This window comes from Indicator indicator, chromosome 10 (genome assembly GCF_027791375.1).
Source record: "Indicator indicator isolate 239-I01 chromosome 10, UM_Iind_1.1, whole genome shotgun sequence".
Taxonomy (NCBI): Eukaryota; Metazoa; Chordata; class Aves; order Piciformes; family Indicatoridae; genus Indicator; species Indicator indicator.
Window position 1 is genome coordinate 66,275 of NC_072019.1, and position 103,009 is coordinate 169,283.

General features: G+C 45.6%; 5 protein-coding genes across 7 annotated transcripts; 4 read left to right on the forward strand and 1 right to left on the reverse strand.

Moving 5' to 3' along the window:
• Nucleotides 1-13,982: 13,982 nt before the first annotated feature.
• PRRC2C (proline rich coiled-coil 2C) lies at nt 13,983-67,123 on the forward strand. The gene is made up of 34 exons (XM_054384508.1): nt 13,983-14,097; nt 15,271-15,448; nt 17,920-18,026; nt 21,082-21,213; nt 23,035-23,270; nt 23,630-23,709; nt 24,874-25,007; nt 25,087-25,174; nt 25,452-25,593; nt 26,606-26,662; nt 27,400-28,003; nt 28,765-28,925; nt 29,502-29,748; nt 30,769-30,982; nt 32,203-34,563; nt 35,747-35,955; nt 36,560-36,714; nt 37,135-37,465; nt 37,946-38,031; nt 38,944-39,132; nt 41,502-41,753; nt 46,780-46,869; nt 48,579-48,680; nt 52,643-52,856; nt 53,733-53,936; nt 54,622-54,734; nt 55,293-55,429; nt 57,364-57,598; nt 58,049-58,156; nt 59,859-60,077; nt 62,146-62,249; nt 63,329-63,455; nt 64,387-64,623; nt 66,842-67,123. Exons 1-34 carry the CDS (start codon nt 13,983-13,985, stop codon nt 67,103-67,105), a joined length of 8,232 nt encoding a protein of 2,743 aa, XP_054240483.1. The 3' UTR covers nt 67,106-67,123.
• Nucleotides 67,124-73,063: 5,940 nt separating this feature from the next.
• Nucleotides 73,064-75,158, reverse strand: MYOC (myocilin). Its single transcript, XM_054384449.1, has 3 exons — nt 74,660-75,158; nt 73,974-74,093; nt 73,064-73,848 (listed from the first exon to the last, which is right to left on the reverse strand). The coding sequence occupies exons 1-3, from the start codon at nt 75,156-75,158 to the stop codon at nt 73,064-73,066; spliced, it is 1,404 nt and encodes a 467-aa protein (XP_054240424.1).
• Nucleotides 75,159-76,146: 988 nt separating this feature from the next.
• VAMP4 (vesicle associated membrane protein 4) lies at nt 76,147-87,349 on the forward strand. Of its 2 annotated transcripts, none has more exons than XM_054384377.1 (7): nt 76,147-76,212; nt 78,035-78,081; nt 78,451-78,501; nt 85,250-85,350; nt 85,899-85,978; nt 86,150-86,201; nt 87,213-87,349. In XM_054384377.1, the coding sequence occupies exons 1-7, from the start codon at nt 76,147-76,149 to the stop codon at nt 87,239-87,241; spliced, it is 426 nt and encodes a 141-aa protein (XP_054240352.1). In that variant the 3' UTR covers nt 87,242-87,349. The 2 variants fall into 2 exon arrangements, with proteins under 2 accessions (XP_054240352.1, XP_054240353.1); XM_054384378.1 differs by having other exon boundaries at nt 78,454-78,501.
• A 4,232-nt stretch (nt 87,350-91,581) lies between these two features.
• On the forward strand, nt 91,582-95,514 carry ITPA (inosine triphosphatase). Its single transcript, XM_054384369.1, has 8 exons — nt 91,582-91,644; nt 91,750-91,807; nt 91,894-91,958; nt 92,670-92,743; nt 93,767-93,798; nt 94,517-94,632; nt 94,938-95,014; nt 95,316-95,514. Exons 1-8 carry the CDS (start codon nt 91,582-91,584, stop codon nt 95,434-95,436), a joined length of 606 nt encoding a protein of 201 aa, XP_054240344.1. The 3' UTR covers nt 95,437-95,514.
• A 1,230-nt stretch (nt 95,515-96,744) lies between these two features.
• Nucleotides 96,745-101,880, forward strand: METTL13 (methyltransferase 13, eEF1A lysine and N-terminal methyltransferase). 2 transcript variants are annotated; one of them, XM_054384383.1, is made up of 8 exons: nt 96,745-96,897; nt 97,454-98,201; nt 98,848-99,047; nt 99,629-99,824; nt 100,077-100,220; nt 100,397-100,609; nt 100,975-101,106; nt 101,606-101,880. In XM_054384383.1, exons 1-8 carry the CDS (start codon nt 96,745-96,747, stop codon nt 101,878-101,880), a joined length of 2,061 nt encoding a protein of 686 aa, XP_054240358.1. The 2 variants fall into 2 exon arrangements, with proteins under 2 accessions (XP_054240358.1, XP_054240360.1); XM_054384385.1 differs by having other exon boundaries at nt 97,454-97,756; nt 98,856-99,047.
• The last annotated feature ends 1,129 nt before the right edge of the window (nt 101,881-103,009 follow it).

Here is a 103,009-nt window from a genome sequence, read left to right on the forward strand (position 1 = left end):
TAGCCATTTGGCAGATGCAAGTTCACTTCCATGGAAAATGGGATATGTAATGCTGAAGACTGATACATAAAGCCGTGTATGCTGGATAAGGCTTTTCTAGTATAGCTCCTTGCCATTTTGGTTTTCATTGAGTTATTTTGTTGTTATTTTTTCTTTTTTAAAAGAAAAAGTAAATGAATCCAGTCTGAAGCAGAGGGCTGAATTTGACCCTTATTGTAATTAACCAGTTCAGAGTTGTTGCCAGTATGGTTTTCACAGCTGCAGTCTCTCACATGCTGAGTATCCTTTAGGTGAAGAAGGTGATGGTCATTCCAGGAAACTAGAGTCATAAGGCAAAACTTGTAACCAGAGATCCAGAGGAAAAGAGGCAGCAGGCGGAAGACTTTTTGAGTAGCTATGAGCTCTCTCCAAGCGGGACCAAACCAAGGAGTAAATTCTGCCACCTTTGTATGCATGGGGCTGAAGGTGTTTTCTATTAATTCTGTCAATAGTGTATTCTAAGCTGGTACATCTGGCAACCCTGGCTCTCAGTATCACAGTGGGAGTATCTTAAAAGCTTAAAATGAAATATGCTGTAGCATCTCTTAATGGAGAGGAAAAATTACTGTTATTATTACTGAGGTACATGAATCAGATTAGAAGTATGGTGGGAGCCACAGGCAACACAGAATTTGGGTATTGAGCAAGGTGGAAAGTTTCAAAGTTGGTGACAAGTAGCATAAGTCATTGTATAAACGGTTAACGGTTCTGAACATTTTTTTATATTGTACTAAGGCTGTACAAAACTTTATGCAGGGCCCTGCATCTGGGTCGGGGCAATCCCAAGCACCAGTATAGGCTGGTCAGGGACTGGCTTTAGAGCAGCTCTGAAGAAAGGGCCTTGAGTGTGCTGGTGGATGAGAAGCTCAGCATGAGCTACCAGTGTGCACTTGCAGCCCAGAAAGCCAACCAGAACCTGGGCTGCAGCAAGAGAAATGTGGCCAGCAGGATGAGGGAGGTGATTTCCCCCTTCTGGTGAGACCCCATCTGGAGCACTGTGTCCAGTTCTGGAACCTCTATTACAAGAAGGATCTGGAGGTGCTGGAAGGTGTCCAGAGAAGGGCCACAAGGATGATCAGAGGGCTGGAGCTCCTCTCCTATGAGGACAGACTGAAAGAGTTGGGGTTGTTCAGTCTGGAGAAGAGAAGGCTCTGAGGACACCTTCTTGTGGCCTTCCAATATCTGAAGGGGGCTACAAGATAGCTGAGGAGGGACTTTTTAGGGTGTCAGGTAGTGATAGGACTGGGGGGAATGGAGCAAAACCAGAAATGGGTAGATTCAGATTGGATGTTGCGAAGAAATTCCTCCCCATGAGGGAGGTGGTAGAAGCCTCATCCCTGGAGTTTTTTGCAGCCAGGCTGGATGTGGCTGTGAGCAACCTGATCCAGTGTGAGGTGTCCCTGCCCATGACAGGGGGCTTGGAACTAGGTGATCATTGAGGTCCCTTCCAACCCTGAAAAAACAGCTAGAGAAGAGGGAATTAATTTTGGCACATCTTTCTAAAGAGTGAAAATCTGTAAGAATGTAGTCCTAGAGCGATTCTCGTGCACTTCCACATTATCCTGAAAGAGCTTATGAACAGAAGAGCTTGCTTGAATATTATTTCGAAGCAACAACTAATTTATTCCTCAACTTAGTTGTAACTGTGTTTTTTAAGGAGTCGTTTATGGCTATGGGCTTTGGAAAAGCAAGTTTTGTATGAAAACTTTTACTTACTTGCAGCTGAGGTCAGGGGTACTCTAGAGCAGAAAGGTATGATGCATGTGGAGAGAAATCCACTACTCCGAACAAGTTGCGGTTCCTTGGGAAGAATGCTCAAAGTGTCACTTTTTTCTGCCAAGATATGTTAATTACTATGCTGGGGCTTGGACGTTGTGGTAAAGAAGCGGGAATGGAAGTCTTGAAAAAGATTTTACATTTTTCTCTTGATCTGTCTTGCCCTCTTCCACTGTCCAATCCAGTATGGCGTGGGTGGAGAGAGTTGGAAATATGCCACAAGTTTAAGTGGCATTGTTTCAGAGTTTGTCATAAGGCACAAGGCTTTTACAGTAAGTGTATTAAAACAAAAAGGGGGGGGAAAAGAAACAATGGAGAAATGGGTAATTTTAAATAGCTACAACTTCTGCTGCTCTTTTCATATACCCATTGATTATCGTTCATGAGCTTCCTAAAAGCCCTGACTGACCTACGGAGTCAACTCTTGTTCAGTTCAGCTGTTCTTTCTGGTACCTTATTGCAGCCAGCTGCCTGCAGAGGAACAGATCTTGAGTACTGCTGAGCCTGCATCTGGAGTCAGATCTGCTGAAGTCCAGCCTGAAGGGAACCTCAGCTTGCTGCTATTCTCTGTTTAGCAATAAGAGACAATTCAGTAATAGGTGGAGAATTCTTTTCATACCTTTTTTTTTGCTATAGGGTGCTAGCAATTCTGTTTCCTTTATTGCAAATTGATCCTAAAACCCTCCATCATCACCAGCTCTGATTATTCTTCCTGTGCAATTAAATCCAAATGTAGCAAGTGCAGAGAAGTGCTGACCCATTGAATATTTTCAGCACTCTCATTTGAACAGACATGGGAACATCTGTATGCCATCAGTTGTGTAGCTCCTTTTTGCAGCCTAACTGTGGACTCCCTTTTGCTCTCCTGTTCTCAGCTTGACAGAGCAACCATTGCTCAGGATGCCACTATAAGGAAGCTCTCCATGTCACTTTCTGGGAGCATGGGGACAACGGGTATGTTACTATTTTTTGCCTTTACAGGCTTCCACAGTATGGTATGATGCAATTGAGCAAAAACTGAAGTGGTAGCTGCGGCAGCATGCTAAGTGTGTTTGTCATTATTTTAAGGGACTCTTTGTGATCTTAGCTGCTAACAGATGCCTTTACTGAGAGTGGCTGTGGTCAGGATAAACTGACCTAAATCAGTTTGTAAGAAGCTTAATGAATAGTTGTAACTTTTTCAGTTAAAAAAAGAATTCTGATAGGTAAGACAGGTTGCATTAGTATTCTGTGTTCAGAGCAATGTGCTGCCTGCCAACCTATTTGAGTGCTGTACTTTGATAGCAGGTACATGGCTTGTTTCTGCAAGGATTTGCCTTAATTTATTCCCTTATCTTTTTCTCAAATAGGCAGTGATTCATTTTTGAGAGCTTTGAAATTTTCTTATTCTTCTAAATAATGGAAATTTCTTTTAATAAAAGCTTTTGCAAATCTTGAAAAAAATTCAGCATCTGATAGTTGAAAAGCTAATTGGGTGAAAGCACTTACATTGTTCTGTTCCCAGAAATAATGAGAATGCATCTTATTCTAATGCTCTCTTTAATTGTATAGAAACTGCTCTTATATTCTTATTTTTTCTTGGTCCTGGCTTCCTTCCAGCACTTTCAAAACTCCTGCCACAATTAAAAATTTACAAGTTTAAAACGTGTCTTAACCAACTGGAAACTCAAAAAATCAGCCTTGCAAAAAATTTCCTCCGCTTCTTAGTGGCAAGAAATAAAAGAAATTATCAGGCTAGCAAGGAATACAATAGCCCCCTTAAAAGTGAGCTTGCAAAGAGCTTTTGGATCTTACATTTTCAGAAACTGAATACATTTTTAGTTAAAGTGTATTCGGTAATCTTGCAAAACATCTGAATTATTCTAATTTACGTTTGAGGATTAGCAGAACATGGCAGGAGTAGCTGCGTTGTGTTAGTGTATTAGCTTTATGGTGTGCTAGTTCTGATTTAGGTGTGACATACACTGTCAGTTTCTTTACTGGAGTACCCTGAAAAACCCTTTCTGACCAATTGGCTGTTTAAATGTACTTGATCTGCACTTCTAATACAGCAGTTAGTAGTAGTTCATCATTGTGCTTTCTACTGGAGCTGTGGTGGTAGTATTAATTTCTTTTCCACTAATGCAGCTTGTGTGGAACAAATGAGTAAATGAGCTAATCACTTATCATACCAACAAAGGTTACAATATATTTTACGTGGTCACTATACCCCACTGATGAGATTTTTAGTAAGTGTTGTTCTCATATAATATTGACTGTAATCTTTTCAGGCTTTGGAAGCTGCTTTGTTGTGCCTCAATTATCTCAACTGGGAATTGTTCCGAAAAGCTGTAAGCTCATTCCACTAGCTTGTTGGTCATTCCTATTTGAGTTTGCCAGCAGACTTGCAGAGAACTATTTCTTTAAGCATAAGTCCATGTTTACTTCAGTCATCATCAGGAAGCTATCTGGGGCAAATGCAGCCTTCCAGAACAGTGATCATAAGGACAGAAGCAAGATATGATGGTTCAGTTTTGACATCAATGTATTTATACAAAGTTTGTTCTGGTCTGTTCTGTAGAGGTGAATGCTGAACCCAATGTCTGGTCTGGTGATAGCGGGGATATCTGATTCTCATAACTGGATGGTGTCTGTGACACACGCAATTGCGCCGTACGAATTTAGCCTTGAAGAATGTTCTCTTTATTATTTGTTTGTATGTGAATTCCATCAGTATACTAAGAAAAAGAACTATCCCTCATGTTGCAAAGGAGTTTGAAAAAATTACCCAAGTAGATTTTTCTGTATTTAGAAGCCAAATCAAAATCACTTCTGTCTAGGTCTTTGAAGCCCATCATCAATATGTTTGGCTACACAGACTTAACACTGAGTTTGGGCATGGGATGTTTAGCTACTTGAAAGTGCTCGAATGGTAAATTGAATAATCAGTTATTTTTTAATTGAGCTTGGGAGTGGATTTCTTTAGGCATCCTCCGTGCCTAGAGGTCCTGCTGCTGGAGATAGCAGATGTTGTATTTTCAGTTGAAAATTGTGATGTAAATTTTCTAAGCAGAACGTTTTTTGGGAGAGCTTGTTTATTTCTTTTAGTATAAGATGTAAAGTTACTCTTGAATTTACTTAGCTGTGTTTTAGGTGTTCAGAGGGAGTGAATTCATGGCTGTGTGTGGAACATGGATGTGCAATGCTAAGTGTTGATGTTGCAGACTAGGAAGCTGTAGGCAGAATTTTTTGTTTAAACTCTTTTGTGATACTTGTACTCATTTTCATTAGCTTCTAGCAATTCAAAGAATTGCATTCTACTACTGTGTTCTTCTGAAATCTTGGAAATAGTGTTTAATGTGACAAGCAAGGGTATGAGGCAGCTTTGGATCATCTATGTTTGTTGAAGATGCTTTATACATGGAGGGGACCTTTTTTGATACTTGACTTTGATAGTTGGCACTTTTAGCATAAAAATACATTTTTAACCGTGAACTTATCTTTAAAATACAAGTCTGTCCTTCCTTTACAGGCAATGTAGGTTTACTAGAAAACTGACTAGGAAAAAAATGGAAATCCTAACATAAAGACACAGGAGCAGTAGTCTGAGAAAATGTTTTCTCCTGCTGGGAGGGTATGGCTGTCAGTCGGTCCTGAACTCCCTTTAAGTCATCTGTTCGTCTGTTGCTGGTTAGTAGGTGCCTTCAGCTCCAGAGCTCATGCATCGCCTGTTGCTTGGGAGCAGCTATTGCTCTGTTATGTCTCCTTTTCCAAGGTGATGTGCTTCCTCCTTGCAAATTTTGTTGTCTGGGAAGCCCCAATGGGTCTGTTTGTATCTTAGTAGCTAAAAAGTAAAAGATAAAAACATTACTGTCACTCCATGATTTTTTTCTGAATGACAGTAGTGAAACTACCCATAAAAGGTTAGTAGCTGTTTTGCAACTTCAACTCAAACCATACCCTGCAGGAACGTAGTTCTCATGGACTCTAGCAAGAGATAGATCCCTAAATAGATTGGAAGTGTTGTGATGTTAGTCAAAAAATTAAACTGAAAATTAATTTCAGTTGGTGAACCTCTTCCAGTAAGAGAGGTCATCATGCCAGTGCTTTATACTTCCATTTTTTTCTTAGAAAAGATATTTCTTATTTTTTTTCCCCTCTTCAGTTGAACTATTTCTGTGACAAAGTGTCTGAAAAAAGGTTAAGTAGTCATTGTTTGGTTGTCTTTTAGTACCTATTAAACTTTAAAATCTGCTTTCTTTGTACATCTCAAATCTGCATCTCTTTGTTCTTCGATAATTTGTAACTTCTGTAGTCAGTCTTAGCTATTTTAAATGTTTCATTGATAGCACTTTGTACATTTTAGATTTAATTCTTCTAGTGATAAAGCTGGATTTATGTGAAGAATCTACAGCCAGAAGAGTACTTAAGTGCAGTTACCAAGTAGATAGATATGTACAATTGTAGAGAAGAACAGAAATTTTAGGAAGGTGCTTACTAATTTATCATTTTGTTTATAAGAATAGTTGTATTTGAATGCCTCCTGACATTAGCCCCTGTACTTACTTTGGCTGGGGTAGAGTTAATTTTTCACAGCATGGGGCTGTGTTTTGGATTTGCGCTGGAAACAGTATAGATAACACCAGGATATTTTTGTTACTGCTGAGCAGTGCTTACACAGAGTCAAGGCCTTTTCTGCTCCTCAACATCACCTCACTGGCTGGTAGGCTGGGGGTGCACAAGTAGTTGAGAGGGGACACAGCAGGGACAGCTGAGCCCAAATGACCAGAGTGGTATTCCATACAATATGATGTCATGCTCAGGATATAAAGCTGGGGAAAGGAGGAGAAAGGGGACACGCACTTTTGGAGTAATGGCATTTTTCCTCCTGGGCATGGCTGAACATCTGCCTGCTGAGGGGAAGGAGTGTATGAATTCCGTGTTTTACTTTGCTTATTAAACTGTCCTTATCTCAACCCATGAGGTTGTTTTTTATTTTTACTCTTCTGATTGTCTTCCTCATCCCACAGAGGGATGAGCAGCTCTGAGGTGCTTGGTTGCCAGCTGGGGTTAAACTGCAACACCTTCCTTCCTTACAAAAGACAGAAGTAAGCATAGGAGCTGTTGATGAATAGCTTCTGTTATCAGAATAGATAGAAATAGAAAGCAGGAGAGCAAGATCTGGCCACTGGCATAAAATATGGAAGAAAATTATGTACATAACCATTAAAAGCATTGAATCCCTGGGTAGCAACATTGCCTTAGCGAATATTTAGGTAATATTTGTCAAAATACTTGATATTCTGACTGTAAGCATGCAAAAAGAAATTGTGCTCAAACTAAATGAAGTGAAAAGCATCCTTTCTTTCCCCAGTTCTTAACTAGCTGTACTAGCATCATTCTGTTGGGAAGGGGACCATAACTGAGGTCACTTCAGAAGCAGATTTTATAAACAGTACTGATACCAAAAATTGTCCTTAGCTAAAAGAAAGAAGCTGTGTGACTCATGAAAACATTTAGTGCGTTTTTGACAGTTTTATTGTCAGTGTGTTTATCCTGTCTGTGGCTTTTTAATCCCTTGTTACATAGGCACGTTTAAAAAGACACGATCATAATTGATCCTATGGCTCAAGCTTATTTTGGTAGGGCTGTTCCACAGGAACATGATTTCTGTGCATATTAAATAAAATGCTCACAGACATACAGTTAAACACATATTTAAGTCTGTGGATAGAGACAAAGTTTGCATGGTTGCTCCCCTTGTATCTGTGTGTTTTTCACTCAGGCCAGCTGCTTGTAGCTCGTTTTTCCTTTTGTTCTCAAGAATGCACTGGGGAAAAAAATGAATAGAACTGACAGATTATTTTTCTGTTGCAGGATGTGTCTTAAAAGTTTATTTTAAAAGTTCTGGTGCCCTGTTATACTTCAGAGACTCCTAATAAAAGTTCTCTGAGATGATGTGGTTTGTTGCTGTTTGTCCTGTTGGAAGGCCATATTCTAGGTGACCAGTATTTCTCTCAGAAGACAATTCAACAAACTGTCTTCCAGTCTAAGGCAACAAAAGATTTGCTTGCTCTATAGATTGCTAGTTTAAACTCACATATGCTTTGTGGTAAAGTTAGCTTCTGTGTGTACTAATTTTAGTTGTTTTTCATTGCTTAGCCGTTCTATTTAGACTGTTGTTAGGTGTCTCTTATAACTGATGCAGACATCTTTGTGGGTGCTCTTTTCTGGCGTCCACAGACTGCTTTTTTGTTAGATGCATCTATGGGATAACATCCTAAACATGGCTTTCTTCTGTCGTGATCTGTTTTCCAACTGACATGTAGTTCTAGTAGTTTTGGAAAGGCTTCCTTTAGTCCTTAAAGTTGAATAATCTGAAGAGTAATAGAACTAGCAAAGTCTGCTTTGCGACATCTTTGTCTCATGACAGGGTGCTTTAGTTCTGAGTAACAAAACGCATTCTGATTTTTCCATTTGGTGGCCATTTACACCACTCCTCTATAGATTGTGTAGTGCCTCAAGGATCAGCTTGTGCCACAGCATTTCCTCTGAGGTGAAGGGTGCAGAAAAAAGGGCAATTAAAATTGCTTTCTTTTCCCATTCAGCCACCTACCTTCACGGAATTTACAGAATCATTACAATCTTTGCACCCTCTTTCAAGCCCTGTTGAAAATTTACAAGCCCAAAATCTAGAGATAAGGAGGGAAAAATCAAGATGGAAATGTGGATTAGTCTTGTATTTGAAGGAAATAAAACTTAGTATGGGTCCTGCTCAAGAATGAGTTGTAGTGAGATCTACCCAGAACTCTTTGAAGATCTGGAGAGCTTCTGTTCTTGTAGGTCATAGAACCATTTTTGAGGTACATGAAAGACAAGCCCAAACGCCCCCAAAATCTCTACCTCAATTTTCAACCTACTTAGCAACAACCTGTTTGAAACTGAGCACTGCTGCAGGTTTTGGATGGGAGGAAAATCCTGACTTTTAAGGGCATTTTTTAAATTAGATTCTTTGGTTTGACAGAGATGTCTGCTAGTTAAGTATTACTGGAGGTTTTTAAAGTTTGTTGTCATGTTGTATTAAGCCATCTAATTTTTTAATAGTGAAATAAATGGCCAAAATGTGTTTCTTTTCAATAAAAATAGGACCTAAAACCCTCAGGCTCAGAATGATGCTTTGGGCACTAGAAAATTGTAAATACAAGGTCATCAGTAAGAGATTGTTAGTATGTATTGTTCATACACATACTCATGTCAGAGAAGTGAAGTCAGTATGCTCAATTGTAAATCCATTTGTTATTTGTGTGCAACCTTCTCTGCAAAGAACAACAACAACAAAAAAATCAGTAATTGCCCAATATTTTTAATGTTCATTTGAAACAGCAGGGTTCCTTGATAATGAGTTCCATTTTCTTCAGTGTACTTAAAATAGGGTATGAAAATTCTTCCTGAATCTTTCCTATTTTCTGTTTTGAGAGAGGTGCTAATGTGTCCCAGTTATAAATAAACTTTCATATCATGGTCTTCTATGATGTTTCCCACTTAACAGATGGGCATTTGAGGCACAAAGTGTTGAAAGTCATAGGAAATCTTCAGGTTTCAGTCTTGGATGGTGTGCTTTGCCTTGAGTCATTCCAGCTTCCTTCTCCAAATTCAGCCAAAACATAGTTCTTGGAGTTGAGGTGATGGGATTTCTCTTCCCCTTTCCACGCCTGTTTGTACATGTTCACAGAGAAAAGAAACTACTGTAGCTTACACAGAATACTCTTCTGTTCTTGCGTGTGTGTAATACTCTACAAAATACTGATACGGATGTGGGACAGAAGGAAGGAAACCAGACACAAATTGCCAAGTTAAGTTGTTAGGTATTTTGAGTTTCTTACCACTCCAGTCCTCAAAACTGACCTCAAAATATGTGGTACTTTCTTCCTTGTTTAGTTCCATAAGAGCCTTTTTCCATAGTGGAGGTCAAGTTTCTTCTAGTCTGCCGTTGGTCCTAATGGAGCACTGTGCAAAGTTTACAGACTTAACTAGTGCCATGACAGTCAGCACAAGTTGCCTTGGAATTCTGATACTATGGGCTGAGCTGGAACTTAGTGGGAAAGGTCTGTGTGCTATATATGTGGTGTTTAGTTGCTGGGGCTTTATTGTTTAAAAAAGATGATCTTGCAGTCCAGACTATACTGCATTCTGCTCTACCAGCTGTAAGTATCAAAGAGGGTATAAGTTCCTTAACAGAGACCAGGATATCTAGAATTTGTTGCAGCTACTGTGTTAATTTCTGTACACACACTTCTGAGTTTGTGGAAGGTTTTAAACAAGCCAACCAGTTGTAGTCTGGAAGTGCAGTGTAACAGAAATTACAGTAATAATTTTAACCACAAAATGTAGTGTGAGGTATCCCTGCTTATGGTGGGGGGTTGGAACTAGGTGATCCTTGAGGTTCCTTCCAACCCTAACAGTTCTCTGATCTTAAGGCCACAGTGAAGGTCAGTCAACTTGATAGCATTACAGAGCAACTGAAAGGTAATCTTTGCTCCAGAATTTTGGGAGCATTGCACCTTCTGTAATTCTGCGTCATAGTAACTGTAGTCATTCAAAATGAACTGCTGACTTGCTTTAATTTCTTAATAGTGCAGTGAGCTCTGCCAGCTGCTGTTACTGCTTGTGCTTGTTGTCTGTCCTTCTGTTCGCTATCATGGTAGTTACTTAATTCTGGTAAGTAGTTCTGACATCTTTTATATGTGGCTGCTGTTCAGAGGTGTACAGCTGTCTTGTGTTTATAGAGCAGTGATTCTTAACCTTGCAGAACAAAACACTTTGGATCTGACTAGTAGAGTTCAGACTAACAGCTAGCTTACTGATAATAACATCAAATATAAATACAAGGGCAAATTTGGGATCACTTGATAAGTCTAGTACTTCTCAGCCTATTGTATGCACAAATGAAACCTATCCTGTATTGAAATACCTGGTACACGGTGCTACTGGGGAAATTATTCCAGTGCTGCTGTATATGCATGTAACATATACAAGTAAAATTTGAGTGAAAAGAAAAAGGTCTTGGAGCTGGATACAACTCCAAAATTTATTTTGTATGGCTTGAAACCATGCCATTGTCTCTTAACTGTTAAATGGCACTGGGTGCTTGTTTAATGTGTGACCTGGCAGGTATGTTTGTAGAGGGCCAGATGGGCACTTCAGAGGGAGGATTTGTGATCCCTGGCTTGAGTACCTGGTCAAAAGTCTAATTTTGCAAGAACACCTTCTTTGGCAACCAATATCCACTCTAAACTTAGTTAAATATGAATGTATTGACTGGCCTAATTTAAAAGAGCCACTGTTTGTAGTGCCTGGTATATTTTCTGCAATTCAGGTTACTGAGGCATGTGCTATTTTAATCCATTTGAAATACTGGGGTTTTTTTGTTTGTAGTACAATGTTGGGAAAACTTGTCAAGCAGTAGGAATTTTAATACTCTAAAAGGCAGAGAGCTCAGCTGTAACAAGCAGACCAATTTTTGTAAATTTGCCATCAAAAGCATTGGTGAACATGGTGGCCACCTCCTGTTCTTTAAGCTATCAAATGTTCTAGAAAGAACAATTGCTATAATTAAGATATGCTGAAGTATGAATTCTGTCTTACTCTGTAAAGAAGAGAGTTATGAGTAAGATTTTCAATGTTTGGTCTTTACCATACAGGCTTTGGAAAGTATGACAAAAATTCAGTGTTACCTTAAGCCATCCTGAAACGGCCTGTAGCTGTTGGGGCATCACTATTTATTGTGAACTGAGGAGAGGCAATAAATGACCTGAATCATCTTTTTTTCTCGTCTGTTCCCTTTTTGCCAGCTTCTAAATTATTCACCATTATGAAGATACTTGTTTACAAAACCTGTGGCTGGGATGAAGTCTTGGGCTGAAAATTAAAACTGTATGTGTTTTCTCTTGAAAATGGGTGCAAGCATAGCCAAGTAATTACAGTGTGTTGCTTGATATGGTTGTATGCACACCTGAAAGTTTGTTTGCCACCCTTGCACTCCTGGTAATTATCTGCCCAATATCTACTCCTTTTGCTCCAGGATGAAATGGTGGACTCTTTATGATAAATGTGTCTGAGAGCAGAGAGTAATAAGGAAATTGAAGGGAAGGAATCTGCCAGGGTCTTTCACACGCATTATACTGGAGACCTTATGATAAAACGAGTTTCCTCATAGAATAGGCAAGTGCAGAGCCTAATGTCTGGTTTAGACTCTAGCTTGATAAACTAGTCCGCCTGGATTCAGGTCTCCAAACTAGCTGAAAGTAGTTGCGTGGCCTTGAATAATAATAATGGACAAAGCTTGACGCATTGTTGAATTGCAAACAAGTATTGGGGCAGCTGTGAACAGTGAATGGTTGCTTGAAATCTGCTTGACTGATAGCTCCAAAGATAAGCTTGTCTGAATTCCTGTATCAGGCTGTTTTTTTTTTCCTTCCCTATGCCTGTAATGACGCTTGAATAGTGAGCTGTGGCTTCCAGGGAAACTTTGCAGCCTCAATATGGGGTGTTTTTTCTGGGGGTTTTGGTTTTTTGTTTTTTTTTTTTTTTTTTGGTAGAGAAGTGATAGCTTAGCAGCCATATCCAAGGTCTATGTCTGGGTTACATGGTCCATGTAGTGAGCTTAGCTCAGTGTCCTTCCCCCCTGTATTTCGTGCCTTTAGATGACACAAGGAATGGCTGTTGGTTTTTCACATGCTGTTGAAATAGCCAGATGCTGACTAATTTGGCAAAAAAACCCTGGGCGATGTTTTATCCTTGGGAGAGAGGAGAATATATTTCTTAGCCCTGTATGAAACCGAAGACTGACCCCTTTGCAACGGTGCACATGGATTGAAATAGAATAGTGTCTGGCCCAAATCCTACTGAAACTGGACCATCCCAAGATTGTTTGCTATCCTAATTTCTTAGTCTTGTTGATCATGGCTTGTAAATTGAGATAAAAGGCAGAGGAGTATGGGTGTGTTACCATTCCTATACAAATGAAACTTCCCTGATCTTTTGGCATTGGTTAATGTCTGTCATAATCAAGTAAGTGCTTTAATTCTTTGGACTACTTGCCCTTGCAGAACCTTCTTAATGTATGACTGCCTTGCATTGAAATTGAGTTCCTTTTGAATGTCTTTTGAGGCTCTGAGTTTGACCAGGAAATTTGTTGATAGGCAAAGGCTTCCAGCAGGATGTACAGCTGTGTCTTTTTTTAAGTGCTCTCTGCTCTTGGAATGAAAACACAACTATTTGAGCATACATAACTGTTCTGGAATTCATATGGAAATACACAAAAAATTGTGACGAGGATAGCAGGAGTTTGGGTGTTGTTAAGAGAAATCAACTACATCATAAAGTTCTGTTCAAATGAAGCCTGCTTCTGTTCCTGTCTGGTGATGAACAGCAAATCTGTCAAGTTTCGTCTAAGAACTTAGAGTGAAATACCAGTGATAATTACTGGGTTCTTTTTCTCCAGACATGCCATTCAGGAGGAAATAGGGAGGAGAGGGACTATCGACTTTTTTTAATTTACTGCAGCAAGAAGAATGGTATCATTCTTGGTCTAAGGAATTCTTCATCCTCCCTGTCTGAACATACTGTGTTCCCAGTTTTGATGAAGAAAACTTCTGACTTACTGTATTTAATTTCTCTAGCTGCTGACTTCATGATGGTTTTAACTGGGAAAAGAAAAATTCCAGAAATACCCTGCCACAGTTAGGAATATCTCAGTGCTAGGCTTGAAAACCGTGGGGTTTTTTATGTGTGTGTTTGGGGTTGGGTTTTTATTTTTTTCTCAGGGGGGCAGTTTATGGAGGTTTTTTTTATATGGGCTTTTTAAAGTGCACTTATGGACAGTATTCCCCACTTCTACAGGATTTGATGTTAATTAAATGCTGACCCTCCTGATTTTGTGACATTCCAATTATGGAGGTAGAAATGCCTTAAAATAAGGTTTAGAGGGCTACTATTTTCTATGGCATCTCCAGTATGCTTAAATAAAACAGTGCTAATATTGTTAAATATGCTGTCTACTTTTGTCCTGTGAGCCGTGTCTTAAGTATTGCCTTTTACTCAAATTGCTTTACTTTCCTGATATTTTCTTTTCAGGCAGATTTTGAAGAGTGAACAGAAGGTACCAGACTCGATGAGTTTCCATCGAAATGTCGGAGAAGTCAGGCCAGAGTACAAAAGCAAAGGATGGAAAAACAAAGTATGCAACACTCAGTCTGTTTAATACTTACAAAGGGAAGTCATTGGAAACTCAGAAAACCACAGGTGAGTGAGCTAACTTCAATTTTGCATTCTGTTTCATCGTTGTTGTAATACTAATTAAGAATGCAAATTATATGAGCACTTAACCACAGCAAGATGTTTGAACTGCTTGATAGAACAGTTAAGTGGAAAGCAATGTTGATTAGTTTCTGGTTAGCTGTCAACAGAACTATCTGTTCAGAGACACAGCCTCTGCAGTTAAATAGGAAGTAGAATATAGGTAAATAAAAACTTTTATAGCTGCGGTCTCCTTTTGTTATCAGCATATGACATGCCATTCCCCAGCTGTGCCTTTCACTGTATTTCATAAAATGTTTGTGGTACTGGAGGCGTGGAAGGAGTCAGTGCTCACTTTTAGATCAGGTGCTTTGTTTTGCAGGCAAACACTGAGTGTAGCTTACACTGAAGTTTCAAATAAGGGTGCTGTGGGCTTACCTTTCGTGACTCATTGGTCTGAGAACCAAGGGGGGTGACACTCTGAAGTATTGTAATTTTATTTGTCATACTTGCCTAAATCGAGGGGTGAAAGTGGGGAAATATGTTCAAACTTTGTTGGAGTTTGCAACAGTATTATTTTTAAAGGTTATAACTGAAATGCTTGTAATGATGCTTAGGGTAATATCTTGCATTTGTTCATCTGAATTGATTAGTTGGTAGCTTGGTTGTCCCATACAGTGCATTAGCTTCATGTTGCCTTTTTTTACACTTGTGGTCTGGAGTAAATGCAATTTGTAGGAATGTTTCTGCAAGAGCAGCATCTGCCAACTGAAACTAGAAGCAAAAATTACACGGGCTGCACCCGTGTGGGTATCCTTGGACTCATCAAGGTACATTAAACGCCAAAAAGGGCAAGAGAGTGATGCTTGAAAATGTGTTAAAGGATATTAAGACATCAGCTTTGTATTTTGAAGGGCTCTTCTAGCTTTCTGTCACTGAGCATTGTGTATTAAGGTAGGGACACAGATCCTTTTTAATCTCTGAAATAGGCTAAGCATTGACTTGCTGTTCAAAAGTTCTCCCAAAAGAAATATTTCTAATTCCCTTTTTTTTTACATTAAACTGTGAAGAAATTCTAATTTCCATGCTTTTATATTTTCTTATTGATTTACACAGCTTTGCACGAACACTACCTGCTAAATAGCATTGTTAACTTGTTCTTTCTGTTTTGGCCTGCAGTTGCTGCACGCCATGGATTACAGAGTCTTGGAAAAGTTGCTATTTCAAGGAGGATGCCTCCCCCAGCTAACCTTCCCAGTCTCAAAGCAGAGAACAAAGGCAATGACCCTAATGTGAACATTGTACCTAAAGACGGCACAGGATGGGCTTCAAAACAAGAACAGCACGAAGAGGAAAAGTAAGTGACCAGCAAGATCAGGGTTGTTTTGCTGTGCCTTTCTAAAAGTAGGAGTGGGTAGGGCCTGAGAAGAAATTATTTGACTGGCTTCAAGATAGCTACCGGAGAGGAAATAGCACCACTATTAATGTTTGTGAGGAAAAATCTTGCAATGAGTGGGATAGTTTAAAAACAAGCAAAAAAATCCCAAACAACAGCAAAAGACAAAACCCAGTGCCTCTCCTCAATTTCAAAGCAGGATGCTTTGATGCAGGATGCTTTGAAATTCCATATGAAGCAATGGTATTTCCGTTAGCCACCCAGTGTAGCTACCTTTTTGTAATCTCTGATGACTGCCTGAAGGAAATACTTTTTAGCACATTTTTGTAAGACCAGTGTCATCACCTTAAGTCTTGAAGCTCTAGCAGTAACCCTTAGGTACGTAGCAGCTAAGACTAATAATTTGCAAATTTCTCAGAATATGCAATAATCTCTTTGATTTAGTGTGATTGTGCTTATGCATGACAGAAAAACATACACAAACTACAAATTTTTGAGTTATTTGAAGCTCTGCTTTTGTTTTCTTAATGGTTCTTAATATGTGCACTTTAGTTTCTTAGGATGCCCTAAGTTCTACAGACTTACAAAACCTTCTGGCTGTCCCTTCAGTCTGCATACTTTCTTACATTTAAATGTTTTCTCTCTGAAAAGGTTAGACTTCTGGAGTATACTATTGTTTAGGTTTTACACTTAGTCTAGCTAAGTCTGTTGAGCCCAGTGGCTTGTTTGTCTAAAACACTTTGTCCACGTCTGTCTGCCTTCCCATAGCTGGCTGCATCTGTTAAAAGTATACTCCAGCAGTTCATCCTGCATTACAAAAAATAGCTGTCCCTTACCTGCACATGTGAAAGGTGTTTGTCTTCATATTTTCATACATATTATTCACATAAAGGCTTCAAAGGTCACATACTAGTAAAACTGGTTGGAGGAACTCATTCCTAGGGACAGTATGCCCAGGCCGCAAGTAAGTTCTCCTAAATTCAAACCATTGTTGTGTTTGCTCAGGTCTTCATACTGTAGCTGCTGCTGTATTTCTCCAATATTTTAATATGCTTTAAAATGCTACAGATTATATGTAAAGTGTTTTGGCATTCCTCTCAGAAGTCTTGTGGATAAAGGTAACATCTTGATATCAGCTTGTTTTAGTTTAATCGTTTTTGTTTTGCAGCACAGTTAGAGTGCACATGATGGAGTTGTTGCCTGTGATTATGAACATCTTTTCTGCTGCTTCTTTCCCCAGTTGTCACATTTTCTGTGGATATTACCTCAGCCCCTTTTTACTGAATAGCACAGCCTGATGTGCATTGACTTAGATTAATTCAGCTAGCACCAAGCTGATTTCTTTCCCTTGTCAAATAGTGGTACACCTATGTGAGGGTGTTTGGATAACTCAAAATTTGAATGGGCTCAGCTTTGAAACAGTAGAACCACAAGAAATAAACTCTTACCGGTCTTGTTTCTTATTTCACTTTGTGTGACACAGTACAGCCACTAACTTCCAGTTTCCCCAGTCTGTTTAGAAAACGTGTTGCTGCAAGAAAATTTAGCACGTTTCCATTGAGTAGGGTTTGGGTTTTTTTTATTTCAGTAGTCTGTGGAAACAAGTCAAAACTGCATTCAGTTAGCCTTGTGTGTTTCTCCCCAGAAATGATGATTTTTGGTGATGCTTTTAGAAACTACTACATTTACAGTTGTTTATTGAAAGTTAATTGACTTGATATTCCACTAGTTACCTCTTTGCCAATATAATAAAGTGAATCTGGACTACTGGATTCACCCCATAATTCCTATTTTATAAAAAATGAGTACTGCTAAGATGGAGATCTTAACTCATGGACAGTATTAAGTTACCTGAATGTTCAGATTTAAGAAATCGCTGTTTTTGAAGGATCTTAAGCAACATCCTGAAATCTGTAGACTAGAAACAGCTTCAAGAACATGCCTGGTTTTTATATTGTACAAAATGTGAGTGCCTCTTCATTAAGATCATAGAATTGAGACTTTGTCCTTAATAGACTTAAGCTTCTGGGTTCCAATTCACAGTACCCTTAATTTTTTTTCATGATGTCTCTAGCTTTCCTAATAAGTTCCTTTTACTTTGTAATTTTGGGCATATATTCGTCAGCTTTCTCTCAGTTCATGTTGGTCTCTTAACTCTTGAGATAAGAGAATATTACTCCAAATTATTCCCTTCCATGGCTGTAGATTGATCGGATTTCGATTGTCCAATGCAGTACTTCAAAAGTTACAATTCTATTTCAATTTTTAACTGTTACAATAACAACTCCTTTTATAGGAGAAAATCCTTTTTCTGCAGAAAAGCAGTTACTGGTTCTTCAGCTGCATAACTACCTCATTTCGTTCAGTAGTCCTGATGATCTTACTCTGTGCTCGCCCTGTTGTATTCACAAGTGCTTTCACTCTAATTCCAGACAGCCAGACGTGCCACAGACGCAGCCAAAACCTGCTGTTCCTGCTCCTCCAGAAGCAGCTCCTGTTGCTAAATCATGGGCCAACACCAAACCCAGTGGACAGGATGGTAAGTGATATTCAGTATGGAGGGGTTCTTGGCTGACGTAGCAGGCTGTGCATGCTGCTGTGAGAGACCCTGAGACTTGGCAGCTCTTTGAGTCTTGACCAGGCCAGTTGAGATTACAAAAGCTGTGGATGAAGGTGCCCTGGTCGCCTGTCACTCAGGTGAGCTCCAGCCTGATATAGCAGCAGGCCTGACTACCTTTTTAGAAGGCTGGTTTAGTCAGCCCTTTTGGATTGACAAGGAAATGGTGGTGACAACATAAGATCTTGAACGTGGTTGTGGTGAGGAGGGAAACTCTCAGTTATATAATGTATACCATTTTGGCACGGAAAGGAGAATCATAGAGTGGTTGTTCTGATTATAATTTCAGATCGTTTTGTGCAAAAGTGTATTGTCTTGTTTCTATTTCAATGTCTGCTACAATATTTTTCCCTTTGTTTTATAGATTTCTTGGATATTGTGTTTTCCAAGTGATAGTGTTTAGATGCTTGTTTTTTTTTTTCTGGGAAATTCATTAAAGGTGTGGTTTGGGGTTTTTTTCAGCATTGTTTGAAAGGATGGGAGATGCTATTTTCACTAGCATCAATCTCAGCTTGAGTGTTTTCATTACAGATGTAGGATCAGAGTTAAATCTTCAGCAGGTATTTTTTAAACTGCCTGTGGAGAGAGACGTTATTTAGAACTCCTGTCTCCATTATGAGAAATAACCTACTGCATGTTTTGTTCCTTAAATTCAACACTTGGCAAGCTTTCTGTGACTGTAATGTAGTTCTGGCTTTCAAGCTGAAAAAGTGAGCTCTCTTCTGGATGGACATTTTGGAACAGGAAAATCAATTGAATGGAGGCAGCTTCTCAGCTATTATTTGAAGTTTAAGGACATATCTAATGATTTGGGTTTTTGCAATAGTTATTAGAAGTGACAGTTCTAGAGTCTTCACTTACTCTTCTCTCTCATGTTACAGTGTTTTCTTCATTGTGAAATACAGGAGCTCTCAGCTTTTTCGGGAGTTTGCTAGAATGAAAAAAAGGAGTTAATACTGATGCAAAATGATCTGCATACCAGCCTTTCTGCATAAGCCGATAAGATCATCTCTATGACACAGGAAATAATGATTCGGCTCAGTGGCTTTAGAATGCATTTAGCTAATTATTTTGTAGTTACCATGGCAGCCTACATGCCAAGCCCAGATGGCACCCTCCTTTCATTCAATTAATGCAGTCGGTTTGCTGTTTCAAGAAGAAAGTCAGAATGTGAAACGGCATCATCTGCTTGCTCTCCTCCTGTTTAAAGATTGGGATACACCTGTTGGTGCTCATGGTTTGCTCTCTGCAGTTGGCTGGTGGAAATTGTGGTTTTTCCAGATGCCTTGTACACGTTCCAGCAGTCATTCAGCCAGCTGCCTCATACTCTTAGTATCATGGAATAGAGTTATAAAGTTGTTTTTGTTGGAAGAGACCTTTAAGATCATCAAGACCAGCTGTTAATCCAGCACTGCTAGGTCACCACTAAACCGTGTCCCCAGGCACCACATCTATCTTGTAAGACTTCAGCTGAGAGGCAAAACTAACTCCTTCTCTGCAGTTGGTGGCTGTGTAGAAAGAAAATACTTATAAAATGTAATGGCAGCCTGTATTTTTCAGCTTCATGCATTGTCTAAAAGTTGAAGCTAATTGCTGTCATAACATTTTTGAATTCTTTTAACTGTGAATTGTTGGCTGACAATCTGGCTATTTCACATTGATAGCATTCTCAGCGATCAGCTTGACAGTGCTTAAGCTATTGCATTGCAATTAGAACATTGTTGCTGTCACTGTGTAGGCTGTAGCGGAAAACATTTCTCAAGATTCATAAGACTCATGAATGTTGCATGCCACAGGACCTCTGCAGAGGCTGCCTTGCCCAGCATGCCATCTGGTTGGTGTGACTGCCGTTTTTTGTCCTGTTAAGCAAGTCACTGGATGTAGCTGCTTGGGAACATCAAGAGTTCAATGTCCATTAACTAAAAATAAGTTTTTGTGATCTGCAGTACATGAAGTTGGATGAAGATTGAAAGATTTCAAGTCAGTTTGTAGGCATGGAGGAATAAATAGGGGTATTTGCTGCCATGCCTTTACAAAGAGTAAGGTGTTTATCCTCTGCTTGACTCTTGATCTTAAGAAAAATAAATCATCAAGGTTCCTCTCTTTCACTGTTGTGAAGGTCTCTTTCACACATCAGAGAGAAGAGAAGCTTTTCTAGCTGTCAGCTAAAAAAAAAAAAGGAAAAAAAAGGCACAGCATGGGCATTAGGGGATTTGGGACAGCCTACGTTCAGATCCTTTTCTTGTGAGTTTGCCCTATAGTCAGTGTAGCCTAATAGGGTGTCACTTACAGGAGCCAGCAGACAGGTATAGAAACAGGGCATTATTCAGGCTGTTGGAATAGAAATCTTCCTGCAGTGAGATGATTGGTGATTTGATACTAAGATGTCTATGGCAAGGGAGAAATCGGTTCAAAGAAAATGCTGACAAAACATTCTGAAGAGAGAGAAACTATTTGACTGCCCTACCACATGCAACAGAAGTCTTAAATTCCAGTCCTGAGTTATGATTTCAAGGGTGTTAGCAATCAAAGAATGCTGCAGTTCTGATTCCTCTCTCACAATGTAAAAGGCCTTTTGAAGTCCTGAATAATTACTGTTGGAACAGCAATTAATTTTAAGGGCTTATGCTGTAACTTAGTTGTCTGCTCAGGAAGGAAAAAAAAAGTATTAGCAGAGCTGAGGAACTTCAGGTACTCCCCATGTAAAGTGTTATTCCATTCTCCATTACTGCTCTCTAGTGCTTCTGATTTTTCTCAGATCCAGCAAGTGTGATAGTTTGCATAGGAAATTTAACAGCTTGGGTAGCAAGTGTGAGTGCTTTAAAATGATTGCTCTTTGCTTATATGAATTACGTTAACAGGAAATTTATATGACTTTAATGTTTACTCTTTAAGGATGGTCAAGGTTTTATCACTTTCTGAACTGTTCTGACTACAGAAAGTTGTGATTTGTGACTATTATTCTGTGTAGGTCCAGCTATTCCAGTAAATAGTTATTTCCAGCAAGAGTTTCCCAGTCTGCCGGCAGCTGGGGATCAGGAAAAATCAGGAAAAGACAAAGATAGCCCTGAGGAGCTCCATGGATCAGGACCCAACTTGAGACCACAAAGTAAGTATAAAATACAATTTTTTGTGAAATTGCATGGATTTGTGTGAAATTTGTCTATTAGAAGGTTACTCGTTTCCCATACAAAGTAAATTGAGTGTTTTAATCAGTGCATTCCTCCACTGATGAAATAAGTTTTTGGAGCTTTTCTCTGAGGATTACTTAATCACACAATACTGGCATTTCTGTACTTTCCAGCTGCTAGATGTTGCAGCTCCTAAAATATGTATTAAATGGGACTCTCCTAATATGAACTAATTATATAAATCATCATTAAGGGTGTTCCCAAATGGTTAGCACCCGTAAGAGAGGGGCCTGGAAAATCCTGAACGAGAGGTTTAACCTACAGGATAACAAAGAGTGGACCATCATTTGGAAGGCATTGGCATCTTTAAAAGCTTGTGGCTGAGGTGTTCTGAACAGCTGGATCTGTTTCCACCAGGGGATTTTAGATCTAGTGAAAATAGTGCTGGTTTTACATGTCTCAGTGAAGAAATGTGTATTGCTTCCCAAGATCCTTTTAATGGTTTGGACTGTGCTTGTTTCCTGTGAAAGCTAGGATTCTCCTTTTTTTTTTTTTCTCAAAAGCTTGTTTTCAATGAGCTTTGATGGCCTACAGATCCTTTTTTGCACTGTAGGTGGCACAGTCTTGTGCTGGTAGTAGGCAAGGTGCACGCTGCTTTTAGGGGTTTGGGCTCTTGGGGAATTCTTAAGTCCTTTCTGTGTTACAGGCCTCCGGTTTCCTTGATTCGTTTGTCAGGTCCTACAGACAGAGTGCTTGTTCAGATCCTTCCTTGTTTTTGATGTAAAGAATAAGTTGTCAAGAAATGTTTGAGGAATGTCCAACACCAAATGAGGCAAACAGCTACGCATGTCTATTCCAGCCTTGTGCAGGCAGTTGGAATTTTGATCAGCACTGTACATGCTATATTAAGCCCTTCTTTTGGGTCTGACAGCAGCAAGCTAAACAAATTTGGCGAGTACTGTCCTTTAGCAGCTGTGCTCCCCAGCAAAGATAAGGGGAAGAACTGTAATGGATACTTAGAAGCTTAGTTTGACACTGCTTAAAGGGTTTGTGCCACTAAAGGAGCAGTGTGTGTCTGTGAATTTTTGTTGGACCCCATGGATTTGTGCGCTGCTAGTAAGTTGCCTTTTTTTATTGTTTGGTTGGTTTGTTTGTGTTTTGTATTAACTCATGATCTGTAGGCAGAAACTGCTCTAAAACATTGGACTCCCTGGCATTAGTGATAAGTCATTAAAATCCCTTACACTTCCTGGACTTTTTGCTTAAACATTCGCACCCAGAAGTAAAGCTCTCATTAGTTTTATTCCATCCTTATAAGACAGAGATGCAAGCCAGATTCGGGATACCTATCTTCACTTAGAACAAGGATTTACTGGCGCATGTCATTTTGTGCTGCTTGAGAGTTTTATGGTAGGCCTTTACTGCTTAAGAAGCTTGATCTGTCCCTTGACAGCATCTTCACACTGAGTCAACAGTGGCCCACTTACCACATCTAAATCTGTTTTCTGTGCTATAAGTACTCTTCCTAAACTGCATTATGTTTTGGAAGGTAGAGTGGAACAACTAGAGCAGGCTATAAATATAACTCTTCAGGAACATAGATGGATGTAGGGCTGAAGCAGGTTAGAAAACAGCTTCTATTTTCTCAAGTGACTGTTGTTTGTTTCAGTACCAAATACGAATATGTCTGCAGAGGTCACTGTAAGCTTGGTAGAAAGAATGTTCATTAGCATTCCTGTCTGTAAATCTGTAATATAAAGTCTGTTCTTGTTTTTCCCCTATTGATTCTGTCCATGCAGATGCTACTAGTTGGAGAGAAGGTGGTAATAAGAGCAACTCTACCAGTTCTCCAACTGATCAAGATGCTAAAGCTCTTGGACAAGAAGATGGTAGTGCTGTACCATCAGAACAAAACGATGGCCAGAAGGCAGCAGAGAAGAGGGATCTGCGGTTACCACAGGTCCCTCAGCCCAAGCTGAATGGCCAGCAGCAACCACCTATCTCCTCTCAGTACAGAGCTATGATGCCACCATACGTAAGTGGTGGTTACATGAAAAGTTGTGAAGCTGCAGGAACTGATTATTGGCTAGTGTGGTTTCCTTTCTCCTCCCTCTATGGAATGCTTAGCACTTCTGCTAGAAGGGTGGGATTGCAGCCAACTCCTTAAAGGATATGTTTCTGCTCCTGTTTCTGAGTTTGAGCTTGTGAGGAGCTGGTTAGCACTTAAAATCACTCCACTTCGGTGACTTGATGCCACACACTTGTAGGTTAAGCCAACTGCCTTGAATGAAGAGGTTTGCTTTACTTCAGTTGTTATTCTTTTGATGATCTCAGTATGCTTAATGTGATGATATTTTTTTTAACAAATTGCTCCTATTCTTAAACTTTTCTCAGATGTTTAATCAGTATCCTAGAATGGCATATCCTCCTTCCATTCAAGGTCCAACAAGATTTCCCAATTCTGAGCCTAGCAGGTAAGAAACAATCACAGAATCAACCAGGTTGGAAAAGACCTTTGAGATCATCAAGTCCAACCTATCACCCAGCACCATCTAATAACTAAACCATGGCACTAAGTTCCTCATCCAGTCTTATTTTAAACACTTCCAGGGATGGTGACTCCATCACCTGCCTGGGCAGCCCATTCCAATGGATAATCACTCTTTCTGTGAAGAATTTCTTCCTAACATCCAGCCTAAATCTTACCAGTGTTAGTGTTCTGTGGGTGTGAGCTGTCTGACTCAATTAAAAGAAGAAAAAAGCAAAAAAAGAAGTTTTGCACTCAGTATCTTGATTATTATACACTGCACAAAACCTGCCACTGCTTAGTCTTACAAATGTGGCTTGGGTGGAGCACTGCCGTGAAGTGATTTGTGCTTCACAACTCCACTGCTAAACTTGAGGAAATTCTGCATGTTACAGAATTTTTGTCTGGGAAGAGCAGGAGTCTCTTGGAGAGATTTCTGAAACTTCAGCCAGAATTTTGCCTGTAAAAGGACTCTCCCACTGCTATAAAAAACATATTTAATTCCTGATTCTCAACTCTACTGCTCAAGAAATGTAATGCATTATAAAATTAGTTTTCCTCCTTTCTGTGCATTTCTCTGTAGTTGAAGATGACTGAGCACATGCATGAGGAAACAGGGGACGCAATAGGCAGGAGGGTACAAACTTTGACAGGTGGTTGGGAAGACAAAGGCTGAGAGGGATGACTGGAAGAACTTAAGTATAGGACTAGGGAGAAGGTACGGAACCTTTCGACAGTGGGAAAGCGAGAAATACCTGAGATGGTCAAATTGATGTAAAGAAGGATGGCAGATCTGCACAGTGTGTGTTTGAAAGCTACAAGGCATGTGGTTTTCCACTGTCACCTGATATTTGGCATGCTTGAAGCATGCAAGCAAGGCTTTTAGCATCTAATCTTTCTCTTCTGTAAAGAACCATCTGCTGATGTAGCAGTAATTATTTAAACTACAGTAGGTGTGCATATGGGTGATACATTTATACTGCATTTGAGAAAAATGCTACTGTGTACTGTACAAGTTGACCTTTTATCTAGTCATTTTTTGGATAAATAGTGACAGTGGCCTTTATTTCTCTCCTCCTTTTTTTTTTTTTTTTTTTTTTTTTTTTTTTAGAGGGCCAAGAGGAAGAGGACCACCTTCATGGTGTTCAGAACCTATTGAGCGCCCTTCCATTCTTAGTGCTAGTGAACTTAAAGAACTTGATAAATTTGATAATTTAGATGCTGAGGCTGATGAAGGCTGGGCAGGTAAGAAGATCAGTTTAATGGCTTTTTATTTGTATGTTTAGTTTTTCTGAGACTAACTGAATATTTGCTTATGCATCAGGTGCTCAGAGTGAAGTGGATTACACTGAGCAGTTGAACTTCAGTGATGATGATGAGCAAGGAAGTAGTCAAAAAGAGAAGGAAAGTGGGTGAGTTGGTGGTGTCATTTGGGTGTGAGAGCCACTTAACTGGTTTAGCTTTTGGGAAGGTTAACTGAGATGAGTGAAAGTACTCATTCCAATAGCATTTGGTCGAGTAATACTGCATGAAATTGCACAACCGCCCACAGACTCCTGTCAGCTGGATATGCAGTATCCTTGCTGAGAGGAGCTTTTGCTCTTGCTGAGGAACATTGAGGACAGAAGTTAAATCACCAAATACCTGTGTGGAGTACACCTTCCATTTTTCTTACTTCTTTGCATGTAGTGATGAACAAACACCATCAAAAGATTCTGAGAGTGCTGATGGCCAGAAGGAAGCAGAAGAACAGACAAGTGTGAAGTCTGCCACCCAGGTTTCCACAGCAGCAACCAAAGGGTCTTATGGCAAAAGCTCTCAGCTTGATCAGGTTTGTGTGTGTTCTTCTCTTCAGCTCTTCTGGCAGCAGCCTGGGGCAGGAGAGGTCTGAATCAGGTATATTTCCAAACTGTCAGGTCAGTAAAGGTTATGAACATGAGTGAAAACGTCAGCTACTGAACACATTTTCTGAGCTGTGGTAACTGATCGGGTGGTGCTTATTCAACTCCGCTCCTTCTGGTTGCAAAATAAAAATAGCCTGTCTTTATCTAGTGCCTTCTAATCCACGGTTGTGTGGGGGTGAGAACTCCTGGGACAGTTACTGTAACTCAACTGACAAGCTTAAACTTGATAATCTGCTGTCCATTCCTGTAACAGTGAATGAAGCTGTTCTGGTGTCCATCATGTTTTACAGTGACACAGAGTATAATAGCACCTAGTTGACCCACACATTTCTCCTGGGGGTGTGGTTGGGATTTTTGGTATTGTGACCCATTTTCTTATTTCAGCTTATCAATAATGTCAACTCACTTCTGATACCTTGGGCAGACAGATTTTAAACAGACCATGTCAAGTTCATTAGCTCCATCATTTTGGATTTTGGTTTATGCTCTAGTAGAGGAGAATTGGCAAGCACCTCAGCTTATGTCTGCCCTGTAATTATTTTCATGGGAAAAACTACTTTTAACTTTGGCTGAAAATTGCCCAGGAATGTTTCTTCTTGACACCAATAGTAAGGAAGATGGGGGGTCTAGAATTGGGTTTACTTGCACCTTCTCTATTATATAGAAGACCATATCTTTGAGGGTTTACTACCACATTGAATCTGAGGAGAAGCAGTGCAGTAACATAGACTCTGAAATTTGGAGATATGAACTTGTAAAGCTGTTGTTTAGCTCTCAGTATAAAAAAGGCAAATGTTCTTGCCCTTGTTTTGCATGCAAATTTGTATTGTATGCAGATAGCTTGCTAGATCTTGTATCTTAATGCAGTAGAAAACAGTAAATCTAGAATGTGTAAGTATTGAGCTTGATTAACCCTGGTACTATGTTTGATCACTGCAGCCTTCTATACATGAAAGAGCTGGTCCTGCTCTTCATCCAAAATCTATTCTACCACCGGTAAGAAAGATTGAAGTTGTCCTTATTTCATCTAGTTGCATTCTTTAATGCTGTGGTGGAAGGATGTAAGCTAAAAAATAAAAATAATAGGCCTTTTCTTTAACAAGTAAAATAATCATAGTGCTTGGGGCCAGTAAGAATAGGACCCCAACACAGCTGTGCTCGAACTGTGTAAAGTGAGCCCATCTTGTAAGTGGCATGTGAAATGCATGAGAACTTGAAGAGCTTTCAGTTATTCAGCCCCATTTGGGAACAAGAGAGAACAGTGCATGGTAATGGTGGTGGAGGGCTGGCTACTGAGGCAGACGGGGAGATGAAATCCCAAATGAAGTATGTATGTAGCAGCTTCTTACCAGTTTTCAGCAGGCCTTATTGGAAGGCCTGGTATCCTGAACTACCTTGAATTTCTTTGGCTGCTTTGGACATTTCTGTCTGAGATCTGCCTGAGTGTGTGATTTAGAGCAGCCTGTAACTAAATTTAAAGGATGACAGACATCTTTTCTGTTACTTGTCTTGGTGATGGGGAGGAGGAGTGACATGAGCCAAACTAGATCTTTACCTTTCCTTTCTGAGGTCAGGTTGCATGAGTCTGAGCTGGATCAGGAAGCTGGCGGCTTACTGTTTCTTCCAAATACTGCTTTCTAAAGGTGCCATGCAAATACACATGTGGATAAATATTTTAAATGTAGTATTTCAGCTGGCTGTTCTACTTGACTTAACTGATTTTATTATTGCAGCACCCTCCTCCCCCTGATCGCCAGCTAGGACCTGGGAGACAGGGACCCTTTCCCCCTAAACCAGTACCAGATGAAGATGAAATCTGGAAACAGAGGAGAAGACAGCAGTCAGAGATATCCGCTGCGGTCGAGCGAGCCCGTAAGCGGCGAGAAGAGGAAGAAAGAAGGATGGAAGAACAGCGAAAAGCAGCTTGTGCTGAAAAGCTAAAGCGATTAAATGAGAAATTTGGCTGTGTGACAAAACCCTCTCGGGAAGACCCTCTGAAAGAGAGAGAGAGGGAGCGGGAGAGAGAAAGGGAAAGAGAAAAGGAGCGGGAGAGGGAGAAGGAGAGGGAGCGAGAAAGAGAAAAAGAGAGGGAAAAGGAAAAAGAGAGGGAAAGGGAGAAAGAAAAGGAAAAAGAAGAAAAAGAAAAACTGGAGCAGGAAAAAGAGCAAGAAAAGGAGAAAGAGAAAGAAAAGGAGATGGAAAAAGAAGAGAAAGAAAATGAGAGAGAGAAGGAAGTGGAGAAACCAGCACATGAGGTTCCTGAGCCTGTAGAACCTGTGGCAACATCTGTAGTAGAAAAACAAGAAAGTGAAACCAGGAATAACAAGGAGGAAAAAGGTATGCCTGCACACAAGTCAGAGATGTCTGTCTTAAAGCCAAGCCACAGAGCATAGTTGTAATTTAAGAGTCTAATTAACCCATTTGCATTAGCCCAGGAATCTAATTAACCTGTTTGCCCAACCCATCAAAACATTAAAGGAAAAACTGAGCCCTCTGATTTAGCCTGGATTTTGAAGAATACAGAAGAGCAGGCCTTCTTTTCTTGCTAACAGAGGGTCAGGAACTCATGTTGCTAAAAAGCAATGTAAATTATTTCAGCTATTGTGTTCTCTCAGACACAAAGAGCACATATTTAAAGTTAGTGCATAGAACGTGAATGCCATAGGATAACTGTTAGACTATGCTTAATAAGGCTGTGTTATCCTTTAAATGTGGTTGTAAAACCAAACCTCATTTCATTAAAAAAAAAAGTTTTGGAATGTAATTTGGTAGCATTGATAAAGCGCTTCTTAAATCACATAATAGTTACAACCTAAAATGCCAGTGGTTGATTACCCTGTGTATTTGAGTTTAAAAGGGACATGGAGGCATCTGTTTAACAACAGTTGTTCTGTTTTGAGGGGTTGGGTTTTTTGCCTTTATTGGTTTTTCGAGCCTATGACTATGAGTTTAAAGAAGGCAATCTTTTGGTTTTAGAACATTCTTTATCTGACATTCTGGTGAAATTGCTGTAGTTTCAAGATTCAATCTTGTTTCCCTTGTGTTGGTTGTTTTTACTGATGGTTATTTGTGTTTTTTTTTTTTTTCAGAAGATCAAGCAGTTTTTACCCGACAAGATAGCAGTCGGAATGAGAAAGAGATTTCACAGGTGACTCATGAGAGTGAGCCAGATTCAGGAGCTCAGCCTCGTCCTGCTGTTTCCTCAGGCTATTCCAAGCAGTTCCAGAAATCCTTACCACCAAGATTTCAGAGGCAGCAGGTAACTGACCAATTCATTAAAAGAAGGAAGCTCATTAAAAGAATGATGTCTTCTGCCTCATTCTGAGTAAGAATGTGACGATAGGAGTTTCAAATATCCTGAATTGTTAGTTTCCAGCTTCTATAACATCTGTGGTATTAGAAAGAATTACTCTGCATGAAATGCTTCTTGTCACTTGTAAAATCCGTAACAGCAAGCAGAAGGCAAGAGAGGCTTTGAAAACTGCCTTACTGGAAGCAGAGCATTGCCCTGTGGTTTCCTGTGGAACCTGGGGTCTGATAACCATTGTTTATGCATCTTTGCACTCGAATCCTACGGTCTGAAGAGCACTTAGCATTAATAACATGCATGACATATGAGTTGTTCTGTGTCTCGGCTGAACACCTACTAGCTATTCTAAATTGTCCAATCTGGTTTTCTCCCTTTCTCCTTTTTGATCCTAATACCCATTTGCGATTAACTTTCCAAGTACTTGGTGTCCTGGAGATAAATGTATCTGCCTGCAAGGATTATTTGAGTTCTGCTCAAGTGTTAATCTTAACAAAAAGTCTTGTAATACTGTTTTCTGTTATACAGGAGCAAATGAAACAGCAGCAGTGGCAGCAACAACAGCAAGGTGTCCTTCCACAGTCTGCTCCCTCACAGCCTTCTAGTGGCCCTGTCCCACCTCCCCAGCACAGGCCCCTTTACCAGCCCATGCAACCACATCCTCAGCATCTAGCTTCAATGGGCTTTGATCCACGGTGGCTTATGATGCAGTCTTACATGGACCCGCGAATGATGTCTGGAAGACCTGCAATGGATATGCCTCCTATTCATCCAGGTAAAATCTGGCAACAGTGTTTTGGCTGCTGAGCTTTCTTGATTTTGAAATGGAAGGCATTCTCTAAACACACTGTGTACAGTAACAGCAAACGGGTGAGGCTTTTAAAGAGAGAAGTACATTGTTTCATTGTTTCAGACAAAATACATTTTAGTAATACTGCAAAACTGGTAGTTGTCAAAGTACCTGTTTAATAAAGTAAAATCACAGCTTGTTTTATCATAGGTGTTAGTGACAGATAAGGGTGTATTTAGAATGCCAGCATAGGCTTTGCTTTGTTACAGGTATTAAAGCTGTTGTGAGGCTGAACTGAGAAAAACAGTGTATTTGCCATTTGTGTTTCATTATACCTTAGCACTTGATAGATACTACATTGCTCATTAAAAAAACACAAAAATTTGTTTCTACTAAAATGTCCTTTTTAATTTGTGGAATGGCCTTCTGACTTGCTATTGGGAAAGCTGTTGTGCATAAATAATACAAGTGTGGCATGTAGTCTAACAGAGATACTTAACCAGCTAAGGAGGAAGGGAATGGCTATTCTGAATGAGTGCAAGGAATGAACAGAGGAAATGGCAGGCTCAGCAAAGACAGTGCTATAGAATTGCTTTAAAATTTTACCAAAAAGAACCAAAACACAATACCCAGAATCCTTAATAGAGCACAAAAAACCTCAGATGTATTCCCTCATCTTACCTTTTGCTCTTCAGATCTTATAGCAGAAGCCTCATCCACAAAGTTGTAAGTCTTACAGACCTGCTTTGTGTCATTATAGTGGAGGCAGACAGCTTTTCCTTCTATTCCTGCATAAGGTGCTAGTGGTGAATGTGATTTAGTCATTCTGAGGTCAGCTGGCAATGACTGCAGAGATTTGGTTTCAACACTGGAAGGTACAAAGGAAAGGAAATCGGAGGAGAGAGAATAGTGTTCTTCATTCCTTCCTTGATATGCTTTGTTTTGAGGCGAGTTTCTTCGCTAATGTTAAACTGGTTTCAATTGTTGAACTTAAATCTGTCACAGGAATTATGCCTCCCAAACCACTGATGAGAAGGGAGCAGATAGAGGGATCAGCAGCTGGTTCAGACTCCTTTGAACATATGGCTCGCTCTGCAAGAGAGCATCCTGTTCCTTTGTCAGAGCCCCGCATGATGTGGGGGTCAGACCCCTACTCCCATGCAGAACCTCAGCAATCTAGTTCTCCTCCCAAGGTGTTAGAAGAGCCTGACAATTTGAGGTAAGCCTGGGTCACCTACTCCTGCATGACACTTCCTCTGAGCCATACCTACTTAGGCACTTGGCTGTAAATTGCGTCTCAAACCAAGGGTTAAACTGACCAAGTTACAGCTGCTCTTCACAAAGGAGTTGTGGCTTGGGATGTACCTGGTGCCATGGTATAAAACAGCAGACATGTCTGCTCTGTAGTGCAGTACAGAAAGACAAGTTACCCCTTGGTTGAGGATCTTTAACCTAATCTCATGAATGGTAATTGCCATAATATTCCAATTTTCAGCTGGTGTTGTCCTGTTCTCTATCTGCTTTCTCCCTGTCAGAGAACTTCTGTCTGATGTCTATTGGTTTCAAAAGGGATGCATTAACTACAAAAAAAAAAAAAAAGGCAGAAACAGTCACTTTTGATGTTTGCAGTATTGTTATAGATGAATTCACAAGAAAATTTCTTTTAACATTTTATTAAAAATAAAAGCAAGCAACAGCATGCTGGGCTGGGGGAGCGAAATGCAAATGCTCTGCCTCACGGCACCCCTACAATTGCTTCTTCTATCTTACATAGCTACACCCTCTACATAAACAGGCTTATGCTAAATAAAGGCAGGGATATGATAATGAGCTCTTGGAATGGGTAGGATTTCCTTACTCGTGCGCATTCTGCTTGGTAGGGGTCTTCTTGGGGGTCGGTAGATGAAGTAAGGGGTCTTCCTCACAGTGTCTGCTGAATAACCCCACTCTTAAGCATGCGTTGTTCCTCAGGTTTCTTATCTGGAGACAACACATTCCACACATTCCTGGATAGAACTGGGTACCCAGTACTTATCTCTAGTCCGTCTCCTTCTTGGTTTTTGATGTGTCTGGTTAAAAGCGCACACAGCTCAGCTCCCTTTGTTCGAGTTTTTGAAATACACAGTCTCTTGCACTTTTCCACTTATCCTCAAAACAAGCTCCCTTGAACTTTAATGCTAGCTCATCCAGAGTTTTATACCTTTAACACAAATCATTATTATATCCCTCACAAGTATGATGAACGGTCAGAAACACTTCCTCTACATCTAAGTAGTACCCTAAAATTGACCTCTACAACTAGTAGCCATTATGAAAACTAATACAAGTTATTTCCTTGACACCCATCCGTCATAGAAATAGAAAATTACTTAAGTAAATACTTGTGAATAAAGTTTCCCACACACCACCCCCTAATGTTCTTTTTTGCTGGGTGCTTAGGTCTGAGGCACACTTGGAGCAAGAACGAGTTGCTGTGCCTGCCACTGCCTATCCAGTAGAACACAACCAGTTGGACTCTCATACGAAGACAGACTTTTTCAGAGAATCAGCAGAGGTGGAGGTACAAAAGTTCACAAGCAGGCCTTTGGAAGATGTACAACCTCTCCAAACTGACACACCAAACACAGCAGTTAACTTTGAAGGAGCAAACGAGAAAGTTACACGTAGCTCCCCAGAAGATTTGGTCCCTGTTGGGGAATGTCACTCTTCACTGAAGAGAAGCGTTTCCCATGGTTCAAGCCATTCTGTAAAGTCAGATGATCAGAGGAATGAGATGGCTGCAAATATCTCTAAAGTAAATAGCAGGCCGGTTGAGACAAAGGAGACAATTGAGAGACTTGAGGTTAAGCCAAAAAAAGAAATTTTGATCAGTAATAGGACATCAGAAGGACCAAAACCTGAAAAAACTTTCAAACCCAAGTCTGAAACAAGATGGGGTCCTAGGCCAGGTTATGGCAGGAGAGACGAAGGTGGTGATAGACCAGTAAGACGATCAGGTCCTATTAAAAAACCAGTGCTTAGAGATATGAAGGAAGAGCGTGAACAGAGAGAAGAACGTGAGCAGAGGAAGGAGAAGGAAGGAGAGAAGACAGCTAGTGAAAAAGCTAGCAAGTCTGAAAAAACTGACAAAAAGGAAGCACCTCAAGTGACACTGCCTCAGGCTGAGCCAGAGACATCTGCCTCCAGCAGTGTTCCTCTGGCTAAGACAATAACCCAGGATGCTGCTCCAACACCAGTAAGCCAGGAGAGCAGTCAAACTGAGACTGCAACTAAAGCTTCAGTTCAGCCACCCACACCTCCAGTCCAGCAGCAGCTACCAGCTGCCCAGACTGCTCCTCCACAGCTTCTCCCTGCAGTACAGCAGCCGCCTGCTCAACTGGCAGCACAGCAGCAGCCCCATGTTCAGCAGCCAGCTACTGCAGTGAAGGAAGAAAAGCAGACTGAGAAGGCAGTTAGCAAGGAGGTTGTAGAGAAACCACGCTTAGAAACCAGACCAGTAAAAAGAGAGCCTGGCTTACCACCTAGGACATACTGGAAAGAGGCTAGGGATAGAGACTGGTTCCCAGATCAGGGATATAGAGGCAGAGGTCGTGGGGAGTATTATTCTAGAGGTCGTAGCTACAGGGGTTCTTACGGAGGACGTGGTCGGGGCAGTAGAGGCCACAACAGAGAGTACCCACACTACAGGGATCCTAAGCCTAGATCAGATCACGTTCCTTCAGGGCCTGTTAGGCAAAGAGAAGAGAGTGAGACTCGTAGTGAGAGTTCCGACTTTGAAGTAATCCCCAAGCGGCGGCGACAGCATGGTTCAGAGACAGATTCTGACAGTGAAGTTCACGAAAGTGCAAGCGACACACTGCTCTCTGACAAAGACAGCCTGGTCAAAGGCAAGCACCCGAAAAGGGAAGAGAGAGCTGATGGCAAGAAGCCTCAAAAGCCCCTGTCCTTCAAACCTGAAAACAACATCAGGGTAGACAACAGAACCCTAGAGAAAACTTATATAAGAGATGATGACAACAAACCCAAACCAGGATTCCTTCCTAAAGGAGAGCCTTCTAGACGAGGCAGAGGGGGCATGTATAGACGTGGTGGCAGGGATCCTGGGGGGCGTCCTCCACGCCCATCTACAATAAGGAGACCAGCCTACAGAGACAATCAGTGGAACCCTAGGCAAACAGAGATGATTAAACCAGAAGATGGGGAGCCTCCAAGAAGAAATGAACATTATGGTCCTATACCAGTTGATAAAAGACCTCCGAAATTTGAGAGAAAGTTTGACCCAAATAGAGAGAGGCCACGAAGACAAAGGCCTGCTCGGCCTCCAAGGCAAGACAAGCCACCACGCTTTAGGCGCTTGAAAGAGAGAGAGGCCGCATCAAAGATCAGTGAGACAGTAGCCAGCTCATCAGTGAGTGCCACAGTTAACAGCACCGTCAGTGAGCCCTCCAGCACTGTGCTGGATGTGTCAGGAAGTAAGACCCCGGACTTGTCCAACCAGAACTCTTCAGACCAGGCAAATGAAGAGTGGGAAACGGCCTCAGAAAGCAGTGACTTCAATGAGAGACGGGAAAGGGACGAGAAGAAGACAACAGATGTAGCAGCACAGGTGGCTGCCAAGGCAGGAGAAAATGCTGGAGCTCCAAAAAGGGAAATAGCCAAGAGAAGTTTTTCTAGTCAGCGGCCTGGAATAGACCGTCAGAACCGACGTGGAAACAGTGGGCCAGCTAAGCCAGGGAGGAACTTCTCGGGGCCTAGGGGTGAAAGGCGGAGTGGGCCTCCACCCAGAAGTGGAAAAAGAGGGTGAGTACCAGCTTCTGTTGGTCTTGTGTTGTCTTCTCCTGGTTCAAAACCGTTAGGAGTTCAGATTTGTAGTATCTGTCAGAATAACACATGGCTCCTATAGCTATGTACTTCCTGTTTTATCCTGGTTATATACAGATGCTTGGAATACAGAGGTAAGAGAAGAGTATTCCTGTATGTATGCATAGTGTTGCAAAAAGCCTGATTAAAAGCAAATAGTGCTGTTTCTCAGAGCTGAGCTGTGTTTCTCAAGAGCTGGGTGCAAGCTGAAATCTTAAGGTGAGCAGACTTGCAGTTCAGTACATAGATTGCCACACTGTATTTGGCTTCTTGTATTCTTGGATCAAGCACCTAACACAGGTGAATAAGTTGAGAAGTACCTGCCATTGAGGCATACTTTTTCTCTACATGCTAAAAGTAGAACTTGATAGTTATCTAATGTTACTATTTGCCCACTGTTCTGTAGTCAAAATGCACAGTAGTCTGATAACCGGGAGGCAGGACAAGACTTTTCTTCACTGAGTGCCTACCCCTATATTCTAAGATTCTTGTGCTTATAGTTTGCTGTATTTGAAGTTCAGGTTTTGCCTGGCCTTAAGCTTGTGATCAGTGCTCTAACTTTTGAGTTAAAGCTGAGAGTTTGTTTAAGTGATGTGGTGTTAAAGCAAAATTTGGATGTTGCAGGTTCCACAACAATGTCAAAATGCTGTTAATCTGATTCTTACAGCTTCAGACAGTTTTTGGCAAATGAAACTGTGGAGCATGTATGCTGAACCTTTTATATATTTGCTTATATTGCATACTGTAAGCCTCTGGGGTTGGTTGGGGGTTTTTGATTGTTTGGGTGGGGTTTTGGGGGTTTCGTTTTCTTTGGGTTTTTTTGTTCATTGAAGGCTATACTTGAGGACTTTTTGCTAGTTGAGTTTTGGTGTGTCAGACCACATAGGGCAAGCCAGAGTCGACCTTAAAGTTACTTGTTTTTCTTTTTGGCAGCAGGTTATTTGATAGGTCCCCAAAATAGTTTCTCCTCATTGAGGAGCTGAAAGTAAAAGCCTGGAGCCTATTGAGAAGTTGCACAGTTGATATTTGCAGCCCTATAATGTGATCTGGATTAGATTAACTCCTTTCTGAGTCTTCTCCGTGGTTAGTTGTTAATTTTACCTTTTGTGGTTTTCTTATGTAGGCCATTTGAAGAGCAGACAGCAGCTGTCCCTGGTGTTGATCCCACCAATGGCACCTCTTTACATCAGGAGGACGGAGCTGTTACTGCCACAGGACAAAAAACCACCAAGGATGCAAGTGGCAAAAAGAGAGAAGAACCTAAGGCTGGTCCAAAGAAGCCCAAGGAAAAAGTGGATGCTTTATCTCAGTTTGATCTTAATAATTATGCAAGTAAGTACTGTAATATGCTGAATTTTGACCCCTGCTAGCTTTCCTGCATGTAGAGCTAGATGTTTGAAAGCTTACCAAAAAGGAAAGGTGATTTTTTTTTTTTAAACACCAAAATAATTGTGTACTTGAGTATTGCCACCTTTGTCATATGTAATTCACAATATCTGTGCCTCTGAAAGGTGGCAAATCTCATTGTGTTTTTATATTTGGATAAGAACACTTATGTTCACCTGATCTTATCTCAGTCATTCAGACCATTTTCCACCATGGTCTGATAATTTGTTTAACCTTCATAAGTGAAGGCATATCATTGATAAGCTTACAGCTGATATTCAGGAAGGCTGTTAATTATTCATTATGATGTTTTAGTTCTTACTTCCTGGAGATTTTGGCACAGGAACCTCCAATTTTTCAGTTCTTAAAGAATAACTGCTTGTGTTCAAACTCAACAACAAAAACATTTGGTAAGCAGAAGCTTACCTTTAATCAGGGCCACAGTTTGTGTCTGTGGGAAAACTGCTTCCACTCTGAATCAGATTTGACTTGGTGTGCTGCATCTGAAGATATTAAAACAGCAGCATCTATACCTTTCCTTTTTCTATAGGTGTTGTGATCATTGATGATCACCCTGAAGTGACAGTACTTGAAGACTCCCAATCTAACTTGAATGATGATGGTTTCACAGAAGTGGTGTCTAAGAAGCAACAAAAACGTTTGCAAGATGAAGAGCGCAGAAAGAAGGAGGAACAAACAGTGCAGGTACAAGACCAGCATTTATAGTGGGAAAGAGTTCCTTGCATTACTGGGAATGTTGTGAAGTGTGCAGAATGTTCTTTCAGAAAAAACCCTATATTTTCACCTTATAAATATAACTAGATAGTTCTGTTAATAGTAAAACCAATTTTTACTTAGTCATCTTAGGATTCCATACTTTCTGATTGGACACTGTCAGACAGGTGGAGCTGGCAAACCAAAATGATCATTTTTCATACTGTGATAAAGATTTATGCTATTGCTTGTATTTCAGTTCATTCAAAGAGGAAAATGGATGAAAAGTCATTACTTTTGTAGTTAAATACCCTTAGGCTTAATCTGTTTGCTTTTTGATACTACAGAATGTACAATTGGTTGTCCATACAGACTATCACCTGTGAGAATAAAATCGACTTCTCCTTACAGGTTTGGACCAAAAAGGGATCAAGTGAAAAAGGCCGAGGTCAGAATTCCAAGCTTCCACCCAGGTTTGCCAAGAAGCAGCAGCAACAGGCAGCAGCTGCAGCTGCGCAGCAGGCACAAGCTCAGGCACAGCCTCCTGGTCCGACACAGACTCCAGGCCAGCCACAGACTGCTGCTCAGCCGCCAAACCAGACAGCAGGAGGGACAGGCAGTGCAGAATACACAGCGTCGGGCAAAGTTCTGCAAAACACCCAGGCTCACAATGGCCTAGGAGCTGAGTTATGGGAAAACAAGGTGCCTCCTACAGCAGTTCTAAATGACATCTCCAAAAAATGTAAGTGGTGTCTTTGGGGTTTGGGGTGGGAGCAAGTGTTGCGGTTAAAGAATGCTGATTGCCAGCTCTCTTGATGTCTCATTTGTGCCTGCAAATTTATTTAGCACAGGGAATATGGGATAGCATTCCCAAGCACAGTGTTGTAGCTTATGAATGCCTCTGGAAGGAGATTTTTGCAGTGTGGTATTGCCTAGCAGTCTATGTTATGTTCTTCATTCACTATGAAAGAACAGGTGTCACTGCCTTCAGGAATCTGTTTTGTCAGGCTTGGTCATGCTTCCAAACATGATTGCCCCAGCTAAGCAGGGAGCATATTGTTAACTGCTGAATAGGTTAAGCGTTTCTAACCAAAGCTTGTTTAATCAGAATGTTTTTCACTAGATGATCAGTCAATCAGTAGTTGATTGCATTTAGCAACACTGGGGTTGTGTTTGTTTTGTTTTTTTTTTTTTTAAACTCTCTTTTTGTCTTAATTGTCAGTGGGACCCATTAGCCCACCTCAGCCACCTTCAGTTAGTGCTTGGAACAAGCCTTTGACATCTTTTGGTGCGGCTACATCTCCAGAGGTAAGAATGAAGGGAAGAAGAGTAGCTGTATGTGAAGTTTACCCAAATGATATCTCATTGGGATCAAGTACAGACGATCCATTTATTCAGGCTTGCACATACTTAAACTACTGCATCTAGAATTCTCTGAAGTCAGGCGATAGTACAGACTCAAAGGGTAGAGATTACTGCTTTTGTGATTGGAGCATGGAAAAACTGTTCTTAAACTCAGCTACTGACAGGCACCTGCTGATCACTGTTGTGCAGTGCATTCTAAAGTAAAAATATTGCCTACTTTGATTGCCAGCACTTGGGTGTAGAGTTCAGTAATGTAGGCAAAACCAGCATGTCTCCAAAGAAGTAAATATCCCTTCTTCAATCAGAGACACAAAAAGCAGTAGATGCTTTCTAACTATATTAGCTCTATTTACCCCATGGAATTTGCATAACCCTATAGTTAATGGTTTAAGTCCTGTGATTTTTGTTTTCTTGACTTTTTTTGGTCTTTGTTGCTCTTAGAAAATTTTAGCTTCATTAGGAGATTTGAAAATATTTTTTAATTTCTTATTGCTCTTTCTGAAGTGAACTTCCATGAGAATCTTGTGAACTTCAATCTGGACATTTTGATATTGCACTTACCTCTCTCTTCCTCTGCCACTTCATCATCTTGATCTTGTTTATTGTATTTCTTTGCTGGTCCTTTTTTCCTCTCCTTACTCTTGAATTTGTATAAACAGTAGGAACCTTATGAAGAGCAAGCATACCTTCATACATTCTTTATTCCTCCAAATAATGCTTTTGCTAGCAGAAGGTAAATGTGGTTATTTTAGTGGTTTTCAGCTGAGTGTATTTTGTGCTCTGAACCAGTGACCTTTTACTGTTTACTGTTTGGTTTTTTTTTTTTAATTAATTAAATATTTACCTTTTAACTAGGGGACAAAGCCTGGGCAAGAAGGTGGAGTTGATCTTGGTATAGAAACCATTCAGTTTGGAGCCCCAGCTTCCAGTGGCAGCGACAATGAAGTTGGCCCCGTGCTTTCTGAGAAGTCCACTGACAAGCTACAAGAACCAAAAGAGCAAAGACAGAAACAGCCTCGGGCTGGCCCCATCAAAGCACAGAAGGTAAAAGGTCATGTCTTCAGTACATACTTTTAAACTTAAAGAAGTTCCATTAAAAAGAGGTCTCAAATAGTAGAACATAATATTCGTTCAGTTCCCTGAAAATATCATGGAGAGAAGATGGGAAATTCAGTTCAAGAACCAAGCATAAGTAAATGGCATCCTAGCCCACTAGTCTGTCTGATTCTGTTGGAACAAGGAATGTGGCTAGAGCAGGCCTGGGATTATGAAGTTGTGATAGATTTGTTGGGATGTGGTAGGGCGTTTTGGTTTTGTTGTCTAGTTTTGGGGGTTTGGTTTTTTCTTGACCTTACTTTGCTCAGTCTTTGAGCTCTGTTTTGAAGCAGATGTTCTGTTTCTGCCCTGGCTATATATTGTCCAGTTTCACTAGTCTTCCTGTTACCGTGCCTGCTTTACCTGCCTCTGCATGATGCATGGTGCCATGCTTAGTTCTGCAGCCAGCTTACCAAGATGAGTAATACAGCAGGCTGCAGAAAAAAGTGGTTTGGGGGAATATTAGAGCTATGGATTTGAAGTCTCAAATTCAAATGCACTGATGTCTGGATAATTAGTGGTTCTTCATGTTAATGAAACAGTTTCCTGTTATTTCTACTCCCATGCATACTGATCTGTGTATCATCAGCACTTGGCACCAACTTCATTGCTGGTTCTGTGGCCAGCAGATTGAGAGGGGTGATTCTGCTATTGTGAGCCCCCCCTGCAGTACTGTGTTCAGCTCTGCTGAGTCCCCAACACAGAGACATGTGTGTGTGAGGGTCCAGAGGAGGGCCATGGAGATGATCAGATGGCTGGAGCACTTCTTCTGTAAGGACAGGCTGAGGGAGTTGGGTCTGTTCAGCCTAGAGCGAGGCTCTAGGGAGCCTCACCTTGTAGTGGCCTTGCAGTACCTGAAGGTGACTACAGGAAACCTGAGGAGGTTCTATTTATAAGGGCCTGTGGTGATAGGAAAAGGGGCAATGGGCAGGGTAGGTTTAGATTGGACATTGAGAAGCTCTTACTATGAGGATGATGAGACACTGGCATGGATTGCCCAGAGAAGTTGCAGACGCCTCATTCTAGAAGCGTTCAAGACCAGGCTGGATGAGGCTTTCAGCAAACTGGTCGAGTGGGAAGTGTCCCTGCCCATGGCAGGGGTATTGGAACTGGGTGATCTTCAAAGGTCCCTTTGAACTCAAGCCATTCTATAATTCTTAATCCCAGAAAGAGGTGGTTGTGGCAGACAAACTTGAGTGGTGATTTACAGTAGAACCAGCTGTTCAGTTCCTCTTGATATCTGAGATTTAGCAGAGGTCTTGATGTAATTAAAGCCCTTTTATTTTTCTAGACCCAGTGTTTCTTTGTGTGCACTGGTGGTTTGGGGGTTTCTTGGTTTTTAAAAAAGCTGAAATCTGCAGTCATGCATTTAATTCTACATGAGGGACTCAGTAGGTACACTGCAGTTAATGGGTTTTTATTGCAAAAATATGAAATGGGTGGGTGCATCAGGGAAATACGCAATAGTTAATACTACTGAAAGCTAGGCTCTGCTAGCCTCCTAAGGGTACCACATTCCTTTGGGAAACTCCACCCTCTCCAAAGACATTGTCTTGTAGTCTTTGTCCACTCCTGAAACAGCTGGTTTGTATTTATAGAGACAATACCAGCAGCTTCTGTCTTTCCACTATCAAAGCTTAAGGAATAGGATTTTAAGGACTGCCTTTAAGGCATTATTGTGCTGCTCTGTAGTGAAGTGGGCTGAGTAGTCTCAGCCAGAAAGGCTATTTAAACAGCAGAGCATTGAGGTTCCCTGAGGCTCTTCACTCCGTTTTAATTCACCAGCACAAAGAAGAACTACTAAATTGCAGAAGTTCTTCCAGCCATGGTGTCTGCAGTATAAGGGAACACTTGCGTGTAGGTGTTTTCTTTTTTCTGAGTATCCATCGTACATCAAGATATCTTCAAAGGAAGGTAGAGTCTTCTGTTCTAGTTTCCTGGGGCCCTGTAAAATCCTGGTTCTATGAAAATTAAACTAACCAGTGTGTATATGAAGTCTCGTGGCTTCTATACTTTTTTGTGTTTTTCTTATCAAGCTATAAGTTTTAACTGGATCTTATTCTAGTTGAACTCTACCTCTTCACATAAAACAGGTATTGCTTGAAAACAAAATTTTAAAGTCCCAGTGTTCAAAATGAGTGCTTTTCATGTATGTCTGGCTAATCTCAGTTAATCTCAAATGATTTATCTTTTAGAAAACGTTTACTCTTTGGGAAAGCTTTGTTAGATTTCAACAGTATTATTTTAAGCATGTTAAAATATTTATATGATGTAAAATATGGGAGGAAGATATAACTGACAAGTTAACACTAACTTAGCTTCCAGACTTGAGTCCGGTAGAAAACAAAGAGTATAAACCTGGTCCTATTGGGAAAGAACGTTCTTTAAAGAACAGAAAGGTGAAGGATGCCCAACAGGGAGAGCCTGAGGGACAGGAGAAGCCATCTCCCACCTCTGTCAGAAGTCCAGAACCTGTCACTACAAAGGAAACAAAAGCACCAAGTGAACTGACCACGGAAATAGGAACGATGATATCTGTGTCTGCTCCTGAGTTTGGAACGAGCACAAAGGTAAGAAAAATACTGAGAAATTGCTGCGTACTGTTTGTAAAATATGGTGACAGGGATTTAATTGACACTTGGTTGCCTGCTGGTGGTAGTTACAGGAACAGCATAACCCAATGAATGGCAGATCCAGAACACACTGGCACTGCTTGAACTAAACAGTTCCTCTGGAAGTGGTATGGAGACATGCTATTTGTCATACCTTGTTCAGAGATCAACTTGGAAGGTTTTAATTTTTTTTGCTGCCTTATGAATGTGAAAACTCTGTCCTGAGCCTTCCTGTGGCAAGTTGTGCTGAAGGCTGGTGTAGGCAGATTGTGTAAACTGGGATATATCTGATTTATATGCAGGATGAGCGCTTGGCTTTCGGCAGAGAACTGTAGTGCACTGTTGTTGGGTGAGTGCAAGGATGACCTGAAGCTGTGAACCAAGTCCTGTTCTGTGGAAAAAAAGAAATCTCTAAAGTAGGGAGATGCTAAAGCATTGCCTAAAGCTTGGTTAGTTTGCCTAAAGGATCTGTATGTCAGCTTGTGTTGGCTTGGATGTCATCGAGGTATCCCTTGCAGGACTTCAGGATGTTACTATAGTAGTCTGCATGGAATTCCCCTGACTTATTTCTAACTGCGTAACAGTGAGATGGTGATTTGCTGTCAGGACTCAATTGTTCTACAGGTCAGTTCTTAGCTGTGGTGCTCTGATAGCACTGGCTGATAACATCCATGGAAGTGTGCTCTCCTTTTCATCTACAGACTGGTGTGAGGACTGCCCTCGCTATGGCAGTGTTGTCTTGAGCAACAGCTGTGGTTGCCATATTTTGGATGTAAAGAAACTGAGCAGTTTGAATAGCTACTGGTTACACTGTTTTGGTGAAGGAAAAAGTGCTTCTTGTATGTTTGCAAAGCAGTTTGGTGAGTTTAGACTCGTTCGTTGCATGCTATCTCGGTTCCCCTTTTCCTACTCTTGAGCAGAAATTTTCTGATGCCGTTTAGGAAAACCAACCCTCTGCAAAACTTACAGTAATAGTTGAAGAATCTAAAATGCAAATCACTCTCAAATTATCTTTGTCACCTGCAGTTAAGAGACAAGACAGTTTTGGCAGCTTGCCAAGGTGTGACTCAAGCAGAAGGTGCTATCTCAATGAAGTGTTGTTACACTGAAATGTTAAGGAGAGTGTTTGCTTCCAACATGGTAGCTGCAAACTTAATTTTCCACTGGAATGGCAAATTCTGAAAAAAAATACAGTACTGGGATTTCTCGTTCTTCCTTGCAGTTTCCATCTTGTAAATTGATGTGAATAGTTAATGTTGATACCAGAAACAGATGATCACCAGCTTGCTGAAGTTTTTGATAAGAGGGTTGCTTGTCTCTGTCATGTGGTTTCTCACTGTCTTTCAAGCTCCTGTGATCAGAGGTCAAGATAACTGGAGATGCTGCTTCTAAGCCACATACAAAATACAGAATGTATCTTCTATTGATTACTCCAGGTTAAACTTGATGTGGAGTAGCTCTACTAAAATAAGCATAATTTTCCTCTCTGTAGTTGTAGTTTTAAAGTATGACATCTTCAAAGGGGAAGTCTGAATTTTGTGCCTTTCTGGCCTTAGTTAAACATGGGTTGCCAGGGTTCTTTTGAACTAACACAGTATTAAGGTGCCAAGCTTCGGTCTTCTGGAGGGAAGACCAGAGTGAAAAGAAACTTTCCAGTTTATGCTGGACATGAAAATTCCGAATAACTTCCTCACTAAGTTGTTGCTAATAGAAGAATTTAACAATAGGCCTAAATATTCCTGTCTCAAGATTTGCTTTTAAATTCCTTTGTTATGAGTAGTTCCCAGGGCATCAGTAAGTTGTTTTTTCTAGGAAAGGGATATGGTTGTATTTTATATTTAATTCTATGAAAATTGAACCGACAACCTGCAGATCTGTTGGATAAGGAAAGCTTCTTCTAGATTTTGCAGGAATAAAAAAGCCTTGCTTCTTTTTTAAGTGACTTAAAATAGATTCAAACAGTGCTCCAGCCTTGGAGTTCCTGTATTCATTGCAGCTGCTTTTTCTTGTCTTTGTCCTCTTTCCATTGGTTGTTAATGAGGGAAGAAGTGATGACATCTCTGATCTGTTGTTTGAATGGCAGGTGTTGAAGTTTTAGCACACCTACACCTTTTGACACTCTTGAACCAACATCCTTCTCAGAGGCTACTGCTCAGCTTCCAGGAAGGCACACTTTCTGTAATGTATTTGATGATTTAAAATGTCTGTAAAAGTCTAGCTAGCTATCCTCCTTCAGAAGCAGAAGCTTTGTAAAACTATTCCATCCATCACAAAATAAACACTTTAAGAAGAGCATGTGAATTTAATCATACAAGACTGTTTTACCTTAGAGAAACTATATAAATATAAATTGACTCATACTGGTGAGGTGCTTAAGATTAGAACATAAGCATGGTGCCCTGAAGCAATTTCAGCTGTTTCTCTTGAGTGTTGCAGTATTTTTGGAGAAAAGACAATCTGATGTTTAAGTCTGAATCAGGTAAAAAACCTTAGACCTTGCCTTTCCCAACCCTAGCATCTCAAAAGTTTTGGAGCTTTCAAATCACAGGAGGGATCAATACCTGGTTGTGGACATGGCAGTGAAATGTCTGCACAGGTACCTAATAACAACTGTCTAAGATTATATCTAAAAGGCCACATTCCCACTGTGTTTAAGAGTAAATTTTGAGTATCTAACAAGCTCTCTAGTTTGGGTGGTTTTACATAAATTTGGAATAAATGTAATAGCTGATTAAGCCTACATACTAATGTGATTCTTTATAGCAAGGTTAATTCTGAGGTCTGCCATGTCCCTTTGTTCATAAAGTCACTTCAGGTTTTGTCATCTCTTCTTTCTGGAGAAAGTTTGCTGATTCTTTTTCTTTAGGTATAAATAGCTTGTAGATAAAAAAACCATGTGTGGTTTCTTGTTATTAGTACTGTTACTAGTTTATCATAAGTAATTTCACTTCTTCAGTAAAACAGTTGTACAGAAGAATCACTTTAATTGAACTACAAAGGCTTCTTAGACTTACTGTACCAGTAAATGAAGTATGATGGTTAACCTACAGTTTATGGAGTAGTAGTGTTATGGCTAAAGCATTGTCTTACCTGCATGTTCAGCATGGAACTTGTGAGGTGGTTCAGCATTGCACATGCACTTCTAAGAGCATCAGAGTTAATGTAATGGTTTGGTTTTCAGCACTTCTATGCTGTAAATTTCCAAAGTCAGAAAGCTAGCAATAGTTGTAATCTGATTTCTTTTGTAAGGAATTTTAATAACGTCATATTAAAAACTTCCTCTTTCTTATGCAGTAAAGCATCATTAGATAACTAGGAAGCAAAGTACCTTGTTGGAAGGACCTTGTGATTAAAATAACCTCATGTGCTTGCCATATTTTACCCAAGTGTAGGTTGCCTGTTGGAATCAAATACAAGCCTGCAACTTGCAGGCTTGTGTTTGTACTTGCAGGTACTTTGGATTGCAGGAAACGTCTTGTATTTCACCAGCTTAACAAGTGAGGGAAGTAACTAAATGGAGAAAATACTGTGTTTCCTCATTGTGTCCTCTTACCTGATTATGGTTTAGTTCGTTGTTCTAATCTTTACCAAAATGAGCTCATACTTGTCATGAGGGTTCTTTGTTATTTGCCAGTTAGTATCTTGATGCTTTAGCTGCTCTTTTAGAAGACATTGTCTTAGGCCTGAGGCTAGATTGTGTGCACTTTTTAAATAGCTTGTCACTGTACCAATCAGATGCAATTAAACAAGCCTGATGTGGTTTGTGCCTTCAAAATCATTGTGTGGGCAAATCCAGGCACTCATCAACAGTCCTGCTGCTAATTTGCTCTTCAGTTCCTTCTTGCAGTTTGGTTCTGTAAAAATGATAGAGCCTTTGCTGGGCTTTAGAAATGTAAAACTTTGGAGTTTGCACTGCTTGCTGGAGAGTGTATCTTGGCTAATTCAGGGTCACACTGTTCATCTAACAAAGTCTGTGGGTCAGGTTCTGTTAACACCTGTTTGCCTGTCCAGAATACAGTGACAGAATCCCAGAACGTTAGGGACTGGAAGGGACCTACAGAGATCCAAAGCAGGATCACCCAGGGCAGGCTGCAGAGGAGCAGTGCTCAGCATGGCTTCACGTGTGTAGCAGTGCCTTTGTTTGTGCATGGTAGGTCATTCTCCAGAGAGCTGGCAGTGTTATCCATGAAAACTTTCATCAGGCAGTTTATACTTACAACTGCAATAGTCACTGGCTACAGCTAGGTCCATGGAAGTGGGCCTTGTTTATTGAGCACATAAACATCTGCTTAACTGTGACAAGCTTCAAGAAGAGCCTCTGGTCAGAGTGGAAATTTCAGTCCTTGTCTTCCTTGAAATCACTGCTCAGAATTTGGGAGGTAGACTTCACTATTCAGGGAAACTGAGTCTTGTGACTTCTCAGAGACTTGACTTCAAGGAAAGAAAACTGTTTTGCAAATTGCAACCATCCCTATATGTTCTTCTGAATTGGAGGGCTTTGCTTGTCATAGGTTTACCAAGAAATGTCTGTATTTATTTAAAGCAACAGAAATCTTTCAGCTAATATATTTTACTTTTTAAATTGGCTAAAACTGCCTGCAGAGGGATAAAGCATCTTGGGTGACAGATGGTAATTGGTTATGCCACCACAGTTAGGTATGTCTAGTGCCCAGGCATTACATCACTCTATAGTCTTGCCTTGCAGCCTGGGTTTTGACTTGTTTCCGGATGTACATTGTGAGGTCACGAGGCAACCTGTAATTACTCTCCCAAGATCTCTTCTGATCTCAGTAGCAATTCAGCAATGATTGCTGGACATGCCTCATTTTAAAAAAAAAAAAAAAAAAAAAAAGGGGGGGTGTGTGAAATTCTAATCTTCTGTCACTTAGTGTGCTCCTTCTCTACAAAGGCTGACATCTGCCCAAGAAATTTAAATCTCATTTAGGTAAGGGAGATATTTTAATGGAATTATTTTTCTTCACAGGAGTCTGTAACAGACTACACTACACCTTCTTCTCATCCTAACACAGTGGCTACTAGCACTACAAAAATGGAGGAGACTTTGGTGACGAACGTAAGTCTATTGCAGTGATCGTCTTGACTTTGAAGACAAGAAAATATTTTCATGCTTCTTGTGAAGCACCAAACAGTGCCTTCAGTAAACAAGTCACTAGGGTTTCTTTCATGTTAACTAGCTGTGCATTATCCAGTGGTCTTACTCTGAAGGACACTGGGTTTGATTAGTGTCTGGTCTGGAATTCTTCAGGGATTTTCTTGTATTTTGAACTACCACAATAAGCTAAACAGCATAGAAAGCAGAGATATTTCTAGGAACAATTCTAAGACGGCTAAGGGAGGAAATACACTCTCAGAACTTTAACCTGGCACCAGTAGCAAAGCTCTATAGGTGAGTTTGGAGAGACGCTTTTACAAGCAAAGCAATTTTGAGCTGTAGCCTGAAATAATGCCACCTGTATATGCAGTGAGTAGCTTAATGGTTTCTGAAAGCAGACAGCAGGCTTTCAAGTTGTTCAGCTGCTGCTGAGAGGAGGTATTTGCAGTCCTCATAAAGCCAGTGATCCTGAACTGTGTGAGTGTGGTACAGTGATTGAGAAGACAAGCTGGGTTGTGACTTAGAGTGAAATAAGGTTTGTCTTGAGTATGCTGTGGTGTTAGGGAACTTGGATCTTGTGACTTTTGTTGTTGAAGCAGCAGAAATAGAATTAGCTCAGAGCTGAGTCACTTGTTGATTGGGGGAGGAAAGAATCACAGTAGGATCTCAGTTTTTTTATGACAGTTTCTTGTGAATTCCATCTAGGAAGTGTTTTTTCAACTTACTGCAGCATCCTTGAATTCAGTTTTGAAGCAATACTGGTTGAACTTCCTCTTCTGCTGGATTTTCTTGTGGTGGTATGGTTTCTGTCTTTGGTGGTTAGTGTGGAAGAATGAATTCTTTTGTTAACAATGTCAGTGTATGCTCTCCTATGGCAAGTTGGAATTGGATTTCCAACACAGGAAAGAGGGGCTCCTGGCCACAAAGCATCTGTGCTCTCACCTGCTTCAAAGCTTCAATATCTCTGTCTTTTGGATTAGCCTTAGCTCATCCAGTGGAAGTCCTCTAGCTGTGCTCTGAATTGAGAAAGAAATGGTTAGCAGTAATAGACTGGCCACTGAGGAGTTCTGGTACGTTTCATTTAAAACATCTAGGAAATCCGTCAGCGTTTTCTTAGGCAAAAACAGCCATAACATGATGTCAAATTTATTTCCTGAAGTTTCAATCTTTCATCTTTTGAAAAGCAAGATAACCGAATTCAGTTATTGATGGCAAATCTGGTTTGGTTTGTTTCATGGTCCTGTGACTTTGAAGGTTCATAGCTTCCTCTTTTCAGAAATGGCATCTCGGGACTCAAGGCCACAAAGCCCCATGTACTGTATCGGTACAAGAGGGGTCAGACTTGGCTTGGGAAGAATTTTTGCATACCAGTAAACTGAAACTGTACTTTCAAGTAAATCCCAACACAGAAAATTGGTATTTGTCTATGCAGAAGGCATGGATACTTAAGAAGCTTAATCTTCAACCTCTTAAAGAGATATGAGAAGCATCTCAGCATCTGCTGAATGGTCTTTTCCCACCTACCAAATTTTTGCCTTTATCAAAATTTCCCTGCCAAATGCTCAAGCCTTGAAGAAGTTGTAGCTCACATAATAAAGCTTGAGCTTTGCTTTTCTGGGGCTTTTGTAGTAGACATAGTTAGAATGTGATGTGTGTTGCCTGCCTTTCAGGTGCCCCTGCCCCACACCCTTCCCCTCCCTAGGAGGGAGACTCTACAACAGAGCTCCAGCCTAACTCCAGTTTCTCCCGCTACCGTCGACCTCACCCTCAAGGTATGTACCACATCCCTCTAAGGGTCCTTTTCTTGCATGAAGGGGAAAAAGTTAATGGAGAACTTGCTGGTGAACCTTTTTTTTAGAGCCTTCCTTTGTTTCTTCTGCTGAACTGCTTTTGCATTTAAATGGATGGCTGAAACACAAGACTATCAAAGGATGCATTTAAATTACAGTCTCTAACCCCATTTTGCATTAACACTTGGCATCTCAACCAATCTTGGCTCCCACTGCCCTGGAAAAAAATGTTGTACCATAGTGTTCATGATGAACCATCAGAATCTGACTAAAGTTTTTAAAGAGTTTAGTTTAGAGTGAGTTGCCTGTTTTGGTATTAAGGGCTGGAAGGAGTTGCTTGGTAAGCTGAGCTTGATTTCTTAGCTGTAAGTTTTGGTGCAGTGATAAAGTGGTTTGGAGTTGGATGGCTAAAGTGCTAAGTTATGAAACGTAGATGGTGTGTTGGTGTCTATGAAGGGCAGTTTGATCAGCTAGTCAGAATGTGTTTTGTTGTGTTATAAATGTTCTGTTGCTTTCTGCTCTCCAGTGTAGAGCAGGTGTGTAGAATATTTTGAATGGTACTTTCCCATTTTGTTGGGTTTTGGACTGTGTGCATTGTGTAACTCACTAACAGAGTTGGGCTCTAGCTTTGCTATTGTATCTTTAGAAGGTTTTGGTCTTTTTTTTCTTATGTTGTAGATCTGCTTTGGGGTTTACTGCAGGTGATTGAACTGGTAGAAATAATTGCAGTTGCTTCTAGTCTTAAGGAAGAGTGATGTTGGAACTTAGTGCCTCTAAATTTGTAAAAGAAGTAATGAAGCTAGGGATTGGATGCAGAACTGACACATTGGAGAAACCTGCTTTCCAGTTCCAGTGAGATTTGTGTCTCACTAGCATGGTTTGATAGCTGCTTGTTCATGTTCTCTACAGGTGATAGTTATTAATGATCTCTTGTTTCACTTTATTTCCTGAAAAGATCTCTAAGATCACTTTGAAACATTAGACAGCAAAAAAAGGGGAGAGGGCTGGAGAAGGACAAGTAATTAAACAACTACAACAACATAACCTTTTTCTTGTGTATAAGTTTCCATATCTGACTTTCTGGCGCCTGAAAGGATTTTCCTAAAAGAGTAGCCTCTAACTGTTCAGCAGCTGGATGTCTGATTCCCATGTAATGCAGGTAGGAATGTTTCTGTAGCCTGATGCTGTGAAGAATGTGACACAGCTTGGTTACAAAGCAAACTGCAGTGTTTGTGTTACTCATCCTGCAGGTTTTCTCTGGTGTTGTGTTGATGATTTGATTGCTTTCTCAGTTGATGATAGATCTTGGATCTGCACTAACAAAGTATGTTGAAGAGCAATTTTTTGAGGCCACCTTGAGAAACACTAAGCAAATGGAAAGACATTTGGAAGCAGCTTTATCTCTAATTTCTCTATTCCAGCCACTGGGGCTCTACTTCCTTTTTGCAGATGCTGAAGGCAACAAGCTTGTTTCAAAGCATACACCGAAACTGTCACTTTCACAGCAGGCCTTCTGGTCCAGACAGAACAGAGCTCTTTGTCATGCTCTTTTCGGTATCATCTTTATTTCTTTTAAACAATACTTCTGGAACAGCAGAGAGGAAAGCATTTTCCTTCCTTCTCTTACAAACAAAAATCTTCAGGTTCTGCCTCTGTAAAGGAATGGTCTTAGTACCTCCTCTTTCCTCTATCCCCTGTCAGAAAGCTGTCTGTAAGGAGACTTGTCAGGGGAGCTCAGCTGTGATTGCTCCTGTAGCTTGATGTCATTCTACTAGGGTGTATGTGTAAGGCGCTCATAAAGGAAGGCTTGTTGAGGTCTCTGGTTTCCCTGGAGTAACTTTGCTAAAGACTCCTTTACTTAGGCAGACATCCTCTTAAGGACTTAGATGATGGGGCTAATGGTAGGTAAGGATCTGAGCAAAAGAAAGTCCAAAACAATCTGAGCTGCCTGACCCTCTTCCATGTGCCAGGGTTCCATCTAAAATTCATCTGAGGCATCTGGTCCAGAACCTGATATATTTCAACTTTCCTTTTCTGGCATCCTTAAAGATATGCACATTGGTATTTGTCTCTAGTTAAGTTTTTGGATAATATGTACTGGGCCATTATTGCAATATGAAAGTCCCAATGAGTCAAGGGTGATGAGAAGCCTCAAGCAATGGTGTCCAACCATTTTTGCTCTTCTTTCCCATACCAAAGCAAGCAGTGAGGTTCCAGGGCTTTCCCCAGCTTCACTTAGTTTAGAGCCTTTGACTCCTTCATAATCTGGTCTGTAGATGGTGCTGCATCGGTGCTCCTAGAGTACTAATCTTTCTTGCATCTTTTTTCTGGCTCAAGAAATTAGAGGTTGTTAAGGAGCTTCTAAAAGCAAAGCTGTTAGAAAGATCAGGACTGTTTGTTACATGCCCTTTACTACAAACTGAAGTATGTAGACTCCAGCTTTTGTTTTCAATAGTTTCTTCAGGACATCATGAAACTCGCTGAACATAGTAGAAGCTTACATGCTTTCTGTAGTCAGACATTCACAGATACTTCTTCGCTTTCTCTTCATACCACTGCAGTAAAAGGCTGTTACCCTGTTTTACCAGGGCCTGTGGTAGTCATTCTTGTACTGCACCTTAAGCAAAATCCTTTCCAGCAGAACAATAACTAATTTTGAAATTTGCCCTGTCTGCAAGAAGAAAATCTCGCAGAGGGGAAACTGATTATTGGGAAGGATGGTCTCAAAAGTGTTAACTATTTAATGTGTAACAGTTTCCTTCCTCCCCCTTTATTCTCTTGAGGAATATAGAACTCCATTTTCCAAGGTGTGTATTGATCACCTGTTACCCACTTCTTTTAATGTTGCTTTTCTTTTATCACTTCTGAAGCATCTAGACTAATAACCTAAATTATTTGGTCTGTCCAGGCTATGTAAGCCATATAAAGCAGGGTAGATTGAAAGTATAACTTTCAGAGACTGCAAGTCCCAGTTAGTAGGCTCTGTTGATCCCAGTAGTGAGGTCAGATTAGTTGGTGAGTATGTATTTGCCCTTTTACATATGCCATTAAAGACAGCACCTGGTCTTGAAGCTTACAGTCACCAGATGAGCAATTTCAGCCTGTGGCATCCAGCTTTGCTAGCAAAAGGAACTTTCAGCCATCCCAGCTGAAACTGCAGAGAAGTCCATGGACTGTGTTTGAGCCTTTGAATTAGTGCGTGTTCCTGAACATGAATATTTCCTTTTCGGTACTTCCTCAAAATTGTCTGAGTTGAGATTTGGCATTGTGTGTCTAATGTAGCAATACTTATATTCTTTCTACCTTTGGTGGAAGATAATTGCGTATAAAATACTTAAATTGAAGTTTCATCTTCCTCACTGTGCAAGGCTTAACTCATAATTATTACAGGAGTAGAGGAGCATGAATATAAAGCAGTGGACACAAGCTGAATCAGCTCAAGATTGATTCTTGAAAAGTGATTGCTTTGGAAATCTAAACTTGGCTGCTCTCATATTTACTGAAGTATGCATTATATGTTTTGGGTGAACACTCAAAGTGGTGATTTACCAAGAAAGCAAAGAGCTGTTTCATTTAAATGGCTCAAAGAACTTGTAACTAAAGGACTTCATGCCAATATTTAGAGGGCTCTTTACCTGGTTTTTGCTCACTGTCTTTTGATTATTGGGTCAAACAAAACCAAGCCAGGTTCGTATGAGTGAATTCTTTTGAGCATTGAAGTTTAAGATGAACCATGCACGTGTGGAGTTGGAACAGATAAGAAGCTCCAACTTAAGCCTGTATGCTTTTTGCATGAACAGTTGCACGATTACAGTGACTTGTAAGAGAGGCTCGCATGAAGCCTGAATTGCCTTTTGAACTAAAAAGAGCTGCTAAAAGAGGAAGACTGTTTGACTAGTTGAAGCTTTCTAATAAATGAGGAAATTTTGTTTTCTTTTAAATAGATGGAGTCTGCACGCAAAGCATGGGAGAATTCCCCAAACATGGGGGAGAAGAGTTCACCAGTGACCTCAGCAGCATCTCCCATTGTTGGTGGCAGTGGCAATAGTAGCAGCAACAGCAACGCTGGGCCAAGCAGTGGCACTTACAGCTCTTTCTCTAGTGCATCAATGCCTCCTATTCCTGTGGCCTCCGTTACTCCGACAACTTCGCTGTCAGGTACCAGATGTCAAGATTGTACTATTCTGTTGAATTGTTCCATGGTGTTATTTCTCAAGATAGTAGATTCCCTTTGGAATTACGCTGAAAATCTAAGAGAAGTTTTGTGCTAGCATGATGTGTAAGATCTGAACAGCAGCTTCCTAAGTGCCTTTGAAATAACAAGGAAATAACTCAGTCAGCTCAAAATGGTATTAAAAAGGCATCTCTCTGCTTGTGCTGTTTACATAGACTTGAAAGAGTAGGCAAACACCTGTTGGCTGCTGTATTGGTTACATTTTGTTGAGTTACATGAAGATGAGCTAGCAGATTTCAAAGCAGATGGTAGTTTTGATATCTACCTAACTGCAGTCTTACCTTCATTTGTGGATTTGCATTTGGAGTCAAATCTTCAACAGCTCATACCAAAGCCCCATTGTGATACGCAGAGCAAATGTCCAGCTGCTCTTCATAAACAATGTTTTTCATCTTGGTTGTTTGCAGCAAGCAAAAGATATGTAAATAGTTAAACCTTCCCACCTTGCAGTATTAGTATTGTATGCCCAAATTTCAGTTGAAGTGCTAGGGAAAAGCTCTCCACAGTGAAGAGACATTACCAATATATGTTGCAATATTGTGTTGCATAATTAACCAAGATGCCTACTTCAGTGCTTCCATATGCTCCTGCACTTGAGAAAGGGAGATGTATTATGGTTGCAGCACTTCTTACAGTGAACTTAACAAAATTGTCTTCACTGTCCATCTTACACTGATGGAAGTAGCTGCAGTAGGTTACAGCATTCCATACCACTTGTGGCTGTCTCAAAACTTAGACCACTGTCAGATATTTGAAATATCTTGAGCTGGTTTATGATGTGTCAGTTGCTTCTCTTCTAGGAGCTGGAACATACACAACCTCCTCACTGAGTACGAAGACTGCAAGCACCTCAGACCCTCCAAATATATGTAAAGTGAAACCACAGCAGTTGCAGACAAGCAGCCTAGCTTCTGCCAGTCACTTTTCCCAGCTGAGCTGCATGCCATCCCTCATAGCCCAGCAACAGCAAAGTCCCCAGGTCTATGTGTCTCAGTCTGCAGCAGGTAAGTGTTTGTGACTGAGAAGCCCCATGTCTGCCTTTTTTTTGAGTTCCGAAGCTGGAGAATTGAATTCAATTCTGATTTTATCTGCAGTAAAGACAGAATGATGGAAAGCATTCTCTATAAGCAAATACTCCCTGTTTTACTGTATACAAGTTTCTATCAGTATGTGTAAAGATAATGCTGTGGTTTTAGCTTTTTGAAGAAAGTAAGCTTGAATCTCCTGATGTACCATTTTTAAGTTGCAGAATTTTATATCATGATTTAAGACCACGAATGGCTTAGTCTCGATTTCTTAAAGTCCTGCAGTAGTTTAGGAGCATGATATTTTTCTTTAAAGAAAACCCTACAGAAGTTAACAGAAGTTACATGACAGTGTAGCCTGTTCTTCCTCTTCCCTCACCAAAATGCCTGTTTTGGCCAGAATCTATTGTTCATCCTCCAACAGTTGCCTGGGCCTGAAGATGCTTTTGCAAGACTGATCACTTCTGAGGGTATATTGGAAAAGATACCAAAGCTGGTTGGGCACCCAGCTCTTCAGTTATATTCTTCTCCTAGTCTCTCAGGTCACTGTCACACTGAGAAGTACTGACAGTGGCTGCATCTTTAAATCTTGATTAAAACCTTTCTAGCAGGGAGATGTTTGGAATGAGGTACTAATGGTATTGTTCTTCCTGAGGTACAGCAGCTCAGATCCCAGCGTTTTATATGGATACAAGTCATCTGTTCAATACCCAGCATGCACGTTTGGCACCACCTTCTCTGGCCCAGCAACAAGGCTTTCAACCAGGGCTTTCTCAGGTACTTGGAATTTTTCTTTTCCTTTCTTTTTCCCCCTCCCTGTCCATTTTACCTTTAAAGCTCTACTAATGAGCTAATGGGGACAGTGAAAGGTGGGACTAAAGACACTGTGAAAAGGAGGTAATACTTGCTCTAGCCATTTCATTCTGGTGCAGGCAAGCAGTGTTTGCTCTCCACTGTTCTGAGAATGAAAGCATTTGCCATGGAAGTTGAGAGAATAAGCTTTCACTCACAAATAAACTTTAGGTAAAAGTACATATTCACAGGAGGTGTTTATGTGGCCATGTTAGTGCAGGCTTGTTCAACTTCTGTAGTACAAAACTGCTTGCAATCTTGTGATTTGTTTAGTTTCTACTGGTTATTTGCAAGCAAAATTGTGGAATTCAACCAGAAAGTAATTTCCTGTATGGGGGCAATGCCAGCTTCTGTGTACAGCCATGGAATTTGATGTTCTTAGTTTACTTTTTATAATGTTACACAGATCCTGGCACACATTTAATTATAGCTTTTCTGCATGGCTTTTGTCCTTAGATATTTAATGGTTTAATTTTTATGCAGCCTGCTTCAGTTCAGCAGATCCCTATCCCCATGTATGCACCTCTGCAAGGACAGCATCAAGCTCAGCTGAGTTTAGGAGCAGCACCAGCTGTTTCACAAGCCCAAGAGTTGTTCAACTCCTCCTTACAACCTTACAGGTAGGTAGCATATGCACATTTCTTTGGGTTTTGAGTGGCAGAACTTACAGAATTTGCTGCCCTGCACACCTGTGTTCTGTGCTCAATAGCTTCCTCATCTTCCTGTCTTCCCCCAAATCTCTTCTGTCTGCCTGGCTGAGAGCTCTGTTGTTTGTCTGACTAGTCTGCATGTGCAGATGTAGCTGTGAAATGGTGCGTTCAAAAGCTGTGCATGGTATTTGTATCTTAAGGGAACCGGGGGAAAATGCTTAAAATAGGGTTTTGTGCTAAGAGAACAGAAAAAGAGGAGTCCGTCCCTTTAGTTCAGTAATTCGTGTTTATTTTCGAATCAAACCAACACTGGAGTCTTGAAACAATTCTAAATCCTAGTTTGAACCTCAGAGGTGGTAGAAACTTCATTTCAAGTACACAGAGGATAGCAGGCTGTGTTTAGAATAAATGTGTTCTGTTTGCTACAGAAGGTGATGGGAAGACCAGTATGTCTCAAATGACATTGGTATTCAGACAGATTTCCACTGTAAGCCTCTTCAAAGCTTCCTGGCAGTTCCTATGAAGACAGATTCACAGAGGTAGAATTCTGACAAACTTGGTTAGTTTCACTGTGGAAGTTTCTGTGGACATTTAGTTGTAGAGTTTTTCATGTGGTGTAGGAAAAGCAGAAGGTTGAGGCCGGGGCAAGTTTAAATGGCTACATGTGTATCATGACTTTGTGCTTGGCTGACTTTACTGGGCCAAATACTGCTTGTCTTGCTACAGCTGACAGACACTATTGCAAACAGCTAGCTGCAGAAACACACAGTCTGGCATGCTGTCCACACGGGCTAAATGCTTCCAGCTGAGCTGATCACACACAAGCCCAGTGCTGATGGAGTTTGGGGTTGTGCTCTGTATACTAGAGGGAGTACTTTCCCCACATCTTTAGAGGCACAGAGGGGGATGAGCTTTGAGTTGTACAGGCTACTGGTTTAAAAACAAACAAAAAACTTGTAAAAATGTTTTTGGCTAAATTGAAGACAGTCCTCTCCATGCACTTTGAACAAGGTTCTCCAGTTCTCAGAGTAAGAATGTTTTGTCATTAAGGAAAGGTACAGAGCAAAGCTAAACTGTCAGGCAGGCACATGGCCACTGCACTAACAGGTTTACAGGGCCAGTGCTGTGTGATACACACTGACCAAACGATAAAGTGAAAAGTGGTTTTACCTCAGAAACACTCCTCTGAGATAAAGAGCTTTGAGAGGGGCATTTATTTAAAAACTGATTCTTCAGTCTGAAGGTAGCTATTCAGCAGGCACTTCATGAAAATGTTTGGATAAATACATCTGATGGACTAGAGCAAGCTAACTTGTCTGTGGTGCTTTGCTGGGCTGGTTTTGGTCTTTGTTCTTAAACTGCAACTTCTTTATGTTGGTGACAGGAGAATTTAATATCTAGTTAAAATTAAAGGCTGAGGTGTCGGTCTGTGTTACTGTTTTGAAGCTGAAATGTTCATTTGGAAGCTACAACTGTCAGTACCCAGTGATTTAACCTGTAAAGATTAGAAGCTGGACTGTGGAGACCTGTGAAGCCAGGAGAGCAAAGCAGTTCACTTTACGACTGTGGAACTACTCACATGTGGTCCTTCCCCACTGTCCTACTTTATAGCAGAGGAGCTATGAACCAGTTGCCTCTGTATGTTAACACTTATCCAAAAGCTATATTGTTGGGCACATCTAAATAGCTAAGTGTATTATAAGATTGAAACAAACGTCGAAATCATTTTTTCCTGTGCCTTTTGTACCCTCTGTTCTATTGTCTGCAGAGTAAATGGAAAAAATCTACCTTTCTCAGGTGAAAATCTGTTCAGTAGAGCTAAGCGTTCTAATTAATATATAACTTGTGCTCTCATGGCTGAGCTGTGCCTGCATTTTTATGTATAATTCTTCAATCTTTTGCAGGTCCCAGCAAGCTTTTATGCAGAGTGGTTTGTCTCAGCCATCACCAGTAGTTCTGTCTGGTACAGCCTTACACAACTTCCCAGCCGTACAACACCAGGAGCTTGCCAAGGCGCAGTCCAGCCTGGCGTTTCAACAGACTTCTAATACACAACCTATTCCCATCTTGTATGAACATCAGCTTGGTCAGGCTTCAGGGCTGGGAGGCTCTCAGCTGATTGATACACACATCCTCCAGGTAGGAGGTGCTCCAAAACACAGAACGTCTGCATTGGTTTGATGCAAAGAATGCAATAATAAAACAAATATTGCTCAGCTTGGTATGAGCCCACCTCTGGGATAATTAGTCAAGGTGGCAGAAAAGTTACAGTGCTTGGAAGAGAACATTTCTTTAATTACATAAAGGTGCATTAGCGTAATCTCTCAGTTGAGAATTGTTCCCCAAACTACAGGGCTTTTTGCACTTCTGTTACTAATTGGAGCTTCAGGTTTAATTTCTGTTATGGTGTGTAGTAAAGGGCTATTTTACCACTGGCAACTGAGACCTTTATCATAAAATGAAACCTTTAGGTTACCAGCTTCCTGTGCTGTGATTTCTACAGTACTGATTGAAAGTACACAATGATGTGCTATGCTGTCTCAGAGCTGCTCTCCTAAGTAATGTAAATGTGTCTGTCACTCCTCCTAGGCCAGAGCTACGCTCACTCAGGCTTCAAATCTCTACTCTGGGCAAGTTCAACAGCCTGGCCAGAGCAATTTCTACAACACTGCACAGTCTCCCAGTGCTCTCCAGCAGGTAAACTTTTGGCATAGTCAATTTCCTAAATTGTATTCTTCTTAGAAGCATACTGCTGATGACTTTTGTATGGTGGGGGTCTGAGACAATTCTTAATTCTTCCAAAATGAAAGAGGTGGGAATAACTCCAGTGATTCTAAGTTTTGGGGTTTTTTCACTGTTTTGTGAAAGAACTGATGATTTGCTGTGTGGAAGCATTCTGTCATATTTACAGGATGTTGTCTGCTGGTTTGCATCTTCTGGTTGTATGTTTTTAAGTCGCTTTTTAAAAAGCTTATGATGGACTGGACATGGAAGGCAAATCACACCCTGGGCCGCATCAAAAGAAGCATGGGCTAGCAGATCAGGAGGTGATTCTGCCACTCTGCTCTGGTGAGACCTCACCTGGAGTACTGTGACAAGCTCTGAGGTCCTCAACACAAGGAGCGTGTGGACCTGGTGGCCTAGAGGAGAGCCACAAAAATGACCAGAAGGCTGAAACACTTTTCCTACAAAGACAGGCTGAGAGAGTTTGGGTTGTTCAGTCTGGAGAAGAGAAGACTCTTGAGAGGCCTTAAAGCAGTCTTCTGGTACCTGAAGGGGGCCTCCAAGAAAGGTAGAGGGGGGCTGTTTGCAAAGGCATGGAGCACTAGGATGCAATGGTTTTAAACTAGAGAAGGGTAGATTTAGATTGGACATTAGGTAGAGGTTCTTTACGATGTAGATAGTGGAACACTGGAACAACACCAGTTGTCCAGGGAGGTGTTGGAGGGCCTATCTGTGGAGACATTCAAGGTCAGGCATGATGGGGCTCTGAGCAACTTGGTCTACTCGTGGATGTCCCCGCTTACTGCAGTAGGGTTGGACTAGATGACCTCTAGAGGTCCTTTCCAGCCCAGAGCATTCTGCATTTCTATCATAACGTCCTACTTCATACACATGAGAATTTGTCAAGACAGAAAGCCAGAAGAGTCTTAAAAAACCCTAATCTCATCTGTTGGAAATCTAGCATAAAGTTTTAAGGACCTTTTAGAAGGTTTAGAAGGATTAGTGCTTTTGATGTGTTCAAGCTTGTCTGTGTCTATACTTTTAATCTGTTATCCTGAACACTAAGTCTTTAACATCTGGAGAACATCATATCATTCTTGCTGTCACAGTCAGAATTGATGGTCAGAGTAGGAAATGCAGTAACTCTTGCCAGTCAGGTCACTCCTGTGGTATTTGCCTGTTTATCACTGCCGTTCTGTGGTGTTCTCAGCCCACAGCACTCCCTCTTAATGCAAGCAATGGACGGGCTGTAATTTAGGAGTTTAAGCTCAGACTGCTGGCTGTTGGGACTCCTGGAGAGTGAAATCTAGCTTTCATCGCAGGTAGTGTCCTCATGATGACTAAAATTATTTGAAGTAAATAACTAACCTTATGCGCCCCTCAACTGGCTATTTCATTCTACTTTTGTGTTCTGAGTTGAATTAAATTTAGATTTCCATGCAGTGATGGAGGTAGGAGCTGGCATGCAACTTTGTTCCTGAAAAGCAAAGATCCGAATTCTATTGAAACTGATCATAAAGGCAGGCTAAACAATAAATTCACTTATTTGCTTGCATCTCCCTGGGCAAATGTATGAACTCATTTACTTCCAGTTATCTCAAATCATAAAGCTATTAAAAGTTAAATAATGGCCCTTGTGTATGTTACTGGTGGTTTTGTACTTTTTTTTTTCCAGGTGACAGTACCTTTGCCAGGATCACAAATCTCTTTGCCCAACTTTGGATCCACAGCACAGCCACTCATTGCCCTACCCCAGTCTTTACAACCACCACTACAGCACACACCACCACAAGCGCAGGCTCAGAATCTGAGCAGGCCTGCACAAGTAACCCAGCCCTTCAGAGGCCTGATCCCAGCAGGATCCCAGCACAGCATGATTGCTGCAACTGGAAAGGTAACCATGTGGGTAGATGCACAGCACTAAAAGGAATCTAAAGCTCAGCTGTATGCTGCTTTGTAGAACCAGCATGGCACCATGTGCTGACTCTTGCATCTCAAAATCTGCCTTGGCTTTAAAAGGTAGGGATGGGGAGATAGAAAAGCTGGTCAGGGTTAGTTCCATCATGACTGTCTGTACGTTTTGTGAAAGTTAAGCTGAGATTTTGTATCTAACTTGCTCTTAGTCCACTTGCACTGTAGGAATGAATACCTGTTTTGATAGTGACTTTGTGGACTAGTAGGATATTTTGTGTAGAAGTCCTATAGAAAATAGTCCAGAGCCGCTGTCAGAGCTGCAGGCAAAAAGGGTACACCAGTGGGGCTGCTGTCTGATTCTGCTCATCCATGTGCACGTTGCTTTGTTTACTGTACAGCATCAGGTCTTCCCAGAGCAGCAAACTGGAGTTTTAGGGATTTCAGTGAATTTGGTATCACCTGTGACCTTCAACTGGAATTCAACTGTACTAACATTGCTTGGAGGTCTGCTTTCCTGTGTGGCACAGCAAGGTGCACGTTAAGAACTTAGCATTGTATGCAAAGCAGAAGCTTTGACGAGTTAAAAAAACAAAACAACCACCACCAAGTCTGGTCTTGCAGCTGAAGAAAACTCTCCAGTAAGGTGGTAACACTGAAGCAGTGCCAGAAGCTAGAAGTATTTAGAAGGGAATTCTCCCCTCTCCTTTACCTGGAACTGATGTGATAGTTGCCAGTGAGGAGATGGCGTGGAGCTGGCTTCCGTCACAAGGTCTCTTGTCTTAGATGTAATCAGAGATTTACAGGCACCTGGGGTTTTCAGAGTGTGCAGCACAATGCAGTTGCAGCATGCTTTCAGGCAAGCAGTGGGTGATAACACGGGAAGTGAACAGCACTAAGTTGTCTGATAGACACAGCAAGGTCTTTCCCCAGCTCTGGGAGTAATCTAGTTCTGCAGCTGCATCTGCAATCCTTAGAATTCGTAGCCTTAATTTTAGGGTGCTTTTGAGTAAAAAGTGTCCCCGTTGTCCCAAAGGTTTACAGCTGTGATAAGAAAAAATCTCTCTCAGGCTTAGACACATTCTGGACAATAATGACAACCAGAATTCCAGATCTTCTGGATGAAAATTTCATCCTGTCACCCACTAGAGTATATGGTGGGTTTTGTACTGTGCACTTTTCTGGCTTTGTAGGATCTGGACAAACTTTATCACTGTTACTACTTTTATGAGCCCATCTTCCAAACTGCAGTGGTATGTTTCTTGCTGGAGTTGTCTTTGGAAAATGGTCACTTGTTTCAGCAAGAAATTAAGAGCTGCAGTTGGATGATGGCCTTAGGTGACATCCTTGCCCTGTGTTAAGAGTTCCATCATGTTCCTGCTAAAATAAAGTGAACTTAAACCAGCCCCCCACTTAACTGATTTATGGTTGACATTGTGCTTCATAGCTATGTGTGGAAAGATATTGTTTCTGAGACTAATTTATTGTCTTGAGTGTATCTGCAAAACAACATGGAAGATTCATTGCTCTAATTACAGACCAGAGCTGTTTTGCATGAATGACAGCTCCATTTTTGCTATGCTTTTGGTGTTAGGGTTTTTTTTAAAGCTGGATTGGTTTATAGCATTCTTCACTTAAACATTTTTCAGGATTATATCTTGATATTTTCATGTGGTATTTGAAATGAGAAAGGAAATTTCAATCCTGAAACACTTCTAGGGCCAGATCATGGAATACCAGACTGGAAGCGACCCCAAGGATCGTCTAGTCCAACCTGGTGATGCAGGGAGATCAAAGTAGAAAGCCAGTAACATTGCTGGAAGTGCCAAACCATGGAGGGAAATTGTAGGCAGGAGGTGATTGTGTGGTGCTGAGATTGTCCTAATTATAAGCAACCATTTGACAATGTGGCTTTCACTTTCATTGGAAGTACAATACACTTTCTCATGTACTTTCTCACATATTGGGGAAAAATGTGGGGTAAACAAGCAATTAGTAAATGTAATTTGTCTTTGAATTAGAATCAATGTGTCAATTGCCATATATTTCAGATATCAGAAATGGATCTGAAGGCCTTTGGAGGTGGCATTGATGTTAAACCTGGAACACCACCAGTCACTGGTAGAAGTACTACTCCAACCTCCAGTCCTTTCAGGTAAATCTCTCTCAGGCTCAAAATTCCTTGAAATCAGAGACAGAAAATGTACCTAGCCATGCACAGGCACCTCTGAAGTGTGAGGTGAAGGGCTACTCATGTAAAATACAGTGCTTAATCTTAGCTTAAAAGCAGCATTCCAGGAGTCATCAAATCTGTTCTAGTTGACTAGAAGTACATAGCTGAGAAACAAAAGAGTAATGATTTTTTTTTTTAATCAAACAAAATTAAATTATGTAAAATGGGGGTGTACCAGGAAAACACAGTAGTGGCAGGGAAGATGTGCTTCAGGATAGGAGTTTATCTGAATTGCTCAAAGTAAAAACCCTTACAGGCTTACACCGCAGCTGTGGCAGCAGTGGTTGGATAACTGAGCATTGTTGCAAGCTCTCTGTAAGCTCCTTGGAACAAAAGCTTCTAGTGAAGTTAGTAAGCTGTGTACAGATTTCCTTGGTTGACATAGCTAACAGCATTTTTCTAGTGTGCCCAAGCACTTCAAGGGAAACAAGGCTGACTGCTTGTGTATGAAGTTGTTAGTGGGCTGAAGGAACTTAAAAATGGAGTTTTGCTAGCTACAAGATAGTTTTAATTTTGAAAGCTGCACTCCTGTGTGTAATAACTATTTGGTGGCTTGCTCTGGCAGACTGGCAGCAAGTCAGAGTGGAAGCAGCTGCTCATGGCAGCTTCTGCTGCACATGCCTAATGCCTGTGGTGACAAGCTCTGAACTTGAGACCATAGAGCATGCAGTGTAAAGGGGTAGGACTGAACGTAAGATAGCAGGGATGGGAAGGGGAACACACTTAGTATTTGTGTCAGAAAGGCTTTGGGGAAAGGTGTGTTTCATACAGACTTTACCCTAGAATCTTTCTGTATCCGTATTTCTGTTTATGGTCTCTCACTGTAGTCTTAAGCTCGGAGTTTACTTGCATTTGATACTAACAGTGGATACAGAAGAGTATTTGATACCAGCTTCTCTAAGAGATTATTTTTCCCACTCCAGTGTTGAATTTCTAGTTAAGTTGTAACTCAACGTCCTCTGAGTGAGTAGCTTGGTTCTAAATGGTGTTCCTTTCTTTAGGGCCAGTTCTACAAGTCCTAACAATCAGTCCAATAAAATGAACAGCATCGTCTACCAGAAGCAGTTTCAGTCGGCAGCTGCTGCTGTGAGAATGACACAGCCGTTTCCTGCACAGTTTGCACCACAGGTAAGTGATTGGTGACCTCCTACAAAAAAATCAGTTTGTATGACCTGCTGACTAACTCTGTGTTTCCGCAGGTTTTGTCATGGGGAGATACAAAATGGAATCCTTAAATGAAATTAAGATCAAAGTCCAAAAACCCCTCTGATCATGCTAACCGGTAGTGCAGATCTGATGGTGTCTCTAACTTTGGGAGTTCTGTGCACAATGAGGGATTTAGTGTAGTGAATGGTGTAGAGCAGGCTGCTGTTCTGCTGGCTTCCCCATGCAGCTGTAGTGCACCTCACCCTGCAAAAACAGATTGTTTGGGGAAGGAGAGAAGCTTCATGTCTCAGAAGGGTCCCAGTGCATATTTTAAATGCTTAAAGAGAAAGCAGATGTGCAGTTGTTTGTCTGAGATGCAGCTCTGAAGTACTGATGGAGTGGTTCAGGCTGGAAAGGGTCTCTGGAGGTCATGCAGTCGATAGAAAGCAGGACTGATGGCAGAGGGTTTGGTTTGTTTCTGGCATTGCCGGGAGTACAGCTTACAGGGGTGGTGCATTCTTGTTACAGGTGACTGTAGCCAGGCTGCCAGGAAAACAGTCTCAGTAAAAGTGTAGGAGATTTGTCTTTTAGCATTTGGAATGTTGGACTACAGGACTTGATTGTTTGATTGCCACCAGCAGAAAACTACCTAGCCTTTCCAGGGCTCCTTTCACAGTGACTCCTCCCCTGCTTATCTTCCTTATTACTTGCTGGGTTTCAGTTGTTGGTCCTACTTTCAGGCACAGCAGCACTACAGGGCTTTTTTTTCCTGGAGTTCTTAACAGCCTGTTTTCTTGACATCAGTTGGGCAGCAGAGCATCAGGTTTTCCCTTTAAGATAGTGCCAACATGTAGTCTAGTTGGCAGTTTTCTAATTGCAAAATGTCTCTTCTTGTTGTTTTTCCCCCACTTAGATCCTCTCTCAGCCTAACCTGCTCCCTCCATTGCTCAGAGCCCCATATACTAACACCTTCCCAGCGCCCCTTCAGAGGCTGCCAGTAGTACTGCATAGTCAGAGGCCGTCGCAGATGACCACAGGCCTTATGAGCCACCCTCGTTTGCCGCGAGTGGCCAGAGGGCTTTGTGGATCAGTGTCTGGAGCCAGAGGCAATCAGGCCCAGGCTGCGATGAAGGCTGAACGAGACATAAAGGTTAGTATTTGAACAGCAGTGCTGTGAACACCAGTGCAGTCTTGACAGCTTGTAGGACAGGAGTGTGTCTGCAAATCATGTCTTAATTAAAATGCCTCTAGACCCAGAGCTGGTAGTCAGGCCTTCAGCAGCTGAACAGAGACCTCTTCTAAACCGTGGGGGCTTTAATAAGACCTTTAGACTGAAAAAATTGTAGGGAGCATCCTTTCTCAAGTGGTCTTGTGCTCAGCAGTTGTGATGCTGCCACTGCTGTCAGAGGCTATCTGACAACTAGGTGTCAGGAGCCTGGAGTCTGTGAATGAGTGATGAAACCTACAAACCTGGCTGTTGGTTCCCATTTCACATCTGCCGTCCCAGCTCCGAGCAGCAGTATGAACTGTCCCATTCCAGCCAGCCTCACTCCCTGGTGACTTGGAGATTGATTTCTTGAAATGCCTGGGATGAATTCTGTCTGTGTTAGAATGCACTAACTTGCTGCAGTCCACAGAAGAGGTTGCTGCATTTCAGTAGTAGGTGATGGGAGACATCAAACTTGTTAAAGCACTTTGGGACCCTTCAGGTTGAAGCAAACTCAGGACTGCAGTCTGTGTAGGGACACCGTTGTACGTGTTGCCTGTTTCTGCAGAGTAGGCTGCTCATAGGAGTAGATGATTCCAAGGACCTCCTTCATTTACTGCCATTCACCCTTACCCATGCACTGAAGTGTAAAAGCAGAAGAGTGTGGTTTTCTCTGGCTATGTCTGGTTGTAGGGGAGTTGATTTCCCCTTATATGCTAGGTGTTTGGTCCATTTAGTTTTCTGCCACCAGCTTCTGCTAGCTCACTGGGTGATGCTTAGTGTATTGCCTTGAGTCTTCCTTAGGAATTGAACCTAGCCAGTCGTAGCAAAGATCAACACACAGCCCTGGGTTTCTGAATCTCCCTGCAAACACCATTCAGAGGAATGTGAGTTATTCTGTCACACTTGGTTACTTGTGATCCAGTCTTCTAGCCCTAGCCTCAGGGGGTGGTTAAAATCTGTGCAAAAGATTTCAGGTGTCCATCTGGCACCAATTAAAACCAGCCTATTGCTGCAGTGCTGAACAGCAGAGTACACAGTGTGAGTTACTTGGAGCAACTACATAGTACTAAAGCCAAAACCTCTTGTTCCAGGCTTTTGCTGGTTTGTCTCATCCTGTCCCTCCCCTGTGCCTCTCAGCCCTGCTTTCTGTAGAAAAGTATAAAGCACTTAGAAGTACATGGAGGCGTAGTGTCTGTGGTGTAGTCAGGGCTCTTTGCATTAAGATGGGCCTTTTAAATGGTATAAAAGGTGCTTGACTGCACTGGCAAAATCCATGCAGCTGCCAAAAGATTGAACTCTTACTGTGCCCCCTGCTTTGCCAATGTCTGGGCAGGAAAGCAGAATGCTTGGTCTGAAGTATCTGGTCAGCACACTGCTTCCAGTGAAAGCTCCAGCTCAGGACTAGCTGAAACATGGTGTGAAAGACTGATGAGCCTCCCAGTCTCAGTCAGGGTTACCAGGAGGATTCGGCAGAGGGATCTACAGGAAGCTGGGCAGTGGTTTGTGCTGCCTGGAACAAGCTCCCAGTTTCAGTGGTTAGCAGATAAGGCTTTGGCTTACCTACAGTACAGCCTTTGAACCTGCTTCACTTGCACATCCCCATTGCAGGCTCAGAAGTCTGTGTCCAGAACAGGGAGAATAATGTGTGTGGTCAGACTAGATGCTGCTGCTGTGGCAGCCCCAGTACTCATGAAGTCCAGAGCATGCAGCAGGGGTGATGGCAGCTGGCAGGGCCCCAACCACAGCGTTAGGGCATGGGCAGCGTGCAGACATAGGCACCTTCTGGTTATATCTGACCCTTACTGGGGAGTGAAGCTTCAGTTTGAGCCTGCTGTAGAGTTAACACATTTTAAGCTATGCAGTAATAATGGCTTAGGAAGATGTTAAATAATGCTTCAAACTATTGGCCTTGCTTCTTTTTTCTGGGGTGAGGATTAGGAAGAGCAAGGGAAGCCTAGGCATGACATCAAGCTACTACTGAGGAGCCAAGCTCCCACATGTCCTGACATCTTGGAAAGCAGCTGGATGGACGATACATTTCTAAGAAAGTCTGGCTACCACCGTCAGTCCTTCCTCTTTCGTGTAGGAAATACTTTGGTGAAGTCACTCTTCTCCAACGCCATCTCTTCAGTAAACATGTTTTCTTCCTTTCCTTAAGGCAAAGCAGAGAGCAGAGGTACTTCAGTCCACCCAGAGATTCTTTTCTGAACAGCAGCAGCAGCAGAGCAAACCCATAGGAGGCAAAGCCCAGAAGGTGGATGAGAATGGCAGCAAACCTACAGAGGCAATTGCTGACTCCTCAGGAGTCTGCCAGGACAAAGCAGAGGAGAAACCTGCCCCTACGCCTCCTGCAGCAACCAAGCCTGTTAGAACTGGACCAATCAAACCTCAGGCAATCAAAACCGAAGAAACAAAATCTTAGAGGCTGTGTCTCCATGGAGGTGGGGGAAGCGGGGAGGGTGGGTGAGATGACAGCAGCATTAATATTGTAGCCCAAAGGGCAAGACAACAGTCTCTCTCCCTGGAGGGCTCTCAGCAGCATAGAGGGACACAGGGGCTGTTGGCAGTTCTGGTGCAAACTGTTGCCTGTCCAGCTGAGCTGCTGGACTCTTTGGGCTTGTATCTCCTCTCAGCATGAAGGCTGCTTTTGGTGTGTGCACGTTCTGCACATGCGTGTGTTTGGCTTACACACACCCTTGTGCTTCCCAAGGGGAAAACAGTTGAGAAACAGAAGGGTGGGGAAGAAGGTGCTTGGGGAGGCATGTTCCTAGCTGATGAGCACTCTTATTTTCTTCAGGCTCTGATCTTCAGCTGCTATTTATCTTTTTATAAATCCATGCAGATCTGAAGATGGTGCTGGGCCAAGCCACGTGTGTTTTTAGTGACTCGTAGTGAAGTGAGGGACTTATAGCTGGCATTTTGCCTTTGCAAGGCGACCTCTGACCCCCGTAGCGCAAAGAGTGAGGCTGATGATGTTGAGTTTCCCTTGGAAGGCAGTGCTTTGCTGGCTGCTGCTTGGATGACAATTACTGTACTTAGATCACCGTATGAAAATGCCTCTTGGCCACTGTGTTCTCTCTGCCCGTTGCCCCTCGGTCGCTCACCTCTGGAGCTGAAAGGTTCATTGCGTCAATAGTCAGGTTTGTTCTGCTCACCTCTGTCCAGCTGTCTTTCTACCATGCGAGTGATCTTTAAACGGTTTCCAGCTTATGTCTGTATACAGCAACGAACACTTAGAACTGTGCCACGAGAAGAAGAGAAACCTTACCAGGTAAAAGAGAGTTTACCTCTAAAGGTGCATTCTTTATATCAGAGCTGCGCCGCACCACCTCCTTGCCCACAGTGTGCTGGAAAGTAGAATCAAGTCAAATAAATGCCTTTTTAATTGTATCCTCTAGTATTCTAGCTGTAGGACAGTACTGTATGATACTTCTGTGAATGTAAGATATCCTGTACCTGCTTATGATATGTAGTAGTGACTGTGCTATACTGGAGCTGTTTTTAATAATGTTATTCTAGAGGGTTTTTTCCAGACAATGATTGAAAAAGCTAATAAAAAGCACCAGGTACAACATCAGTAGCAGAATTTGCTGGGGGTTTTTTTCTGGGATTTTGGGGGGGGTTGTGGTTTTTTTTTTCTTTTCTTTTCTTTTTTTTTTTGATTTTTACTTTTTTGGAAGGAAGAGTGAGTTGAAAGTCTAATGTGTATAATTTTGTTCAAATGACTGCAGAAGCTGGAAAGGCTGTTGCTGCTATTGATGCCCTAGTGAATTGCTATTGGTTATCTTTTTATATAAATATATATATAATTTGAATTTTTGAAAACTAGCTGTGATGTCAACTTTGGAAAAAAAAGTATCCCACTTGTAGTGTGAGTTGGCATTGTACAGAAATTAACAGCCATATTGGTCTAGAAATGTTAAACTTAATTTTTTTTTTCCATTTGTACAGGGGTAAGGCACTGTATTAAATATGTATGGTCTTATTTACATGGGTTTGATTACAGAACTAATAAAGTATTCTCTAAATAACGCTCCCGGGGTCATCTTGTGATTAGCACAGTGCTGCAGGAAAGCCACTCAATTGCCATGCACCAAGCCCAGAGCGTGTTCTGCAGCTGGGGAAAACAGACTCCTTCCTGTTTCACCTGGCCCTTTCCATCTCCCCCTCCAGGGAAGCTCCTTCAGGACACTGCTTCTCTCTAGCTCTAGAAGGAGGCTCTCAGTTGTGTTTGCAAGTCGATACATCTCCAGCATGTTGGTAAGATGCCTGGTGCTGGAGGTTTGTGCTTTATTTTGTAGAGAAGAGCTTCTCATCAGAGACCAGGGTGAACCCAGCTGGATGCTCTCATTTTAGCTGGTGGGTGACTACAGGTGCTGGCTGCACAGCAAGGGGCTGCTCAAGCAAGAGGTTTCCTTGACGTGAGCCTTCCCATGGATGCAGGAGGCTTCCTTGTGCTCTTCCCAAGCTGCTCCCTTTCCAACTCAGCAAGAAGCACACAGCTGCTATCACAGTTACGGACTTGTGCCCCTCAGCACAGGGCAGCATCAGGGGTTAAGCATCCTATTTAAGGGGGTAAGCATCCTAAACCTCATGTTTGGTCTGAGAAGTAATTCCTGCCTTGAGAGAAGAGGCTGGCTTGCACTCATCTCAGCTGAGGCTGTCAGGGTGGCTCTGCAAGCACTGATCTGCCTTTGGCTCGGAGTGTTGCTGCCAGCCCCCTGGCGGCTCAGAGCAGGCAGAGCTCTCCGTGCTTGGCTGGGCAGGAAGTGGTGGTTTGGCAGCACCAGAGGAGCTGGAGCCCTCCTGCCAAGGTTGGTTCTTTGGGGGGTTAGAACTCCAGCAATAGAGTAAATAAAGGTGCTGTAATCCTGAAACAGAGCAATGGGCAGGAGTAACCACTGAGTAGGTAACACCACAGGTAAATTGCCTTTTTTGCAGGAACTGTACAAGCACAGCTGGGGTAAGCACTTGGGGTGAGGCGGATGAAGGTCATGGAACTGTTTTGATCTATACATGTGCTGTGGAAGTGTATTATGCTGCTGTCCCCCTGTTTTGAGGCTGTTCTGCCTGGTTCATAAGGGAAAGATTCCCTAAAAATGGGAAATGTTTCACTGGACTCTCCTGTTTCTAAGGAAATGCTGCTAAAGGACTAAGCTTGAGTTCTCCAGTAAAGACATTAGAAAAGTCAAATCACAGAATCAGAAAACCTTAGGGGTCGGAAGGGACCTCGAAAGATCCTGCAGGCCAACCCCACTGCTGAGCAGGACCACCAAGAGCAGATCACACAGGATCCCACAGCCAGCTCTGGGAAGGTACCAAGCTGTTGGCTGTTTCTTGTGCTGAGCAGAACAAGCAGGCAGTTTCTGCAGAAATTTAGTTAAAAGCAAGTGCTGGAGCACTTAGTGCATCCAGATAACCCAGGCTTGATGTGTGCCTCTCCAAAACAGCCCTGAAACACCCTGGCTGTCCCAGAAGCCAGGTTTGAGCTTTCAGTGACTGACCTCAGTTTGTTGCATATTCTGACATTTGGCCATTCATGCTGGAATAGATGGTTTAACTTCAGTGGGATCTGGGGTGTAATCTCTTTTTTTTCTTTTTTTTTTTTTAATTATTTAATTGTGCTGAGCCTCCCATAAATTAGGGACCTGTTCTGTTTGGGGAATTAACAACTTGGGTTTTCTCTTAACAGTGCTCAGTCTGAAAGAAAAAGAGCAAACACCAACAAGCAAACCAAAAAGTTTTTTTGTTGCTTTTCTCAAGGGTGGGAGCAGAAGTGGTTAATGTGTGACTGGGGCCAGATCCAGCAACCCCCCCTCGGTTCAGGCTGGCTTCCTGCTGGGATGCAGGAGGGGAGGGACTCTGGGCTTGTTTTTGCAAAGCCTGTTAAGTAAAGCTGTGTATTCAGTGCTGTTCAGCTCCAGCCCAGCTCTGTGGAAATCCTGTGCATGCTGGCTTGTCTTCATTTATCTTAGTCAATTGAATGATGGACTTTGCAGCCTGAAAAGACCCCCTTGGTGCTGGCAGCAAGTGGGGAGGTGGGAAGGGCTGGGGCTGTCTTCCCTTTGGTGTCTCAGCTCACTGAGAATCTATTGGTGCTGCTGCTCCACAGGGACCGCCAAACAAGCCTTCCCTTTCATGCTGGGGCTTGACTCGTGCCTCTGGGGAGCTGCAGCCCCATCCTGCTTTGGGACAGAAACCTCGGCAGCAGCTTTTCTGAGCCTTGGGCAGGCGCCTGCTTGCTCAGCTACCCCTGGATGGATTGGGTCAGCTGCCTGCCTGCCTGTCTCCTCTCGGCTGTGGTGGGTACATGACAGCCCCTGCCGGCTCCTGCCAACTGCCCGTAGCTACTTTCATCTCCCAACTTTGTTATCCTTGCTCTTGCCCTGGGCTTTGCCTTGTTTCCTTGCACCAGGGCCCAGACAGCTACCCCTCCCAGGTAGACTTTTGTAGCAGGACAGGGGGCTGCTGCCAGGATGAGGCTGCTCTATGCCTCAGGTGTCCTTGTCCTACCATCATGCATGGGGCCAGTGGGGTGGTGAAAGCTTGACAGGCTCCACTGTGGCAGCTGTGTGGGTGTATGACTGGCTGGGGGGACATTTTCACTCCTGGTGAGCATCCCAGCCCCATGCCAGCTCTGCCAAGGAGAAAGTGCCTTTCAACCTCTGCCTCAATGTGCTGGGGTCCCACCCTATGCTCCTGTGTCAGTTCCCCATGGTATGTCCCATCCCATACCCTCCCTAGCCTATCTCCATGGTCTGGCAAGTCCCTCTCCCTGTTCCCCTGCCCTGGACTCATCCAGACAGCCCTCACTGTGGAGCATGTGCTTCCTGCAGCCAGCACCCCCTTATCTCCTGCCCTTCTAGAAGTGGTCAGAGCTGAATCAGGGCTGGCCCCAGCAGTGCTGTCTCCTTGCTGAGCAGCCAAACACTGATGTGCTGTGACAATAAGGAGGGGGGGGGAGGGGGAGCCTGCCTCTATTCCCCAAATCCTTCCCCCCACTGTGCTGCCCTGCAGCAGGGGCCAGCCCCAGCTCCAGCCCTGTCAGCTGGAGCTCTTTAATCTTTCCTATTTGGCAAATCTCTGGGCTTTAGTTCTGAATCTTTAATTCTGATTCAATTTTGTGGGCAACTCACAGCCCCTCTTTACAGTACATTAAAGGTGCTCCTGGGTGGATCATGCCAGCAGCTGCTTCCCAAATATGGCATTTTCCTAGCCAAAGCTTCATACCTCCCCTCCTCAGCACCTGTCAGTGCCTTGAGGGGGGCTCTCAGCCCCCCATGCCCTCAGGAAAGCTCAAGTTCAGAAAGACAAGGTGCAAGGTGGTGATGGGCAACCTTTATTGTGCTAGGTCCCATGCATCCCCTTGGGGCTGCAGCTGCTGCTGTCCCATCTGTCCCAAACTCTGGGGAGGGAGGGGAAGAAAAAGCCTCCTATATAAACTTTCTACAATAAAGAGTCAAAATGGCATATTTTGACCTGGCACTGGCAGCTGCATGTCATGTGGGTGGCTGGGCACGGCCTGTAAAGCCAAAGTGTGTGGCTAAGAGGGGCTGGGGGGCATGCCCAGGGGCTGCTCAGCTGTGGGATGCTCTGCCAGCACTCCTCCCCATGGCTCTCTTCACTTCTTTCTTTCCCTAATCAAATAAGGCTTGTACAATGAGTGTCTGTACTCCCTGCTGCTTTCCATCCTGCCCAATGATGTAGGGTCTGAGATCTGGGCTGCCACTGGGCACCGGCAATGTGGGATGCAGACGGGCTTGAAGGCTCTCAAAAGCAAAGCTTGGCTCTGCAGGGCTGCTCTCCTCTAGACCAGCCTGCACTGGGGACGTCTCCCCAAAACTGCTGCTGCTGCTGGGGGAAGAGCCGGGGGGGCAGCAGTGATGCTCCTGCTGAGCCAGAGCCTGAAAACACAAACCGTGGCCTCCAAGCAGGGATCGCTGCTTGCAACCAGGGAAAACATTTATTTTCAGGTGGAACCCTCTCAAACAGCCTCCTCATTGCTCCCACTGCCTGCCCTGTCCAGCCTTCGCTACACCTCGATCTCCTACTGCTCTGACTCCAGGATAGCTGGGCTGGGTCCTCCCAGAGGATGCTGGCACAGCATAGGGCTGGGTACCACCATGGCACATCCAAACTCTGCTGCAGCTGTGGAAAGGCATTGCACTGGCTTGGCCAAGCTCTGGAGAAGCACTTAGCTTCTCTCTGCTACACTCAAGTGTGACAGGATGTTGATGGAGGTGGCAGTGAGGATGTTGGTGGCCCCATCGTGGTGTGCTGGGCACTCTCAGCCAAGCTGGAGAGAGCTGAGGAGCAAAGCGGGATGCCAAGGCACGGATAGGGGTGGCAGGGGCTGAGCCAGCGTGTCCCCAGCACCAGCTCACGCACGGGAGAGGCGCACAGGGTAGGTGACCATGTTGAAGCTGTCCCAGGCGAAGAGCTGCCGCTCGGTGGGGTTATAGTCCACCATGCTGAGGTAGCGGAAGCGGTTCTCGAAGGGGATGCTGAGGGCCCGGCTGGCACCACTGGCTGTATCATAAGCGAAGTTGATGGTGGCATTGGGTGCTGAGTAGCTGCTGACCGTGTAGAGAGTGCCACAGATGACAAAGGAGTTGGCCACCCCACGCTTGCGGATGTTGGTCTCCCAGGTCCGCTGGATCTCCAGCGTCTCGGGGTTCAGTTTGGAGAGGACGATGGCTCCTCTGGCTTTCTCAGTGCTGTAGATTACCCAGAGCCCTGTCTCGTCCACCGCTAGATCGATGTCAGTGTAGCCCCCCCAGGCGTAGGGGTACTGCCCGTGGTAGCCAGCGCCGGGGATCTCCCTCTCAGCCGTGACAGCCTCCTCCCGCAGGTCGTAGCGGGCCACAGCCCGGGAGCGGCGGGGCTGGAAGAAGAACCCCCCGCGGTAGATGACGGCCCCCGTGCTCTCTAGGGGCCGCGGCAAGATGTGCACCTTGGCGGGGTAGCCGCGGGCCAGCTGCTCTGCTGCCTCGTACTGGAAGAGCTGTCGGACCTCCGTGCCCACCGCGTCCACGCGCCAGGTGGTCTCCCGGGTGAAGGGGGGCAAGGGCTCGGGATCCTTCATCCATACGCCATACTTGCCGGCGATGGACTCTGCCCGGCCAAAGACGATCGGCTCCCCCACCCACACCAGCTCGCCGCAGCCTGCTCGGGGCGAGGAGAGGAGAGAAGGGGGTCACAGCTCGGCACGTCCCGGCTAACCCCGCGGAGGGCCCCGCAGAGTGTGTGAGCCGGAGCACGGAGCCGCGCGGCCGTGACGGTGGCGGTACCTGAGTCCTCGCTTCCCGGGCGGCCGAGCGCGGTCTCCTCCAGCAGCCGGGACACAGGCACCTCAGTCCTCTCCGACTGCAGCTCTTGGTAGGCGAGGGGCTGCGGGTCCCATCGGGAGGCTGCAGCAGGGCCAGGCGCAGTGTGAACAGCGGCTGAGCCAGCCCCACTCAGCGCTGCGCCTGCTTTCATCGCCATCGGAGGCTCCACGCCACATTGTTGCCTCTCAAAGCGCCAACGCCTTGGTGTCCCATCCCACTGTGGCACGGCACATCCGCGACACGTTGACGGGGACCCCGGACCACAGCTGCTAACGCTGTTGCCCTCCCGGTGTGAGGTTTAATACTTGCTGCGAGAAACTCTAATCCCCCCCGGATTAGCCTGGTCCCCTGCATGGCTCCTCTGCTGAGGGGCAAATGATGGGATGGGCAATACTCCAGTTGCGAGCCCTGATTTAGGGATGAGAAGGGGGTTAGTGCAATGGGTTGCGCGCACTCCCCCCCTCGCGCCACACTCCCGGGAGCGCTGAGCCCTGCAGCAGGTGAGCACCCCGCCGGGGGTCCCCAGGAGCTGGGGGCAGCAATAGGTGCACTATGTGGGGACCAGCAAAGGGATTTAACCAGTTCATGGAAGAGATGCGGCGGTGGGGACTCCGTGATGCACAGGGAGTTCCAGCCCGGGCACTTACCTTTGCCAGGGGCTCGCGGTGGGTCGCGGCCGGGCCCCTCTCCGCCGGGGAGGCAGCGGTTGGCCCGCAGCCGTGTGATCTCCTGGGCGCTGCTCTCCAGCCGCCTGCCCAGCTCCTCTTTTTCCCTCTCCAGTTGCCCCTTTTCCTCCTCCAGCCGGGACTTGGTCCGCAGCAGTTCGCTGTAGGCAGCCTCTAGGCGAGCGGCTGAAGCTGTTTGCTGGGGATCCCACGTGTCCCCCACCTCCTTTCCCCGCGGCCCTGAGCCCCCCATGCCCCGCTCCCGGCTCTCCAGCCGGCTCAGTCGGGCGGCAAGGGAAGCCAGCTCAGCCCGCAGCTCCGGCACACCGCCGGTATCGGGGCAGGCGGCCTCGACGGGACTGGCTACCGAAAAGGAATAGGTGCAACGGCCGGTGCTGTCATCGGCACGCCGGAGAAAAGCCTTCTCACCCCGGCAGCCCAGGGTCAGGCCCCCCCAGAACAGCAGCAAAGCCCCCAGCATGACCTCGTATCTACCGTGCCCTAGACGACGCCGCCGCTCGCTGGGCGCTGCCGCCCGCATTTATAAGGCGGACAGGAGGGCGGCAGGGAGAGGGTCGGGGCTGTAGGGGGTGGGGGAACGGGACGGACGAGCCGGAACCTTCCAGATGCCTGCGGCGACGGCGGCTTTAGCCCAGTGGCAGCTGGTACAGCATCCTTCACCCCCCCTGCAGCCCGCGGCCGCTGCTAGAGGCTTTGCTACCGGGGCCGTCTGCCAGGGGCGATGCCGGGGGCCGAGACGGCCTGACCCTCCCTGCCAGCAACGGGGAGCCGACCTGGGAGCGCTGCCAGAGCCCGCGCTTCCAAGGCGGCGTACCGCCGACCTCCGACTGGGCCCCCGCCGCGGGCAGATCCGCGATCCCGCCCCGAGACCTGCCCCGCCCCCAGCCCCGCCCCCCAGTATCGGTAGCTCGGCGCTCGGCGTGGCGGGCGGAGCGCCGAGGCGGTCGATGGGACAGCTGCCTGGCCGGTACCGCTGCACCGGCCATTTCCCGCCGGCCCGGCCCGAAGAGGAGCCCGGTAAGCGGGGCTGCGGTGGGGTCTGTACCGCCGCAGGGGTGAGGGGCACCGGCAGTGTTTGCTAGTGGGGCGGGCGGGAACGGCGAGGCCGGGTGAAAGCGCAGGCGTCGGTACCGGCTGCTCTGGCAGCCGCCTTCTCCTGACATCCCTCCTGTCCTGACATCCCTCCTCCTTGGGGCCGTTACGTGTCCCCGTCCTGGGCCTGTTTCGTTCTTTCTCCCTTTTTCTTCGTCATACTCCTCCGCGGCTACTGGTGTGAGGCTCCGGCCGCCAGCGGGGCCCATCGAGCACTCTTCCCGTTCCCCCGGGCCCCGGCGAGGTGGGACGCGCGGTTCGGGCTCCGAGCGTCGAGGTGACCCTGCCGTTTCCTGCACTTCCCCTCCAGGCTTCTCCTCCCGGGCACAAAGCCGCGAATCCCACAGGCAGAGACCATGCCTCCGAAATTCAAGCGGCACCTGAACGATGAGGAGGTGACAGGCTCGGTGAAGAGCGAGCGGGTGAGTGCCGAGGGGACAGCCCCGGTGCTGGGGGCCACAGTGAGCCCTTACTTATGGAGGGGTGTCCAGGGTAGGTGAGGCGGGCTGGGGGGTGTTAAGATGCCTTGGGGACACCAAGGCCACTGGCATTGGCTCTTGTGCCATTCGCTTCTGGGCTGGTGTGGGGTAAGCTCCAGCTCCCTTTGCTGAAGCTGTCAGCCGTGGCCCAGAAGCCCAACAGTGTCACTGTTGATAGCAGTATTTAGTTAGTCAGGGGACTGTCTGTACAGCAAGCCTGGTCTGTGTGTTTTAAAACAACCCACATTAGGAGATGGGGCTGTTCTGAGAACCTGTTCCAGTTCCTTTTGGCTGCCTTTATGGCCATGAGGTCCCAGTGTGCTTCAGTCTCCTACCTCTGCACAGAGCTTGGCTTGGGCACAGCACAGCTGTCTTCCCCATGTAGCAGCTGAAAGACTCAGGTGAAGTTACCCTGTGCTTCACACTGAATTTTTCTCCTGTCACCAACGTCTCCTGATGTTTCAGGCTTTGAAATAAGGGTCAGAGTGGTGCAGCTGCTTGTTTCAGACAAAGTTTGTCCCAGGCACATACTGTGCTAAACCCAAGCTTAGGCTGTAGTCTGAAGTGTTGTGACAGCTCACAATAGCTGTCAGGAGAGGAGGATCCTCTGTTGCCCAGAATGGTTTGCTCATCCCCTGAGGGAGGCGATGGCTGAAATGATTGCGTGGTCTCGTGGCTTGCTTAAGTTGATTGAGCAAATGTGACAAGGATGGAAATGTAGGTAAGCTTCAAAATAAGAGCACTGTGCTTACAGGTGGGAGCCTGAATTTATGCACAGGGGAAGCAGCAGCTGCTGATATGTTTCTGTGCCTACACATTTAAGGTGCTATTTCCCTTTCTTGAGTATTTTTAACCCTAAAAATACTGGAAGCCCTTAGCTTGACTGGGAAATTTGTACTGCCCTGGTATGAGGAATGAACTCTACTAACATTCAAAACCTTGAGGCTGAAGTGAGGTTATGGGGTTGCTCTTTAAAATCATCCTTTGGGTCATCTGATGGGGTGTAGTGAGGAGCCTTTTGGCATAAAGCAGAGGCGCTATCAGATCACTCTGCCTTCCAGCCCAGCCGTAGCCTTTGCCTAAGTTGGGGGGTTGGAAGAGCTGACCCCTCTGGATGTGCCTTGCCTGCAGCCCAGTGTGTTTCGTTGCAGTCATCCTTCTTACACCTGCTGCTCTCAGAGCTGGAGAAACCATATCCTTCAAATTAGGAGTGGATCTGAATTCCCACATGGATGGGGTACCCCAGGGTGGCTGCAGGCAACACTGACACATTTGGAGCAGCTGCTGTTGACAGAGCACAGCGCTTGGGATCATCCCTTGAGCAGAGAGGGCCTTTTCTCCACAGCTGGCCTGCACAGGGGCTCTGCCTGCGGCTTTCCAAGGCAGGACTCCCCTCTGCAGACGCACTTGGCCCCTCCTGCATCACAGGGAGTCAAACCTGTCCCTGGAACTGGGATCTGAGCCTGCGCAGCCAGCTGGCCGCTGATGCAAACCCAGTTTGGCTCAGTGGCAGAGGTGTGATTGTCCCAGGCTGGAGCTGCAGGTCTGTGCTCTACAGAGGTGATAACAGTGGCACGGAGACATCCAGCTTAGCCCTTGGTCACAAGCAGAGAGAAACAGCATGGATCCAGGCACCTAAGAAGTGTGGCTGATCCTCCCCAAAGAAGGGCTCCTGTGTAGCCTGTGGCTGGAGGATGCATCCTAAGGCCTGACAATGTGTGTGCAGTGGTGGCTGCTCATTGATGAGCTGCATTGTGTTTTTCAGAGGAACCTGTTGGAGGAGGATTCGGATGAAGAGGAAGACTTTTTCTTGTGAGTTTCTGAATAGCTGCTGCAGGGAATGCAATGTCTTAACTGCCTGCTTCTCTGAGACTGGAGATATCGAGTACCAGGAGCTGCTCCCTGCCATATAGAGGGGGGCTTGGGAATCAAAAGCTTTGATTCCTTTGAGATGATCTCCCAGAGACTTGGCATCAAGTGTGAATTCAGATTCACTAGGTGTGACCTCTCTAAAGTGGGATTTCTCACATATCCTGAGACATGGGAGGGACTGCTGGGAGCCATGACAGCAATCCTCCATCCACAAGGCATTGATGCTCTCCTGCATATCTTTTGAAGTCTGGTTTAAAAGCATCTTTTTGTTGTGCCTTCCATCCTGATTGCTGTCTCTTCTGCTTGCAGGAGAGGGCCTTCTGGACCAAGATTTGGACCCAGAAATGACAAAATCAGGCAGTAAGTTGCTGTTCCCCAGTGTCACACAGATGTGAGCTCCTGCTGCTGTGTTACTGGAGTATTTGTGTGGTTCTGAATATGAGCTAAAGGGATAGGATTGTTTCACAGTAGCTCAGTGGAGTTCCTAAAGCTCTTGCTGTATGCTGGTGATGACCTGTTCAGTGTTTTTGTAAGGCTTTTTCTAGATCATCAACCCTGAATTTTAACCTTTGCTAGTACCATTTTTGTTGTTGTTTGCTTTCTTGCTCCTTTTCTTCATCCTGTAACTTGCTTCTGAGTGTTTCAAGAACACAAATGGTCAGGAACATACCAGGAACATGTTTTGGGCAACAGCTGGTCTCCTGGCCTCCTCTTCTCCAGATAAAAACCTGATAAAGGTGACCTGGAGATGAGCAGTGACTCAGTGGAGTCAAAGCAGCTGGAAAACAGGAAGCTATTACAGCTGGAGGAGGATTGCTGACTGTATTAGGGCGAGAAGGAAGGGGGGAATGCTCTGGATCCTTTTCCATCGAGTCACTTCCTGGGTGATGCTGGTTCTAGGCCCCAGTTTGTCCTGCCTTTTTCTATGAGGGATGTGATGGTGGTACCTCATGGAAAGGGGGGTGAATATTCATAGCCTCTAGTTTGCATGGCAGAGTTTCCTTTGCTGACCTCTGCAGAGGCAGAAGAGAGGTCTGTGTGGGGACCAGTGACCAGGCACTAGTCAGTGTTGCTCCTCAGCAGGGATTTTTCTCATGCCAGGAAGAAGCCAGCTGAGCTCTGAGATGACTCATTGCCAGCATCAACATTAGGCAGTGCTTGCTTCTGTACCCACTTGCCACCTTACCTTTGGGGGCAAAGTGCACTGCAGTTACCAAGGCAGTGCTCAGTCACTGCTTTTTCAGAGGTGTTCTGCTCCCTCCAGGGTGTGAGGGTGATGTTGGTGGAGGCATGCTGGTCTTCAGAGTAATCAGTGGGGATAAAGCCTCCCTTCTAGGCCAGGGCCAGGATGATCTGGCATGAATGAGAAGGATGAGAGTTGGTTTTTAGTGCGGGTCCCACTTCCATAAAAAGATGGAGAGGGGGTAATATCTACTCCTTCATCCTCTGCCAGAAAGTAATTGCAGAGTGTCTTCTGCCTTCCCTGTGCAGTGGGAGGAAATAGGAGTTCTGTTCCTACTGTCTTGGCCAGGCAGAAGGGAGTAGGGGCTTAGGCAGAGGACAGCACCACAGCTGTGAAGCGGAGAAAAACGAAAAGAATTCCCTCAGGAGCTGGTGGGCTCACAGGTGTGATATGACAAATGCCCAACCCATGTGAGGCTTACCCCTTGCCTGGCTGGTGGGCCTGGAATGGGATATGTCACTTGAGGCAGCAAGTGGCTACCTCTATCTAGTGTTTAGAGCATCTCTTACAAACCAGTCTCTATTTTCTGCTCTCATTAATGTCGATTGCTTTGCTTAATAAGCACTTGCAGCATGCAGCCATCACTTCTTGTCTGGAAACTTAATACTGCTCAAACCAGCCCTTGTGCTGCATGGATTGATGGCTCGTCTTGTAACCATGCAGCTTACTCTGCAAAGGAGAAAAAAGCTTGGGTTGCTGCTGAAACACTGTAAGGAAAAGACATTTAATGAGAAATTTGAATATTTGGATTGCAGAGGCATGGCTGGGCAATGCTTAGAGAGACTGTAGCTGTATGGGACTGGAGGAATGAGGTGTGAAGAGAGGTGTAGAAGGAAACTGGATGGAGGATTGGGTGGAGGAAAAAGTGATAGGATTATGGGAGCAAAGATGCAGAACATGTTGAATGTGAGGGGCAAGGCTAGAAACTTTTACTAGTTGTCCTTGCCAGCAAAAGGGCTTGGGTCAGGGTGGAGAGCTTGGCAGCAGAGACCCTCAAGGCTGGCTCAGCTGCAGAAAGAGGTGGTGGGGAACACTGCAAACCTTGTAGGGGAAAAAGGTGAGTTAGAGCCAGTAACAGTGACAGGAGAATTCATGGCAGACCTCTGCATGCTGTGATTTGTCCTGATATGTCTGGAAGTTCAGGCTCTGTTATCCCAATAGCTGTTCAGTCGGGAGGGATGCTCCTGTGGTAATTCAGTGGCAATGTGGGATCCCTTAGGCTCCCTCTGAGACTTCCCTGTCCTTGAAAGGTAGCATTTAACAGGATTTTATCCACTTCCCCAAAGTTAGAAAGTGCAGGTAAAGGAGAGAGAGCTGATATCTCTTCTCTGCCTTCACTTCCAAGCTTCATGAGAAGTCCTCAATGTGTGTTGTGAGAGCTCTAGTGCCTTTTTGAGGGAAGGTGAAATGCTCATCTTCCACCTAGGTTTCTTTTATTTAGAATAGGAGCCTTTCATCACAGGTCATCTTTTCAAACCCACTGCTAACCCTCTTTTTATCCACTGCTTGACTGCCTTTGTTCCTGGTATTTCTGCTTTCAGGCAGCAGTGCTGCTGGATGTGGTTTTCTGCTTGCAGCAAGGATGAGGCTTAGCACACTGCTGTGGTTCCTGGGGAGCCAGGTCTTGGTCCCTGTGATTCCCCTGTGGTGCTGCTGAGGGTGGCCAGCATCCCTGGCCTCAGGGCTTGGCCCCAGTGGCTCTGTCTGGCTGCAGGCCCCGAATTATGTCCCAATGAGGGGAGGGGTTTGGGGAATGGTTTTGAAGCTTCCCAGGGCCTGACCACTGGTTGCAAGTGTCTGGTTGTGCAGTGGACCCCAGCCATAGTCCAGGATTCCTTTGATAACAAAAGCATGTTGTTGGGCATTGTTTGGTATAATTCTTCCAAGGAGGCTTAGGCTGCTGTCTTCTTCACAGCTGGGAGGAAGCAGAAACCTAAACCCAGGGATTTGTATCATGGTTCAGTGCTGATACCCTGCTCCTGAGTAAAGCAGGGCTGTCTGCAGAGGGCTGTGCCTCGGGGAGCAGAGTGCTGGCTCTGTCTGGCTTGGCTCTCCATCCTGTTCCCTCTTCCCTGGGTTACTGCCACAACGAGGGGTGCTTGGCTGTAATTTGCACCAAAATACCCAGCACTATTAATATCACTGGGGTGGAAAATCCAAGTGTCATCCTGGTTGTAAACAGCCAGCTTGGAGACAAGCAGCAGCCTTGAGCAGCACATCCCATGGTGTGTGCAGGGCCTGTTTACGATGTCTGAAGAATGCAGCACTGTTGTTAGCCCAACACCACGGCCAGCCCAGGGAGTTTTTTCAGCAGCTAACTCAGTGCAGCCAAAATGGAAAGGCTTATTCCTGCCACACTAGACCCAGCAAAGCACAAGTTAGTTAAGAGGAGTCTAAACATAGCTGAGCACTGTTGGGTCTCATTGCTTTGCCAGTGTATACTTGCTGTCCTTGGTAAAAGCATCATGTTTGCAGTAATTAGTAAGGAGGCTCACAGGAGATATATTTGATGCTTTTGCCTTGCTCCCTTTCCTGGCAGGTATCTATCCTGCTTTATTTCTTCTCTTGGAAATCTGGCAGGAGTGAAGCAAATGAGATGTGTGTGTCAAAAGCCAATAGCCCCCTAGCAGGAAAAACACTTCGCACTGGAGGATTCATTCTCTCTTACTAAATAAAATGAGCGGGTATTCTCTTCTTGATGCGACTTGAGTTTGCAACCTCCAGCATGCTAAGCTAGGGGGAATTTTTGAAGCTGCTGGCTAACATGTAGGCTGGGCATCTTTCACCCCATCCTGGAGAGGCATCTGGCAGCAGTGGTAAGTGGGAGACAACTGGCTTGAGGTCTGGTTAGGGCACTGTGTGGAGATCAAAGTTTCATTCACTGGCTTGGTCTCCTGTTTTTTTTTTTTTTTTTCCTTTCTTTTTTTTTTTTCCCTAGAGTTCTCTGTTACATCAGATACCAAAAAGTGTTGGGGTGCTCAAATGTGTCTGTCTTGCATGGGAGTTAAGCACTTCAACACATGCAAGAGTTTAAGCCTTGATTTATCTCTGTTTCCATTCCTCATCTGTGAAATATTCTCTTGGGGATGGATCACAGCATGCCCAGCCTATGGGCAGGCAGCAAAGGTGTGCCACATCTTGCCAGCAGCTCAGGTGAGATGCTTGAGCAGAAGGGGTCTGTGCTCCATAGCTCTGTCCCAAATGCTGGTACATACTAGAGCAGCCTGAAGTTGCCTACCTGCCCACTCTTGAAGGTGCCGTGGGGCTGCAGCAGCACGTCCAGACTCTGACCTGTGCTCGTGGGGATGTGGAAGGCTTTGCATGATGCTGCACGTTCCTAGATGCGTCGTAACCTCGCGTGCTCCTGCGCGTTAGTTGTAACACGATAACTTGGTTACAAATCTGTTGTGGGAAGAAATGTTTGGTTTGAAGACAGTAAATGATTATAGAAACATTTACATACTGCAAATGTAGCCTTCTGCCTGTGCAACTGCTGTTTGAGGCCTCAGTTTTGCCAAGCTGGCTCCTGTGGGACAGCAGATGTTTCTGCTTTTCCTCTCTCGCCCCAAGCCATAGCAGTGTTGTTGGCAGCTCTGAGCTGGGACTTCTCTGCTGTGCTGAGGTAAGGAAAGCCCCTCACAGAGCATGACTCTTCCTCACCTGCTGCCCCAAGGAGGGGACACAGGGCTGCACATGTCCTGCCTTGGGTAGACACTTTGTTCTACAGGGTACTTCCACCTGTGCCCAGGCAGCATCTGCCTGTGTCCTCAGTGCCACCTTCTGCAACTTCCCCTGGTGACAGCTCTGCCACTCACGTCCCGTCTTGTAAAACAAATGGATCAAAACAGGCTTGTGGGCGTGGGGAGCATTCCTGCCGAGAGGCACTGGGGAGCATTCCTGCCGAGAGGCACTGGGGAGCATTCCTGCCGAGAGGCACTGGGGAGCATTCCTGCCGAGAGGCACTGGGGAGCATTCCTGCCGAGAGGCACTGGGGATTATCTGTGCCTTTTTCCTCCAGATAGACTCCTAGCAGGGAGCGTGTGCCAGACAAGGGCTGCTGGGTCAGAAACTGCCTTCACAGGGGTTGCCTAGCTGTTCCAGCTCTGGAAGCTGCAGTGCAGGGTGACCTGAGATGCTAAGATGGGAAGCCCCTTTATGTTCACAGATCTGGACCACTTTCTAGAGTTTTAGGGGAGAAGAAAGCCTTTTCTCTTAATGCCTTCCCTTGCCTCATTTTGGGATGCTAAATGTGAGCAGGGCATCTCCTTCTCCACTGTGACTACTGTTGCTTGGTGCAACTGCTTCTCACGTGTGTGTCTTGGTGCAAGTGTCTGCTCCATGAGAGGCACATACCTGCTATGGAGACAAGCTCACAGTGACCTATTTCTCCTGTGTCTCTAATTAATGAATTAGAGGTGTGGTGGCTAGGGCAGGGCTTGTTCCTCATTCTGCAGGGCCCCATTGATTGGCCTTAGGAATATTGCTCTCTCTCATGGCCTTGGTTTCCCAGGCTGTGGTGGGGGGTGTGCTGTCCTGATTGTACCAAGTGCTCTGAGCATAGGTAGTGGATAATGGCTCTAAGAGGTGGAGCTGGGTCTGGGGCTCCTGTAAAAAGCCTGATTTGGCAAATCACAGCATTTATCTCCTGCATCTGTGAGATGGCAGTGGGGAGGAGAAGGGTTTGTGTGGGTCCAGATAGGAAGATAGTGTGACTGGGTAATCTGGGGAGTGGGATAGTATGGATCCTAAGCAGGCACCCACGAAAGATGAGGGGATAGCAGCCCTTCTTCCCTTTGGGGACACCAGTGCCCATGCTGTTAATAGGAGCTGTGTGGTTTTGGTAACAGAGAGAGCTGATAAAGTAGCTGGTTTGTGCTTATATATTTAGCAAGTGCTGGTTGCATTTTGATATGCTTAAAGTGCTTAAATGTATTTTAATCAAGACAACCTAAGTTGTCAAACCTGAGACTTAGGCAGAGCGAGTGGCCTGGAGCTATTTCTGTTCTGTTGCCCTGTGTGTAGCGTTGCCTCCAAGACACTGCTATTGCCATTTACTTTCTGGGAACAGTATGTCTTGAGCAATGTATTGTCTCCCTAGGGCCCCGAGAAATGTCTTATTTCTATCTCCAGGAAAATAAAAGTGTGTTAGCTCCAAAGTACAAACCAGAATGTAGCAGTATTTTTCCACCAGAAGAATTTTTCTCTCTTACCAATGTGGAGTGAATAAATGCATTTATAATAACCCTGTGGGTATGATTTAGGCTACCGTTCACTGAAACAACTACCCACAATGTTGCATAACCTATGAGGAGATGGTTTGTAATAGATGGTTTAGTTCATATCAGCCATTTCTTTACTGACCTTTTGATGCCCCTGGCAAAGTGGGTTTCATTCAGCAGCTTAGTTTCTGGAGTGGGGAACATACCTTGCTTTGATTTCACTCCAGTTATTTAGCAAAGGGGCAGTGCAAGGTTCTATGATATCTGGAAAAGATAAGGTGCAGCTTTCATATTATTCTTTTTTTCCCTTCATGAGCTCTTCTGCAGCAGAGGTGCCCACCAACAGCAATCAAGTGGCCTTTGTGTGTTAATGCTTCTGCTGGCTCCCTGGCACGCTCCTTGAGCCCCATGTGTTCCCTCACCCTACCTGGGGTTGCCAGAGACCCACCCCAGGTGATGCCATCCCTCTGGCTTTCTCAGCATCCCACCAACCTCCCTCTGCTCTGTGCCTCACTGCTGCTCTCTTTGGTTTTTGTCATAAGCTCTCAGATCCTGCCAGGCCGGGCAGCCCTGAGCAAGGGCTGATGCTGCAGCATAGCTGGTGGTGCTCACCTCTGCTCCTCACACTGCCTTTGCTCTGCTCTAGTGTCCAGAACCAGGTGGATGAAGTCATTGACGTTATGCAGGAGAACATCACGAAGGTGATTGAACGAGGCGAGCGGCTGGATGACCTGCAGGATAAATCAGGTGTGACACTAAGTGCAGCTCTGCTGCCTTCTTCCCCTGGTTGTCTTCGTCACTGCTCCACCAGGTTGCCTGCTTTCAGCTCAGGAAGTGCCTAATCACAGACCTGGGCTTGTATTTCTGTCCCTACTGGGAGCACTTGCCCAGCCTTGGGTGCAGAACTGATTTTTCTGCTGACGCTGTCCTCTTCCCGCCTTCGCCTTCTGCTGCTGGGTGCAGAGGCAGTAGCTCAGGGGCGTCTGGGTGCTGTGCTGCGGTTGGTCGTTCAAGCAGAGGCAGGTTGGTCTGTGTCCCAACGGCCATGAGCACTGCAGCTCCCTGCTCGTGCGCTGGCACGCCCGGCAGATCCCTGCGCTCAGAGGACAGCCAGGACAAAGGGGGCTCAGAGGGCCTGGCAGTCTGTGTGTGCTCCAGCGCAGGGCGGCACGCTGCTGTGGCTTTGGTGAATCACACTGTGGTTGGGTCTCTTCCCCCGATGCTGAGTTTATTGCCTGGAGCTCCGTGGACGCTCTGCCGGTGCCACTGAATCGCCTCTTGTCTTTCCTCCACAGAAAGCCTATCAGACAACGCCACAGCCTTCAGCAACAGAGCCAAGCAGCTGCGCAGACAGATGTGGTGGCGAGGCTGCAAGGTGAGCAAGAGCAGGAAGAGGCAGGGCTGGCTGTGTGGAAGGGTGGCTACCTGCCCTCCCTAGGAGGGGATGGAGGAGCTCTACTTTCTAGTTGAAAAGGCTGGAAGGCAAAGGTCTCCTTTCAGGTCAAAGCAACTACCCATGACACCCTGTGTCTTGCTCCTCTTGCAGATGAAGGCAATCATAGCACTGGTGGCAGTCATTGTCCTGCTTGTGATCATTGGTGAGTAGCTCCAGATCACCCCAACCATGTCTGGCATTGAAAGACTTCTGGCACTCCACACCAATAGCACCACTGTGGTGCTGTTGTCCCCAGGGGAGAGCACCTGAGCCACTCCTGTTGGACCCTGGTCTGCCTTAAACAGTCCTAAGTGGTGCCTGTACACCACTCCGTGCTGCTGTTCTGCAAGGTTTAAACACAGAGGGGCAGGCTCAAACCAAATCCTACTGGCTGGGGCCAAAGAAGACCAACGTTGCCCTGCCCTGACAACATTGCACTGACCCAGGGTTGGCACTGACTGATCCTGGGGCTGGTGGGAGTAGATGGAAGAGCTCCAGACCAGAGCAATGTCTCCCAAAGGCTTCTGCACATATATCAGCCATCTTGCAATGGGTCTGCCCCAAAGCTCCCAGGCTGCTTAATTTTCGGGAAGTAACTGCTGTGGTTACTTCCCTTGCCCTCTGCCCTTTTTGGTCTGTCTGGAGCTCCCCAGAGCAGAGATGTTGCTGCTGTTCCTAGCACACAGGTAATAATGACCAGAGTGTGTTTCTTCCAGGCAGGAGTAATTCAGACCTCTGCCTGCAGAATGATGTGCTCCAGGGTTCTAGGCAGCCCAGCACAGCTCTTCTGCACCACTAGCTCCAGAGGGTTTTCCTCCCACCAGCTCTAGCTAGGGGCACCTCTGTAACTGTTCTCATTTATTTTGGCAAACCCCTCGTGGTCTGTTGTCCTGCTGACACACAGCCTGCAGCAGGAGAGGCAGAGCTGGCAGAGAGAGAGAGACTGATGGAAAATCCCATCTGGTTTAGTTTTGGGAAGCTGGAAGGAGATGCAGATGGCAAGAAATGTTGTCTAGCAGCTGCAGGCAGCAGATTTCATTAGCATGGGCTTGGCAACACGCTTGCCCTCCCCCTGCTGGGTTCATTCATTACAGAATGGGTAGATGTCTGCGGTGGGGATCGGTGTTGTATGTGAAGGTGTGTGGCTGAGAGCTTGTTTCTTTGTTTTTTCTAGTACCCATAGTCTTGAAGTACCACACCTGATGGGGCAGCTGGAGGCTTTGGTGGAGCTGGCTCTGGGATAACCAAACTGCTGTGTAATTTAAGCAAGATATCTGTATATAGCTTTGAAGTTGTTTTGCTCCAAGAAGCGAGGAGGCAGCAGCAAGTAGCCAGTTCTGAAAGTGTTTTAAGAACTGCCAAATGATTATTATTTTTTTTCTTTCTGGTTGAGTACCTGCTCCTGCTGTCAGAATTTTTTTTATAACAGAAGATTCCATTCCCAAACCGCCTGTTCTGTGGAATTTTGTTTGGAGCTGGCTACTTGCCACTATGGTTTATCTGTATATATGGTCTAATATTATTAATAATTCCATTTAAGCAGTTCCCTGCTGCCTTCCACAGGACTCTGTCCTTTCAAAGCAAAGGAGAGGAGCAACATAGCATTATCTTACATGGAACAGACCCTTACAAGGGTGGTCTTCTCTATTAAAAAAAAATTAAAAAACAAAATTAGGTTTTACAATCCAGAAGACTTTCTGGTCCTGCCATGGGAATGCACAAGCTCAGTGTTTTCAGTATTGCTGCTTACAGCTGTGACTAAAGACATTCCAGTAAACCTATTTTTGACTGTACATCTGGAGTTCCTGCATGTCTTGATCGTGTTGTGGAGGTCATTCAGGGCTCTCTGCTGCCAGGAGTCCCTAGAAAAGGGCTGTTGCAGCGTTTTCTTCACCAGAAGGAAGATGTGTAAAGCCCAGCTATCAGCTCAGTGATACAAGAGACACAGCAAGGGGATGGCAACGCTCCTGAAACCAGTCCAGGGTGAACAAGCCTAGTTCATACTCGGAACCCTTCCCCTGGCTGTGGTGGTTGTGGTCCTGCATGCCAGCCTTTTTTCACTTCCTTGCAATCCAGTGGGATGGGGGTTGTGCCCAGACAGATGCACTGCAGTGCTTGGGGAGGTTTAGGGGCCCCTGTACTGGACTGAACAGGAGCTGAGCTCCTCCATTCATGGGTGGGGCTGTTGAATTTTAACTGCCTCCATCCTTGGTCTTGGGTGCTGATGGCATTTCTATCTGGTTCTCATTTTTGGGACCCTTGTTCTTTCCAGCCCTGAGCCTGAGACTTGATCTGAGTCAAGATCAGGCCCTCCTGCTTTTTTTTGCTGTCTCTCTTCTGATGAGAGAGAATTGTCCTGCTTAGTATGTGTCTGAAGTAATGATGGAGAGGGGAAATGGTGCCCCAGAGAATTCCCTGTGTCCCATGTTCCACCCTCCTCTTCTGAACCTGCCCCCGGGATCTTGTACACAGTTTCCACCTGAGTGACTGTGTGACTCCATGCGGAGAAGGGGATTAAGGCTGAGCACAGCAGGCTGGAGGGTCAGATGTGATTACAGGCTCTGCTTGCCCAGCTGGAATGCAAACAGGGCTTTTCCCCTCTGCTGGCCCTGCTCTCTCCAGGTGGGAATTAGAAGGCCAAGCTGGGTTTTTCCTCTTGGAAGCGTAGCCTGGTTTTAAGATGATGAAGCCAATGGAAGGGACAAAAATCGTCCTACCTATGCTTTTGGCTACTCTCCAGCAGCAAAAGAACACAGAAGGTGGATGAAGAGGGATTGTGTCTGTCTCCAGGGGGGCTGCAGGTCTTACTGAGCTTTTGTGTACATTTTCCTGCCAGCTGTAAAGTGAGTTAATGGCACTGAGCCTGTGTAGGGGTCGTGCGGAGCCTCCTCTGGCCTGCCTGCTAGGGAAAGCTGTACTCCTGCTGCTATAGAGTCCTGTTAGTACCTCTGCCTGTCTCTCCCAGTCCCACCTTGCTGCTGCTGCAACCACAGAAGGACCTTGGTGCTGCAGCAGCATGTCAGGACCTCAGATCCCTGCTGGCATCAGGTCTGAGCAACAGAAGTTAGTTTTACAGTAGCTTGCTAGCTGGCTTTAAAGCTGGGCTGAGACCCTTGGAAAATGGATGCTGGTAGAATGAAGGCTTCATGGCACTCCCACTGTGCTGAAGAACTGTTATAGCTGCCAGATTTAGGGCTTGGTGCTGTGCCCTTCAGAGCCCTGTCCTTGCTTGCTTTGGCAGATCTCAGTTAGCAGCATGTCCTTAGGGAGAGCTTCCAGATACTGTTAAACTGCCCTCAGTGCAGGCACCAGTGTAGCACCCTGAGAAGTGGCACTGTTACCACCATGACAAGAATGTGCTGCTTCCAACAGGCACAAACTTTTCTGGCTGACCTAGATCCATGGAAAATGAGGTGGTGAGGTTACTGCCCCTGATCCTCTGATTCTTGTGCCTGCCTGGGATTCCTGCTTCAGTAACAGCAGGACTGGACCAGGCCTGCTCCTGCTTTCCTCAACACCTTTGCCAGAGTGCTTTTGCAGCATCTCCCGTGGAGGCTGGGGTGCAAACAGTTGTACTTGAAAAGCAGGGCAGGGAAAGCTGCTGTGGCCAAAGCCTTCAGTGCACTTTGAGTTACCAGAATGAGTTGATCAGTTTTAGGTTCAGGTCAACAAATGCTAGTGTTGTCCTGAGCACAGACCTCACAGGACCAGCTCTGGCTATGAAAGGCAGCAGCAAGTCAACAGTCCTGGGCAGGAACTTTACAGTAACAATTTTACTGATCAAGGGCTGGAGCACCTCTCTTATGAGGACAGGCTGAGGCAGTGGGGTCTGTTCAGCCTGGAGAAGAGGAGACTCTAGGGAGACCTTACAATGGCCTTGCAGTACCTGAAGGGGACTACAGGAAAGCTGGAGAGAGACTATTTATAAAGGCCGGTGGTGACAGTAGCAATGGTTTTAAACTAGAGCAGAGTAGATTTAGATATGAGGAAGAAGTTCTTTGCTATGAGGGGGGTGAGCCACTGGAATGGGTTGCCCAGAGAAGTTGTGGAATTGTTCAAGACCAGGCTGGATGAGGCTTTGAGCAACCTGTTCGAGTAGGAGGCGTCCCTGCCCATGGCAGGGAGGTTGGAACGGGATGATCTTTAAAGGTCCCTTCCAACATATAATCTATTCTATGATTTTCATTCAAGGCTGAAAAGACCATGACAGTGTCTGGTCTCAGGTGTACTACAGAGCAGTCCTCCTTATGTTTCTTCAAGATGCCATTGTCTTTAGATTGCAGCCTGTGCCATCCCAGTCTGGACTGGTGGCAGGGAGAAGTGTAGTGAGTGGAGAGGCTTGTTGTTTTTATGGAGCATCTGCATACTTTGGAGTTGGTTTTAATTTAGGAGATGTTGTGAAGGAGATTCTACATCAAAAACAATTCCTTCACCCAAGTGCATGGTCTGTTTTCTCCATTCCCTCTTTGTGTAGCAGATAGACCTCTTCATTAGCTGCTGTTTTCCACATGACTGCATTTTTATAGGGAACAGCATGTTTTGGCTGGAATTGTGTGTTCCTCCTGCAGGGCTGGTTCCTCCTCCAAGGCTTGCTGGTATGACCCACGAGGGGAGACGGAAGGGTTCCCATGTCCAAGGGCATGGGGCTGCAGGGATGATGTCCACAGCACTGATGCAGCTGGGCAGAGGCGTTTCCTTTCTCAAATTTGGGAGCTGGGCAGACCAGAGGGTAAGAAGTCCACCCTGGGGAGTCCCTTTGGAGGAGCTTCTGGGGGGAATTGTGTGTGAGAGGGCAGCATAGGTAGCACAGAGGGAATGCTCCCAGGACCCTGCTGTTTCATATGGCAGTACTCTCCACCACCGTTTGGCTGGGGAGCAGTGGACTTCCCTGCCTCATTCCATTAGAGCTCCACACTGGCAGCAGGGCCCATCTCTTGACTCTCGAGTCCAGGAGTTTTTGCTGCAGCTGCCAGCTGGACCTGCAAACTTCACTGCTCCCCCAACAGAAATCTGGTGTCAAGAAGTGCAAAGGCTTGCCAGAGGTCGGGGGGTCAACAGCAGCAGCTTTTGGAGCGCAACCCGTTGCCTAATCCCCCCGACAACGTCTGATTCCACTTTAGGGAAAACACAGAGAGGGATCTTCCAGCCGTGGTTGCCAAACGCTGGGGAAATAAACAGGGAGGCGGCCAGCGGCGACACGACCGCCCGCGCCCCGCTGGAGGAGCCAGTGCCTGCAGTCTCAGCCGGCGGGGAGCAGTGGCAGGGGCGAGTGAGGAAGTGAGGAGCGCAGAGAGAGCCTGCGGCGGAGGATAGGGAGAGGAAGGCCAGCCAGGGCAGCGCCCTCAAGGCCGCCACGGCCAGCCGCGCTGCACTCGCGCGACCGCGCGGCACGGCTCCGCACTCGGCCCTCCCGCGGTAGACCGGAAGTTCCGCCTTTGCAGGCAGAGGCAGCGGCAGCAGCCTTCCCATTGGCGGAGCCTGGCGCGGCCGGCGGCGCTGATTGGCAGCTCTGCGCGCGGATCTGGACTCCGCGCGAGGTTGGGATGGCGGTGCCGGCCCGGCGGAGCCTGGTGTTCGTGACGGGCAACGCCAAGAAGCTGGAGGAGGTAGGAGCGGGGGCAGTCGCGGCCTGGCCTGGCCTGGCTCGGCTCGGCTCGGCTCGGCGGGGCCGGGGCCTGACAGGCGGGTTTTCCTCCGTTCTCTCGCTGCAGGTCACTCAGATCCTCGGAGACTCCTCTCCCTACACGCTGGTGGCGAAAAAAATTGACCGTAAGTTGGCGACGGGACCTCGGGGAAACATTGGGCGCGGCCCAGTCCGGTCGTCATTTTCTCAGTGCCGACCTTTGTGTCCGCAGTGCCCGAGTACCAGGGTGAGCCGGATGAGATCTCCGTGCAGAAGTGTCGCGAAGCCGCCCGGCAGGTCGCTTGCTTTCTCCTTCCCTTTTCCCGCCAGTCAGAGTGATAGTGTGTGCGGGAGGACCGCAGCTCCGGCGGGTTGGGGGGCAGCTGGTGGGTCTTGGGGCTTCTGACCTGGCCCTGGGGAATGTTAGGGCACATCTGTGACTGGCCTGGCCTTACTGCACACCTGTCTCTGACGTGTGCTGGGTGGCAGTGAGCGCTCTTTCGTGACACAGTGTTCAGGCAGTCCCGGTGCTGCTCCTCTGGCCTCCTCTCGAGCAGCAGGAGGATCATGGCATCTCCTTCAGACCATCCCCAGTGGCAGAGACAGTTTTCTGTTCGCTGGAGCTTCAGGTCACCTTTCAGAGATGCCTCTAGGATGGGTGTCTTAGAAGAACCAGGTGAGGGTTGGGGCTCAAGGGAAATGCAGCCATGCCTCCAGGACGGAGGCTTTCCTATTCCTTTCCTCTGGGAGGGCAGCGGGTGTAGAGCTCCATCTGTTCATTTTTCTCCATGAGAGACTTTCCTTACCGTTCTTTAGCTGGCCTGGGGGGAGCATGGTTGTATTGTGTCTGTGGATTACCTCTGATGTAAAGAGCTGTAAGAGCTGGTGAACTTTTGTGGTATTTCTGTTATCATGGAATTGTGAGACTAGGATAGAGCAAGACAACAGGGTTGCAGGCATTGCCTTCCAATAGGTCTAATGCTTCCATCTCTTGGGCTTTTCCTGTAGGTGCAGGGACCTGTTATAGTAGAAGACACCTGCTTGTGCTTCAATGCCCTGGGGGGCCTTCCAGGGCCATACATGTAAGTAGGAAGACACTTGCTTCAACTTTTGTGTTAGGAGTGCAGGCTGGCAGGGTGTGCTTCATGAGGCATTCTCCCTGTGCCAGGAGCAATAGGCTGTCCCCTCAGCTTCATCATGCACCCCAGGACCTGGATTTCACACAGAGTCACAGAACTTTAGGGGTTGGAAGGGACCTTGAAAAATTATCTAGTCCAACACCCCTGCCAGGGCAGGATCACCTGGAGTAAGTCACACAGGAATGCATCCAGGTGGGTTTTGAATGCCTCCAGAGAAGGAGACTCTACAACCTCTCTGGGCAGCCTGTTCCAGTGTTTTGTCACCCTCATTGAAAAAAATTTAACTCCATAAGCCCTGATGTTGGTACAGGACAAGAGAGAGAAATCTGCATTGTTACCTCTGGCTCCCAATCTCTGGTGCCTGCTCTTGCAGCCAGCTGGGGAACCTTGCCTCACAGCATACTTGGTATAGCTAAGGCACTATATGTTTAAGCAGGTCTCTGGGGTGAGTGCCCTGTAGGTTATGCTTTAATCAAGTCAATAACAAGGTTATTGTTACAGTGTAACTCCTCTAATAAAATATTTCCTTAGCTCCTGGAATTAACTTTTAGTGTGATTAATTCTTCCCAGTTATATTTGCTGAGCTAAGCAGAGACATGAAAGTTTTATGTGAAGAAGCTGGCACTACAGCTGAGTGTAAGATGTGAACAAGTTGAGTTGAGAAATGTGTTTCAGCATGTCAGTGCTCACAGCTGAAAACTGGGTTATTTACACAGACCCCAGTAGTGCAGCAGATTAAATACCCCTCTGCTGTTGTCACTGTGCTGGTCAGTTGAAGAGCTAAGGCTGTCATTGTTAGTAGATTGGTAAATAGTCCAGAATGAAGTACTTTGACAGCACATTTGAAAGGGACTTAAAGGGCTATGAAAATGTAGGGAAAAAAAAAAAAAAAACAAAAAAAACCTCAAGGATTATTTCTGAGAAATAATAGAAAAAATTAATCTTTCCCCTCTTCTTCCTCTTCAGAAAATGGTTCCTGGAAAAACTCCAACCAGAAGGTACTGCCTGCTCTGTTACTGCTCTGTTACTGCACATAACTCTATTCTTTGCAGGTGGAACCCAAGCTGGGCTCTGCTGAGCATGCTTGCCCACTGCCCATTTCATATCTGTTCCCTTTCTGTCTGTCCAGGTCTGTCCTCTCATGTGCTCTCATTGTTTTGTGTCTGCCTTCACTGGATGTTGTTTTCCCTCAGTAGCTTCAGCATCATGCCTGGATTTCCAGGCTCCTTGCCTCCGCAGGCTGGTGGCAGGGCTTGTGGAAACTTTTTATCTGTCAGTGTGACCTGGAAGACCTCCTGCTCCCTCTGGCTTCTGTGCAAGCCCTTCATGAATACTCTTCTGCCCTGGTGTGCAGTGGCTGCCTTTCATCCCAGGGTTCAGAGTGTGACTGCAATGCTGCACTGGCATCATGAACGTTAATTACACTAATTCAGAGTAGGCATTACTCTTCTGTGGTGGCACTTGCTTGTTTCCTTCCTCTCCCAATTAATAGCAGGGTGCTGCAGCTTCTGCTGTGTTAGGTCTGCAGCCCTGGCTTCAGTCATAGGAGGGACTGGGCCAAAAGAATCCTTGTGCCTGAGCTTTGTCACCTCCTGTAGTGAGTTCTTCTTGTCCCTTAGCTATGAGTGCCGAGCGCTGCCTCGATCCGACTCTAGGTGGGTGTATTGCGCTCCGAGGGGTCGGCAGTAACGCCCAGATCCTTTCTGTGTTGCTCAGGCCTGTACAAGCTGCTGGCCGGGTTTGAAGACAAATCTGCCTACGCTCTCTGTACCTTTGCATTCAGCACTGGAAACCCGGAGGAGCCAGTGAAGCTGTTCAAAGGCCAGACTCACGTAGGTGTTGTGCCTGGGGGAGGGAACATGCTGAGAGGAGGGAAGTAATGTGAATTTCATAATGGTGTTGGCTCTCTTGAGGATAATTTTAGTGGCCCCTTGGTCACTGAATGCCCTCAGATCTTGGGAACAAACAGAGGGAGTGTACAGCTGGTGGGTGCTGAATACTAGAGCCCTTTCCCCAGCTGTATGTACCAAACTCTGCACATTACCTCAGGCTTTTCAGCCCCCTCATCTTCCTATGTGACTGTGAGGGAAATGCTGCAAACCAGAGCTTACAGAGATTTTTTGCTTTCTTGTGGCAGGGGCTGATAGTGGAGCCTAGAGGTCCTCGAGATTTTGGCTGGGATCCCTGCTTTCAGCCAGATGGCTACAACCAGACGTAAGTGGTGCTGTACCTACAGCTCTTTACCTAAGGAAAGCTGGGGTTGAGTTTGTGTGTGGGGAGGAACTGGCTTGTGAGAGGGTGGCAGGCAGAAAACATCTTCCTGGATCTGGATGTGGTGGGTTACAGGGAACCTCTGCATCAGGAGAGGAGCTGCTGGCTTTGCCAGTGGGTCACTACGGACACCCCTGCTGCAGTCAAGCAGGGAGACAGTGAGCAGAGGGGAGCCCTTGGTGAGTGGAGGGCACATGCTGCAGTATGTTTGCTGCTGAGACTTGTGGTTTCTCTTCCCCTCCAGCTACGCCGAACTGCCCAAGGAAGTGAAGAACTCAATCTCACACCGTTACAGAGCACTGAGTGAACTCTCTGCCTTCTTTCTTCAGAGTAACTCAACAGAGCCCTGCTCTGACCCCAGCTAGCCTTTCCGGGCTGTGAGTGTATTGTCCACATCACATATAGCCCCAGGAGAGCTCACAGCTGCTGTGGGCTGCCATTAAAGCTGCTCCTTCTGAAGCAAGCCACTGGTGTCTTTCCCCCTCCCCCTCTATTTTTGTTGCTTCACAAACGCTGTGTAGCCCAGTGCGTCTGCAGTATGTAGGCTACACATTTGTGCCTCAAGGAGGGGGCCTCGCAGGGGCTGCTGTGCTTGTTAAGACTTTGGCCTGGCCCTGTACAGGCATTCCCTGCGGCAGTTTTCTCCTGGGGAATCACAGAATCATTTAGGTTGGAAAAGATCTTTAAGATCATGAAGTCCAACCATTAACCTTGCACTTCCAAGTCACTACTAAACCGTGTCAGTGCCAAATCTACATGGCTTTTAAATTCCTCCAGGGATGGTGACCACCACTTTCCTGGGCAGCCTGTTCCAGAGCTTGACAACCCTTTGGCTTTTGGGCAAAATTTTTCTTAATATCAAATCTAAACTTCCCTGATGCAACTCAAAGTAGTTTCCTCTTGTCCTGTTGCTTGTTATTTGGGAGAAGAGGCCAGCACCCATCTTGCCAGCACTCCTCCTTTCAGGTAGTTGCAGAGCAAGGTCTTCTCTCAGCCTCCTCTTCCCCAGACTAAGCAACTCCAGTTTCCTCTGGCACTCTTCATAGGACTCCAGACCTTTCACCAGCTTTGCTCCAGCACCTCAATGCCTTTCTTGTAGTGAGGGGCCCAAAACTGAGCCCAGTATGGTCTCACCAGTGCTGAGTACAAGGGGCAATTGCCTCCCTTCTCCTGCTGTCCACACCATTCCTGCACTTTACCTTGGCCACCTGGGCACACTGCTGGCTCATATTCAGCCGACTGTTGATCAGCATTCCCAGGTCTTTCTCTGATGGGCAGCTTTCCAACTGCTTCCCCAAGCCAGTAGTGTAGTCTGGGGATCTTGTCACCGCAGCGCTTGGCCCTGCACAACCCCATGGGCCTCGGCTCAGAAACAGCAGAGCCCTGGGCCCCACAGAGCACCGAGTCCCGGGCTGCCCGTAGGCCGGCGGTAGCATCGTCCCAGCGAACTGCTTTGCTCCCCTCCGGGCCCGGCAGGGGCTGCCGCTGGAGAGCGGTGCCGGGGGCGCGGAGAGCGGGCAGCCAATGGAAAGGGGCGAGGCGCAGAGGCAGCCAATCGGCTGTGGGGCTGCCGCATCCAATGGGGGCGCTGCGCAGCCGGATGACGTTGTCTGGCGGCGCTGTGCCACGTGCGGCGGGAGCGGCAGCGGCAGCGGGGCTGCGCCGGACGGACCATGGAGCTGCTGCCCCGCAGCCCCGGCGAGTTCGGATCGGCCCGGTACTGGGATCGGTTCTTTCGGCAGCGCGGCCAGCGCCCCTTCGAGTGGTACGGGGCTTTTCCGGAGCTCTGCCCCGTCCTGCACAAGTACATTAGGCCCCGCGACAAGGTGAGCCCCGAGCCAGCCTCCTCTGAGCGGCCAGCTCTGCGCCGCCGTGTCCCGGCTCCAAGCGCCGTCGTGCGCTGACACAGACCAAGCGAAAACCCCAGTGTGGCGCAGGAGAGACCCGCGCGTTGCCCTGGGACGAGGAGCTCTGGAAGCTAAAACGCCCAGATCATCCCCAAAAGAGATGCAGCAGATCATGGTGGGAGTTGGAAAGGACCTCTGGGGACCGTCAGGTTCATCTGGAGCATATTCCCTAGGACTACATCCAGGCAGCTTTGGAATTTCTCCAGAAGAGACTCCACAATCTCTCTAGGCTGCTTCTTCTAGTGCTTCAGCACCCTCACAGGAAGGGAGTTTATCCTTATGTGTATTGCTTATGTGCCTGTGATTTTTCTACATGGAAAGTTAATCTTGGGGCCCTGCAGAGTGGGTTTTCTGGTGCTGTGGGTGTGGTTTTCACAGAGGGTTCAAGGGTGTGGCTGACGCTTGCTTGTAAAATTCTTTGTGGCACGTTTTGAGGGTGTTCTCACCATCACGTTGGTCTTATGCTGTTCCCCAGGTTCTGGTGGTGGGCTGTGGGAACTCGGAGCTGAGTGAACAGATGTATGACACGGGGACGTGTGAGGATATTGTGAACATCGACATCAGCGACGCAGTGATCCGTCAGATGCAAGAGCGGAGCGGGAGCAAGAGACCCAAGATGAGCTACCTGGTGATGGACATGTTCCAGATGGACTTCCCTGATGCCGAGTTCCAGGTGGTGCTGGACAAAGGCACACTGGATGCCATCCTCACTGATGAAGAGGAGGCTACTCTAGTCAAGGCGGACAAGATGTTTGCTGAGATCAGCCGGGTCCTGCAGGTGGGAGGGCGCTACCTCTGTGTCTCATTGGCTCAAGCCCACGTGCTGAAGAAAGCAGTGGAATACTTCTCCCAAGAAGGCTGGGTCGTGCGTGTCCATCAGGTAGCCAGCAGTGGGGACAAACAGCAGTTTGTCCTGCCCATCTTTATCTATGTCATGACAAAGTTCAGGAAAATCCCGGGCTCGGCACCACAGATCCTGGAGATCTGCCCAGAGGAGCAGCAGAAGCCGATGCGGGTGGAGAACACGGAGCAGCTGGTGGCAGCAGTGAGGGACAGGCAGCATTATGCCCTGCTCTGCAGCCAGCTGAGCAGAACACCCTGTGGGGAGCAGGTTCCCCTGGACCTGTGTGACAGAGAGAGTGGCAGGCCTCGCTACACGCTGCATGTTGTTGACAGTCCCTCGGTGAAACCTTCCCGCAACAATCACTTCGCCATCTTCATCAGTGAGTAGAGTCTCTGCTGCCTGCAGCAGGACAGTGCCCTGCACAGGAGCTGCAAAACAGTTATGGGTCCTGGTCCTGCTGAGACAGGGGTGGAGGCAGAAGTGTCCTGCCTGGGTTGTTGTTTTAGTTGTAACGTTTTGGTGGGATGTGCTTGCCTGGTGGTGCAAGAGCTTGCTGTCTGAGCAGGTGCCCCTCTGGCAGCAGAGGAATGGTAGCTGCCCTGCATCCAAAGTGGTGGATTCCTGCCTTGATGCTGGTCACAGCCACCATAGTACGTCCCTGCAAAAAGACAGACCCCAGCAGGTGCAGCTGGAAAGGCTTCACTGGTCTGTGTGGGTGTCCTGGCTTCCCAGGGTCAGGCTGCTCGGGGCTGCACTTTGGTTTTGTGCTTGCTCCTCATGGAGACACATTTGGCTCTGCCAGCAGCACTTAGCACAGGAGACAGGTTGTGAAGCTGCTGGCTGCCCTCTTATGAGGGGCTTGTCCAGGCTCCCCAGCATGGGGACTCATGATGACTGCAAAGCACAGCTAAGGCACACAGAAGTACCTCCTTGTGATGTCTGACATTTCTTGCAGCTCCTGTCTTGGAGGCTGGGGTGGCACTGGGACTGGCACTGGCCCAGGCTGATGGCAGCTCCTTCTGCAGTCCCACAGGGCAGAGAAACTGAGTGGCTCTTTGGGATGGAGGAAGGGCGGAAGCAGCTGGCCATCAGTGCAGGCTTCAGGCGCTTGGTCACTGTGGCCCTGCACAGGGAGCAGCACTACGAGGACATGGCTGGCATCCAGGCGGAGCTGTCAGCGAAGGTGATGGAGCTGGCCCCGCCAGGCCTCCCTACCCGGCAGCAGGTGAGCCCTGCACCCTGCTCAGCTTCCCGAGGCTGGGGTCAGGCTGGCTGCCAACAATGAATCCCTCTTCTCCATGACAGATCCAGCTGCAGCGTGTGAGCTGGCTCCCTCGGTGGGGAGGACACTGGTGTCAGCTGTAGCTCCTTAGTTTTCCTTCCAGCTGGCTGCCTTGGCTTGGAGGCAGGATTTTGGGGTGTCTGTATGGCAGGATTCAATGTGAGGTTACTGCCCTGGAAAACCCAACATCCCAGGAAAACCAGGCATTCTGAAACCCTGAGAGATCCAGCTCCTCCTTAGTCCTGCCTTTAACTTCTCCTGTTGTTTCTGTCTCCTCCTTCCTGTCCCAACTCCCCAAACCTGAACTCTTGCAAAAAGTCTTGGGGTGTTTGCTTGCTGATCCCGACGCATATCATGGGAGGGAATCTGGTGTCCCACGTGTTGCAGCTGCCTACAGCAGATCTGTCTGCTCCTGCTTTGTGTCCACTTTGTCCCAGCTCTTTAGCCATGTCAGGGACAGCAGGAGTGCTAGGGTCTGTTCTGTAGCCTTTCCTTCCTCACACAAGCCCCTGTCCTCCCTGCAGGTGCCCTTCCTGTCCATGGGAGGGGACATTGGGGTGCGGGCAGTACGGCACCGTGGCAGCAGCCCCCTGAGCGGGGAGTACATTGTGGAGGACGTGAGAGGGGATGGCAGCTGCCACTTCCGGCGCCTCATCTTCCTCCACAGCAGGAACGTGGTGCAGTCAGAGGCTCGGCTGTTGCCCTCCCTGCCTCTCCAAGGTATGTGGGACAAGTGGTAAGGAGCAGGGGCCAAGAGTGACTTTTTGGGGTGGCAGAGAGTGAGACTGATACATGAGGAAGAAAAAAGTCCTGTTGAGACCTGCCAGCCTTGTCCAGGAGGAGCTCTGGAGCCGTTTTTATACTCTACTGCTTGCTCTATTGGTGGGACAGAAGCTGGGAGTGTCTATTCCCCAGAAAGCACCCACCCCTGTCTCCCACCTTGCCCCTTAACAGCCAGTGTCTCCTGTTCAGGCCAGAAGAAGCGGAGGAAGGACAAGAAGAAAGCCAACCCTGCTGAGCCACCTGCAGCCATTGACAAGAGCTACCTGTGCTGTGAGCACCACAAGGCCATGGTTGCTGGGCTCTGCCTGCTGGGGGGCCCCGACCCCCTCCCAGGTGACGAGGCCAGTGGTGGGAGGCTGTGCTGAGGGCAGGCACCCCAGCACCTGGGGCAGGGATTTCCTGGCCAGATGGCCCCATGCAGTGTTCTGAAATAGCTTGGGGCTGGCAGATGGGACAGGCACTGGGAACGGGGCCGTCCTGGTGGCTCACTGGGTGCTCTCCATTGGCAGGAACCCCTCTGGCAGTGCTGGTGGTAGGGCTCGGTGGGGGCAGCCTGCCTCTCTTCATCCACGACTACTTCTCACAGGCCCACGTGGCTGTGGTGGAGATCGACCCTTCCATGCTGGAGGTGGCTGTAGGCTGGTTTGGCTTCTCCCAGGGCGACCGGCTGCAGGTGCATGTCTCGGATGGCCTTGACTACGTGGCCAAGCTGGCAGCTGAAGGTACCATCTCGCAGGGCATGCTGGGTGCCCTGCTGAGTCCAGTTGATGACGTGCTGGGCACCAGAGTCCTGGGCTGCTTTCACTCTCTGCTTCCCATCCCTGCCCACGTCCTGCCACATGTGGCAAGCTCCAGCCTCCCCAGGCTTGTCTTTGGCAGCATGTGCAGGAGAGCTGAGGTTTGCTGCCTCCCAGTGCTGAGGGCTGCAGCCGTCAGTGCCTCATGGAAAGAGAAACCCCAAGAGAGAGAAGCAGCTGTAACATGACAGAGGGGGTGTCTTGAACCCCCCTCCCATTCATTGCTTCCCCACGGGGAGTGGCTCATCTCTGTCCCATGGGATAACAAATCTCTGTGGTTCCTCCTGCAGCCCCAGCCCAGTATGATGCCATCATGTTTGATGTGGACAGCAAAGACCTCACGGTGGGGATGAGCTGCCCGCCTCCAGCCTTTGTGGAGAAGGCCTTCCTGCAGAAAGTTAAAACCATTCTCAAGCCAGAAGGTAGGAGGGGGAATCTGTCTATGCCCCTGCAGGCAGGCTGGCTGGTCCTGTGTGGGGTTTAAGGGCTGAGGCAGTGCCACCATTCCTAACCCTGGATAATAGGAGCTGTGGCCAGGGCTGCTGCGTGGCATCCTCCGTTCCTGGTGAGCCCCGGATCCAGGTGGGCATTGTGACAGCAGGGAGCAGGGTGGGGCAGGTGGCCTGTGGCACTGCTGGGTCAGGCAGGCTGAGACATCCCAGGAGGCCCATAAAGGTTGTGGGAAGGCAGAGGGTGTAGGCAGTACCTGGGAACAGATTGTGTGGCCACCCACGACTCTCATGGTGGCAAGGATGTGGAGCTGGGCCAAGGGCACTGGGGGGGTGCTGGTACTCCTCGTGCTGCCGCAGGAGAGTTTTGCAGCAGGGTGGCACAGATTCTGCTGTGTTCCCACAGGGAAGCAGGGAGCAGAACAATGTGTGCAGGCTGTTCTGAACTTCCATCTGTCTCGCCCTGCTGCAGGAGTCTTTGTGCTCAACCTGGTGTGCCGTGATGCCCAGCTGAAGGAGTCTGTCCTGGCCACCCTCAGGGAGGTCTTCCCACTGCTCTATGCACGCCGCATCACAGGAGAGGTCAACGAGATCCTGTTCTGCCAGCCCAGCCCCGAGGCCCGTTGGGACGCTGCAGAGCTGGGGGCTCGTGCCCAGGCACTTGAGGGGGCCCTGCGGCAGCCTGGGCGCCCCTGGGACAGCTCCTATGTGCTGGCAGACATGCTGCAGGCCATCCAGATCCTCTGAGAGGGGCCCTGATACTGCTTGATGAGAGCTGTCCCTGTGTAGGTGCTGTGCCCCACAGCAGAGGGGTGCCCATGGCTGAGACTGCTGCCCTGGAGGGGCTGGCGGTGTCCTGGGCCTGCCTGAAGGACAGGACTGGTGTGGAGAGCTGTCCCTGCAGTGTGGCTTTCCAAGCAGGGCTCTGGGAGTGTGGGAGGCTGTGCAGCCCAAGGGGTAGCATTGAGCTGATGAGGGGAAGAAGATGATGTGGGACTAATAAGACTTGGGTTTGGGTCTCTCCTCAGTGCTTTCCCATTGTGGGAAAAGCATCCCTCCAGCCACCCCTTTCCCCTCACAAAGCTCCTTCCCTCTGGTGCTGCCTCTCCCTGCATCTCCAGCATCCCTGGTAGCTGGTCTCTGCAGAGCTGCAGCCCTGCTCCAAGCCTGGCTATGGATGCATGTGGGCTGAGAGCTGTGAAAATAAAAGTGCTCAGGACTGCTCTGAGCCCCTCAGTGCTTTGCTAGGTTTATTTTTGGAGCACTCAGTACCCTTGGAAAAAATAACAGTCATCTCCGTTCCTTGGGACAGGCAGCTGCCTCTTGCACTCTGCCAGCCCCTCCCCACTTGCCATCCTGAACTGGACTTCTTCATGTGCTTCCCCTCTTCATCTCTCCAGTTGTGGCCCCTGTGAGCTGGGACCTGTAGTCTTCCTTCCCCTGCCCCCTGGGCCAACAGGGACCCAACCCTGGGTACACCAATCAGCACCACAAAAAGGAAGCAGGAAAATGCTTGTTAGGGTGTTCCCAGGGCTCCCCATTCCTACCCAGGAAGGTTTTCTGTCTCCTAAGGGTTTCAAAGCTTGGTTTCTCCCTGTGAGGTTTAGCTGAAGAGCTGATCCATGTGTCCTGGCCTGTTGCAGAGCAGGTGACCCACTGGTGCTCCCATATTCATCAAAGTCATTTGGGGTTTTTTTCTCCCTTGCAAACAGCTAGTACCAAAATGAGTCAGACATTGTACCAGAGCTTGCAGCCATCAAGGTGACAACCTGCTCAAGGACATGACACTTTGCCACTGATCCTGCACCCTCACTCCTTGCTGCCTTCTGCTGTGAGCACCCTGAGCAAGGACATCTTCTGGTAGCTCTGGCACCGA

Bases quoted from the DNA above. Each gene is read 5' to 3' on its own strand.
- PRRC2C (XM_054384508.1), top strand. From the start codon at position 13,983: ATGTCGGAGAAGTCAGGCCAGAGTACAAAAGCAAAGGATGGAAAAACA. The intron at 25,008-25,086 runs GTAAGAAGATCA...CTTATGCATCAG, and splicing joins GGCTGATGAAGGCTGGGCAG to GTGCTCAGAGTGAAGTGGAT. The intron at 36,715-37,134 runs GTACAAGACCAG...TTCTCCTTACAG, and splicing joins AGGAGGAACAAACAGTGCAG to GTTTGGACCAAAAAGGGATC.
- ITPA (XM_054384369.1), top strand. From the start codon at position 91,582: ATGGCGGTGCCGGCCCGGCGGAGCCTGGTGTTCGTGACGGGCAACGCC. The intron at 93,799-94,516 runs GTACTGCCTGCT...TGTGTTGCTCAG, and splicing joins GGAAAAACTCCAACCAGAAG to GCCTGTACAAGCTGCTGGCC. The intron at 94,633-94,937 runs GTAGGTGTTGTG...TTCTTGTGGCAG, and splicing joins TGTTCAAAGGCCAGACTCAC to GGGCTGATAGTGGAGCCTAG.
- METTL13 (XM_054384383.1), top strand. From the start codon at position 96,745: ATGGAGCTGCTGCCCCGCAGCCCCGGCGAGTTCGGATCGGCCCGGTAC. The intron at 98,202-98,847 runs GTGAGTAGAGTC...CTCCTTCTGCAG, and splicing joins TCACTTCGCCATCTTCATCA to TCCCACAGGGCAGAGAAACT. The intron at 99,825-100,076 runs GTATGTGGGACA...TCTCCTGTTCAG, and splicing joins GCCCTCCCTGCCTCTCCAAG to GCCAGAAGAAGCGGAGGAAG.
- MYOC (XM_054384449.1), bottom strand. From the start codon at position 75,158: ATGCTGGGGGCTTTGCTGCTGTTCTGGGGGGGCCTGACCCTGGGCTGC. The intron at 74,094-74,659 runs GTAAGTGCCCGG...GCCCTGCTGCAG, and splicing joins ACCGCGAGCCCCTGGCAAAG to CCTCCCGATGGGACCCGCAG. The intron at 73,849-73,973 runs GTACCGCCACCG...CGCCCCGAGCAG, and splicing joins CCCGGGAAGCGAGGACTCAG to GCTGCGGCGAGCTGGTGTGG.
- VAMP4 (XM_054384377.1), top strand. From the start codon at position 76,147: ATGCCTCCGAAATTCAAGCGGCACCTGAACGATGAGGAGGTGACAGGC. The intron at 76,213-78,034 runs GTGAGTGCCGAG...TGTGTTTTTCAG, and splicing joins GCTCGGTGAAGAGCGAGCGG to AGGAACCTGTTGGAGGAGGA. The intron at 78,502-85,249 runs GTAAGTTGCTGT...GCTCTGCTCTAG, and splicing joins AGAAATGACAAAATCAGGCA to TGTCCAGAACCAGGTGGATG.